Raw genomic sequence first — 124733 nt, forward strand, 5'->3', positions numbered from 1 at the left:
GAAAAGAGGTGAAACCGTTTCATAAGAGTAATAGAGAGGAGATGGACATATGGGCAAATTAGCTATCCCAACTGGAACCTAGCTAATGCATTCCGAAGAGGCAGACTTCCAGTCTGAGGTAGATGAAAAGAGCAGCCATAGAAACAGATCTGTAGAAGCATCAATTGGAAAGGATGGGAGGGTTGGAGGAGGAGCACATTTGGATGACTACATTAGGTAAGTGTTTGATCAAAGCCTGTTCTCTGTAGACAACTGTATTAGTGTTGACAGAAGTGCATTTATGCAATGTCTTTCAACTCAAAAACTACAATTCCTGATCTCATGTGATTATTCACCTCATGTAAGTGGGCTTTCGGATGTTTATTTTTTCCTGAAACAGATTGTGGCATATGAGGTCACTTTATCTGATGAAGCATCAATAGGAGAGGATGAAAGGGAGGGGAGGGGAGAGGAAAAGACAGAAGAACAGATGAGGTAAGTGCTTGGGCTTGTGATAAGAGGATGGGGGCCAGAACTCGGGCTTCATGGTTTAAAATTATAAGACAAATGTATTACTGTGAATCCCATTCGTTCAATGACTGTTTGTTGTTTTACAGGAGCACTATGTTCTGCTTCCGTGTGGATTAGCATTGCTTTAATGAGCTGCTGGAGGGAACAATGGAGGAAGAGGGAGAGCGTCCATTATAGGCAGTTTGCCATGGTCCTAAATGGGCTTTTGGATGTTCATTTTTCCTGCTTTATATCATACAACTTTACAATAAAAATGAATTGCAAGCATCAGCCTTTTCTGTTTGAGTGTGATCAGTGCAGTAGTTGTAGGATTGGTGTAAACCCAAATAATATTCTGACACTAGTGTTCAGTTGGTATAAAATAGTGTGATAAGAAATGATCAACATGTTATGAAAACAATATAGAGATATAAATATCAAAAGCAGTGTTGCATTTATTTAGTAATTGCTATTTCTCACTCATAGAGAATGGTGTCCTTGTTGTGATCAGTCCATCGACAAATGCATGTATGCGCATACACACACAGAAGATTCCAAGATGGCGTAGTAGTGCAGTTCTGTTTTTGTCGTGTGTCTGTAAATAGCCTGTAAATACCCTGTTTTTTTGTATTTTTCCCTATCAGACTTTTCATCCTTCTACAAAATATACTTTCCTGCAACCCGCCTCACTCAATGTGGAACGGATTCTATTATTGACTTACCTTTATCTAGAATCTCCAGTTGAAACTAGCTAGCCAGCTAACTAGCTACTTGCTATTAGCCACAGCTAGCGGTATTTCACCCAGAACATTAGATTTTTTTTTCTGCGGGATTAACTTAATCACTGGACATTAATCACCGGATATTCGGCCAGTCTGCACAAGCGCGTTATCGACCCAGAACATATCAGTTTTTCCGCCGGAATCACTGAATCACTGGACCTTTAACTCCGGATTCATCGCTACCAGCTAGCTGCAACAAAATGGACGCTGTGGTCTGGCTAATCATCCTGAGCTAGGCCCATCTCCCGGCTATCTACCTCTCTGTCAACCGGACGGGACCACCTAGTGTTGACACGGAGCCCCGCCGATCCTACACGACTGGTCTGCCGACGAAATCGTCTGATGTGGTTACGACGTCGACCACGAAGATTCCATCTGCTAGCCCCGGCCCGCTAGCACACGCTAGCCGTGGCCTCTTACTCGCTAGTGCTTTAGCAGCCTCCGAACTATCCTATTGCTGTTCACCGGACCTTATGATAACTCAGCTATACAGCTGATGTCTGCTGGACTGTTCCTTTTTACGGTACAAATCCTGTTTATGTTTAGCCTCAGCCCAGACATGGTTAGCTTATTGTTGTTTCAGTTATTTCTAATTGTACTATTTCACTGTAGACCCCCCAAGCCCAGCTAAACCTGCCTTAGATAGCTCCTTTGTCCCACCCCCAATACACGCGGAGACCGACTCAATTGATGCCTCCAGCGATGCTATCTCTTTCATTGTTACCCAACGCTTAGGTTTACCTCCACTTTACTCATATAATACATAATGCCCTGAATCTTCTCTATAACACCCGGAAATCTGCCCCCTTTATTCTATGTACCCAACGCACTAGAAGACCAGTTCTTAAAGCCTTTAGCCGTATCCTTATTCTAGTCCTCCTCTGTTCCTCTGGTGATGTAGAGGCTAACCCAGGCCCTGCAGCCCTCAGTATCACTCCTACTCCCCAGGCGCTATCATTTGCTGACTTCTGTAATCGCAAAAGTCTTGGTTTCTTGCACATAAATATCAGAAGTCTACTTCCTAAGTTTGAGTTATTCACTGCGTTAGCACACTCCGCCAACCCTGATGTTCTAGCAGTGTCTGAATCCTGGCTCAGGAAGGCCACCAAAAATTCTGAAATTTCCATCCCCAACTATAACATTTTCCGTCTAGATAGAACTGCCAAAGGGGGGTGGAGTTGCAATCTACTGTAGAGATAGCCTGCAGAGCTCTATCATACTATCCAGGTCTGTGCCCAAACAGTTTGAGCTTCTACTTCCTAAAAATCCACCTTTCCAGAAATAAGTCTCTCACTATTGCCGCTTGCTACAGACCCCCTCAGCCCCCAGCTGTGCCCTGGACACCATATGTGAATTGATTGCCCCCCCATTTATCCTCAGAGTTCGTACTGCTTGGTGACCTAAATTGGGATATGCTTAATACCCCAGCCATCCTACAATCCAAACTAGATGCCCTCAACCTCACGCAAATTATCAACGAACCTACCAGGTACAACCCTAAATCCGTAAACATGGGTACCCTCATAGATATCATCCTGACTAACATACCATCTAAATACACCTCAGCGATCTTCAACCAGGATCTCAGCGATCACTGCCTTATTGCCTGCGTCCGTAACGGGTCCGCGGTCAAACGACCACCCCTCATCACTGTCAAACGCTCCCTAAAACACTTTAGCGAGCAGGCCTTCCTAATTGACCTGGCCCAGGTATCCTGGATGGATATAGATCTCATTCCGTCAGTAGAGGATGCCTGGTTGTTCCTTAAAAGTAATTTCCTCTCAATCTTAAATAAACATGCCCCATTCAAAAAATACAGAACTAAGAACCGATATAGCCCCTGGTTCTCCTCAGACTTGACTGCCCTTGACCAGCACAAAAACATCCTGTGGCGTACAGCATTAGCATCAAATAGCCCCGCGATATGCAACTTTTCAGGGAAGTTAGGAACCAATATACACAAGCAGTCAGGAAAGCAAAGGCTAACTTTTTCAAACAGAAATTTGCATCCTGTAGCACTAACTCCAAAAAGTTTTGGGACACTGTAAAGTCCATGGAGAATAAGAGCACTTCCTCCCAGCTGCCCACTGCACTGAGGCTAGGAAACACTATCACCACCGATAAATCTACAATAATCGAGAATTTCAACAAGCATTTTGCTACAGCTGGCCATGCTTTCCATCTGGCTACCACTAACCCGGCCACCAACTCTGCACCCTCCGCTGCAACTTGCCCATGCTCCCCCCGCTTCTCCTTCACACAAATTCAGACAGCTGATGTTTTGAAAGCGCTGCAAAATCTGGACCCCTACAAATCAGCTGGGCTAGACAATCTGGACCCTTTCTTTCTAAAACTAGCCGCCGAAATTGTCGCAACCCCTATTACTAGTCTGTTCAACCTCTCTTTCATAACGTCTGAGATCCCCAGAGATTGGAAAGCTGCCGCGGTCATCCCCCTCTTCAAAGGGGGTGACACTCTAGATCCAAACTGCTACAGACCTATATCCATCCTGCCCTGCCTTTCGAAAGTATTTGAAAGCCAAGTTAACAAACAGATCACCGACCATTTCGAATACCACCGTACCTTATCTGCTATGCAATCCGGTTTCGAGCTGGTCATGGGTGCACTTCAGCCACGCTCAAGGTCCTAAACGATATTATAACCGCGATTGATAATAGACAGTACTGTGCAGCCGTCTTCATCGACCTGGCCAAGGCTTTCGACTCTGTCAACCACCGCATTCTTATTGGCAGACTAAATAGCCTTGGTTTCTCAAATGACTGCCTCGCCTGGTTCACCAACTACTTCTCAGATAGAGTTCAGTGTGTCAAATCGGAGGGCCTGTTGTCTGGACCTATGGCAGTCTCTATGGGGGGTGCCACAGGGTTCAATTCTTGGGCCGACACTTTTCTCTGTGTATATCAATGATGTCGCTCTTGCTGCTGGTGACTCTCAGATCCACCTCTACGCAGACGACACCATTTTGTATACATCTGGCCCTTCATTGGACACTGTGTTAACAAACCTCCAAACGAGCTTCAATGCCATACAACACTCCTTCAGTAGCCTCCAACTGCTCTTTAACACTAGTAAAACTAAATGCATGCTTTTCAATCGAACGCTGCTGGCACCCGCCCACCCGACTAGAATCACCACTCTCGACGGGTCTGACCTAGAGTATGTGGACAACTACAAATACCTAGGTGTCTGGTTAGACTGTAAACTCAACTTCTAGACTCACATAAAGAATCTCCAATCCAAAGTTAAATCTAGAATCGGCTTCCTATTTCGCAACAAAGCCTCCTTCACTCATGCTGCCAAACATGCCCTCGTAAAACTGACTATCCTACCGATCCCTTGACTTCGGCGATGCCATTTACAAAATAGCCTCCAACACTCTACTCAGCAAATTGGATGTAGTCTATCACAGTGCCATCCGTTTTGTCTCCAAAGCCCCATACACTACCCACCACTGTGACCTGTACGCTCTTGTTGGCTGGTCCTCACTACCTGTTCGTCGTCAAACCCACTGGCTCCAGGCCATCTATAAATCACTGCTAGGCAAATCCGCCTTATCTTAGCTCATTGGTCACCATAGCAGCACCCACCCGTAGTCTGCGCTCCAGCAGGTATATCTCACTGGTCATTCCCAAAGCAAACACCTCCTTTGGCCGCCATTCCTTCCAGTTCTCTGCTGCCAATGACTGGAACGAATTGCAAAAATCTCTGAAGCTGGAGACTCTTATCTCCCCTCAATAACTTTAAGCATCAGTTGTCAGAGCACCTTACCGATCACTGCAACTGTACACAGCCCATCTGAAATTAGCCCACCCAACTACCTCATCCCTATATTGTTATTTATTTTGCTCTTTTGCACCCCAGTATCTCTATTTGCACATAATCTCTTGCACATCTAGCATTCCAGTGTTAATACTATTGTAATTATTTTGCACTAAAGCCTATTTATTGCCTTACCTCCATAACTTGCTACATTTGAACACACTGTATATATATTTTCTGCTGTATTTTTGACTTTGTTTTTTACCCCATATGTAACTCTGTGTTGTTTTTATTGCACTGCTTTGCTTTATCTTGGCCAGGTCGCAGTTGTAAATGAGAACCTGTTCTCAACTGGCTTACCTGGTTAAATAAAGGTGAAATAAAAAAAATAAAAAATAAAAAAATAAAAAGAGAGTTAGTCATGATTTCCCTGAGTCATCAGACTCAGGTGAAGGTTTCTTTGCATCTGCATCTTGAGCAGTCTGTGTTGAATCCTTGCCGGACTTGTCTACAACAATCTCGAAGACCGCCTCTCCTTCTACCCTCTTCACTTTCTCCCCTTTCGCTGCAAGGATTTCCTCAATGTTCCTGTAGGGGAAAAAAACAAACCATGAATAAAAAATAAAAAATATTCAGGAATAATACTCAAGTCTTAAGGAGGCTGCATGCAAACAGAGCGAAGGAGCGTCGTATATGGTCCGTTCCAAAATCTGAGTCACACAAAAGTACCTAGAACTACCTGTGAATATTATGCTGGGTTTGCGTGAAGTGTGTAGGGCCCCTTTAGTCCACACAAACGTTACAGCCTATTAATACGGTATTCACTTATGATTCACTATGACTGCAGTTCCATTTCTCTGCTGTGCAGGTCACTATCAATAGGGGAAATACATTTACATTTAAGTCATTTAGCAGAGTGATTTACAGTTAGTGAGTGCATAAAAAAATGTTTTCTTCTTCATACTGGCCCCCGTAGGAATCGAACCCACAACCCTGGCGTTGCAAGCGCCATGCTCTACCAACTGAGCTACAGGAGACAATACGTAGACTATTAGCCAAAGACCTGTCCATAAAGTTCCCAGCTGCGCCTGAATCGACCAGCGCCTTACACTGGGGAACTACCGTGTAATCAGGGAAGTTGACGTGGATGGTGAAATGCGCAGCAGAGGGCTCTGAACGAGTGTGTGTTTGCGCTCCCTGAGGTGACGCGAGAGTGCCCTGCCTGCATAACATTGTAATACTGTTGCATGCATGTAAAATGTTCACAACTACATTAACTTGGCCACCAACCTCTTTCCCTTCAGGTCAGAGAACCAACCCAAGTTGTCAGCAATAATGTGGTGTTTTTCACATCCAGGGCAGGTCACTAGGACAACACCTTTATGATAGGCTACCTTGGATATCCTCTTTGTTGACCTGGTTGAGCACACCTGCATACAGATCATTGACAGTAAAATAATGATACCGTTTATTAGAAGAGTCAGGGTGAAGAGTCAGTCTGAACTTTATAAACTATCCATATAATCTTATTCATTATCTAAAAGGCAAAACTGATCCATCAGCACTGATCCATCAGCACTCCTACTCTGAGATGGTTTGTGGATACGGGCCCTGAGTACTAGTGTTCTGATCACCTCACCAACCAAATCTTGATAGACAAATCATGCTATGCCTGTCACTGTAGAAACATGATGTGAACAAGAACTGATCTTCCATTTAAAAGTGGGGGCGACTGCTGGGCTCCAGTAGGACCCTCTTCCCTAGGGGGAGGTTGGAGGTGGCGTTATCCAGGTCCCCCTGCTCCGAGATGGCCCGCTTGAAGCCCCGGCTGTGCCCATTCACCACTCCTCCACGGTGCCACTTACAGAGGTCCCCATTCAGGATGTCCTGGATGTGCTGCACGATGAGGTTGATGGCCACTGAGCATGAGAGGCAGATTAATAAGAGAGATGGAGGGAGGGAGGAGTATGGAGAGAGAGGGATATGGAGAGGGTATGAGTCTGAAGGCTTCATCAGAGTGCTATAACTTACCCATGTTGTCAACTCCTCGAGGAATAATTACATCTGCATATTTCTTGGTCTGGGGGGGAAAATAACTAATCAATCTAAATTTGGTAGCTAATGCTCTCAAAAGACTGCATTTAGAACATAATATAAATTAGTCACTGGGTGTTATATGTGTCATTATCTTTTAAATGTCCATAATTAGCCCTATTAATAATGAATGAAAGTGTCCAATTTCTGTTAGTTATCATCGGTGTATGGTGAGGGTGTGTGGCTCTGCTGGACATTTACAGGCAAACAGAACTCCTCGAAGGCTGGCTTGACAAACGTGGTGTACTGGTTAAGGATCTGCTCCAGGTCTCTGCCTCTCTTCATGTCCCGCAGAACTGCAGGTCAAAACCAAAACAACAACAACCAGGTCAGGACCAAGACAACAACAACAACCAGGTCAGGACCAAGACAAATGTGACAATACAGTATATACATCAAATATGCTAGAGAAAAGTGTGTGTATGAGTATGGAAGTGGACGTGCATGTGACAATCCCCTTGTTAGGTGTGTGTGTGTTTCAGTAGTACCTCTGCGGGACAGCCTGACATCAGAGTCAGTGTCCACAAAGAGCTCCATGTGAAACATGTCCCTCACTTCCTGAGAGTAGAATACCAGAATGCCCTCAAACAGAACCACATCAGCGGGGTACACCGTGATCCTGTCCTGCAGCCTGGAAAAAACACACACATTAAGCACCAAATGTATAGTACACACAGAGGTATTCTATTGACAGACTAACTTTCACGTGAATGCATGGTGTGTGTGTGTGTGTTAATTAATCTGCAAATGCATTGACATTCATGTCTGAGGGACACACCGGGACGATGAACGGCCGAAAGCAGTAGGTGCCGTGCTCTATGATTCAACACAGAATCAGAATGGCTGTCTGCACTTAGTTTTCACAGTGGCAAATATATTTTTTTAAATATATGGCACACGACACCGGTCTGATTGACGCCCGTCTCAGTGGACTAATCCATTGGAGACCGCGGGGATGGCACACCAGTACCACCACTAGTACATTTACCGTTAATTACCATCATTTCTAATTACAATGTTTGTTTATGGTAATTTCTGTTAATGCTTTTTTTCTGTTAATGCATTCAATGTATTATTATTATTACAGTCTTACCGTTGTCATTGTCGGAGTGGACGCGTTGTTTGCAGAGCGCACAACCTACGTTTATTTCTGAGTTGTTAATTTATTCATTGTCTTTTGTTTGGAGCGCGCCTGTCAATCTTGAGTAAGGACACGCACCTTGTAACACATAGAAGTAGGCCTAGGCTACCTGGCCTGCGCGCAAATGTAGGCCTATAAATGTGCCCATTTGGGGATCTGATACTATTTCAGATTTTCTTAATTCACCATCACTGTGGAGCTTCTCAAAGTAATTTTTTCTTTGCCTCATACAGCAAGTAAATGAAGTCTGTTTTTACATCCATTGAAAATGACAATAGTTCCTCAACGTAGCCTATTTCAAAATTATTTCCAGCTCTCTCCCTTTCGATAACCACACAGCATGAAAGGCAAAATAAATGTCATCCTCTGATCCAGTGGAAACGTCACAATATAGGCCTACCTGATTACTTCTTATCCCTTGCGCAAAATAGCCTACAGCTGTTGTCTGTCTGTCCGGAACTCACTGGCACAGGAAACTGAGGGCCCAAAACATTTTATACAATGTTGCAAGTTTGCTAGCACGAGCATCAGGCTGGACCAAGTTAATAGTTGATACAATGTTTTAAGTTCCTTGCAGACAGGCCATGCGTAGCCAATGGGATTTATAGTATATTTATTTTTATCAGGATATTTTCTACCTGCAGGCTGCAATGTTTTTATTTGTTGGCTATATGTAGGCTATTTTTACATAGTTGGCAATGGCAATAGAAGTTACTTTTAGATTTGTATCATTTTCAATGTTGATTAACCACAACATTGATTTTGAGTTTTGAAGACTATTATAAATTAAATGAAACTGTTCTACGAAAAATGAAAATCATAACTGGCACGCACGCAGTTCAGTAGAAATGGTACGATAACTTGGCACTCCAAATGGAAAAGGTTACCGACCGCTGGCGTAGCCTATTACCGGCAACTTCAGGAGCGTAACGGCAGAATCTGCGAAGACCAGCAGTAGAGGGAGGAGGGGGGTCAGGAACAGTTTTTTTAAAAATTCTGGTTAGGCTATATTGATCTCTGGCTCCCTCTTTAGTCATTTGTGTGTCTTCATTTTTAATCGCAGTGCTTAAACCATCAGACAAGCTCCGTAGCCTACATATAGTTGATTTTATTCAAACATAGGGTGTTTGGAAAAATACACGTTTTAAAAGCGATTGGTCAAAAGAACAGACGACTCTCGGGTCAACCAGGATTTTATTTAGTTGGGAACTGCCCTAGTGTGCAAAACGTTTGGTCTTTTGCCAAACGTTTTGCAACGGAAACCGTTTACTCTAGGGTCCAAACGGAAGCATACAGACTAAACGAAACGGGAGAGACCCATCTGAATTTGTCCAAAATAAACTTGTTTTCATTGCACAAAGTTTTCAGTTTGGAGTAAATGTTTTGCAACAGACTAATGCAATGAAATCAGACTAATGAATACACCCAGTTCTTTTGGTTTTTCTTTTCTTTAGGTCAAGGGTCATCTATCTGAGCTCTGGAATGTGGAGGGTGGGCATTTTTGATCCCGTCTGTCTGAATTCAAGAAGGGGCATTTCTGTACACTGGGTCTGGATGGAATGTTTCCTTCTCACCTGGAATGCGTGACAAAGTCATATGTCGGCACCTCCACCACACTCCCCTCCACAATATCCTTCAGGGTTTGGTACATCAACTCTTTGTCGAAAGCATCTGTAATAAACATTAAGGTTATTAACTCAATTACACTGTTCAGCCAGAACATTAGCCATTTATAATTCTAGCAAAGATTCATTAAACGCCATGATTAACTAAATCCACGTTATCTAAGTGATAAGTGACTGACTGAGAGCTTGTGTTATTACAACGATTATACTTATGTTATTACAATTCATACAGGCCTGTAGTACATTTTACATTTACGTTTTAGTCATTTAGCAGACGCTCTTATCAAGAGCGACTTACAGGAGCAATTCAGGGATTCTAACCAGCGACCTTTCGGTCCAATCTTTAGGCCCAACGCTCTTAACCGCTAAGCTACCTGCCACCCCCACCTGGGTGGTCAAAGTTGTAATGGCCCTTGAGTGCCTTGGCCTTCTGGTCAGGTGTCAAGACTCTGTAGAAACTGTCTTGGCTGACGATAGCAACTTTCCTCTGACGATGGTCCACCTTGTTCTGGCCCAGCAACTCCATGATTTTGGCACATACTGTTGACTAAAAAACAGACAGGTTTATTATTTCCTAGATTAGCACAGTTTAGCTAAATCTATCACATAGAAAGGGGTTATGTGTATTTCAACATTTTGTGAGTTGAGTAAAGTTTCCATGAATTGTGTGTAATATACCATGTTAAAGACCTGTCACACGCAGGAAATGCATTGACATTTGGCATATTTTCAGTTTGATGATGAGGTTGGAGCAGAGAGCAGTAGCTGACACATTTCAAAATAATCTCACAGACAGAAAACAAGACACTAACGTTAGTTTAATTGATGGCTTGGTGGCAAGAGACGTCCCCATTTCATTAGCAATGTCACATCACATCACGAGTTCTCCTATTCCTGCATGACAACTGTTAGAAATTGCGTAATTCAAATCTGGTATTGGAAAAATAGAAAACATAATCAAGAGATATTCATTCCAAGCTAAACAAAACCCAACTATAACACAAGGTTATGACTGAAATGCCCTCTCAAAGTGGTAGAGAAAAATAGTTCTAGAAAATGATTGACTGTTAACTGAGAGCTTTGGATAAGTATATATAGGCCTACTTTATTGATATTGGCCACTACACTTCAGACTGTCAGACCAAAATGTTTGGCTTCTTATTTGATAAATCATTTTTTCTTAAATGTTTCCCTCTGAAAATACACTCAGGTGTTATTGTATGGGAAAATCAAAAGCGAATAGCTACTTGAGACATTTTGTTGTAAAGTTCTCAAATGGCTTAACAGAAATGTCACAATAATATGGATGGAGGTCTAGTGATTGTATTGTTTGTTTCTTATGAAAACACACAGAACGTACCCTGTTCCTCTGGCACAGTGATGTAATCGTGTGGTGGTCTAAAACAAGTGTATCATGCCTCACTATGTTGGTTTGAATGTGAGGTTTAGCAAAAAAATTCACTGTTCGGAAGTCATTTTCCCAAACATTTGGTTGTTTTACGTTACCCTACAGTTTAATACAAACCCAAATCAAATAGCTACAGGTAGCCTACTACTGAATAAAGACCTGGATAAGTAACAGGCACTACCATAATGTTTGCTGAAGGAAGAGAAAGAGAAACCTAAGTAAGCTCTATGTTGCTCCCTTATTTCAAAGCCTGAAGCAGCCAGCCATAGTTGTAAAGGTCACTTGGGTTTAGGAGATTACAGTAGAAATCAATCTATTTCTCAGAGATTACTCCATTATGACCATCATCTGACAACAATAAGGGTCCAGCGGGCCCCTACAGATCAGGTTAGATTAGAGTGACCAGTGTGGCCCTACAGATCAGGTAAGACTAGAGACGACCGGCTGGTCTGTCTCAGTGGGCTTGGTAGTGGAACCAGCCAAGGGACAACAAGGGGGATTTAGCCTGTGTCCCAAATGGCACACTATTCCCTATATAGTGCACTACTTTTGACGAGAGCCCTATGCCCTGGTCAAACGTAATGCACTGTGTAGGGAATAGGGTGCCATTTGAGACAAAGGCTATTTAGAATTGAGCTCTTACTCCTGAGGGGGACAAAACATCCAACCTCCTATGCCTCATGGACTACTGTAGCCACAGGGGTGAATCGAATTAAAGCAATCGGTCATTTGATGCATGGCTTGAGTTCCCACTGTGTTTTGTGATGCTTGAAGGAATTGGATCTGTTTGTCGTTTCTGAATAAAGGAAAGAGTTAATTACTTGCTTGTGTAATTCACTTGAGTCACTTGCTTTGGCAGTATATGTTTCCCATGCCAATAAAACCCCTTTGAATTTAGAGAGAGAGAGAGAGAGAGAGAAAACGGGACCAAGCTCAGTGTGGGTGGGCTACGGGCCTCCATAGCTCCATAGGCTAGGTGACTGAAGAAAGCTAATCTGATTTAGCTCAACACTAAGCCACTAACAGGATCAGTTCACCTGTTAAAGCACTGCTACACAACACAAGGTAACACAGGCTGCTGTCACACTCCACACATACACTCAATGACAAACACACTATGGGACCATTACTTGGGCCAAAAACTTTACATGTGTTTTTATATAAGTAACTCAGTTTGGTGTAAATCATGCACTGATATCAATGTTACATTTAAGTAAGTGAGAAAAGTGAGTGTGCATAAATTAGAAATCGTCCCTACAGTATGTGTTCTTATGTATCAATTTAATGTTGCCCTCATCAATGGTCCCGTTCAGCTCAGTTGGTAGAGCATGGCGTTTGCAATGCCAGGGTTGTGAGTTCGATTCCCACAGGGGACCAGTATGAAAAAAATTAAATATGTATGCACTCACTAACTGTAAGTCGCTCTGGATAAGAGTGTCTGCTAAATGACTAAAATGGAAATGGTCGTTCCTAGTTAGGGTTCTTTCTCAGTTTTAGAATTGTGATCTGTTTCCCTCATCTTAGTTCACATGAGGGCGGAGTAGTCTACAGGTTAGCTACCAGCCCTTAGATACATGCTCCATAATCTGCAGACGGCACCACACATGGCCCCACAAGCCATGAATGTTGTCCCTTGTGACTCAGTTGGTAGAGCAATGTCAAGGTTGTGGGTTCGATTCCCATGGGGGACCAGTATAAAAGAAAAGAAGAGAACGGAAATGTATGCACTCACTACTGGAAGTCGCTCTGGATAAAAGTGTCTTCTAAAATGTTAACTTTTAAATAATTAAAACAGCCAGCCATGCCATATCTCTATTTCTGCAGTTATGGCGAGGTATGGCATTTTCTTTGGAGATTGTTTTGGGTATTTACCAGACTCAGGGAGGGACAGGCAGCTAGCTCATGGCAGTCACACCACACAACCTCTGACTGGTCCCCTGTTCACATTCCCCTGGAGTCATCAGACAGGCTAGCCACACCACACAACCTCTTACTGGTCCCCTGTTCACGTTCTGCTGGAGTCATCAGACAGGCTAGCCACACACTGTGACACAAACTCTTTTTCTCTCCCTAATTTATACATGCAATGGTCGCCTAGCAACTGCTACAACACCCGACCCCCACCTCACCTCCCTCTCCCATCTTACCGCCTCCTTCTCTCTCTCTCTCGCTTTCGGTCTCTCTTCCCTTACCTCAGTAATAAATGTGCCATTTCCAGTCTTTCCTGGCTCCAAAAGCCACACTTTCGCTCTCTCCAGCCCCTCCCCTCGCAACTCTCTCTCCAGTGTTCAGTGGGAGTAGGCTCTTTTGAAGAGCTGTTTTTCGTTTTAGTGTTCCCAATATTCTGCCGTTATTTAAAGTACTTTAGTCTATTTATTTAAATCAAATCATTCCCACCTAATTAGTTAAAGTTGGTGCATATTTATATTTCAACAATAAACCAAATTATTTCAGTCTAATTGTTTAACCAGTATTTTGCAGGGTCAAACATCAAACGCCACAGTTCAATCATATCAGCTCAAACGTTTCAGTTCAGTCACACTAGTCATTCATCACAACCAAGCTAAGAGTGTGCAATAATTCTAACTAGATAGCTAGCTAGCTGTATACCATTAGCTAGCTAACTTTAAGTGCCTTAAATTTATGAAAACAGACGTTCGTAAATTATTAGGCCAAAGAAAATACAAATTGTTATCACGTTTTGGTACAGGGGCGTGTCTGCTCTCAGTGCATGGGGCAACGAAAGCTAGCTAATTTTCCCCAAACATCAGACACCCCTGACCTCGGACACTCTAGCGGTTGGAGGACTGAATCACCTCGAGCTCAACATTTAAATGGACTGAAAAATAACGGTACGTTTTGTGACTAACGACACCCTTTTAGCTAGCTGACCACCGATTTTCAGTGCAATTTCTGTAAGTTAAGTTAGGTTTTGAGAGTTTTCAAAAAAGTTATATGTACACATTTTGTGGAACACGCTGCATATTGTAAAATTCGACTGCGCGACAGACCACACCTAATTTAATATCCAACTTTTTACCTCTGAAATATAGCTAACGGATGTTCTAATGTTGCTATCTTAGTTGCTAAATGTTGATAGAACTGCTAAGTAAGCAAAAAGGAAAGAAATTGTAAGTCTTAGATAATACATATCATGAAAACAGCTGCATGTTGTCAAGCTTTACCGTATCAAAATTGGAGTCCTCTGACGGAGGCGTTTTGCACAATCTGCAAAAATGTATTTGGAACTTTGAACCATGAACTTTTTGACACCTATCACTGTTGGCTATGTTTCATCTTACAACAGCTACATAGAGGCAGTATTTAGTTAAATGGTACAATGTATGCATCAATATTACACTAATTGGGACACTAATTTTCATTACAGATAACATCAAACATAAAACGTGGGTACACTTTCAGTTATTGTGAAAACTTTCATCACCTTTCAATGCCTTAGCTTTGAAATGTAAATGTTTATACATATTCAGATTGAGTTATCTTTCTAAAATGTGTATAGTATGCCAAGTTATTTAGCTACATGTATTTACCACTGCAGCATGGAGAAAGTCAAGAGGAAGCAGTGGAGTGAGGTGGACATGTTCCATGCCATGGAGGACTGCGGGGCAGGGATGGCTATCCGCCAGGCTGCCAAGGTTAGGCATCTTTTGTTTTTAGGAGATTACCATGTGTATGTGAATTTTATCTGCTAGTAACAGTTTTCTTTTCTTATCTACCAAGGTGCATGGTGTACCTCGGCAGACCCTGGCGGACAGGCTGAGCGGCCGGGTGACCCATGGTTGTCGCAGTGGACCACCCACATTGCTTGCACCAGAGGATGAAAAGTCTCTGGTGCAGTACTGTATCTACTGCGCCAGCCATGGGTTCCCCCTTCACCAGACAGAGGCTGATGAAATACGCCGACAAAATACGCAGGTATTTGGTGTTCTATGTGTTTATGTATGTAGAATGCTGGACTGACTGTTATCAATGTGTGTGATGTAAATGTGTATGTGTATGGTGATGCCAAAACAAACATTTTCATCCTGGATGGACAATTATATATTCTATTCTATTGTAGGTTTCGGCACCCAGGGGAAACAATCCCACCACTGGGGAAGAGGTGGTGGGAAATGTTCAGGAGGCACAAGAACCTAAGCATGAGGAGGCCGGACACCCTGGATAGGGGGAGAGCTGAGTGTGCCACACGTCCGACGATGGACACCTTCTTCGCTTCTTATGAGAAGCTTCAACGCAACTGGGGAGGACATCCCCCCGTTTATCATCTACCCCAAGTGTTTCCCCGGTGGCCACTACACACTGGGAGGCCCCCCCCAAGCCTTGTATGGACAGTCAAGCAGTGGCTACATTGACGGGGACCTGTTCAGGAAGTGGTTTCAGCACTTCATTAAGTATGCAGTGAAAGAGCGCCCTCTCCTTCTCCTCTTTGATGGGCACAAGAGCCACATGGACCCGGAAGTGCTCGCGGTGGCACTAAGGGAAGGGGTTATACTTCTTTGTCTTCCACCACACTGCACCCATGTCCTGCAGCCGCTGGACGTGGCATACTTTGGCCCTTTAAAGGCTGAGTTCTCCAAGGTAGCTGGAGACCTTAGCCATTTTGACCACTCCTACATGGTAAACAAATCAGAATTTGCCAGAGTATTCCGCTACCCGTACCAGCGATGCAAGGACATGCGCTATGTGGTGGAAGGGTTTAAGAAGTGTGGCCTCTTCCCTTTTGTCCCTTCAGCCATTGAAGGGTCCCGTTTAATGCCGTCTCGGACCCTACCGGGTCCCAACACCGCCTCTACTGGAACCAGCAGCAATGTGCCATCCATCAGCACCTCCTCCCCAGCGACCACAGGAGGACCCTCAGCCCCTGCCCCAGTCCCAGCCGCTGCTCCAGTCCTATCCCTAGCTCTAGAAGAGCACCCCCTAATAGAGGGGGGGGCTGATAGCGAAGGACCTGGGGCACATCCTTACTGTCCTGAAGTATCGGCTGGACCGATACAGAAGACTCCCTGTGGTCGCCACATGCCTCACCGGGGAGGAATACACGCGCCAGCAGGAGAGGGGTGAGAAGGAGAGGGCCGGGGCAGAGGAGAAAGAGCGTCGGGCAGCCCTCAGAACACAGAGGGCACAGGAGAGGGCTGCCATGGATGAGACCATTGACGCCATCGCCTCTGCTGGAACCACTACTGACAGCTGCATCACCACTGCCAGTGCCTCCCAGTGTGCAACACCTGTAGGAGCCGCCGGAGTCCCCAGCTGCAGAAGAAGGCCACATGCCTACTCTCCCGGCCACACCATCGTCGGCCCCTCAACCCCACCATTACAAACACCAGCTCCTCCAAGCCATCGTCGGCGGTTTTGTCCACCACCACCCCAATGCACACCACCCCCCATGTCTGTCACCACCAACACGGCCTCCTCTGGACCAACTGCCTCCTCCGTCTCCCCTGGTCACACCACCATAGCAGCCTCGTCTGGTGTCCCTGCCCCCTGCAATTTGAATACCACCACCTCCACAGGTAAACACATGTTAAATTACGAAAAAATGACTGTTTGTTATCTGTTTTATAAAACAGCAATGTAAAAAAAAAATATATATATATCTTTATATATCTACAGTAAATAGCACCAGCCCTCAAGTCATCTCCGCCTCCTCCAAAACCTCTGCAGCTTCCTCCAGAGGTATTGATGTAAAAAAGTTGAAAAGGGTTTTCATGCAACATGCTCTGTCTAACACTACTTTTTCTCAAACTGCAGCACAGAAAAGGAAGAGAAAAGCTACACCGGTCACATCTGTCACACCACCCATGGCACCACTCTCAGGTACTTCATAATCTGTTTTTCTCGCTCTCTCAGTTGTATCAATTACTATTGTTGTTGAAGAACTTCTACATTTTGCAAAACCATATTAATCAATTTGTATTATTATTAAATTTTTTATAAAAGAAGACACCACCTGCTGTGCTCGCTGCGGGGAGCGTGATCCGCCTGCAAGCTCCTCTCAGGAGTGTAGATCCGAGGTGCCATGGGTGTGCTGTGACTTTTGCCAGCACTGGTTCCACTGCAGGTGTGTGCAGTGGGATCAAGAGGTAGCGGTGGAGCTGGATTTTTATTGTGATTTTTGTGACAATATAGGGATGGAGGTCGAGATTTAATTGTTTGTTTTGTTTGTGTTCATATGAAATTATTTATTTGTTCAAAAAAATGAATGTCTAAAATATAATATATATATTTATTGAACCCATCTTGTGTATTTCTTCCTTTACTTTCCAAGTGCACCTCTGCAACACAAACTCCAACAGTGTTTTCATTGTTTTATGTTAATGCACATAACTGAAATTAAAGTGTATTTGATGTAAATTATTAATACTCATATTTCATTTGGTTACAACACTGAATATGTGGTGAAGAACCATTTTTTAAGAGTCCACAAGAGGGCGCACCGGGCTACGCAATGAAAAGTTGACAGGCAAATCATTATTTTTTACCTGAAGACTAGCCAACTAGTCAACTATCGTGGTTGGTGTCTCTTTTTTCAACAAAATTAAACGGATATATCTTGTAATTGAACAAAATAGTAAGGTGCCCAATAACTGGGGGCCGTATACAGATAATACGGGACGTATTTTTTTGCTAAACCGCTTATCAAAAGCAGATAACAGTAATATTTTCAAATGAAATGTCAAACTTGCTAATTGCTAAACCGTTAGCTAACATTTTTACGACACCAATAATCACAAAACATTGAAGGCTTGATCACAAGATAACACTGTTGAAGGTAATATATTTCTTAAACGCTGTTGAATATGCCGATAATACGGGATTCTACGCTAACGTTTCCGACTAACGTTACTGTTTGTTGATGTGACCTAAAATTAAAGGCGCTTCATGGTCAATCTCTGATCTGCCGTGCAGTATTTACGGTGATATGGCCTCTGCAGAAGTCAAGGCATTCATGCTTCGCGGCGCAGAGCTGATGTGAAGGAAGTTGTCAAGTTAGTCAGTTTGTGTTTACACAGGACCTTCTGCCCTCAATCATGTCAATGCGGAGCTATACGGAGCCTTCCGCATTGTTACAACACGGCGATGCCGTACAGAGCTCAATCTGGCCACCACCATTACGGCGCCTCCGAGCACATTTTCGGATCAAGCATAAATTGGCTCTTACTAACCCATACAGCTAGATAAGGCACGCTAGCTATTATTAGTTACCTACCTTGCCACTGGCCGTTCCTCCGCTAACACCGATCAGAAACGGACGGTGTCTTGGCCGCTCCATCTCGAACGGTCTGATAGCAGTCATATCGGGGCAATTTGTCGAGTAACAACATGCTTGTTTAGCTAGCTTGCTGCCTTCTTCTTCTTCTTCTTCTATAAAGATTTATGGAAGACTACACCTATTTGTGTATTGCCGCCACCTCTGTACGGGGTCCTCTTCTTTGATATTATGGCGGTCCGCAAACAAATGCTATTGGTGCATGCCGCCACCTACTGTTTTGGCTGTATATCAGCCCAAATAATTAACAAAATAATACAAAACAAAAATCAATGCGCTCCTTTATTCAGATTCAACTGCCAACGCCCATCCCTGCAGGTTCTGGGGCCTGAGAAAAAAATAGCATCTTCGGACAGTATTCTTTGCACCGTTTGGGCAGTGAAGTCATGGAAACCCAAAAACCTTTCAGCCGCTGATCCTATTATGTCCAGTTTCTTGGACTTTTTGTTCGTTTGTGCAGTACAATTAATCACATGCGCGATAAACACCATAACATTCACCTCAGCACAATCAGCATATCAGTTTCCCTCAACTGTTGAACAACACTCTGAATCTCCCCAGTCTAGCTGCTTTATAAAACAATAATCTATTCACGTTCATACGTGTAACAACGCGAGAACACGGACAAGCACTTCCTTCAGAAAAATAATGTTTGTAAAAACGTCAAAATAAGGGTCCTCATTTTGAAACTCATGAAATAAGTGTGAAAAAAATGCTGTAATGTTGCAATAATACATTAAATTGGCCACCATGCAGTTTTTGTAATGTTCTATTGCCTAGGCCTACTGGTTCTCTGAAGCATCCTGAAGAGTTACCTTGTTGTATAATGTATACCATTTACAACTGGAATCTATATTGATATTACAATAAGGTGTGTATATTTTTTTCTTATGAATACATTCCTTTGTTGTTATCCAATAATTTTCACTTAGCAAAAATTACTTAATATCAAGCCAAAACTGATTGTGTGGATGAACAAAGGTAATGTTTACATAGTCCTATGTACATCCCAAATGGCACCCTATAAAGTACACTATCGGCCCTGGTCAAAAGTAGTACACTATGTAGGGAATAGGGTGCAATTTTAGGACACAATCAGAGGACACCCGCTCATTTATCATGGACAGTAGCTGTGAAGTGATACACATTGTTGCAGTGTGGTTTTTACTATGTTTATGAGCTTACTACTACAAAATATACTGTATTTCAACCATAGAAGTGGGTTAATTGGTTAAGGTAATTGAAAATAGGCCTATTTGGCTCTGGTGATTTGTCTGTCAGGATGGGTGTGGTCTCCCATGGCATCACATTACATCACAATCATGATGTCATAAATGACTGTGTTCAGATATGTTGACAGCCTAAATGGTTTGCCATAGCGTTACTGTCACATTACGGCAACACTTAAGTTCAATTCAGGGTCAAAACCATTGCTATATTTTGGATGGTTAATTTTGAAGTGCTTGGTGGTAAGTAGTTGTGACCACTTGTGATTTAGTGTGAGTAGTCCTACTTTGTGGCACAATTTAATTGAGTTTATTTAAATAATATAATAATATTTTTAAGCCATATTGTATCTTTTTCAGGATTACAGTAATTGAGGGAACTATGGGAAAGTTCTCCTTCCCAAGGCTCATCATAAGAATGGTTAGAATCCCTTTTCTCTCACCACCCTCAGTCAAAACTCCAGTGCTTTAAAATCATCATTTTGACATTTAGGCCTATGAGCTTTTCTAAGATTGAAAATAACAAGCTTGTATAATGATAACCTCATTACTGACTGCATGTTTGTCCTCATTTTAATTTCTAGCCATGGGCAAATTGGACTGCACGGGACGATTTCTGCACAGGAACTAACGAACTCCACAGGCTCAGAACAAACCACCCTCACAACTCCTCACAACTCCCCAGCCATACTGTAAGTCCCATCTGCAGGCTAACTCTATGATCTCTAAAGTGGTCCAGACTAATAATTTATGGCCAATCAGTGTAAACTTCGTACTAACTACGGCTTGATCTAGTGTCAACATTATACCTTCTTGATATTCTATATCAACGGAAAACGATGGAAGGCACATAATAATCCAATGAGTAAAACAAAATATACCATGTTCTATTCTCAATATCCCTACTGCCCCAAAGGTGTGTAGGCAGGGCAAGGAGAACACCGATTCAACCCCGAAGAAGAGGAAAAAGAAGAGGCACAATGAGAAGGGGACCCAGGTTGAACTAGGCATGCGGGAGGATATCCATGACCTTGAGCTCGCCCATTGGAGATTGGCTAAAGAGACATGGAGAACTGAGCGAGGAAACATAAGGGAGATGAAGGCGCTATATGGAGAAATATTTAGGCTGCAAAAGTTGTTGGAGGAGGTAACGAGCTGTTTTCTTAAATCAGACTTCTCAGTAGATATACTGTAGTTGCTTTGAGATGTTCCCAATCCTGATACACGGAAATTAGATCTAAATAGTTTGAATAGTGAAATAAGACAGCAATAAAAAAAACTGCACACTGGTAGTATTCTCAGGAAGGTCTGCATTCTGCACTGGTAGTATTCTCAGGAAGGTCTGCATTCTGCACTGGTAGTATTCTCAGGAAGGTCTGCATTCCTAGAAGAGTTGAAAAAGAATACATCCAAAAGTGTGGACGATCCCATTTTCCTAATAAGCTAATATACAGTAATAAAATGTTCTCTCTATAATATGTACTACCCATACACATATAATTGTTTTAAGATAGTAATAACATGGACCATCAAGCTATTAAGTAATAAAAATGTGTCTGTCATCATACAGATTGGGGTAGATAAAGGGGTGATCAAGCAGCGCTCCACCTCCTCCATTCTTTGTCCCGTCTCCCCGACACTGCCAGCTCTCCCCAGGTACAATCTCCACAGGTACCTCACCAAAAGCCAATCGGAGTGTGACCAGCATGCCGCCGCCACCCAGAAGAACCCGGCTAAGAAACACTCAATCTTTCCCCCTCTGGTCACACAGAGCTGCACCTCCCCTGACAAACGGCCTCATTCTCCGTCCAAGACGTCGCACCCACACGCTTCACACAGATTTTCTGTCCCATCCCACCTCCTGGCTCCCGGCCCTCCTGCCCAGCTGAGGCAGACCCATCCGCATGTCCACCCCAGGTCCCCATTGACTGACCAGGCAAAGGTCAAGGATAAGGTCAAGAGGTCAGAGGTTGCATCGTCTGAGGAATTGTCTGAGGAAGTTCAACGGAGAGGCGCAGAAATTGAGAATATGTATAAAGCGCAGCTGAAAGAGAGGATGGCCCAAAAGAGAAAGGAAGAGATTCTGAAGAAAAGGATAAACAACTATGACAAGAACGATGACACTGAGGCCTCCTGCTCCTCTGCAGTAGGACAATCCAAGACCCCTGCCACAGCCCCCGAGCGTCCGGCCAGCCCAGAGGCCACCACAGATGCCACGCCAGTGGCCGTCCAAGAGGACACTCAGGGGGCCACCCAGCAGGACCTAGCAGAGGTTGTGAATGTGCTCAAGAGGCAGTCATCTGACCTATACCTGCCTGACGACGTTTGTGAGGATTCACTCACGTGGAGCTCCATTTACGAGGAGCTGTGCCCACTTGCTCACAGGGTGAACTCAGAAGCTGACTACATCAAGGCGCTCTGCGACACCACTGAGAAGGCTGTGACGCCCTTGCGCTTGTCTCAGGAGGATGTGTCTCAGAGTATGAGTGAGGACACAAGTGAGGAGGGAGTAGTGAAAGTGAGGAGAGCATGAGTGGACAACAACAGAGATGTCTACACAGGGATCCTTATGGTGAGAGGGAGAGGAAGAAGATTGATAGTCGTACAATGGAAGGGAGATATGCAACCGCAAATGCAATGTCTATGATGGCGAGCCTAGGGAAAGAAGAACTTAATGCCATGAGCTACGCAGAGAGGATTAAATATTTCAAGGACGAGGCTAAGAAAAATGAAGAGATGTTGAAGATGAAAAGTGGGAAGGAAAAAGAAAGGAAGGCGGAGAAAGACAGGGAAGAAGAGCTAAAAAAGTGGGAAAAGAGACAGAAGAAATCGGTTGAGGAGGAAAGGAAAATGACAGAAAAGATGGAAAAAAAGAAGTTAGAGGAGCAGATGAAAGGGGAGAAGGCAGAGATGAAACTAAAGATCGAACAAGAGAAAAAGAGACAAGAGCAAGAGAAAAAGAGAAAAAAAAGAAATGAAGAAGCAGCAGATGCAACAGAAGGCCCGCGAAAAGAAGAGAAAAAGAGGGTGGAGAAAGAAAAAAGAGGGAGAAAAAGAGGGCAGAGGAGTTGAAAAAGATTGAGAAACAGAGGATGGAGGAGGAGAAGAACAGGGAAAAGGAGAGAATGAAGGTGCTGGAGATGCAGCAAAAGGCACAAGAGAAAGAAGAGAAAAGGAGGAAGGAGGAGAAGAAAAGGAGATTGAAGATACAGCAGGAACAAGAGAAGGAGGAGAAGAAAAGGCAGAAAAGGATATGGGACGAGGATAAGAAGAGAGCAGAGCTTCAAAGAATAAAAGATGACGAGGCCAGGTTCAAGATGGAGATGGAGAAACTATATGAGAGAGAAGAGCGGATTGCACAGATTGAAAGAGAAAAGAGGCGTGCGAAGTATGAGAAAAAAGGGCAGACACAGAGAGCAAAACAGGTGGTGCCATACCAGGTCACAGCGTTTACATCTTTGTGGACGGAAGAGAGGGAGCAGTGTCCAGAGACCGCTCACGCACAGTCTGCCAAGAGGAGAACAAGGAAGAAGCAGAAGAATGAGGCGGACGAGGCGTTGACAACTTTTGAGTAGATGACGAAAGAAAAGCGAGCAGACAAAGGAAGAAAGAAATGTTGTCAATGCTCTTAGGTATGTTAATAGATGTAAATAAACAAACATTTTTATATTTAAGGCAAAAAACTAACAACAAAACTGGAAAAGGAGCAAAAGGGGGGGGAATAATACAGAGCCAGGCATGAGGGTGAAGAGGAGAAAACATGAGAGGAGGAAAGGAGACCAGAGTGGTTTATCAGGAGGGAAATAGGAGATATAGAATTCAAGTTCTGATGGACAGAATCAGGACGGACCATGGGATAAAAGGTCAATGAGATTAGCAGTAAAGAAGAGCTAAGTGGATCAAAATAAAGTTATGGAAAACGCAAGGGGGGAGGACAATACTCAGAGGCAGAAGAAGACAAGATAAACAGAGACCAAGAGAAAAGAGGTGAAACCGTTTCATAAGAGTAATAGAGAGGAGATGGACATATGGGCAAATTAGCTATCCCAACTGGAACCTAGCTAATGCATTCCGAAGAGGCAGACTTCCAGTCTGAGGTAGATGAAAAGAGCAGCCATAGAAACAGATCTGTAGAAGCATCAATTGGAAAGGATGGGAGGGTTGGAGGAGGAGCACATTTGGATGACTACATTAGGTAAGTGTTTAGGATCAAAGCCTGTTCTCTGTAGACAACTGTATTAGTGTTGACAGAAGTGCATTTATGCAATGTCTTTCAACTCAAAAACTACAATTCCTGATCTCATGTGATTATTCACCTCATGTAAGTGGGCTTTCGGATGTTTATTTTTTCCTGAAACAGATTGTGGCATATGAGGTCACTTTATCTGATGAAGCATCAATAGGAGAGGATGAAAGGGAGGGAGGGAGAGGAAAAGACAGAAGAACAGATGAGGTAAGTGCTTGGGCTTGTGATAAGAGGATGGGGGCTCCAGAACTCGGCTTCATGGTTTAAAATTATAAGACAAATGTATTACTGTGAATCCCATTCGTTCAATGACTGTTTGTTGTTTTACAGGAGCACTATGTTCTGCTTCCGTGTGGATTGACAGCATTGCTTTAATGAGCTGCTGGAGGGAACAATGGAGGAAGAGGGAGAGCGTCCATTATAGGCAGTTTGCCATGGCCCTAAATTGGCTTTTGGATGTTCATTTTTCCTGCTTTAAATCATACAACTTTACAATAAAAATGAATTGCAAGCATCAGCCTTTTCTGTTTGAGTGTGATCAGTGCAGTAGTTGTAGGATTGGTGTAAACCCAAATAATATTCTGACACTAGTGTTCAGTTGGTATAAAATAGTGTGATAAGAAATGATCAACATGTTATGAAAACAATATAGAGATAGAAATATCAAAAGCAGTGTTGCATTTATTTAGTAATTGCTATTTCTCACTCATAGAGAATGGTGTCCTTGTTGTGATCAGTCCATCGACAAATGCATGTATGCGCATACACACACAGAAGATTCCAAGATGGCGTAGTAGTGCAGTTCTGTTTTTGTCGTGTGTCTGTAAATAGCCTGTAAATACCCTGTTTTTTTGTATTTTTCGTACATATTTCCCTATCAGACTTTTCATCCTTCTACAAAATATACTTTCCTGCAACCCGCCTCACTCAATGTGGAACGGATTCTATTATTGACTTACCTTTATCTAGAATCTCCAGTTGAAACTAGCTAGCCAGCTAACTAGCTACTTGCTATTAGCCACAGCTAGCGGTATTTCACCCAGAACATTTGATTTTTTTTTCTGCGGGATTAACTTAATCACTGGACATTAATCACCGGATATTCGGCCAGTCTGCACAGCGCGTTATCGACCCAGAACATATCAGTTTTTCCGCCGGAATCACTGAATCACTGGACCTTTAACTCCGGATTCATCGCTACCAGCTAGCTGCAACAAAATGGACGCTGTGGTCTGGCTAATCATCCTGAGCTAGGCCCATCTCCCGGCTATCTACCTCTCTGTCAACCGGACGGGACCACCTAGTGTTGACACGGAGCCCCGCCGATCCTACACGACTGGTCTGCCGACGAAATCGTCTGATGTGGTTACGACGTCGACCACGAAGATTCCATCTGCTAGCCCCGGCCCGCTAGCACACGCTAGCCGTGGCCTCTTACTCGCTAGTGCTTTAGCAGCCTCCGAACTATCCTATTGCTGTTCACCGGACCTTATGATAACTCAGCTATACAGCTGATGTCTGCTGGACTGTTCCTTTTTACGGTACTACATCCTGTTTATGTTTAGCCTCAGCCCAGACATGGTTAGCTTATTGTTGTTTCAGTTATTTCTAATTGTACTATTTCACTGTAGACCCCCCCAGCCCAGCTAAACCTGCCTTAGATAGCTCCTTTGTCCCACCCCCAATACACGCGGAGACTGACTCAATTGATGCCTCCAGCGATGCTATCTCTTTCATTGTTACCCAACGCTTAGGTTTACCTCCACTTTACTCATATAATACATAATGCCCTGAATCTTCTCTATAACACCCGGAAATCTGCCCCCTTTATTCTATGTACCCAACGCACTAGAAGACCAGTTCTTAAAGCCTTTAGCCGTATCCTTATTCTAGTCCTCCTCTGTTCCTCTGGTGATGTAGAGGCTAACCCAGGCCCTGCAGCCCTCAGTATCACTCCTACTCCCCAGGCGCTATCATTTGCTGACTTCTGTAATCGCAAAAGTCTTGGTTTCTTGCACATAAATATCAGAAGTCTACTTCCTAAGTTTGAGTTATTCACTGCGTTAGCACACTCCGCCAACCCTGATGTTCTAGCAGTGTCTGAATCCTGGCTCAGGAAGGCCACCAAAAATTCTGAAATTTCCATCCCCAACTATAACATTTTCCGTCTAGATAGAACTGCCAAAGGGGGGTGGAGTTGCAATCTACTGTAGAGATAGCCTGCAGAGCTCTATCATACTATCCAGGTCTGTGCCCAAACAGTTTGAGCTTCTACTTCTAAAAATCCACCTTTCCAGAAATAAGTCTCTCACTGTTGCCGCTTGCTACAGACCCCCCTCAGCCCCCAGCTGTGCCCTGGACACCATATGTGAATTGATTGCCCCCCCATTTATCCTCAGAGTTCGTACTGCTTGGTGACCTAAATTGGGATATGCTTAATACCCCAGCCATCCTACAATCCAAACTAGATGCCCTCAACCTCACGCAAATTATCAACGAACCTACCAGGTACAACCCTAAATCCGTAAACATGGGTACCCTCATAGATATCATCCTGACTAACATACCATCTAAATACACCTCAGCGATCTTCAACCAGGATCTCAGCGATCACTGCCTTATTGCCTGCGTCCGTAACGGGTCCGCGGTCAAACGACCACCCTCATCACTGTCAAACGCTCCCTAAAACACTTTAGCGAGCAGGCCTTCCTAATTGACCTGGCCCAGGTATCCTGGATGGATATAGATCTCATTCCGTCAGTAGAGGATGCCTGGTTGTTCCTTAAAAGTAATTTCCTCTCAATCTTAAATAAACATGCCCCATTCAAAAATACAGAACTAAGAACCGATATAGCCCCTGGTTCTCCTCAGACTTGACTGCCCTTGACCAGCACAAAAACATCCTGTGGCGTACAGCATTAGCATCAAATAGCCCCCGCGATATGCAACTTTTCAGGGAAGTTAGGAACCAATATACACAAGCAGTCAGGAAAGCAAAGGCTAACTTTTTCAAACAGAAATTTGCATCCTGTAGCACTAACTCCAAAAAGTTTTGGGACACTGTAAAGTCCATGGAGAATAAGAGCACTTCCTCCCAGCTGCCCACTGCACTGAGGCTAGGAAACACTATCACCACCGATAAATCTACAATAATCGAGAATTTCAACAAGCATTTTGCTACAGCTGGCCATGCTTTCCATCTGGCTACCACTACCCCGGCCACCAACTCTGCACCCTCCGCTGCAACTTGCCCATGCCCCCCCCGCTTCTCCTTCACACAAATTCAGACAGCTGATGTTTTGAAAGCGCTGCAAAATCTGGACCCCTACAAATCAGCTGGGCTAGACAATCTGGACCCTTTCTTTCTAAAACTAGCCACGAAATTGTCGCAACCCCTATTACTAGTCTGTTCAACCTCTCTTTCATAACGTCTGAGATCCCCAGAGATTGGAAAGCTGCCGCGGTCATCCCCCTCTTCAAAGGGGGTGACACTCTAGATCCAAACTGCTACAGACCTATATCCATCCTGCCCTGCCTTTCGAAAGTATTTGAAAGCCAAGTTAACAAACAGATCACCGACCATTTCGAATACCACCGTACATTCTCTGCTATGCAATCCGGTTTTTCGAGCTGGTCATGGGTGCACTTCAGCCACGCTCAAGGTCCTAAACGATATTATAACCGCGATTGATAATAGACAGTACTGTGCAGCCGTCTTCATCGACCTGGCCAAGGCTTTCGACTCTGTCAACCACCGCATTCTTATTGGCAGACTAAATAGCCTTGGTTTCTCAAATGACTGCCTCGCCTGGTTCACCAACTACTTCTCAGATAGAGTTCAGTGTGTCAAATCGGAGGGCCTGTTGTCTGGACCTATGGCAGTCTCTATGGGGGTGCCACAGGGTTCAATTCTTGGGCCGACACTTTTCTCCGTGTATATCAATGATGTCGCTCTTGCTGCTGGTGACTCTCAGATCCACCTCTACGCAGACGACACCATTTTGTATACATCTGGCCCTTCATTGGACACTGTGTTAACAAACCTCCAAACGAGCTTCAATGCCATACAACACTCCTTCAGTAGCCTCCAACTGCTCTTAAACACTAGTAAAACTAAATGCATGCTTTTCAATCGAACGCTGCTGGCACCCGCCCACCCGACTAGAATCACCACTCTCGACGGGTCTGACCTAGAGTATGTGGACAACTACAAATACCTAGGTGTCTGGTTAGACTGTAAACTCAACTTCTAGACTCACATAAAGAATCTCCAATCCAAAGTTAAATCTAGAATCGGCTTCCTATTTCGCAACAAAGCCTCCTTCACTCATGCTGCCAAACATGCCCTCGTAAAACTGACTATCCTACCGATCCTTGACTTCGGCGATGCCATTTACAAAATAGCCTCCAACACTCTACTCAGCAAATTGGATGTAGTCTATCACAGTGCCATCCGTTTTGTCTCCAAAGCCCCATACACTACCCACCACTGTGACCTGTACGCTCTTGTTGGCTGGTCCTCACTACCTGTTCGTCGTCAAACCCACTGGCTCCAGGCCATCTATAAATCACTGCTAGGCAAATCCCCGCCTTATCTTAGCTCATTGGTCACCATAGCAGCACCCACCCGTAGTCTGCGCTCCAGCAGGTATATCTCACTGGTCATTCCCAAAGCAAACACCTCCTTTGGCCGCCATTCCTTCCAGTTCTCTGCTGCCAATGACTGGAACGAATTGCAAAAATCTCTGAAGCTGGAGACTCTTATCTCCCTCAATAACTTTAAGCATCAGTTGTCAGAGCACCTTACCGATCACTGCAACTGTACACAGCCCATCTGAAATTAGCCCACCCAACTACCTCATCCCTATATTGTTATTTATTTTGCTCTTTTGCACCCCAGTATCTCTATTTGCACATAATCTCTTGCACATCTAGCATTCCAGTGTTAATACTATTGTAATTATTTTGCACTAAAGCCTATTTATTGCCTTACCTCCATAACTTGCTACATTTGAACACACTGTATATATATTTTCTGCTGTATTTTTGACTTTGTTTTTTAACCCATATGTAACTCTGTGTTGTTTTTATTGCACTGCTTTGCTTTATCTTGGCCAGGTCGCAGTTGTAAATGAGAACCTGTTCTCAACTGGCTTACCTGGTTAAATAAAGGTGAAATAAAAAAAAATAAAAAAAATAATAATAAAAAGAGAGTTAGTCATGATTTCCCTGAGTCATCAGACTCTGGTGAAGGTTTCTTTGCATCTGCATCTTGAGCAGTCTGTGTTGAATCCTTGCCGGACTTGTCTACAACAATCTCGAAGACCGCCTCTCCTTCTACCCTCTTCACTTTCTCCCCTTTCGCTGCAAGGATTTCCTCAATGTTCCTGTAGGGAAAAAAACAAACCATGAATAAAAAATAAAAAATATTCAGGAATAATACTCAAGTCTTAAGGAGGCTGCATGCAAACAGAGCGAAGGAGCGTCGTATATGGTCCGTTCCAAAATCTGAGTCACACAAAAGTACCTAGAACTACCTGTGAATATTATGCTGGGTTTGCGTGAAGTGTGTAGGGCCCTTTAGTCCACACAAACGTTACAGCCTATTAATACGGTATTCACTTATGATTCACTATGACTGCAGTTCCATTTCTCTTCTGTGCATGTCACTATCAATAGGGGAAATACATTTACATTTAAGTCATTTAGCAGAGTGATTTACAGTTAGTGAGTGCATAAAAAAATGTTTTCTTCTTCATACTGGCCCCCCGTAGGAATCGAACGCACAACCCTGGCGTTGCAAGCGCCATGCTCTACCAACTGAGCTACAGGAGACAATACGTAGACTATTAGCCAAAGACCTGTCCATAAAGTTCCCAGCTGCGCCTGAATCGACCAGCGCCTTACACTGGGGAACTACCGTGTAATCAGGGAAGTTGACGTGGATGGTGAAATGCGCAGCAGAGGGCTCTGAACGAGTGTGGGTTTGCGCTACCTGAGGTGACGCGAGAGTGCCCTGCCTGCATAACATTGTAATACTGTGCATGCATGTAAAATGTTCACAACTACATTAACTTGGCCACCAACCTCTTTCCCTTCAGGTCAGAGAACCAACCCAAGTTGTCAGCAATAATGTGGTGTTTTTCACATCCTGGGCAGGTCACTAGGACAACACCTTTATGATAGGCTACCTTGGATATCCTCTTTGTTGACCTGGTTGAGCACACCTGCATACAGATCATTGACAGTAAAATAATGATACCGTTTATTAGAAGAGTCAGGGTGAAGAGTCAGTCTGAACTTTATAAACTATCCATATAATCTTATTCATTATCTAAAAGGCAAAACTGATCCATCAGCACTGATCCATCAGCACTCCTACTCTGAGATGGTTTGTGGATACGGGCCCTGAGTACCAGTGTTCTGATCACCTCACCAACCAAATCTTGATTGACAAATCATGCTATGCCTGTCACTGTAGAAACATGATGTGAACAAGAACTGATCTTCCATTTAAAAGTGGGGGCGACTGCTGGGCTCCAGTAGGACCCTCTTCCCTAGGGGGAGGTTGGAGGTGGCGTTATCCAGGTCCCCCTGCTCCGAGATGGCCCGCTTGAAGCCCCGGCTGTGCCCATTCACCACTCCTCCACGGTGCCACTTACAGAGGTCCCCATTCAGGATGTCCTGGATGTGCTGCACGTTGAGGTTGATGGCCACTGAGCATGAGAGGCAGATTAATAAGAGAGATGGAGGGAGGGAGGAGTATGGAGAGAGAGGGATATGGAGAGGGTATGAGTCTGAAGGCTTCATCAGAGTGCTATAACTTACCCATGTTGTCAACTCCTCGAGGAATAATTACATCTGCATATTTCTTGGTCTGGGGGGGAAAATAACTAATCAATCTAAATTTGGTAGCTAATGCTCTCAAAAGACTGCATTTAGAACATAATATAAATTAGTCACTGGGTGTTATATGTGTCATTATCTTTTAAATGTCCATAATTAGCCCTATTAATAATGAATGAAAGTGTCCATTTTCTGTTAGTTATCATCGGTGTATGGTGAGGGTGTGTGGCTCTGCTGGACATTTACAGGCAAACAGAACTCCTCGAAGGCTGGCTTGACAAACGTGGTGTACTGGTTAAGGATCTGCTCCAGGTCTCTGCCTCTCTTCATGTCCCGCAGAACTGCAGGTCAAAACCAAAACAACAACAACCAGGTCAGGACCAAGACAACAACAACAACCAGGTCAGGACCAAGACAAATGTGACAATACAGTATATACATCAAATATGCTAGAGAAAAGTGTGTGTATGAGTATGGAAGTGGACGTGCATGTGACAATCCCCTTGTTAGGTGTGTGTGTTTCAGTAGTACCTCTGCGGGACAGCCTGACATCAGAGTCAGTGTCCACAAAGAGCTCCATGTGAAACATGTCCCTCACTTCCTGAGAGTAGAATACCAGAATGCCCTCAAACAGAACCACATCAGCGGGGTACACCGTGATCCTGTCCTGCAGCCTGGAAAACACACACACATTAAGCACCAAATGTATAGTACACACAGAGGTATTCTATTGACAGACTAACTTTCACGTGAATGCATGGTGTGTGTGTGTGTGTGTTAATTAATCTGCAAATGCATTGACATTCATGTCTGAGGCTGCACACACCGGGACGATGAACGGCCGAAAGCAGTAGGTGCCGTGCTCTATGATTCAACACAGAATCAGAATGGCTGTCTGCACTTAGTTTTCACAGTGGCAAATATATTTTTTTAAATATATGGCACACGACACCGGTCTGATTGACGCCTGTCTCAGTGGACTAATCCATTGGAGACCGCGGGGATGGCACACCAGTACCACCACTAGTACATTTACCGTTAATTACCATCATTTCTAATTACAATGTTTGTTTATGGTAATTTCTGTTAATGCTTTTTTCTGTTAATGCATTCAATGTATTATTATTATTACAGTCTTACCGTTGTCATTGTCGGAGTGGACGCGTTGTTTGCAGAGCGCACAACCTACGTTTATTTCTGAGTTGTTAATTTATTCATTGTCTTTTGTTTGGAGCGCGCCTGTCAATCTTGAGTAAGGACACGCACCTTGTAACACATAGAAGTAGGCCTAGGCTACCTGGCCTGCGCGCAAATGTAGGCCTATAAATGTGCCCATTTGGGGATCTGATACTATTTCTGATTTTCTTAATTCACCATCACTGTGGAGCTTCTCAAAGTAATTTTTTCTTTGCCTCATACAGCAAGTAAATGAAGTCTGTTTTTACATCCATTGAAAATGACAATAGTTCCTCAACGTAGCCTATTTCAAAATTATTTCCAGTCTCTCTCCCTTTCGATAACCACACAGCATGAAAGGCAAAATAAATGTCATCCTCTGATCCAGTGGAAACGTCACAATATAGGCCTACCTGATTACTTCTTATCCTTATGCAAAATAGCCTACAGCTGTTGTCTGTCTGTCCGGAACTCACTGGCACAGGAAACTGAGGGCCCAAAACATTTTATACAATGTTGCAAGTTTGCTAGCACGAGCATCAGGCTGGACCAAGTTAATAGTTGATACAATGTTTTAAGTTCCTTGCAGACAGGCCATGCGTAGCCAATGGGATTTATAGTATATTTATTTTTATCAGGATATTTTCTACCTGCAGGCTGCAATGTTTTTATTTGTTGGCTATATGTAGGCTATTTTTACATAGTTGGCAATGGCAATAGAAGTTACTTTTAGATTTGTATCATTTTCAATGTTGATTAACCACAACATTGATTTTGAGTTTTGAAGACTATTATAAATTAAATGAAACTGTTCTACGAAAATGAAAATCATAACTGGCACGCACGCAGTTCAGTAGAAATGGTACGATAACTTGGCACTCCAAATGGAAAAGGTTACCGACCGCTGGCGTAGCCTATTACCGGCAACTTCAGGAGCGTAACGGCAGAATCTGCGAAGACCAGCAGTAGAGGGAGGAGGGGGGTCAGGAACAGTTTTTTTAAAAATTCTGGTTAGGCTATATTGATCTCTGGCTCCCTCTTTAGTCATTTGTGTGTCTTCATTTTTAATCGCAGTGCTTAAACCATCAGACAAGCTCCGTAGCCTACATATAGTTGATTTTATTCAAACATAGGGTGTTTGGAAAAATACACGTTTTAAAAGCGATTGGTCAAAAGAACAGACGACTCTCGGGTCAACCAGGATTTTATTTAGTTGGGAACTGCCCTAGTGTGCAAAACGTTTGGTCTTTTGCCAAACGTTTTGCAACGGAAACCGTTTACTCTAGGGTCCAAACGGAAGCATACAGACTAAACGAAACGGGGAGAGACCCATCTGAATTTGTCCAAAATAAACTTGTTTTCATTGCACAAAGTTTTCAGTTTGGAGTAAATGTTTTGCAACAGACTAATGCAATGAAATCAGACTAATGAATACACCCAGTTCTTTTGGTTTTTCTTTAGGTCAAGGGTCATCTATCTGAGCTCTGGAATGTGGAGGGTGGGCATTTTTGATCCCGTCTGTCTGAATTCAAGAAGGGGCATTTCTGTACACTGGGTCTGGATGGAATGTTTCCTTCTCACCTGGAATGCGTGACAAAGTCATATGTCGACACCTCCACCACACTCCCCTCCACAATATCCTTCAGGGTTTGGTACATCAACTCTTTGTCGAAAGCATCTGTAATAAACATTAAGGTTATTAACTCAATTACACTGTTCAGCCAGAACATTAGCCATTTATAATTCTAGCAAAGATTCATTAAACGCCATGATTAACTAAATCCACGTTATCTAAGTGATAAGTGACTGACTGAGAGCTTATGTTATTACAACGATTATACTTATGTTATTACAATTCATACAGGCCTGTAGTACATTTTACATTTACGTTTTAGTCATTTAGCAGACGCTCTTATCAAGAGCGACTTACAGGAGCAATTCAGGGATTCTAACCAGCGACCTTTCGGTCCAATCTTTAGGCCCAACGCTCTTAACCGCTAAGCTACCTGCCACCCCCACCTGGGTGGTCAAAGTTGTAATGGCCCTTGAGTGCCTTGGCCTTCTGGTCAGGTGTCAAGACTCTGTAGAAACTGTCTTGGCTGACGATAGCAACTTTCCTCTGACGATGGTCCACCTTGTTCTGGCCCAGCAACTCCATGATTTTGGCACATACTGTTGACTAAAAAACAGACAGGTTTATTATTTCCTAGATTAGCAGAGTTTAGCTAAATCTATCACATAGAAAGGGGTTATGTGTATTTCAACATTTTGTGAGTTGAGTAAAGTTTCCATGAATTGTGTGTAATATACCATGTTAAAGACCTGTCACACGCAGGAAATGTATTGACATTTGGCATATTTTCAGTTTGATGATGAGGTTGGAGCAGAGAGCAGTAGCTGACACATTTCAAAATAATCTCACAGACAGAAAACAAGACACTAACGTTAGTTTAATTGATGGCTTGGTGGCAAGAGACGTCCCCATTTCATTAGCAATGTCACATCACATCACGAGTTCTCCTATTCCTGCATGACAACTGTTAGAAATTGCGTAATTCAAATCTGGTATTGGAAAAATAGAAAACATAATCAAGAGATATTCATTCCAAGCTAAACAAAACCCAACTATAACACAAGGTTATGACTGAAATGCCCTCTCAAAGTGGTAGAGAAAAATAGTTCTAGAAAATGATTGACTGTTAACTGAGAGCTTTGGATAAGTATATATAGGCCTACTTTATTGATATTGGCCACTACACTTCAGACCAAAATGTTTGGCTTCTTATTTGATAAATCGTTTTTTCTTAAATGTTTCCCTCTGAAAATACACTCAGGTGTTATTGTATGGGAAAATCAAAAGTGAATAGCTACTTGAGACATTTTGTTGTAAAGTTCTCAAATGGCTTAACAGAAATGTCACAATAATATGGATGGAGGTCTAGTGATTGTATTGTTTGTTTCCTTATGAAAACACACAGAACGTACCCTGTTCCTCTGGCACAGTGATGTAATCGTGTGGTGGTCTAAAACAAGTGTATCATGCCTCATTATGTTGGTTTGAATGTGAGGTTTAGCAAAAAATTCACTGTTCGGAAGTCATTTTCCCAAACATTTGGTTGTTTTACGTTACCCTACAGTTTAACACAAACCCAAATCAAATAGCTACAGGTAGCCTACTACTGAATAAAGACCTGGATAAGTAACAGGCACTACCATAATGTTTGCTGAAGGAAGAGAAAGAGAAACCTAAGTAAGCTCTATGTTGCTCCCTTATTTCAAAGCCTGAAGCAGCCAGCCATAGTTGTAAAGGTCACTTGGGTTTAGGAGATTACAGTAGAAATCAATCTATTTCTCAGAGATTACTCCATTATGACCATCATCTGAAAACAATAAGGGTCCAGCGGGCCCCTACAGATCAGGTTTGATTAGAGTGACCAGTGTGGCCCTACAGATCAGGTAAGACTAGAGACGACCGGCTGGTCTGTCTCAGTGGGCTTGGTAGTGGAACCAGCCAAGGGACAACAAGGGGATTTAGCCTGTGTCCCAAATGGCACACTATTCCCTATATAGTGCACTACTTTTGACGAGAGCCCTATGCCCTGGTCAAACGTAATGCACTGTGTAGGGAATAGGGTGCCATTTGAGACAAAGGCTATTTAGAATTGAGCTCTTACTCCTGAGGGGACAAAACATCCAACCTCCTATGCCTCATGGACTACTGTAGCCACAGGGGTGAATCGAATTAAAGCAATCGGTCATTTGATGCATGGCTTGAGTTCCCACTGTGTTTTGTGATGCTTGAAGGAATTGGACCTGTTTCGTCGTTTCTGAATAAAGGAAAGAGTTAATTACTTGCTTGTGTAATTCACTTGAGTCACTTGCTTTGGCAGTATATGTTTCCCATGCCAATAAAACCCCTTTGAATTTAGAGAGAGAGAGAGAAAACGGGACCAAGCTCAGTGTGGGTGGGCTACGGGCCTCCATAGCTCCATAGGCTAGGTGACTGAACAAAGCTAATCTGATTTAGCTCAACACTAAGCCACTAACAGGATCAGTTCACCTGTTAAAGCACTGCTACACAACACAAGGTAACACAGGCTGCTGTCACACTCCACACATAAACTCAATGACAAACACACTATGGGACCATTACTTGGGCCAAAAACTTTACATGTGTTTTTATATAAGTAACTCAGTTTGGTGTAAATCATGCACTGATATCAATGGTACATTTAAGTAAGTAAGTGAGAAAAGTGAGTGTGCATAAATTAGAAATCGTCCCTACATTATGTGTTCTTTATGTATCAATTTAATGTTGCCCTCATCAATGGTCCCGTTCAGCTCAGTTGGTAGAGCATGGCGTTTGCAATGCCAGGGTTGTGGGTTCGATTCCCACAGGGGACCAGTATGAAAAAAATTAAATATGTATGCACTCACTAACTGTAAGTCGCTCTGGATAAGAGTGTCTGCTAAATGACTAAAATGGAAATGGTCGTTCCTAGTTAGGGTTCTTTCTCAGTTTTAGAATTGTGATCCGTTTCCCTCATCTTAGTTCACATGAGGGCGGAGTAGTCTACAGGTTAGCTACCAGCCCTTAGATACATGCTCCATAATCTGCAGACGGCACCACACATGGCCCCACAAGCCATGAATGTTGTCCCTTGTGACTCAGTTGGTAGAGCAATGTCAAGGTTGTGGGTTCGATTCCCATGGGGGACCAGTATGAAAGAAAAGAAGAGAACGGAAATGTATGCACTCACTACTGGAAGTCGCTCTGGATAAAAGTGTCTTCTAAAATGTTAACTTTTAAATAATTAAAACAGCCAGCCATGCCATATCTCTGTTTCTGCAGTTATGGCGAGGTATGGCATTTTCTTTGGAGATTGTTTTGGGTATTTACCAGACTCAGGGAGGGACAGGCAGCTAGCTCATGGCAGTCACACCACACAACCTCTGACTGGTCCCCTGTTCACATTCCCCTGGAGTCATCAGACAGGCTAGCCACACCACACAATCTCTGACTGGTCCCCTGTTCACGTTCTGCTGGAGTCATCAGACAGGCTAGCCACACCACACAACCTCTGACTGGTCCCCTGTTCACGTTCTGCTGGAGTCATCAGACAGGCTAGCCACACACTGTGACACAAACTCTTTTTCTCTCCCTAATTTATACATGCAAAGGTCGCCTAGCAACTGCTACAACACCCGACCCCCACCTCACCTCCCTCTCCTATCTTACCGCCCAATATTCTGCCGTTATTTAAAGTACTTTAGTCTATTTATTTAAATCAAATCATTCCCACCTAATTAGTTAAAGTTGGTGCATATTTATATTTCAACAATAAACCGAATAATTTCAGTCTAATTGTTTAACCAGTATTTTGCAGGGTCAAACGCCACAGTTCAATCATATCAGCTCAAACGTTTCAGTTCAGTCACACTAGTCATTCATCACAACCAAGCTAAGAGTGTGCAATAATTCTAACTAGATAGCTAGCTAGCTGTATACCATTAGCTAGCTAACTTTAAGTGCCTTAAATTTATGAAAACAGACGTTCGTAAATTATTAGGCCAAAGAAAATACAAATTGTTATCACGTTTTGGTACAGGGGCGTGTCTGCTCTCAGTGCATGGGGCAACGAAAGCTAACGTTTCCGACTAACGTTACTGTTTGTTGACGTGACCTAAAATTAAAGGCGCTTCATGGTCAATCTCTGATCTGCCGTGCAGTATTTACGGTGATATGGCCTCTGCAGAAGTCAAGGCATTCATGCTTCGCGGCGCAGAGCTGATGTGAAGGAAGTTGTCAAGTTAGTGAGTTTGTGTTTACACAGGACCTTCCGCCCTCAATCATGTCAATGCGGAGCTATACGGAGCCTTCCGCATTGTTACAACACGGCGATGCCGTACAGAGCTCAATCTGGCCACCACCATTACGACGCCTCCGACCACATTTTCGGATCAAGCATAAATTGGCTCTTACTAACCCATACAGCTAGATAAGGCACGCTAGCTATTATTAGTTACCTACCTTGCCACTGGCCGTTCCTCCGCTAACACCGATCAGAAACGGCCGGTGTCTTGGCCGCTCCATCTCGAACGGTCTGATAGCAGTCATATCGGGGCAATTTGTCGAGTAACAGCACGCTTGTTTAGCTAGCTTGCTGCCTTCTTCTTCTTCTTCTATAAAGATTTATGGAAGACTACACCTATTTGTGTATAGGCCCTTTTCACGATGACGTCATCTAACTTCCGCCTTTCCGCGTAGCAGGTTAACTTCACTTCCGTTCGCCCGTAACCTGAGACTTCTCTTCTGAGGTACGTTTAAGTTAAATTAGTAAAGTTAAGAGTAATAATGTTTACGTATATGCAATGGTTTGTAACTTGCTAACGTTATTGTTAATTCATAATTGTTCACTGCCTTAGTTACTTAAAAGTGGGCTAACGTTAGCTAACAACAACTTAGTACCAGATACCGATAACGTTAAAAGGTAGCGTTACATTGCTGCCTGGCTGTAATGTAACAAGTTTACTTAGCTAGCTATCTAACCCTTTGTTAGGCAGTTAGTTTATTCATGAATGTATAGTAACTCACCTATTTGTCACGAACCGGCTCAAGTTCGTAACAAAAGGGAGACACGTGGAGACAAGGAGTACTCAAAGTATATATTTATTAATTAAAGTAAACTAAATCAAATAACAATGGTGTGTGTAATCAGTAATCAGTAGTGTACGTGAGTGTTTGCATGCATAAATGTAATATGGAAAAGTGTTGAAAAGTGCCAAAGCAAACAACCCAAAAAGGCCTCAAAAATATCACAACCAAGATCAAAGTAACTGCCTGGAGAGAGTCTCCCTAATGAATGTGGAAGAGGTCCATTTATCCTGGGACACACCCGGCCCAGGTGTTTCCCATGTAGCTGACGACCCTCCCAACTCCGCCACCGGCATCCTAACAAGGAAACAAGAACAAAGAGAGAATACGGCAGACAGAGTGGGAGGGTCGTCACACCCCCCCATAAGACCGGGGACCAACAAGGACCCCGGACCAACGTACCAGCCCCTGCGTCCCAAACCGCCAAATTGTACATGTTCACACCTCCACTTGCCCCACCCATCATCCTCCTCTCCAGACCTCAGCAACCTTTACACAGGAAGCAACCTTTAAGAGGAAAGAAGAACACAAGACTAGGAGGGGACAAACAGGAAGGATAGAACATGACAAAATCAAACAATGGTCGGTCACATCAATATTCATGAACAGGGCGCACGTCACCCTGCCCAACCACCTTTCCAAGGTATACAACAGTCGCCTGAGCAAACTCACATTCAGCCAAATTCATCGTGAGGCGACCCGCAGCCAGACGTCCGAACAAGGCCTGAATACGGGACAGATGCTCCTCCCAAGCATCTGCATATATCACTACATCGTCCAGATAAACAGCGCAACCAGCCAGACCAGAGACAACCCTGTTCATAAATCGCTGAAAAGTGGCAGGCGCATTACGCAGTCCGAAACTCATAACCGAATACGAGTACAGACCAAAAGGTGTAATAAAGGCAGAGATTTCACGTGCCCTACTCATCAGTGGCACCTGCCAATACCCCTTTAACAGGTCAAATTTGCTCACAAACGTAGCTGCGCCCGACTTGACCAACGCAGTCCTCCATCCGAGGAAGAGGAAATGAATCCGGCCCAGTGACATCGTTTACCTTACGGTAGTCCGTACAAAATCTATTTGTTCCATCCGATTTACTGCCCAAGATACAGGGAGAAGCCCAACTGGAGAAAGAAGGATCTGCTATTTTACTCTCCAGCATGTACCTGACCTCAGCATCCAGACAACGCAGTTTCTCTGAAGAAACTCTATAGAACCGTTGACGAATGGGGTCAGCATCTCCAATGTCAATATCATGTTCTATTAAGTTTGTACGTGTAGGTGTATCCGAAAACAACCCTGGAAATCTCCGAATCAAACCAACCCTCTCTTTCCGCTCATCAACAGGTAGATGAGTAAGAAGGCTATCCATTCAGTGTCTCTGAATTTTTCAATCTACCCTGCAGTATGCAATCGTCAGGACCAGAAACATCTTCCTGCTCCTGCACAGACCTAGCATGACCAGAACTCAGGGAATAAACAATATCAGCCAAAAGAACAGCCTTACCGTCCTCTGTAGACTCCCCCTGTTCAGTCTCAGAGGAACGTGCATAATAGGGTTTTAACAAATTTACATGGCACAGTTGGTGTGCTTTCCTCCGTTCTGGAGTGGCAACTAGATAATTTTGCTCAGTGTACTGGCGCACCACTGTATATGAACCTTGAAACTTGGCTTGAAAAGGAGAACCAACAATTGGCAGCAGAGCCAGAACCTGATCACCTGGACTAAAGTGATGAGGCTCAGCTCGGCGATCATATATGCTCTTCATCCTGTCCTGTGAAGATGATAGCTCCTCTTTAGCCATTTCACCAGCGGCATACAAGCGTCGCCGAAAATCACCCACATATGATAACAGGGACTGAGGAGGCTCGGAAGACTTCCAGTCATCCTGGAGAACAGATAAAAGCCCACGCACCCGATGTCCAAACACTAGGTCATTTGGGCTAAAACCCGTGCTCTCCTGTGAAACCTCCCTAGCAGCTAACAGTAACCAAGGCAACCCCTCCTCCCAATCCTTATCCATCTCAGTACAATAAGCTCTCAACAAAGACTTAAGTGTTTGATGGAAACGTTCCAGTGCTCCTTGACTTTGGGCATGATAAGCGCTAGACAAGTTGTGTTTAATATGGAGTTGTTGGAGAACCTGTCCAAAGAGATTAGAGGTGAAATTAGATCCTTGATCACTTTGAATGACCTTAGGGATTCCAAACAGTGAGAGAAACTGAGTCAAAGCTTTTAACACAGCCTTAGTCGTGATAGACCGGAGAGGGTAGGCAACAGGAAACCTAGTGGTCTGACACATCACAGTCAACAAATAATTACTACCCTTTCTAGAACGAGGCAGAGGACCAACACAGTCAATAATCAAATACTCAAAAGGTTTACTGAGTACAGGAATAGGGAACAGTGGTACCGGCTTAATAGCTTGATTAGGTTTACCAGTTAATTGACAGGTGTGACAAGTTTTGATGAAATCAGAAACATCCCTCTTTAATCTTGGCCAAAAAAAATGTCGTAATATGCGATTGTAGGTTTTTCTCACACCCATATGCCCAGCAACGTCGTTGTGAGAAGTTGTCAGCACCAACTCACGAAGCCTAACTGGTACCACAACCTGACTAATCGCCTCCCCCAGAAAACAACTACCATGAGACATCCACTTCCTCATCAGGACCTCCTCTTGGAGAAAATAGCCCTGTGCGACATCTCCCAACTGTTCTACAGGCACAATTTGGTCCCGCAACTCTTCTAATGTAGGGTCAGCCCGTTGCGCCTCGATTAAATCGGAGCGGGATACGGATAACGGGATAACAGGGAAAACAGTAACAGACTTCTTTATGGTATTCTCGTTAGCCAGTTCCGTAACCAAGTCATCAGGGATCATAGAACGCGTCACTGCACACGCAGAAAACACCTCTGGGAAATTCTGCGCACTCTCATCAGGAATCCCTACAATTGAAGGCTTAGTAGAAACCGCTAAAGATGGAAACACGATAGGCCACACACGCTCCCCAGCCAAGTTATTTCCAAGGATCACGTCAACACCCTCAATAGGCAATGAAGGACGCACCCCCACAACAACCTCACCTTTCACCAGTCCACAATCCAACATCAGTTTATGCAATGGAACTGACAGAGTGTTCAAACCTATTCCCCTAATTAGAACACTATTCCCCGAATCAGTCTCCGCAGAGAAGGGTAACACAGATTCCAACACAAATGATTCAGAGGCACCTGTATCTCTTAGGATCTTTACTGGCACTAGGTTCTTACTTCCTACCATAGACACAAAACCCTCCGTAACAAAAGGTAAATACTCGGGATCAATATAGCCCTTCACATGGCTCTGGGCATGAGACAATGCGTCAGGAGTGAACTGATGTGGAACAGGCGCTGCTAACGCTATAGGCCTCGATTTACCATAAGCACCTGTACTGAATTTACCCCTAGACCTAAGAATCGGACATTCATTTTTCCAATGACCTAATTCTCGACAGTAGTGACACTCTTGACCAAAGTCAGTTTTACCACGGGTATCAGGCTCAACCCCAGTTGAATGAAACTCTGCCCGGGAACCGAAGTATCTCGGCGAGCGAGGCCCAAATCTCTGCAAACACCCCCACTCACTCCGAATACGGGGTTCTGCAAAAAAAATGTGTGTGAGTCAACACATATTCATCTGCCAAAACCGCAGCTTCAGCGACAGTCTTTATTTTTCGTTCGTTAATGTACGTCGCTATACGATCAGGGATTGTGTCCTTAAATTGTTCTAACATAATCAGATCACACAGCCCTTGGAAAGTCATAACTGTAGAGGCGGAACACCAGCGATTGAACTGTGAAGATAATATTCGCGCAAACTCAACATGAGTCTGCTGATCATCCCTTTTTAAAGTTCTAAATCGTTGGCGGTAAGCCTCAGGGACCAATTCATAACTCTGTAACACAGCCGTTTTAACCTTCTCATAACTAACACTGTCTGCTACACTAAGAGCTGAATATGCTTCTTGCGCTTTACCAGTCAGCACACACTGCAACATCAAAGTGCGATCAGAATCAGGCCAACTCCTAGCGTCAGCAACACGCTCAAACAATGAAAAGAATGTCTCCGGGTCCTTTTCATTAAACTGGGGCAACAACCGTAAATTCCCTACAACATCAAATGTCTCTGGATTACGACCAAAAGAGGAACGACCCCTACGCAACTCTGGGTCACCTTCCCAGAGCAAACTCTCCCCTGAGAGCTTTCCTTCCCTAACCAACTCTAGTCGCTCTTGTTGCAGCTTGATTTTAGCACGCTCCATATCCTGTTTAAATTCCAATTCCCTTTCATATTTTACACGATCATGCTCCATTTTAGCGCTTTGTCCATTTCGTTCATGCTCCATTTTAGCTTGTTCATGCTCCATTTTAGCTTGTTCATGCTCCATTTTAGCTCTTTGTCCATTTTGTTCATGCTCTAGCTGTAACAGAAGCAGTTCTTTCTGCTGTTCAAAAAGAAGACCACTATGACTAACCGATGGAGCGGTCATTGTAACATATCGGGGAGACAACGTGTCCTCAGCAGACGCTGCCCCAGTGGTAACATCCAGAATACCACTCTCCATCAAATTGGCCTTCAATATTAACCTAATAGAATTTTAGACGTTTATCACTAATTTCAACCTTGTAGTGTTCAGCAACCTTCAACAGCTGTTCTTTAGTACATAATTCTAACAGTTCTTCCGATGGAAAGCGAATGAACTCGTCTACCTTAGACGCCATAATCAGGGAAAAAAAAAAATATATATATATATATATCATAATAATCTTTCTCAACCCCTCTGCTGAGCACACCAGACACAAGAGAAATACAATCACACCGAGCACCACAGAAAAGAGCTGGGATATGGAGCTTCCCCAAAACCTATAATAACTCAACCCTAGTCTTCGTGCAGATTTGCGGTGGGTAATTACGCACTGTAGCCCGCTGGCAAGGAATTAAACCCCCCAGCACGCTGGTAGATTTCCCCAAGCCACGGATGTGCCCCCGAGACAACTGCTCAGTCCACTGACACCACACAAAAATAACAAACATTTAACCATGCCCAACGTATCCCAAAACAAAACACGTCACTAAGCCTATCAGGGGAAAAAAGCTATAGCTCCGGGTAGCAAATGTCACTACCCCACCCAATCTCCCACTGAGGTACACAGCCGATTGTACTCACCTCAGCCCGATGTCCCAACAGCGAGTAGAGCAAGAGTTTCCAGGCTGGGCAGGGACTGGAAACTAACCAATGTACTCTCTCCAACGCAGTACAAAACCCAAAGGCAACCAATACTGCCCTATCAAACTCAAACAAACTAACAAAATTTACAAAGAAAAACCCTACAGAATTGGACATTAACTCCACGTTCTCCCAAACCAACCAGTTCAAAATCCCAGACGAGCCCCCACTTGTCACGAACCGGCTCAAGTTCGTAACAAAAGGGAGACACGTGGAGACAAGGAGTACTCAAAGTATATATTTATTAATTAAAGTAAACTAAATCAAATAACAATGGTGTGTGTAATCAGTAATCAGTAGTGTACGTGAGTGTTTGCATGCATAAATGTAATATGGAAAAGTGTTGAAAAGTGCCAAAGCAAACAACCCAAAAAGGCCTCAAAAATATCACAACCAAGATCAAAGTAACTGCCTGGAGAGAGTCTCCCTAATGAATGTGGAAGAGGTCCATTTATCCTGGGACACACCCGGCCCAGGTGTTTCCCATGTAGCTGACGACCCTCCCAACTCCGCCCACCGGCATCCTAACAAGGAAACAAGAACAAAGAGAGAATACGGCAGACAGAGTGGGAGGGTCGTCACATATTCAAATACTGTTGTGCATGATAGCTAGATAAATATTGATTCCTGGTCAAAGCTGAATGTTAATTTAGCTGTTTCTTTTCTCCCGGTGTCTGTATCGCAACAGTATCCCATCCAACACCGAAGCATGGCACAATCTTCGAGAAGATGCTATTGCAGTGTACCATTTTGTTCAAACAACAAACAGAAATTCCCGTATCTTCCCGTAAAAATCTCCTCAGCTCAGCAGGGAGGACACTCTTAAGACCCAGGCCATCGCCCGGCTGAGGATTTTAGTCGAGAGGGCCATACGGAGGGTGAAGGAGTACCATATCTGGGATGGGCTTGTTCCTCTTTCCACAGTGGGTTCAGTGAATCAGCTGTGGGCCATCTGCTGCCTCATGTCGAACTATCAGGGACCTCTTGACATTAAAGGAGACAAACCAGTCTGATGTTTTTGTCAACTGGAAGTTGTATATTTCCTGAGTAAGCTAGATGGGCTGTAAATAGAAGTACTTTTATATTACTGTATTGTATGTACAAAAAAATGTAAATATGAATTAACTTTGTTGGTAATTTAATTGATCTAATGTTATACTGTATGTTTTTGTTAAGGGTAATAACTTTTTCATAGCTATTAATGAACCTAATGTGATATATTGTAAAAATATCCAACTATTAACCATGTTATGTGCTTATGTGTCATGGCACTGATGGAACTATTAAATATATGTTTGCAAGCAACTGCTTCCAATCCTTTTTGATTTTGGTAAGAGCATTTACAACATCGCAATCCTTTTCAAAATTTGTATTTCAATACATAGATATACAGTATATAACACAATTAAGTTCATTTGCAGTTAAAGAAAAACATGTCGACATTTACATCACAATCCTTTTCAAAATGTGTGTTTCAGTACATAGGAGATATACAGTATATGACAAGTTAATTTGCAGTTAAAGAAAAAAATGTCAAAGGTTCACCTTCCACATTTACCTTAACACTATTTACACATAAAATTCTGCCTTATGTTTTATAACTTAAGAAGACATCCATGTAGATGTTATAATAGAAATGATCAAGCTTCTGTCGCATTGAGTGGATAATCTCCTCATCCCTAAAGATTCTCTCAACTGTGAAGTCAGTGCGGGTATCTGTAATGAAGTCACACCACTGAAGTCCGCTTAAGGCGAGTTGGCCTTGAACCTGATAGTAGTATTTGTGGCTCTTCTTAAGGCAGGCCTGGCCTTTAACTGTGATCAGGTGTTTAACTTGGGTAACATTTTCAACATCGCAACTCTTAACCTCAGCAAGACCAAATGGTGGTGCTTCTGTTGGGCAGAAGACTTTAGCATCCGGGCTGGCTGCAAGGTGAGGTGAATCAGGGTGGATGATGACCCCGCATTGTTTCAGAGAGACATCACAAAAATCAGAATATTGCCTCAGTATCTCAGGTTCCAGATCCAACCCTCTTCTCATAGCAGCTGTCTGAGGAGTTCCTCTCAGAATGCGGGTTGCCAAAGCCTTGGCAGACAACTCCCCACGAACATGGCATATTTCACGGAATCTGCTGGCTGTCAGTCGGGGTTTGCGTACCTGGCTCCACAACTGGCATTCTGACTGCATTCTTGTTTCTGCTTCAATAGCAGCAGACATCTCCTCTGACACAATCAGGCTGTCCAAATGACATTGTTGTATGTAGTTGGGCTCAAAATCAATGGGAAATTTAAAGTTGTAACCTTCAATAGGCAACTGAGGAAACTCACTGGCACCAGGGTGTTTAATAATATCTCTACTTAATTCTAGAGGGCACTGGTAATAAAGCACAGACCCAAATGGCACAGGGCCAAATTTAGAGTCCACCAAATTAAGGCCCTCAAGCCCGTGCAGCAATTTGCAAATCCCTGGTTGTGGACGGATGTCTTTCAGTTTCTCAGCACTGGCCATGACGTGAGGATCCGGAATAGGCCCTGGCATGAAAGTGAGATATGTCAAGTTTAGATTTCATTAAATGCCACCTTATCTTTTTCACTAAAAAAGACAACCACACTCATCCAGTCTCGTACATGCTTCTAATACAAATAAAAAAATATCCACTGAAAGTCTATATAAAAAGTAACAAATAATAATCACTTTTATGTTTGTATTATTTTAGAAATGCACTAAAGTCTTTGTGCTCTAGTACAGGCGGGGGCTCATTCAGACTCACCATCATAGGCTCGGTACAGTGTGCACTTCACACCAGCTCTGACACTTGTTTTTTTCTTAGCCGCTGGTTTACACACCGCCATATCATTGGTGGCCTCTGGTACAATTCCCTGTGATATAATAATGATGAACAATACATTGTCAAAAGTCAATACAAACTGCAAAGTTCTGCATCAGTGTAACAAATAATGTCTGACCTGTGTCCTAGGCCGGTGCCAGGTCTGCAGTGCGCTGGTGCATGACAGAGGCAATGGCACTGTCTTAAAGCCCATGGTAACATAGTGAGCACTTTGAAAAAGAAGTGCTACTATGTGATTACATAGTGCTTTCCCAGCAGAGCAGGAACATGACATGTGATTGAGTACCACAGGAACCTCTGCAGAGTCTAGTGTAACCTGTTCATAGAGACATAACAATTAGTGCTGTACTTACAAAACATTTTTTTCTGCGTTTCATTATAAACTACTGTACACAATTTTCAAAACCCAATTTCTTTTTTTAATTAAGAAAAATTGGCTGTTCTGAAACCTTTGACAAGTAGTGCCAACACTTATCGAAAATTTGAACATTTTGAGTTATCACAGAATCTTTCCCAGTCTTTATTGCCGTCAACAACCCACATCGGTTTGTTAGAATTTCGTTGTGTATTAAGTTTAATGATACAAAATCAGAGCTCAGACTGAGAAACAAACTGATCCACAGTGGAACATTGTGGAATCATTCTTATTAAATCTGCAACCGCAGCAAAACACAACAAAAAGAAAACTTATCTATCTTAACCTATCTTATCATAATGTTAGAGAACTGTTTATCTGAGAAACCTGAAGCCGATGAGCCTCCTCATTTTTCTTCATGGACCTGTAACATCGCCCTCTCACTGTCACCTCACCGTTAACTACACTTGAGACTGTTTCAATACAGTGATTGGGAGAAAGGGCGCAGCATTAGCCATTAATACATTACTGACTCTTATCTTACGGTCGATACAAACAGCAGTAATATTAAAAAGAGGCTGCAAAACAGAAACTCGTCAGCTCATAACCTTCGCTAGCATAGGGCTAATTTAAGCTAAATAAAGATAAACACGTACCTTCATAATCAAACAGGTAACCTTCAACGAAGAACTTGTAGCCTTTATCAAGCTTCGATCTTGAAGTAAGGGACCACTTGTCAGCAAGTCGTTCTACGTCGTTAAGTCGTATTGGTGGCAGATGTGAAAGGGACTGGGTGAACTCCATAATGATGTGCTACTAGCTAAGCGTTCCTAAGCGACACCGGATGTAAACATAACCTGCATCGCGGCAGAACGGAAGTTGTCTGACGTCACGTGAAAAGGGCCTATTGCCGCCACCTCTGTACGGGGTCCTCTTCTTTGATATTATGGCGGTCCGCAAACAAATGCTATTGGTGCATGCCGCCACCTACTGTTTTGGCTGTATATCAGCCCAAATAATTAACAAAATAATACAAAACAAAAATCAATGCGCTCCTTTATTCAGATTCAACTGCCAACGCCCATCCCTGCAGGTTCTGGGGCCTGAGAAAAAAATAGCATCTTCGGACAGTATTCTTTGCACCGTTTGGGCAGTGAAGTCATGGAAACCCAAAAACCTTTCAGCCGATGATACTATTATGTCCAGTTTCTTGGACTTTTTGTTCGTTTGTGCAGTACAATTAATCACATGCGCGATAAACACCATAACATTCACCTTCTTCACAATCAGCATATCAGTTTCCCTCAACTGTTGAACAACACTCTGAATCTCCCCAGTCTAGCTGCTTTATAAAACAATAATCTGTTCACGTTCATACGTGTAACAACGCGAGAACACGGACAAGCACTTCCTTCAGAAAAATAATGTTTGTAAAAACGTCAAAATAAGTGTCCTCATTTTGAAACTCATGAAATAAGTGTGAAAAAAATGCTGTAATGTTGCAATAATACATTAAATTGGCCACCATGCAGTTTTTGTAATGTTCTATTGCCTAGGCCTACTGGTTCTCTGAAGCATCCTGAAGAGTTACCTTGTTGTATAATGTATACCATTTACAACTGGAATCTATATTGATATTACAATAAGGTGTGTATATTTTTTTCTTATGAATACATTTCTTTCTTGTTGTCCAATAATTTTCACTTAGCAAAAATTACTTAATATCAAGGCAAAACTGATTGTGTGGATGAACAAAGGTAATGTTTACATAGTCCTATGTACATCCCAAATGGCACCCTATAAAGTACACTATCGGCCCTGGTCAAAAGTAGTACACTATGTAGGGAATAGGGTGCAATTTTAGGACACAATCAGAGGACACCCGCTCATGTATCATGGACAGTAGCTGTGAAGTGATACACATTGTTGCAGTGTGGTTTTTACTATGTTTATGAGCTTACTACTACAAAATATACTGTATTTCAACCATAGAAGTGGGTTAATTGGTTAAGGTAATTGAAAATAGGCCTATTTGGCTCTGGTGATTTGTCTGTCAGAGTGGGTGTGGTCTCCCATGGCATCACATTACATCACAATCATGATGTCATAAATGACTGTGTTCAGATATGTTGACAGCCTAAATGGTTTGCCATAGCGTTACTGTCACATTACGGCAACACTTAAGTTCAATTCAGGGTCAAAACCATTGCTATAGTAGTCCTACTTTGTGGCACAATTTAATTGAGTTTATTTAAATAATATAATAATATTTTTAAGCCATATTGTATCTTTTCAGGATTACAGTAATTGAGGGAACTATGGGAAAGTTCTCCTTCCCAAGGCTCATCATAAGAATGGTTAGAATCCCTTTTCTCTCACCACCCTCAGTCAAAACTCCAGCGCTTTAAAATCATCATTTTGACATTTAGGCCTATGAGCTTTTCTAAGATTGAAAATAACAAGCTTGTATAATGATAACCTCATTACTGACTGCATGTTTGTCCTCATTTTAATTTCTAGCCATGGGCAAATCGGACTGCAGGGACGATTTCTGCACAGGAACTAACGAACTCCACAGGCTCAGACCAAACCACCCTCACAACTCCTCACAACTCCCCAGCCATACTGTAAGTCCCATCTGCAGGCTAACTCTATGATCTCTAAAGTGGTCCAGACTAATAATTTATGGCCAATCAGTGTAAACTTCAGTACGAACTACGGCTTGATCTAGTGTCAACATTATACCTTCTTGATATTCTATATCAACGGAAAACGATGGAAGGCACATAATAATCCAATGAGTAAAACAAAATATACCATGTTCTATTCTCAATATCCCTACTGCCCCAAAGGTGTGTAGGCAGGGCAAGGAGAACACCGATTCAACCCCGAAGAAGAGGAAAAAGAAGAGGCACAATGAGAAGGGGACACAGGTTGAACTAGGCATGCGGGAGGATATCCATGACCTTGAGCTCGCCCATTGGAGATTGGCTAAAGAGACATGGAGAGCTGAGCGAGGAAACATAAGGGAGATGAAGGCGCTGTATGGAGAAATATTTAGGCTGCACAAGTTGTTGGAGGAGGTAACGAGCAGTTTTCTTAAATCAGACTTCTCAGTAGATATACTGTAGTTGCTTTGAGATGTTCCCAATCCTGATACACGGAAATTAGATCTAAATAGTTTGAATAGTGAAATAAGACAGCAATAAAAAAAAACTGCACACTGGTAGTATTCTCAGGAATGTCTGCATTCTGCACTGGTAGTATTCTCAGGAAGGTCTGCATTCTGCACTGGTAGTATTCTCAGGAAGGTCTGCATTCTGCACTGGTAGTATTCTCAGGAAGGTCTGCATTCCTAGAAGAGTTGAAAAAGAATAAATCCAAAAGTGTGGACGATCCCATTTTCCTAATAAGCTAATATACAGTAATAAAATGTTTTCTCTATAATATGTACTACCCATACACATATAATTGTTTTAAGATAGTAATAACATGGACCATCAAGCTATTAAGTAATAAAAATGTGTCTGTCATCATACAGATTGGGGTAGATAAAGGGGTGATCAAGCAGCGCTCCACCTCCTCCATTCTTTGTCCCGTCTCCCCGACACTGCCAGCTCTCCCCAGGTACAATCTCCACAGGTACCTCACCAAAAGCCAATCGGAGTGTGACCAGCATGCCGCCGCCACCCAGAAGAACCCGGCTAAGAAACACTCAATCTTTCCCCCTCTGGTCACACAGAGCTGCACCTCCCCTGACAAACGGCCTCATTCTCCGTCCAAGACGTCGCACCCACACGCTTCACACAGATTTTCTGTCCCATTCCACCTCCTGGCTCCTGGCCCTCCTGCCCAGCTGAGGCAGACCCATCCGCATGTCCACCCCAGGTCCCCATTGACTGACCAGGCAAAGGTCAAGGATAAGGTCAAGAGGTCAGAGGTTGCATCGTCTGAGGAATTGTCTGAGGAAGTTCAACGGAGAGGTGCAGAAATTGAGAATATGTATAAAGCGCAGCTGAAAGAGAGGATGGCCCAAAAGAGAAAGGAAGAGATTCTGAAGAAAAGGATAAACAACTATGACAAGAACGATGACACTGAGGCCTCCTGCTCCTCTGCAGTAGGACAATCCAAGACCCCTGCCACAGCCCCCGAGCGTCCGGCCAGCCCAGAGGCCACCACAGATGCCACGCCAGTGGCCGTCCAAGAGGACACTCAGGGGGCCACCCAGCAGGACCTAGCAGAGGTTGTGAATGTGCTCAAGAGGCAGTCATCTGACCTATACCTGCCTGACGACGTTTGTGAGGATTCACTCACGTGGAGCTCCATTTACGAGGAGCTGTGCCCACTTGCTCACAGGGTGAACTCAGAAGCTGACTACATCAAGGCGCTCTGCGACACCACTGAGAAGGCTGTGACGCCCTTACGCTTGTCTCAGGAGGATGTGTCTCAGAGTATGAGTGAGGACACAAGTGAGGAGGGGAGTAGTGAAAGTGAGGAGAGCATGAGTGGACAACAACAGAGATGTCTACACAGGGATCCTTATGGTGAGAGGGAGAGGAAGAAGATTGATAGTCGTACAATGGAAGGGAGATATGCAACCGCAAATGCAATGTCTATGATGGCGAGCCTAGGGAAAGAAGAACTTAATGCCATGAGCTACGCAGAGAGGATTAAATATTTCAAGGACGAGGCTAAGAAAAATGAAGAGATGTTGAAGATGAAAAGTGGGAAGGAAAAAGAAAGGAAGGCGGAGAAAGACAGGGAAGAAGAGCTAAAAAAGTGGGAAAAGAGACAGAAGAAATCGGTTGAGGAGGAAAGGAAAATGACAGAAAAGATGGAAAAAAAGAAGTTAGAGGAGCAGATGAAAAGGGAGAAGGCAGAGATGAAACTAAAGATCGAACAAGAGAAAAAGAGACAAGAGCAAGAGAAAAAGAGAGAAAAAAAAGAAATGAAGAAGCAGCAGATGCAACAGAAGGCCCGTGAAAAAGAAGAGAAAAAGAGGGTGGAGAAAGAAAAAAAGAGGGAGAAAAAGAGGGCAGAGGAGTTGAAAAAGATTGAGAAACAGAGGATGGAGGAGGAGAAGAACAGGGAAAAGGAGAGAATGAAGGTGCTGGAGATGCAGCAAAAGGCACAAGAGAAAGAAGAGAAAAGGAGGAAGGAGGAGAAGAAAAGGAGATTGAAGATACAGCAGGAACAAGAGAAGGAGGAGAAGAAAAGGCAGAAAAGGATATGGGACGAGGATAAGAAGAGAGCAGAGCTTCAAAGAATAAAAGATGACGAGGCCAGGTTCAAGATGGAGATGGAGAAACTGTATGAGAGAGAAGAGCGGATTGCACAGATTGAAAGAGAAAAGAGGCGTGCGAAGTATGAGAAAAAAGGGCAGACACAGAGAGCAAAACAGGTGGTGCCATACCAGGTCACAGCGTTTACATCTTTGTGGACGGAAGAGAGGGAGCAGTGTCCAGAGACCGCTCACGCACAGTCTGCCAAGAGGAGAACAAGGAAGAAGCAGAAGAATGAGGCGGACGAGGCGTTGACAACTTTTGAGTAGATGACGAAAGAAAAGCGAGCAGACAAAGGAAGAAAGAAATGTTGTCAATGCTCTTAGGTATGTTAATAGATGTAAATAAACAAACATTTTTATATTTAAGGCAAAAAACTAACAACAAAACTGGAAAAGGTGCAAAAGGGGGGGGAATAATACAGAGCCAGGCATGAGGGTGAAGAGGAGAAAACATGAGAGGAGGAAGGGAGACCAGAGTGGTTTATCAGGAGGGAAATAGGAGATATAGATTTCAAGTTCTGATGGACAGAATCAGGACGGACCATGGGATAAAAGGTCAATGAGATTAGCAGTAAAGAAGAGCTAAGTGGATCAAAATAAAGTTATGGAAAACGCAAGGGGGAGGGCAATACTCAGAGGCAGAAGAAGACAAGATAAACAGAGACCAAGAGAAAAGAGGTGAAACCGTTTCATAAGAGTAATAGAGAGGAGATGGACATATGGGCAAATTAGCTATCCCAACTGGAACCTAGCTAATGCATTCCGAAGAGGCAGACTTCCAGTCTGAGGTAGATGAAAAGAGCAGCCATAGAAACAGATCTGTAGAAGCATCAATTGGAAAGGATGGGAGGGTTGGAGGAGGAGCACATTTGGATGACTACATTAGGTAAGTGTTTAGGATCAAAGCCTGTTCTCTGTAGACAACTGTATTAGTGTTGACAGAAGTGCATTTATGCAATGTCTTTCAACTCAAAAACTACAATTCCTGATCTCATGTGATTATTCACCTCATGTAAGTGGGCTTTCGGATGTTTATTTTTTCCTGAAACAGATTGTGGCATTTGAGGTCACTTTATCTGATGAAGCATCAATAGGAGAGGATGAAAGGGAGGGAGGGAGAGGAAAAGACAGAAGAACAGATGAGGTAAGTGCTTGGGCTTGTGATAAGAGGATGGGGGCTCCAGAACTCGGCTTCATTATTTAAAATTATAAGACAAATGTATTACTGTGAATCCCATTCGTTCAATGACTGTTTGTTGTTTTACAGGAGCACTATGTTCTGCTTCCGTGTGGATTGACAGCATTGCTTTAATGAGCTGCTGGAGGGAACAATGGAGGAAGAGGGAGAGCGTCCATTATAGGCAGTTTGCCATGGCCCTAAATGGGCTTTTGGATGTTCATTTTTCCTGCTTTATATCATACAACTTTACAATAAAAATGAATTGCAAGCATCAGCCTTTTCTGTTTGAGTGTGATCAGTGCAGTAGTTGTAGGATTGGTGTAAACCCAAATAATATTCTGACACTAGTGTTCAGTTGGTATAAAATAGTGTGATAAGAAATGACCAACATGTTATGAAAACAATATAGAGATATAAATATCAAAAGCAGTGTTGCATTTATTTAGTAATTGCTATTTCTCACTCATAGAGAATGGTGTCCTTGTTGTGATCAGTCCATCGACAAATGCATGTATGCGCATACACACACAGAGAGTTAATCATGATTTCCCTGAGTCATCAGACTCTGGTGAAGGTTTCTTTGCATCTGCATCTTGAGCAGTCTGTGTTGAATCCTTGCCGGACTTGTCTACAACAATCTCGAAGGCCGCCTCTCCTTCTACCCTCTTCACTTTCTCCCCTTTCGCTGCAAGGATTTCCTCAATGTTCCTGTAGGGAAAAAAACAAACCATGAATAAAAAAAATATATATTCAGGAATAATACTCAAGTCTTAAGGAGGCTGCATGCAAACAGAGCGAAGGAGCGTCGTATATGGTCCGTTCCAAAATCTGAGTCACACAAAAGTACCTAGAACTACCTGTGAATATTATGCTGGGTTTGCGTGAAGTGTGTAGGGCCCTTTAGTCCACACAAACGTTACAGCCTATTAATACGGTATTCACTTATGATTCACTATGACTGCAGTTCCATTTCTCTTCTGTGCATGTCACTATCAATAGGGGAAATACATTTACATTTAAGTCATTTAGCAGAGTGATTTACAGTTAGTGAGTGCATACTTTTTTTTTTTCTTCTTCATACTGGCCCCCCGTGGGAATCGAACCCACAACCCTGGCATTGCAAGCGCCATGCTCTACCAACTGAGCTACAGGAGACAATACGTAGACTATTAGCTAAAGACCTGTCCATAAAGTTCCCAGCTGCGCCTGAATCGACCAGCGCCTTACACTGGGGAACTACCGTGTAATCAGGGAAGTTGACGTGGATGGTGAAATGCGCAGCAGAGGGCTCTGAACGAGTGTGGGTTTGCGCTACCTGAGGTGACGCGAGAGTGCCCTGCCTGCATAACATTGTAATACTGTGCATGCATGTAAAATGTTCACAACTACATTAACTTGGCCACCAACCTCTTTCCCTTCAGGTCAGAGAACCAACCCAAGTTGTCAGCAATAATGTGGTGTTTTTCACATCCTGGGCAGGTCACTAGGACAACACCTTTATGATAGGCTACCTTGGATATCCTCTTTGTTGACCTGGTTGAGCACACCTGCATACAGATCATTGACAGTAAAATAATGATACCGTTTATTAGAAGAGTCAGGGTGAAGAGTCAGTCTGAACTTTATAAACTATCCATATAATCTTATTCATTATCTAAAAGGCAAAACTGATCCATCAGCACTGATCCATCAGCACTCCTACTCTGAGATGGTTTGTGGATACGGGCCCTGAGTACCAGTGTTCTGATCACCTCACCAACCAAATCTTGATTGACAAATCATGCTATGCCTGTCACTGTAGAAACATGATGTGAACAAGAACTGATCTTCCATTTAAAAGTGGGGGCGACTGCTGGGCTCCCTAGGGGGAGGTTGGAGGTGGCGTTATCCAGGTCCCCCTGCTCCGAGATGGCCCGCTTGAAGCCCCGGCTGTGCCCATTCACCACTCCTCCACGGTGCCACTTACAGTGTAACGATCCCGGCAGTCTGAGTCGGGTCCTGTCTGTGGACTAGTTTTTCGGCTCGTGATCTCCAGTTTCCCGAGGGTTCTGGAACGCTCCGGGGAGCTCTCTTGATTTCCGCACCTGCATCCCATCAGCAATCTGCACACCTGGTCCTGATCATCACCCTTCTTAGGCTCTGGCCTAACATCCATTCCCTGCCGGATCGTTAGCCATGAACAGTAGGTTTACCAGAGTATCAGTCTTAGAGCTTCTAGCGTTAGTTTTGTTGTTTTGCACCTTGTTGGTTTGTTGTTTACTTACCTCCGTTTTGTTCCATCTGCAGTCACTCGTCCGGAACCTTCATCCAACCTCTGCCTGGTGGTCGGCGGCTGCCGAGCCATGATTGGATCAACCACTGCACCCCCAACAACTAACCAACGCCGCCCGCTCTGTTCCCTGGATTATTCAGCATCACTCTTGAATTTGTAAATAAACACTCACCTTCGTTTCAACTTACCTTGTCCTGGTCTGCTTCTGGGTTCTGGCTTTGTAACTCGTGACAGAACGATCCGGCCAGTAATGAACCCAGCGGACCTGGACTCTGTTCGCCATGCCATTTCCCATCAGGAGAAGATGTTGGGACAACATAGCACGGCACTACAGGAGATAGCGTTGTCAGTTCGGAACCTTTCTACCGGTCTGACGGAGGTCCAGAACCAGCGCAAGTTTCCGGTGGAGGATTCACTACCGGTTTCACCCATCTCGCCTGCCGCGTCTGGAGCTGTGTCCTTCCGTGAGCCCAAGGTTCCGGCGCCGGATAAATATGAGGGGGAGCTGGGAAGATGCCGTTCTTTCCTTATGCAGTGTGGGTTAGTGTTCGATCTACAGCCCTACTCTTATGCCACAGACAAGGCTAGGATAGCCTTTGTGATTGAGTTGCTGCGTGGTCGAGCGCTGGAGTGGGCTTCAGCCGTTTGGGAACGACAAGACCCCTGCATGGCTTCATACCAGGGGTTCACGGCCGAGATGAGGAAGCTCTTCGACCATTCCGTCCGAGGGAGGGACGCAGCTAGGCGCCTGTTTTCGCTTCACCAAGGAACTCGCAGCGTGGCCGACTTCGTGATCGAGTTCAAGACGTTGGCTGTGGAGAGTGGGTGGAATGAGGAGTCTCTGCAAGCGGCCTTTTACCAGGGTCTGTCGGAGCAGCTCAAGGATGAGTTGATCTCCTATCCGGAGCCTAGTGACCTGGACAGCTTGGTAGCCTTGTCTATTCGGGTGGATAATCGAGTCCGAGAGCGAAGGAGGGAGAAGCAATGGGGTCCGTCCAATCGATCAGCTTCTCAGTTCCCAGTCGGGTCGGGTGGTGGACCAGAACACGTCGATCATTCTCCACCACAAAGGATTAGTGGAGAGGTCCTCTCTCCCGATTCTGAACCCATGCAAGTGGGGCGGCACGGGTTAACCAAGGAGGAGCGTCAACATAGACGTAAGACCAACTGCTGCCTCTACTGTGGTAGCTCGGGACATTACATCTCCACTTGTTCCCGGCGGTCGTCAAACTGCCCGGCTCGCTAAAGTTGGGAGGACTTTTAGCGAGCCAGTTTCAACCTCTCAGTACCTCTGTCAGACCCCGTTTCCCGGCTACCCTTGTGAACAGGAATCAGAGCTTAGCGATTAACGCTTTTATCGATTCAGGTGCCGATGGAAGCTTTCTTGATGCCGAGTTGGTGGAACAGCTGGGGCTTTCCAAGGAGCAATTGCCGGAAGCCATTGAAGCGACCACTCTGAACGGCAGTAGTCTGGCACGTATCACGATGAGGACTGAACCGGTTAAGATGCTGTTGTCGGGGAATCATTCGGAGATGATTTCATTCTTCATTCTGCCGTCTTCCCATGTTCCTCTGGTCCTTGGATACCCCTGGCTGAAGGAACACAATCCCACGTTCGATTGGGTGACGGGCAAGGTAACGAGTTGGAGCCTTGATTGTCATGCTAACTGTCTCAAGACTGCCTGTCCCCATTCGGTTCCCAGTCAGGTGATTGAGGCTAAACCCCCAGATTTGTCCCTGGTTCCCGAGACATATCACGATTTGGGGGAAGTGTTCAGTAAGCAGAAGGCTCTGTCACTCCCTCCCCACCGACCATATGATTGTGCCATCAACCTGTTCCCTGGAGCTGTCTACCCCAAGGGAAGGTTATACAGTATCTCCCGCCCTGAACGTGAAGCTTTGGAGACCTACATCAAGGAGTCCCTAGCTGCTGGTCTCGTTCGTCCCTCGTCATCACCCCTGGGGGCAGGATTCTTCTTTGTGGGTAAGAAGGATGGATCTCTTCGACCGTGTATTGATTATCGGGGGTTGAATGACATCACGGTCAAGAACAAGTATCCCCTGCCCTTGATGAGTTCTGCCTTCGACTCCTTACAGGGTGCTACGGTGTTCACCAAGCTAGACCTACGCAATGCGTATCACATGGTCCGGATCAGAGAGGGAGACGAGTGGTTGACGGGTTTCAATACACCGATGGGTCACTTCGAGTATCAGGTGATGCCGTTTGGACTGACCAATGCTCCAGCGGTATTCCAGAGTATGGTGAACGACGTCCTGAGAGATATGATCGGTCTCTTTGTGTTTGTTTACCTGGATGACATTCTGATCTTCTCGAAGGAACCTTCCGACCACGTCCAGCATGTCCGGCAGGTTCTGCAGCGATTGTTGGAGAATCGCCTGTTCGTGAAGGCCGAGAAGTGCGAGTTTCACGCCCACACGACATCCTTTCTCGGGTACATCATCTCCAGGGGAGAGATTAGGATGGACCAGGAGAAGGTTAGAGCGGTTCTGGAATGGGCCCAGCCCGGTACGAGATTGCAGCTCCAGAGATTTTTGGGGTTTGCGAATTTCTACCGCAGATTCATCCGGGATTACAGCCGTGTGGCCGCTCCGTTAACGGCCTTGACTTCCAGTATCCGGAGCTTCAAGTGGAATCCGGAGGCGGATCGAGCGTTTCTGGATTTGAAGAGGCGATTCACCAACGCACCGATTCTCTCTCAACCGGACACGGCCCGTCAGTTCGTCGTTGAAGTGGACGCGTCTGATGTGGGAGTTGGCGCCATCCTGTCGCAGCGATGCTCCACGGACAGTAAACTCCATCCCTGCGCCTACTACTCTCGTCGCCTTTCGCCTGCGGAGAGGAATTACGATGTGGGTAACCGGGAGCTTCTCGCGGTGAAACTTGCCTTGGAGGAGTGGCGCCACTGGTTGGAGGGGGCGGAGCAGCCGTTTATTGTCTGGACTGACCACAAGAATCTTGCTTACGTGCAATCGGCTAGACGTCTCAACTCCCGTCAGGCCAGGTGGTCGTTGTTTTTCGGACGATTCAATTTTTTCCCTGACGTTCCGACCTGGATCTAAGAACGGCAAGGCGGACGCCTTGTCTCGGATGTTCTCCAAGACGGAGGAGAGTGGGTCCAAGACCGAGACAATTCTCCCCCGGAACTGCGTCGTGGGAGCTGTTAGGTGGAAGATTGAGGAGGAGGTGATGGCGGCTCTTCGGACGCAGCCCGGTCCCGGTAACGGTCCACCCGGTCGGTTGTTTGTGCCTGAGTCGGTTCGTCCTGCGGTCCTCAAATGGTCCCACGCCAGCAAGATGGCTTGTCACCCTGGCGTGGCTCGGACGATGGCGTTTCTTCGCAGACGTTTTGGTGGCCTGCCATGGCCGAGGATACTCGGGGTTATGTTGCTGCCTGTCCAGTGTGTGCGCAGAATAAGAGTACCAATCGGCCCAGCTCTGGACTACTTCACCCCCCTTCCTATTCCCCGGCGACCATGGTCGCATCTGGCCCTGGACTTTGTCTCTGGGTTGCCCGCTTCTGAGGGGAACACGGTCGTTCTGACTATCGTGGACAGATTCAGCAAGTTCGCCCACTTTGTGCCAATTGCCAAGCTTCCCTCTGCCTCGGAGACGTCCGAGATCCTGGTTAGGGAGGTTTTCAGGGTCCACGGGTTGCCCAGTGATATCGTTTCCGACCGTGGCCCTCAGTTTACCTCTGCTGTCTGGAAGTCCTTCTGTTTGGCCATTGGAGCTACAGTCAGTCTCACATCTGGTTTTCACCCCCCAATCTAATGGTCAGGCGGAGAGAGCCAACCAGAAGATGGAATCCACGCTACGCTGCCTGGCCTCTTCCAACCCCACCTCCTGGGTCTCTCAGTTGCCTTGGGTTGAGTATGCCCACAATACTCTCCCTACATCTGCCACTGGGATGTCTCCCTTCCAGTGCCTGTATGGCTACCAACCTCCCTTGTTCCCTTCTCAGGAGAAGGAGCTCTCAGTGCCTTCTGTTCAGGCCCATATTCGTCGTTGCCACCGGACCTGGCATCGGGCCAGAAAGGCACTCCTTAGAGTTTCGGACCGGTATCAGCTCCAGGCGAATCGTCGCCGGATCCCCGCTCCCACCTACACCATCGGAGATAGGGTCTGGTTGGCCACACGGGATCTTCCTTTACGGACTGAGTCTAGGAAGTTGTTACCGAAGTTCATTGGTCCGTTTGTGGTGGAGAAGGTGATCAATCCGGTGGCAGTTCGACTCAAACTCCCGAGGACGCTCAGAGTCCATCCCACCTTTCATGTCTCCTGCCTCAAGCCTGTTTTCCTCAGTCCTCTGTTGCCTCCTCCGCCTCCTCCTCCTCCTCCTCGGATGATCGGAAGTGGTCCTGCCTACACGGTGCGACGCATCATGGATTCCAGACGGCGGGGCCGGGGTTTCCAGTATCTCGTGGACTGGGAGGGGTATGGTCCTGAAGAGAGGAGTTGGATTCCGCGGCGACAGATCCTAGATGCTGACCTCATCCGTGACTTCTACCGCCTCCATCCTGGCGCTCCGGGGAGTCCGCCCGGTGGCGTTCGTCGGAGGGGGGTACTGTAACGATCCCGGCAGTCTGAGTCGGGTCCTGTCTGTGGACTAGTTTTTCGGCTCGTGATCTCCAGTTTCCCGAGGGTTCTGGAACGCTCCGGGGAGCTCTCTTGATTTCCGCACCTGCATCCCATCAGCAATCTGCACACCTGGTCCTGATCATCACCCTTCTTAGGCTCTGGCCTAACATCCATTCCCTGCCGGATCGTTAGCCATGAACAGTAGGTTTACCAGAGTATCAGTCTTAGAGCTTCTAGCGTTAGTTTTGTTGTTTTGCACCTTGTTGGTTTGTTGTTTACTTACCTCCGTTTTGTTCCATCTGCAGTCACTCGTCCGGAACCTTCATCCAACCTCTGCCTGGTGGTCGGCGGCTGCCGAGCCATGATTGGATCAACCACTGCACCCCCAACAACTAACCAACGCCGCCCGCTCTGTTCCCTGGATTATTCAGCATCACTCTTGAATTTGTAAATAAACACTCACCTTCGTTTCAACTTACCTTGTCCTGGTCTGCTTCTGGGTTCTGGCTTTGTAACTCGTGACATACAGAGGTCCCCATTCAGGATGTCCTGGATGTGCTGCACGATGAGGTTGATGGCCACTGAGCATGAGAGGCAGATTAATAAGAGAGATGTAGGGAGGGAGGAGTGTGGAGAGAGAGGGATATGGAGAGGGTATGAGTCTGAAGGCTTCATCAGAGTGCTATAACTTACCCATGTTGTCAACTCCTCGAGGAATAATTACAGCTGCATATTTCTTGGTCTGGGGGGGAAAATAACTAATCAATCTAAATTTGGTAGCTAATGCTCTCAAAAGACTGCATTTAGAACATAATATAAATTAGTCACTGGGTGTTATATGTGTCATTATCTTTTAAATGTCCATAATTAGCCCTATTAATAATGAATGAAAGTGTCCATTATCTGTTAGTTATCATCGGTGTATGGTGAGGGTGTGTGGCTCTGCTGGACATTTACAGGCAAACAGAACTCCTCGAAGGCTGGCTTGACAAACGTGGTGTACTGGTTAAGGATCTGCTCCAGGTCTCTGCCTCTCTTCATGTCCCGCAGAACTGCAGGTCAAAACCAAAACAACAACAACCAGGTCAGGACCAAGACAACAACAACAACCAGGTCAGGACCAAGACAAATGTGACAATACAGTATATACATCAAATATGCTAGAGAAAAGTGTGTGTATGAGTATGGAAGTGGACGTGCATGTGACAATCCCCTTGTTAGGTGTGTGTGTGTTTCAGTAGTACCTCTGCGGGACAGCCTGACATCAGAGTCAGTGTCCACAAAGAGCTTCATGTGAAACATGTCCCTCACTTCCTGAGAGTAGAATACCAGAATGCCCTCAAACAGAACCACATCAGCGGGGTACACCGTGATCCTGTCCTGCAGCCTGGAAAACACACACACATTAAGCACCAAATGTATAGTACACACAGAGGTATTCTATTGACAGACTAACTTTCACGTGAATGCATGGTGTGTGTGTGTGTGTGTGTGTGTGTTAATTAATCTACAAATGCATTGACATTCATGTCTGAGGCTGCACACACCGGGACGATGAACGGCCAAAAGCAGTAGGTGCCGTGCTCTATGATTCAACACAGAATCAGAATGGCTGTCTGCGCTTAGTTTTCACAGTGGCAAATATATTTTTAAAAATATATGGCACACGACACCGGTCTGATTGACGCCTGTCTCAGTGGACTAATCCATTGGAGACCGCGGGGATGGCACACCAGTACCACCACTAGTACATTTACCGTTAATTACCATCATTTCTAATTACAATGTTTGTTTATGGTAATTTCTGTTAATGCTTTTTTTCTGTTAATGCATTCAATGTATTATTATTATTACAGTCTTACCGTTGTCATTGTCGGAGTGGACGCGTTGTTTGCAGAGCGCACAACCTACGTTTATTTCTGAGTTGTTAATTTATTCATTGTCTTTTGTTTGGAGAGCGCCTGTCAATCTTGAGTAAGGACACGCACCTTGTAACACATAGAAGTAGGCCTAGGCTACCTGGCCTGCGCGCAAATGTAGGCCTATAAATGTGCCCATTTGGGGATCTGATAGTATTTCTGATTTTCTTAATTCACCATCACTGTGGAGCTTCTCAAAGTAATTTTTTCTTTGCCTCATACAGCAAGTAAATGAAGTCTGTTTTTACATCCATTGAAAATGACAATAGTTCCTCAACGTAGCCTATTTCAAAATTATTTCCAGCTCTCTCCCTTTCGATAACCACACAGCATGAAAGGCAAAATAAATGTCATCCTCTGATCCAGTGGAAACGTCACAATATAGGCCTACCTGATTACTTCTTATCCCTTGCGCAAAATAGCCTACAGCTGTTGTCTGTCTGTCCGGAACTCACTGGCACAGGAAACTGAGGGCCCAAAACATTTTATACAATGTTGCAAGTTTGCTAGCACGAGCATCAGGCTGGACCAAGTTAATAGTTGATACAATGTTTTAAGTTCCTTGCAGACAGGCCATGCGTAGCCAATGGGATTTATAGTATATTTATTTTTATCAGGATATTTTCTACCTGCAGGCTGCAATTGTCACACCCTGGCTCTGGGACTCATTATGTTGAGCCAGGGTGTGTTCATTTCTATGTGTGTATTTCTATGTTGGTGTTCATTCTAGTTTGTTGTATTTCTATGTTTGCCTGAGTGACTCCCAATCAGAGGCAATGAGTGTCAGCTGTTGGCTGGTTGTCTCTGATTGGGAGCCATATTTAAACTGTATGTTTTCCCTTTGTGGTTGTGGGTTTTTGTTCCGTGTTCGGTCATTGATACCGTGGACGTCACGAGTCGTGTTTTGTTTTGTATTTTGACGCTTTAACTAATTAAAGTCATGTTTGTTCATCACGCTGCGCCTTGGTCTACTCCTTACCTCGACCTTGACAGAAAAACCCACCATGCAACGACCAAGCAGCGTGTCCAGGGGCAGCCCTTGGGGTGGACATGGGAGGAAGCGCCGGGAAAGGCCCTGGCGAAAGAGGAGCAGCGTGTCCAGGAGCAGGCAGCCTGGACATGGGAGGAGATATTGGACGGTAAAGGGTCCTGGACTTGGGGGGAAAACCTGGCCGGGATGGATCGCCGGCCATGGAGTGAGACAGTGGAGAGGCGACGGAGAGAGGAGCAACGGCGTGATCAGGGTCGTCGTCGGACGGTCGTGAGGCAACCCCAGAAAATTTTTAGGGGTGGGCACACGGCATGGACGACGGGGCTGACGGAGGAGAAAAGGGGGCGGATCCAGAAGGCCACCAGGCCAGGGGTTCACCGCCCTGTACGTCCTGTGCGGATGCCTCACACAGAGTGTGTGAGGGTAGGCATTCAGCCAGGACGGGTGGTGGCCGCTCTTCACTCCAGGCCTCCTATCCGTCTCCACAGCCCGGTTCGGCCTGTCCCTGCTCCACGCACCAAGCCTACGGTGTGCGTCGCCAGCCCAGCCCGGCCTGTCCCTGCTCCACGCACCAAGCCTACGGTGTGCGTCGACAGCCCGGTCCGGCCTGTTCCTGCCACCCGCACCAAGCCTACGGTGTGCGTCGCCAGCCCAGTCCGGCCTGTCCCTGCTCCACGCACCAAGCCTACGGTGTGCGTCGACAGCCCGGTCCGGCCTGTTCCTGCCACCCGCACCAAGTCTACGGTGCGCGTCGCCAGCCCGACCCGGCCTGTTCCTGCCACCCGCACCAAGTCTACGGTGCGCGTCGCCAGCCCGACCCGGCCTGGTCCTGCCACTCGCACCAAACCTACGGTGCGCGTCGCCAGCCCGGTCCGGCCTGTTCCTGCCACTCGCACTAAGCCAGGGGTGCGAGAAGTCAGCCTGGTAAGGCCCGTTCCTTCTCCACGCACCAAGCCAGGGGTGCGAGTCGTCAGCCTGGTAAGGCCCGTTCCTCCTCCACGCATCAAGCCAGGGGTGCGCGTCGTCAGCCTGGTAAGGCCCGTTCCTCCTCCACGCACCAAGCCAGGGGTGCGAGTCGACAGCCTGGTAAGGATCGCTCCTGTTAAGTCCAGTCCTGCTCCAGCCTGCGGGGCCAGACTGGACCAGGGGTACTATGGGGGGTGTATTGGAGGGTGGTGGTCAAGGCCGGAGCCAGAACCGCCGCCGAGGAGGTATGCCCGCCCAGCCCTCCCCTGGTTTGTTTAGTTGAGGCGCGGTCGCAGTCCGCGCCTTTAGGGGGGGGTACTGTCACACCCTGGCTCTGGGACTCATTATGTTGAGCCAGGGTGTGTTCATTTCTATGTGTGTATTTCTATGTTGGTGTTCATTCTAGTTTGTTGTATTTCTATGTTTGCCTGAGTGACTCCCAATCAGAGGCAATGAGTGTCAGCTGTTGGCTGGTTGTCTCTGATTGGGAGCCATATTTAAACTGTATGTTTTCCCTTTGTGGTTGTGGGTTTTTGTTCCGTGTTCGGTCATTGATACCGTGGACGTCACGAGTCGTGTTTTGTTTTGTATTTTGACGCTTTAACTAATTAAAGTCATGTTTGTTCATCACGCTGCGCCTTGGTCTACTCCTTACCTCGACCTTGACAGCAATGTTTTTATTTGTTGGCTTTATGTAGGCTATTTTTACATAGTTGGCAATGGCAATAGAAGTTACTTTTAGATTTGTATCATTTTCAATGTTGATTAACCACAACATTGATTTTGAGTTTTGAAGACTATTATAAATTAAATGAAACTGTTCTATGAAAATGAAAATCATAACTGGCACGCACGCAGTTCAGTAGAAATGGTACGATAACTTGGCACTCCAAATGGAAAAGGTTACCGACCGCTGGCGTAGCCTATTACCGGCAACTTCAGGAGCGTAACGGCAGAATCTGCGAAGACCAGCAGTAGAGGGAGGAGGGGGGTCAGGAACAGTTTTTTTTTATTCTGGTTAGGCTATATTGATCTCTGGCTCCCTCTTTAGTCATTTGTGTGTCTTCATTTTTCATCGCAGTGCTTAAAGCATCAGACAAGCTCCGTAGCCTACATATAGTTGATTTTATTCAAACATAGGGTGTTTGGAAAAATACACGTTTTAAAAGCGATTGGTCAAAAGAACAGACGACTCTCGGGTCAACCAGGATTTTATTTAGTTGGGAACTGCCCTAGTGTGCAAAACGTTTGGTCTTTTGCCAAACGTTTTGCAACGGAAACCGTTTACTCTAGGGTCCAAACGGAAGCATACAGACTAAACGAAACGGGGAGAGACCTATCTGAATTTGTCCAAAATAAACTTGTTTTCATTGCACAAAGTTTTCAGTTTGGAGTAAATGTTTTGCAACAGACTAATGCAATGAAATCAGACTAATGAATACACCCAGTTCTTTTGGTTTTTATTTTTCTTTAGGTCAAGGGTCATCTATCTGAGCTCTGGAATGTGGAGGGTGGGCATTTTTGATCCCGTCTGTCTGAATTCAAGAAGGGGCATTTCTGTACACTGGGTCTGGATGGAATGTTTCCTTCTCACCTGGAATGCGTGACAAAGTCATATGTCGGCACCTCCACCACACTCCCCTCCACAATATCCTTCAGGGTTTGGTACATCAACTCTTTGTCGAAAGCATCTGTAATAAACATTAAGGTTATTAACTCAATTACACTGTTCAGCCAGAACATTAGCCATTTATAATTCTAGCAAAGATTCATTAAACGCCATGATTAACTAAATCCACGTTATCTAAGTGATAAGTGACTGACTGAGAGCTTATGTTATTACAACGATTATACTTATGTTATTACAATTCATACAGGCCTGTAGTACATTTTACATTTACGTTTTAGTCATTTAGCAGACGCTCTTATCAAGAGCGACATACAGGAGCAATTCAGGGATTCTAACCAGCGACCTTTCGGTCCAATCTTTAGGCCCAACGCTCTTAACCGCTAAGCTACCTGCCACCCCCACCTGGGTGGTCAAAGTTGTAATGGCCCTTGAGTGCCTTGGCCTTCTGGTCAGGTGTCAAGACTCTGTAGAAACTATCTTGGCTGACGATAGCAACTTTCCTCTGACGATGGTCCACCTTGTTCTGGCCCAGCAACTCCATGATTTTGGCACATACTGTTGACTAAAAAACAGACAGGTTTATTATTTCCTAGATTAGCACAGTTTAGCTAAATCTATCACATAGAAAGGGGTTATGTGCATTTCAACATTTTGTGAGTTGAGTAAAGTTTCCATGAATTGTGTGTAATATACCATGTTAAAGACCTGTCACACGCAGGAAATGCATTGACATTTGGCATATTTTCAGTTTGATGATGAGGTTGGAGCAGAGAGCAGTAGCTGACACATTTCAAAATAATCTCACAGACAGAAAACAAGACACTAACGTTAGTTTAATTGATGGCTTGGTGGCAAGAGACGTCCCCATTTCATTAGCGATGTCACATTGTAATGAATACTCGGACAGAGTGGTAAGATCCAATCGCAGAATAGCGATGCTTTATTAGAGTACAGACAAGGGAATAGCTTAATCGTGGTCGGGCGGGCTGTGGTCAAAACTGGGCCAGGCATAGACAGGCAGAGGTACCAATGGAGCAGGCTTAGTCGTAGTCGAGGGCACAGGCACAGGATCAGAGGACGGTAATCACTGGGGTAGACAAGCAGAGGATTAAGCAATTCGGGGAGTCAAACAACAAGGCACAGGTCGGATACACGGGTAATCAAAAACAACAAACTCTCTCTCTCACTTCGGAACAAAACGCTTAGCAAGTCACAATGGAACAATACCTCGCGCCGACTGAGCTTCTGAGCACACCTTAAATCCTACACTAATTACTGACAGGTGTGCTCAGAACTCAGGTGAACCAGATCGAGTCTGATGACTCCCCCTCTCTGTAGATCGGGGAAGTGTCAGACTCTGTCTAGACCCTGCCAACCCCCGATCCCTTACACACATCACATCACGAGTTCTCCTATTCCTGCATGACAACTGTTAGAAATTGCGTAATTCAAATCTGGTATTGGAATAATAGAAAACATAATCAAGAGATATTCATTCCAAGCTAAATTTATTATATGCAAAATGTATGTATGATAAGTATGTTGGTTCGTATACGGGCTCACTGAAATACCACGCAGGGCAGACAGAGAACTAATCCATTGTTACAGGTTCTTCTTCAAATACTCTGACAGAGATCGTTCCCACTCTCTGCTGGCCAATCAGAGTAGAGACTGAGCGTGGTTTAGACTTACTCAGCCAATCCGTTGGCGCACGGGCTGGTCCCAACCCTTGGCGCTCCACCTGTTGCACACTGTTGCCAGGCATAAGTTTATCATAACAACCTGTGGAGTTAGCACCCAAAAGTCACCACTGTACTGTGAGTACATACGTTCAAGGATGGTTCACAGACAACAAAGAGGCAGTGTTCGTATCTGTAAGAAATACAAGTCTTATCTGTCCTTCCCCCTAACGTTCCTTACATGAATCACAGCCTGTTATGTGAAACAATTTATATCAGTATAGTACAAACCTATGCTTATCATTAATGCATTCCTTCTAAGCTATTCATCACATACAGATCCAATTATGAGAAAGCAAATCCCAACAATCCCCCTTTTCACACCCACTGGGTGTGAACCCAAAATAAGAAAACCCAAAATAATAAATAATAAATTTGGATTCCCCCTTTTCACACCCTCTAGGGTGTCACTCATTAAAATACAATACAAACAAAAATAATCACACTTTTATTAATAGACAATAATGATAATAAAAAGGCCTTCAGTTCTTCCATCTACACCTAACTTGTACTGAGTTGGCTACCAGCCACCCAGGAATCCTTTACCTTCACATAAGGAAAGAGAAACATTCACAATGGTTAACTTGATTAATAAAGCATAAAATACAGGATTAATAGAACACAAAACACAAGATTATTAAAACATAAAACACAAACAGGGAAGTAAATTTTGGCCCCCTTTAGACACCCTCTAGAGTGTCACTCCACCAAGCCTGGTAGGTCATATCCTTCATTCCTTAGGTCGGAGTCCGGGATTGGGCCGTATCTCACCATCTGTTGGGAAACCGCCTTCTCCATCTCCTTTTCTCACCAATCCTCAGACACAGGGAATAAGACAACATCCACAAAGAACAAGTATACCCATAGAAGCTATAACTTTACCCAGAATAGTTACAACAATAGTTTTCCATTTACCAAATATGTTATCAAACCAACCGTTTAGGGAGCTATCAATACCAGTGTTCTCAGCCAGTTCGTTCGCCAGCGTGGTCACTCCCTCAAGCGCTTTGGTGCTGTATTGTTTGAGGATGAAAGCACAGCACATAGATCCAAACAGAACACAAACTCCACCCCGCTCAGCCAAAAGCATATCTAAAGCTATTCTATTCTGCCATGTCATTAAGCTAGTTGCCGCTGTCTGCTCAGCTAATCCCTTTATTGCATCACGAGTGTGGTTTATAAATCTCTGCTGGTTATAGTAAATATAATTGATCCAATCTACGTTTTTATTAATTGTTGACCACCAGAAAAGACTTGATTCAAACCCAGCTGCGATCTGATTCCTAGCTTTGAATTCTTCTGGAACCCCTCGAGGTACTCCTATCCCATCAATATATATCCTTTCATCAAAGGATCCCGGGAGGAGGTCCTACTTTCTACGTGACAACTCACCAGTCTCTGACACGTTTGATTGTTTGCGTATGTAGGTGAGTTCACAATCTGTTATCACCACACAACCATCAGATGTCAGCACGGGCCTGGTTTTGGGTCCTTAAATCCTCTGGCTGCAATAAAGAGGAGAGATTAGTCATGGTCTCTTTAGTTGTGATATTCTCTGTGTGGGAGCAGGAGCTAAGATGCCCTACCCTGTATCCTATCTTACTAGTCCTAGAAAAACAATAATAAGAATCCCCTGAGACTTCGAGACTTCCCCCTGAGATCGGGGGATACAGATAGTGCAAGTTACCATAAGACTCCTTCACCACATTCCCAGGTGGCTTGAACAATTTAATCATGGAGGATAAACCTGACAGAGAGTTAAAGCCTGTCAAGGGGAACGGAGTAGTTGTTAACCTTGGTTTGGCTGTCCTACAGGCATAACAGTCCTCTTTAGACATAGTTCTTGCCGTATACTGAATCCATTCCAACCACAGGTTAAAATCTAATTACTCCGTCTCCATCTGTACTACTTCCTTCAGGTCTATAGTTTGCACTAACTTTACCACAGCCCCGGTCTCACTACCTCCCTCAGAGAGGTTTACTCTATATGGTGCCCCAGTTGAAGAGGATATCTCACTTGTCGTCCCCCCCGCTTGGTATGAGCAACTACATAGTCCCAGGATGTACATGGTGACATACATATGGTGATGTCCTTCCCTAAAGTCCCTAGTACTTCCCCTTTTCCTTACGTCTAGCTGTCTCCTATGCCTTCGTAGACTGTGCTCAGGTATTATTTTATCGACTTGTGTTAGGTTAACTACTACTTCTGGCTGATCAGGAGGGTCTGTGTGTGCTAGGAATATGGCCCCCACAATCAGACAGCTACCTGCCGTCGGGAGACCTGTGAATCCCCACCCTTGCCCTGAGAACATGTCAGACGCCAGAGGCCAACCCATTGCTTCACCTTCTATCGAACTCACACAGGGATGATCAGACAGGGTAAGGGAATCTTCGTTAAGGAGCCAACCCCCGAGCCCTAGTGGTGATCGGTTCTTTCTCCTAACTCTGTGTTTGTTCGTCAGGTGTAACTGGGTTTACCTTTTTGCAGTGTTTGACATGCACCCAGGTGGATCTAATAGGACTTGGTAGGGCCCTTCCCAACAGGCCTGCTTCAGTCTTTCTTCTTTTAGGGACTGGATGCTCACCAGTCTCCTGGTTAGATAGAGTGGGTCACCTTCTCCTTTAGTTCACCTGTGGGGCACAAAACCTCTGACATACGGGTGTGGTTAATAAACTATCTTCACACATGTTCAGTTCTCAATTTCTAATCTTTTTAATTTTTTTTGAAGTATTTTGTCCTCTCCTTCGTATATATTTATTATTTAATCCTACCATCCCCCTTTTTGACACATGATTTGCCCATTTGTCAATACTACCACCTACCTAAACAATCACTTAGGTGATATCGGTAATTCATTATCCAATTACCATCCCTCCACTCTCTCTTCTGTTATTTTATGGTTCAAATCATATATATTATTACCAAATTATAATCTTCTTCACACTTTTCACAGTATTATAAATTACCCTCAACTTAGTAAAATAAACTCTTAAAGTCCTCCTCTCATGCCTTTAGAATTTACTAGTGTGGATGATTAATTAACAACAGAAGGTTAAAACAGAGTTCAGAGGCAATTGAAATTATTCAACGAACTGTTTAATCCCATAGTATACTAAACATTACCATTATTCTAAATATTTCATAAATGTTAGTTATCCCAAGTGTTCATTAAGTCCTCATGACATTCATTCTCATAAGAAATCATATATACTGTCAGGAGTTGCTATGGTAGGTGTGGTGTGGAATCAGGCGCAGGAGGCAGAAGTAAAGTCCAACAAAATACTTTAGTAGATATCACAAATAAATATCCAAAACCAGCCCGGAGGCGAGAAAAGCGCGCACAGGCGTACACAAACGGGCGCAATCAACAAGTGCGTAATCTACTCCAAAACACAAACAAGGAGGAAAGCACAAAATAGCGCACCAAAACCCGGTAGCGCAGCAACACGACATGGAACAATTACACACAACACCTAACTAACAACAAGGAAACTAAATAGGGTGCTTAATGAGACATAACACAAAACAGGTGTGACAAACAGACAAAACCAATCAAACAAGAAACATAGAGCGGTGGCAGCTAGTACTCCGGAGACGACGACCGCCGAAACCTGCCCGAACAAGGAGGAGGGGCCGCCTCGGCCGAAACCGTGACAGTACCCCCCCCCCTTGACGCGCGGCTCCAGCCGTGCGCCGCCCCCGGCCTCGGGGACGACCAGGAGGACGCGGAGCAGGGCGCGTAGGATGACCACGATGGAATTCGGTCAGCAGGGACGGATCCAGAATGTCCCTCCTCGGCACCCAGCACCGCTCCTCCGGACCGTACCCCTCCCACTCCACGAGATATTGGAGACCCCCCATCCGGCGTCTCGAATCCAGGATGGTCCGAACAGTGTACGCCGGAGCCCCCTCGATGTCCAACGGGGGCGGAGGAGTCTCCTCAATCTCAAAGTCCTGGAGTGGACCAGCTACCACCGGCCTGAGGAGAGACACATGGAACGAGGGGTTAATATTCTTGTAATCAATGGGCAGTTGTAACCTGTAACACACCTCGTTCAATCTCCTCAGGACTTTAAAAGGCCCCACAAACCGCCGACCCAGCTTCCGGCAGGGCAGGCGGAGGGGCAGGTTTCTGGTTGAGAGCCAGACTCGATCTCCAGGTGCGTACACTGGCCCCTCACTGCGGTGTAGGTCGGCGCTCGTCTTCTGTCGACGGATGGCTCGCTGCAGATGGACGTGTGCAGCGTTCCACGTCTCCTCCGAGCGCCGCACCCACTCATCCACAGCAGGGGCCTCGATCTGGCTCTCATGCCAAGGTGCCAGAACCGGCTGGTACCCTAACACACACTGGAAAGGGGTTAGTCTCGTGGAGGAGTGGCGGAGAGAGTTCTGTGCCATCTCGGCCCAGGGCACATATCTCGCCCACTCCTCCGGCCGGCCCTGACAATATGACCTCAGAAACCTACCCACATCCTGGTTGACTCGTTCGACCTGCCCATTACTCTCCGGGTGGTAACCCGAGGTAAGGCTCACCGAGACCCCCAACCGTTCCATAAAGGCTCTCCAGACTCTGGAGGTAAACTGGGGGCCTCGATCGGACACTATATCCTCGGGTACCCCGTAATGCCGGAAGACGTGAGTAAATAGAGCCTCAGCGGTCTGTAGGGCAGTAGGAAGACCCGGCATGGGAAGGAGACGACAGGCCTTCGAGAACCGATCCACAACGACCAGGATGGTGGTATTCCCTTGTGAGGAGGGAAGGTCGGTAACAAAATCCACCGAGAGGTGAGACCAGGGTCGTTGTGGAATGGGCAGGGGTTGTAATTTACCCCTGGGCAAGTGTCTGGGCGCCTTACACTGGGCACACACTGAGCAAGAGGAGACATAAACCCTCACATCCCTGGCTAACGTTGGCCACCAGTACTTCGTACTAAGGCAGTGCACTGTCCGGCCAATACCTGGATGTCCAGAGGAGGGGGACGTGTGAGCCCAATAAATCAGCCGATCCCGGACCTCGAGCGGGACGTACGTCCGACCCACCGGACACTGTGGAGGGCTAGGGTCGGTACGTAATGCCCGCTCGATCTCCGCATCGACCTCCCACACCACCGGTGCCACCAGACAAGACTCCGGTAGTATGGGAATGGGCTCCACGCACCTCTCCTCCGTGTCATACCGCCGGGACAGGGCATCTGCCTTCCCGTTCTGGGACCCAGGGATGTAAGTGATCTTGAACACAAACCGGGCGAAAAACATAGTCCATCAAGCCTGGCGAGGATTCAGTCTCCTAGCTGCCCGAATGTATTCCAGGTTACGGTGGTCGGTCAGAATGAGGAAAGGGTGCTGAGCCCCCTCAAGCCAATGCCTCCACACCTTTAGGGCCTGTACTACGGCTAACAGCTCCCTGTCCCCTACGTCATAATTCCGCTCCGCCGGACTGAGCTTCTTAGAATAAAAAGCACAGGGGCGGAGCTTAGGTGGTGTGCCGGACCGTTGTGAAAGAACTGCCCCGATACCGGCCTCAGACGCATCCACCTCTACTTGGAAGGGTAAAGTGGGATCCGGGTGCGCCAGCACCGGAGCCGAGGTAAACAGGTCCTTCAGTCTCCCAAAGGCCCTGTCCGCCTCAGCCGACCACTGCAAGCGCACCGGACCCCCCTTCAGAAGAGACGTTATGGTAGCTGCCACCTGTCCAAAACCCCGGATAAACCTCCGGTAGTAATTCGCAAAACCCAAGAACCGCTGCACCTCTTTAACCGTAGTTGGGGTTTGCCAATTACACACGGCGGACACTCGGTCCACCTCCATTCTCACCCCTGACGCAGACAACTGGTAACCCAAAAAGGAGACTGACTCCTGAAAGAACAGACATTTCTCGGCTTTGACATACAGGTCATGCTCCAACAGTCTCCTCAATACCCTGCGCACCAGGGCTACATGCTCGGCCCGAGTAGAACTGTACACCAGAAAATCATCTATGTACACCACTACTCCCTGCGCCTGCATGTCCCGGAAAATCTCATCTACAAACGATTGGAAGACTGATGGAGCATTCATTAACCCATATGGCATGACGAGATACTCGTAATGGCCGGAGGTAGTACTAAATGCTGTCTTCCACTCATCGCCCTCCCTAATGCGCACCAAGTTATATGCGCTCCTGAGGTCCAATTTTGTGAAGAACCGTGCCCCGTGTAATGACTCCGTCATGGTCGCAATCAGCGGGAGTGGATAACTATATTTCACAGTCACCTGATTGAGACCGCGGTAATCAATACACGGACGCAAACCTCCATCCTTTTTCTTCACAAAAAAGAAGCTCGAGGACGCGGGAGAAGTGGAGGGCCGTATGTATCCCTGTCTCAGAGACTCGGCAATGTAAGTCTCCATTGCCCTTTTCTCCTCCTGTGACAAAGGATACACACGGCTCCGCGGGAGCGCAGCTCCTGTCTGGAGGTCTATCGCACAATCCCCCTGTCTATGAGGTGGCAACCGTGCCGCTCTGGTCTTACTAAACACGAGTGCCAAATCCTCATACTCAGGCGGAATGTGCAGTGCTGGCATCTGGTTCGGGCTCTCCACCGAGGTCGCCCCTACGGAAACACCCAGACATAGCCCCTCACACTGAGTAGACCACCCTTTAAGAGCCTTCTCTCGCCACGAAATCGTAGGGTCATGGGTAATCAACCAGGGAAGCCCCAGTACCACCGGATACGCAGGAGAGTCGATCAGATAGAGTTGAATCGTCTCCTCATGACCCCCCTGCGTCATCATCCTAAGTGGCGCCGTGACCTCCCTAATTAACCCAGATCCTAACGGACGACTATCTAAGGCATGTACAGGGAAGGGCTTATCGACTGGAAGGAGGGGAATCCCTAACTTAACACAGAATTTACGATCTACAAAATTCCCAGCTGCGCCTGAATCGACTAGCGCCTTATGCTGGGAACGAGGTGCAACCTGTGGAAAACAAACAGGTAATGTAATGTGTACGACAGAAAGCTCTGGGTAAGTAGGGCGCCTACTCACCTGGGAGGACTCCCCAATGTATGACCTGCCATCTCCCTCACCAGGGGACCCTCCCCAGCACCTAGCCGCGGTGTGCCCTCCGCGGCCACAGTTGGTGCAGGAGACTGCCCCCCTCGGGTTCCTTCCTCTCTTCCCTCTAGCGCCAGCACCTCCAAGCTCCATCGGGCTCTGCTCGGAGGCGCTGGAGGGTGGAATGGGAGGCCCCCACCTGGGACGTCCGCGGGTCGCGAGCAGGGTGTCCAGCCGAATGGCCATGTCCACCAGCTGGTCAAATGTTAGTGTAGTATCCCTGCACGCTAACTCTCTGCGGACGTCCTCCCGAAGGCTACATCTAAAGTGGTCTATGAGGGCCCTCTCATTCCACCCTGCATCGGCCGCTAGAGTCCGGAACTCCAGCGCAAACTCTTGGGCGCTCCTCATCCCCTGTCGGAGGTGGAATAGACGCTCCCCCGCCGCCTTCCCTTCTGGTGGATGGTCGAAGACAGCACGGAAGCGGCGGGAGAACTCCGCATAGGTGACTGTGGCGGCGTCTATTCCCCTCCATTCGGCGTTGGCCCACTCCAACGCCTTGCCGGAGAGACAGGAGATGAGGGCGGAAACGCTCTCGTATCCCGAGGGCGCCGGGTGTATGGTGGCCAGGTAGAGTTCCACTTGTAATAGGAACCCCTGACACCCGGCAGCGGTGCCGTCGTACGCCCTCGGGAGCGAGAGCCGAATCCCACTGGGTTCCGGTAGTTGGACGGGCGGGCTGTCCGATGGTGATGGTGCGATAGGTGGGGGTGTGGGTACCCCGCTGGTTTCCCATCGATGGAGGGTGTTCATGACGCGGTCCAAGGCGTGCCCGATCTGGTTGATTCGATCCTCTTGACCGCGAAGACGCTCCTCCATGATGTCGGTGGGTGCTCCTGCTGATTCCATATGTGGTGTGTAATTCTGTCAGGAGTTGCTATGGTAGGTGTGGTGTGGAATCAGGCACAGGAGGCAGAAGTAAAGTCCAACAAAATACTTTAGTAGATATCACAAATAAATATCCAAAACCAGCCCGGAGGCGAGAAAAGCGCGCACAGGCGTACACAAACGGGCGCAATCAACAAGTGCGTAATCTACTCCAAAACACAAACAAGGAGGAAAGCACAAAATAGCGCACCAAAACCCGGTAGCGCAGCAACACGACATGGAACAATTACACACAACACCTAACTAACAACAAGGAAACTAAATAGGGTGCTTAATGAGACATAACACAAAACAGGTGTGACAAACAGACAAAACCAATCAAACAAGAAACATAGAGCGGTGGCAGCTAGTACTCCGGAGACGACGACCGCCGAAACCTGCCCGAACAAGGAGGAGGGGCCGCCTCGGCCGAAACCGTGACATATACCCCAAACTCAGCCAAAACCTAAAAAACTCCATAAAATTCACTGTGTGTGCTCCTCTAAGACCTATCACCCTTGACCTGCTGAAAACCCCCCAAAATTGAAACAAAAAGGCTTTATAAACATCATACTAGGTGTGTTGTTTTTTGTTTGAAAAACCCAATTTGAAAAATAACAACCACAAATAGCCAGGCCTCACTTAATTTGGTAGCTCACTTTTATGACCTAAATACTGCCTAACTTCACTACTGCTAGCCCTGGGCTAAAGATGGTAGTACACACAAAACATGATACAGATATCCCCAGTCTTAACCCATCAATAATTGTTTGTATCTATCTAATTCCTCATAATTAATCCATAAAACCACTCAAAATTCCCCGAGTATACAATGATTATTTAATTGATTACCCTAACTCTGCTACATGTGATCTCATCTCAAATGATCCATTATCAATTATTTGTTCAACCCCCTAGGAAAATCTGTCTCCCCTTCTATTGTTCCTGTCCCCCCTGCTTCACCAATCCAGAACCCACCACAGGCTGGCGCTATTCCCCCAGCACAACAGCCAATGCCACTTGCATCCCCGTAACCAAAATAAATGATCGTTGTACCAACTATTTATGTACCAACTATTTATATTTTCCCGCTAACCCATTTCAGTTGGCTATTCAATTTATTTAACTGTTCTCTCTGATTAGGCCCTAATTAATAAAACAAATACTTGCTATCGTTGATAAGCATACATTTAATGATGTTCCTAACATTTGAACTCTCTCTCACCCCTCCCCTTGCTCCTTCGGGGAAATCCATGGGGACCTTATAACATATTTTCATAGACCTTTCTAGAATACTTCTATTTAAGCTATCTAATTCAACCTTTCACATTCTGGTGTTCAACCTTCCCAAGTTCTCTCATGTCACCCTGCTCCTCCGCACACTCCACTGGCTTCCAGTTGGCTTGCATCTACTACAAGACCATGATGCTTGCCTACGGAGCTGTGAGGGGAACGGCACCTCCTTATCTTCAGGCTCTGATCAGACCCTACACCCAAACGAGGGCACTACGTTCATCCACCTCTGGCCTGCTAGCTCCCCTACCTCTACGGAAGCACAGTTCCCGCTCAGCCCAGTCAAAGCTATTCGCTGCTCTGGCACCCCAATGGTGGAACAAGCTCCCCCACGACGCCAGGACAGCGGAGTCACTGACCACCTTCCGGAGACACTTGAAACCCTACCTCTTTAAGGAATACCTGGAATAGTATAAAGTAATCCTTCTTCCCCCACCCCCCATAAAAAAAAAAGGTGGTTGTCCCAATGGCTATCATAAATTGAATGCACCAATTTGCAAGTCGCTCTGGACTAGAGCGTCTGCTAAATGATGTAAATGTAAATGTAAATGTAATGGTAGGCCACACAAGCTCACAGAAAGGGACACATGCTGAAGTGCGTAAAAATCATCTGTCCTCGGTTGCAACACTTATTATAGAGTTCCAAACTGCCTCTGGAAGCAACGTCAGCACAATAACTGTTTGTCGGGAGCTTCATGAAATGGGTTTCCATGGCCGAGCAGCCACACACAAGCCTAAGATCACCATGCGCAATGCCAAGCGTCGGCTGGAGTGGTGTAAAGGGAAATCTTAATGTTACAGCATACAATGACATTCTAGACGATTCTGTGCTTCCAACTTTGTGGCAACAGTTTGGGGAAGGCCCTTTCCTGTTTCAGCATGACAATGCCCCCGTGCACAAAGCGAGATCACTACAGAAATGGTTTGTCGAGATCGGTGTGGAAGAACTTGACTGTCCCCCACAGAGCCCTGACCTCAACCCCATCGAAAACATTTGGGATGAATTGGAACGCCGACTGCGAGTCAGGCCTAATGGCCCAACATCAGTGCCCGACCTCACTAATGCTTTTGTGGCTGAATGGAATCAAGTCCCCACAGCAATGTTCCAACATCTAGTGGAAAGCCTTCCCAGAAGAGTGGAGGCTGTTATAGCAGCAAAGGGGGGACCAACTCATTATTAATGCCCATGACTTTGGAATGAGATGTTTGACGAGCAGGTGCCCACATACCTTTGGTCATGTAGTGCATATGAGTGCATCCGACCACCTCTCTGCAGCTGAACAGAGCGAAAAGAAAACGAGACTACAAGCAGGGAGGAGGGATGGTCGGCCAATTTCAGGTCGGAGTCACTCTGGCCTGGGGCCTATCAATGCAGGTTACCGTACCGGTTGGGGGGCCAAACTGGCTGCTTCCTTCCTTCATCTGTAAGACATGCACTTTGAGCTAGTATTGTTTGTAATGACAATAAAATGTGCCAGCATGAGCCTTTTGCCAGCTAGCTAGCTAGTAAGCTAAACAAAATGTATGTTGAAGTAGTTAAAGTGATAACATCGCTAACTAGGTTCGGTTGTATGAAATATACTAACTAGCTCTCGAAAACCCTTCTCCGTGCGTAGGGTTGTCAGCGGTTACATTTGCCTAACTGTTGGCTCCATGCTGTGTTTTAACGTTTAGAAATGTCAATAATCATCGCTTTCTAAACGGTTTTCGAAAAATATATGCTGATATGCCCCTTATCTTTCATATCAGCGAGAAATAATCTTTCAAATAAAATACACACTTACTTTAGCAGTTTTGCACAGATCCACAAGCTGATGAACTACACTTCCAACCCAGTTACGCCTTACACACAGGTGTTCGGAGCATGATATGTCTTCTGTCTGTCTTCCATAAACAAGTGATGTAACATGAAGATATGGCATTGTGGGAACACTAACCCTATGAAGGTGTGTATCAATTTAACCTTTTGTTTGAAAATTATTCCTCGCTGATATGAAAGATAAGGTCCTTATGCTTCCAAAACCGTACCGCAAGCGATGCGTGTTAGCTAATGTTCAGACAGAGCGTCTGAGCTCTTAACAAAACTCCCCCGTACAGAAGATGGCATCATCCAATGACTCTTATGCGTAATGTAATGGAACTGAGAGTCATGATCAAGAGCTAGATAGTAACTAGCTATATCTAACTTTCCCCCTTTTAAAGGGTAGGTAGTGTAAACGTAACCACATTTAACATATGGATTTGTAATTACATGCTAGCATGGCTAGTAGCTAACATTAGCCAGCCGGAACCACTGAGGCTGTGAACTAGCTAGGTAGCACCGGTTCTCCATATGATGTTGAGAAATAGTGCATTGTGGGTACTTCTGAAGATATTCGGAAATAAGTTAATACATATGTAAAAACATAACTATGTTTGTAGTTATACGTAACCATACTGTAACTACAACTAAGTTACTAAGTATTTGACCACACGGTGTTGTTACTTTGAGTTACCCTTTAGAAAGGCTGGATTTCTGTATAAGTACTTTGTGACATCTGCTGATGTAAAAAGGGCTTTATAAATACATTTGATTAGATTTGTTTTTGTGTAATTGTAGCTAACTAGATAATGTTAGCTATCACTGATGTCTAAAGGGGGTGGCTAGTTAAGTCTGGTAAAGTAAACTGACAACAACAACCAGTAGCTATAATTAACATTAGCTACCTGGTTTAAGCATTTTGACCACTCATCTGTCAATCAGTACAAAATCCGACCGCAGTTGAAGAGAGAGGAATATCGAAAACTTCCAACGCTACTTCATGCTTCTCATCCATGCAGTATTATTTTGTCTTGAGCTGAACATTTCAAACGTGTTCTTTTGACATATTTCCCTTCCCTTCAAATTCTCGCGTTGATGACGTTTCACATTTTAACCAATCAAATCTAATCTGTTTTAACTTTAACCTACTGTACGTCATTGGCGTCAACTGATGGAGGCAAACACAACATTGTTCGTTTTCGAGACAAGGACGAAAGTAAGTAGACAACTGTGAGAGATTTATTATTTTTATAATTGATGGGATGACTAACTTAGAAAGAATGCATTCTGGACTGTGCTAATGTAGGTTGTGACACCTGGCAAGCTGTGATTGATGTGAAGAGCTGTTTTAGGGGGTAAAATGAGATAAGGATTTTGTCTCCAAATGCTAGACTATACTGGTTCTTTGTGATCTGTGAACCTTCCTTGGACGTAGGAATGGTGTCTAAGGGAGCTGGCTCTTCTCACTATGACAGGTTGTTATGATGAACTCCTGAGTGGCGCAGTGGTCTAAGGCGCTGCATCGCAGTGCTAACTGTGCCACTAGAGATCCTGGTTCGAATCCAGGCTCTGTCGCAGCCGGCCGCCACAGGGAGACTCATGGGCGGCGCACAATTGGCCCAGGGTAGGGGAGGGAATGGCCGGCAGGGATGTAGCTCAGTTGATAGAGCATGGCGTTTGCAACGCCAGGGTTGTGGGTTCGATTCCCACGGGGGGCTAGTATAAAAAATAAAAATGTATTCACTAACTGTAAGTCGCTCTGGATAAGAGCGTCTGCTAAATGACGTAAATGTAAAATGAACGTATGCCTGAAAACAGGGATGCGCTAAGAGGCGGGGGACTAGCCTGTGCATCAACGGATTGGCTGAGTAAGTCTAAACCACGCTCAAGTCTTTACTCTAATTGGCCAGCAGAGAAGTGGGAAACTCTCTCTGTCTGAGTATTGAATCTGAAACAATGTTTTAGTTCTCTGGGGTGCCCTGCGAGGTATTTCAGAGAGCCCGTATATACGAAACATCATATTTACCATTGAAGGTTTTTGCATTAATTAAAATAACTAGTATATCTTAGAAGTCGTGTTGACCTCTTTTGTTCCTAATACCAGATTTGAATTGACGCAACTTTGACACAACTAAATACAATCAGAAACCGAATAGGTTGTTGTTTCATAGCATAGACCAAAACGGTCTGGTTTCAGTTCTAAAATGTTTTGTTGACTTCCTGGATTAGGCTTTGGGTCAATAACTCGATGTCATTGGCTCACACCAATAATATGGACATTTTGGGCAATGCATTCTGGTCCTTTTGTAGATATAACGAAAAAACGTATATAAATACTGATTTAGATTTAGAGAAAAAATTGCACGTATTAGGAAATAGTATATTTTATAACTGTTATTGTATATTTGGCCATTTTGGTAGAATAAATTTCAGCAACCGTAGCCGAGAAGTTTATACTCCAGCAGCCATATATATAGTGGTCATTTGACATTGAGTGTTTGTGTTGTATGAAAGGAGAGAAGGTTAGCACTCCCCTTGACAAGGATGGAAGAGGCCCTAGTGGCCTTCAACACACATATTGTTAAGGCATTGTCACCTACTTCGTGACATCTTCAACCAAGTTTTTTAATGGTACATCCTCACACAAATATATACTCTACACAACATTATTTTTCTTAGCATGTTGAGAATTATGAGACATCCTGACCAGGAAAATGAAACAGGACAGTTATTTCATTGTCTGTTTTTGATTGAAGAATTATCACTATTGCATTCATAGTCACTAAATTAAGTTGCTAGTTATGCCCCCTAGCATAACCAACAGACAACAGCATGTAACACAGTGTACTCAAGATGAGAATGCTGCGTTCATCCTGAAATCTTTGTGTAGGTTTTCTCAATTACCAGAAGAGGGCAGTCATGTTCTACCAAAGACACAGAAGAGCTCAGACTTCCTGCTTCAATCCATCGTCCCCCAAAAAAGGTATGCCTGGCCTGAGGGTATCTGGAATAAAGATGACAAAAATATATTTTCAATAAACTTCACCTGAACATTCCTTGAATGTGAAGAGATCTAGATAGGCAATAGCCTTACTATGCTGGTGAATATGAGACATACAGTAGCTTGTTGTTGGCTAAGTCCCCCATACTTGTCTCTGAACCCGGATCAGAGAGCCTGTGAGGCTGATGAGGCAGCAGACCTCTAGAGATCCATCTGCCCTGGCAGCCAACCATTATACGGGGGGCTCTCTCTGTGAAAGCCATCAGGGCCCTCTGCCCAGACCACAGCAGGCCACCTCAGTGTGCATGTGTCTATGTGTCTGGGTCTACTGCATCAGGCAGGCAGACTGGTGAGATAGGGATAGGCACAGGGCCGGACTACCACATTTGGGGCCCCAGGGCAGCTACCTCCAGGGCCCCCCCCCCAAAAAAAAAAAAAAAAACAACTTTTTTTGTGAGGGGGATGACAGCTAACTTCCTACATTTCAACACATTTTGCCATGAGAGAGAGAAAAATGTGCAGTTTTATAATGCTATGCTACACATTTTGTCATAAGGCTGATATATATATTTTTCAGTTTTAAAGCACATTTTCTACAATTCAACAAATGTTGCCATGGGGTAGAGAGAAAAATGTGCTGTTTTATAGCTCATCTCAGGCTATTCTTCACATTTTGCCATGATGCTGAGAGAAAATACTGCAGTTTTAAAGACAATTTCCTGCAATTATACACATTTTGCAATTGCAATTATGATGTGTTCATATGCTATGTTTTTTTTTTGGGGGGGGCCCTGGAGGTCGGGGGCCCTGGGGCACGTGCCCTACGTGCCCGTTCGGTAATCCGGCCCTGGATAGGCAGCTATGAGGTCAGCTCACCTTGTTTTCCCATGACTTGCTGATTGAGCGATAACAGTGATACATTATAGAGGAGGAGGCCTTCAGTAGTTGCCTTCAACTCCTAGATACATGTATTGCAGCAGTGTGTGTCTGGGCTTCTCTACTACAATCGCCCTATCTCATATGTGTACCCAGCTGAAACCAGTATCGAACCTTTCTTATCAATGGCTTTGATCAGATTTTGATGTTGTTGTAGGCGGCAGGCCCGGAGGCCCTTCTGGACCATAGTAGCCTGGACTGAACTGAGAGAGTACAGGCTACTGAGTTATGAGAATCTGCACCAGTATAGAGGTATGACCACACATAAGATATGGCAAAATGTGTAGAATTGCAGGAAATTCATTTAAAAACTGTAACATTTTCTCTCAGCCCCATGGTAAAATGTGCAGAATTGCAGGAAATAAGCTTTAAAACTGCATTACCCCTGCTATAAACTGATCATAACCCGAATGTTATAACGTTTCTGTGTGGAGTGGTTTTCTGATTGAGTAACTGTCACACACTGAGCTGCAGAGCTCAACTATGCTGTGTCATCATTTCCTTTCCCTCCTTAGTAATCCTCCAACATGGAAGCCTTTTGTCATAGCCAATATGTGTTGCATCATTTCCATTGATATGAGTTTGTGTACTGTATGAGAACTGAATGACAGGGAAACACAGATAGCATCAGTCAAGAGTCCCTGGACCACTGAAAACAAACCCCACGCCCTCACGTAGACCAGCCTACACAAAATAACAAATGTGGAGAAACTCACAAGTCTCCAGAACTTATTTTCCTTTTATAAAATAAAAACCACCACAATGCCATGGTAGTGGCGTTTATTCTATTAGTTAAAAAACTGCCATTTCTAACCATGGTCAGAACAGAAAGAAGTAAGGGGAGTCATTTTGAAAAGCAGGAGGAAAAGTGAAAAATGTGAGTGAAAAGTAGGTCAGCAGCAGTTGGTCTGTTGGTTGGTCGTTCCTCTACTCCATCTGGAATAATGTTGTAATGTAAATGTTGTCACCGCCGCTCTACTCTCCTCCACACGGCGAGCTGAGACTAGGCCGAGCACTGAGGTATTCTTTGGACCGGGGCTACAGCCGAGTGGAGCTCCTTGTATTATATTAGCTACAGTGCTGTGCTGGTCCCAACGAAAAGCTCCAAACGCTGTCCAACTCCCCAACATCATGACCATGGTCAACTGCCAGCTGGCTTGAGGACCTCTACATTGTCAACAAGAGTCTATTAAAAAAAGTCATTGGGGATTAGGCCTACAAGATTGCAATGAAGCAGTATAGAAGAATAGACTAGTTACTGAGAGGAATTATATCTGAATCAGTGGAGGCTCCTCAGAGGAGGCAGGGGAGGACTGTCCTCCTCAGTGAATTTCATAAAAATAAAAATAGTGAAACATTAAAAAGTTATAATTTTTAGATACAACTATACTAAATATATTCACATGTCACCAAATAATTGATTAAAACACACTGTTTTGCAATGAAGATCTACAGTAGCCTCAGCAGCACTCTGTAGGGTAGTACCATGGTGTAGCGGGAGGACAGCTAGCTTCTGTCCTCCTCTGGGTACATTGACTTCAATACAGTACCTAGGAGGCTCTTGGTTCTCACTTACAGTGAATTCGGAAAGTATTCACACCCCTTGACTTTTTCCACATTTTGTTACATTACAGCCTTATTCTTTTAATGAATTAAATCTAAAAATGTCCTCATCAACCTACACACAATACCCCATAATGACAAAGCGAAAACAGGTTTTTAGAAGTCTGAATACTTTCAGAGTCTGAATACTTTCCGAATGCCTGTACACAGTAATTATGACAACTTCCGGAGGATGTCCTCCAACCTATCAGAGGTCTTGCAGCATGAAGTGACATTAGTGGTGGTCAGTGCCGTTTAAGATGAGGGAGGATTATCTTTTTTTTGTGAGCATGGCCTTATTTCTATTACAGCATATTGGATGACTGTCATTCAAATTCCATTCACCCAGCTCATTGTAAAATCGGTAGGTTTAGGCTACTACATGATTTTCTCTGTACCCATCATGAGGTTGCTACAACCTAGCCTATGAATGAAAGTTTACAACGTAGGTGCACAGGTCGAGATAATTTTTAGTAATCAAGGTGACAGACAGTGACACATTCAAAATCACCATGCACATCTATCTGATCTAGGGAGTAATCGTTAGTCAAACAGTTGCAAATGAGAGTTTCTATTGGACAAATTCAGCTATGTTTATCCTCGTTTCGTTCCGTTTGCTTCCGTTTTTCAACAGAATCGGCGGAATGAATACACCCCTGATCACACGCAAACACTTTCATAGCAGCCATATAGAAACAGCATGATCACTTTGCTCCTTGTATATAGTATATACTGTAATTCCTTCTCGCAATTATCTACGTGCTTTCCTCCTCTCACCTTTTCCTTTCGCTTGTGCACTTCAGTGCCCAACACATCAGCTGTCTGTGACCAGGCAAAAATTCATTTCCAAGCCAAACCTTCATATCATGACTGCTAACCGCTACACACAGTCTACATCGTTGTCACCTCATAGTCAACATAGCTACTAGAACTAACGCGTTAGTAAACCCACTACAATCATACAATCATGCAGTACAGTGTACAGTCAGAAAGCAGTTTAGCAGTTACTCCGGTGGGACCCGGTGGCAATACATTTATAAAACCAAAAGCTTACCTTGACTTGGAAGAGTTCCAGTGTTGGATAGCCATAGCCACCTAGCTAACATAGCATCCCTCTCAGTTTGAGCCGGGTGTTTGAGTAGGCTAAACTAGCTAGCTGCATTCAGCTCCCTAAGTGAACGTTTTTAAAAACCACAACCAAATATAGCTAGTTCTCTCTCTCTCGCTTCTCCTTAATTTTGGAAGAAATTAATTTGTTCAAAACTGTTCAACTATTGTCTTTCTCTCTCTTTGAGTGAACTACTCACCACATTTTATGCACTGCAGTGCTAGCTAGCTGTAGCTTATGCTTTCAGTACTAGATTCATTCTCTGATCTTTAGATTGGGTGGACAACATGTCTGTCACGCCCTGACTCAGGGGACTCATATATGTTGAGTCAGGGTGTGAATGTTCTATGTTGTTGTATCTAGTATGTGTATTTCTATGTTGGCCAGTGTGGTTCCCAATCAGAGGCAGCTGTCGCTCGTTGTCTCTGATTGGGGACCATACTTAGGCAGCCTATTGGCACTGTCTAGTTGTGGGATCTTGTTCCGTGTAAGGTATGTTGTGTGTTCTACCTTGGACTTCACGTTTCGGTTTGTTGTTTTGTCGTTGTGTTTATAAGTTAATAAACATGTACGTATATCACGCTGCGCCTTGGTCTGACCCGTCATTCAACGAACGTGACAATGTCAGTCAGTGGAGGCTCCTGAGAGGAGGAAGGGGAGGATCATCCTCCTCAGTTAATTTCATAATCTGCATGCCAGTTATGATTTTCATGTGCACATTTTCATGGAACAGTTTAATTTAATGTATAATACTCTTTGTATCTCAAAATCCTTGTCTGTGGTTAATCTACATTCTATCTAAATCTTAATTAAAATTGTACAAATCTAAAAGTAACTTTTATTGCCATTGCCAACTATGTACAGTCGTGGTCAAAAGTTTTGAGAATGACACAAGTATTGGTCTCCACAAAGTTTGCTGCTTCAGTGTTCTTAGATCTTTATGTCAGTAGTTACTATGGTACACTGAAGTATAATTACAAGTATTCCATAAGTGTCAAAGGCTTTCATTGACAATGACATTCAGTTTATGCAAAGAGTCAATATTTGCAGTGTTGACCCTTCTTTTTCAAGACCTCTGCGATCCGCCCTGGCATGCTGTCAATTAACGTCTGGGCCACATCCTGACTGATGGTAGCCCATTCTTGCATAATCAATGCTTGGAGTTTGTCAGAAGTTGTGGGTTTTTGTTTGTCCACCCGCCTCTTGAGGATCGACCACAAGTTTTCAATGGGATTAAGGTCTGGGAAGTTTCCTGGCCATGGACCAAAAATGTTGATGTTTTGTTCCCCGAGCCACTTAGTTATCACTTTTGCCTTATGGCAAGGTGCTCCATCATGCTGGAAAAGGCATTGGTCGTCACCAAACTGTTCTTGGATGGTTGGGAGAAGTTGCTCTCGGAGGATGTGTTGGTACCATTCTTTATTCATGGCTGTGTTCTTAGGCAAAATTGTGAGTGAGCCTACTCTCTTGGCTGAGAAGCAACTCCACACATGAATGGTCTCAGGATGCTTTACTGTTGGCATGACACAGGACTGATGGTAGCGCTCACCTTGTCTTCTCCGGACAAGGTATTTTCCGGATTGGCCCAAACAATCGGAAAGGGGATTCATCAGAGAAAATGACTCTACCCCAGTCCTCAGCAGTCCAATCCCTGTACCTTTTGCAGAATATCAGTCTGTCCCTGATGTTTTTCCTGGAGAGAAGTGGCCTCTTTGCTGCCCTTCTTGACACCAGGCCATCCTCCAAAAGTCTTCGCCTCACTGTGCATGCAGATACACTCACACCTGCCTGCTGCCATTCCTGAGCAAGCTCTGCACTGGTGGTGCCCCGATCCCAGAGCATATGAGCGGAGTGGAGCGGTGAGAATCTCAGCTCCTCGCTCACGGAGTTGTTCACCCCTCCGCTCCCCCCGCTCAAAGCCACATCAGGCCAGTCCGCTCATTATCGCTCAGCGCTCAACGCAGTTTGCATCGCGCTCCACTCAAATCGCCCCCGCTCACTCCAAAAAAGGAACGAAATCTGCATGTATTTCACTTTTAGCTTAAACCACAGCCTTACTTTATCTCCCCGAATTTGTTGCATACAGACTCATCTCGGATTATCCATTCTGTCTTGAAATGGGGATCTAACACTGACTCTAAAATGAGATGTTAATCAGTATAGTATATTCCGTAGCGAATTGACACGTTGTTTGCCAATGTTTCTGCAAAAGCAGCGATGCCCATTGGAAGTGCAGCGTGAGTGTAATCGGTGAGCAGGGATTTGATTTATGTGACAGCAGGGAGGATCATCCCCAGGTTCCCCAGCTCCTTCTGCATTTTGTCTGTGAGGTCTGCTAGTGGTGTCAGCACACGGACAAGGTGCGTCAGCTGCGGTACTTGATTCAGGGTGATGTTAGCAACATTAAACTTGAGTTTGTTTTGCCATAACGGGTCTTTTTGGAACAACCGGATGAACGACTGAATCATCCGCAGCTGGCTGCTCCATCAAATGGCGCAGGCATTTGTGGGGCGGACACCTAATTGGTCGGTTTCCTCTGTGCTCTTGCGTACACTTTTCACCAGGTGCCCGACTTTCACTAACAGCCTATTAATGTTGTCGTGCTCGTTAACGGCGTTTTTGATCGCCAGCTGAAGCATGTGAATGGGGCATCTCAGATGTAAATTTGACAAAGTAAAGTACTGATTTATCATAGTTTCTTGGGGGGGGGGTGTAGCCCGGTTGAGCTGCGCTGGCGAAGTGTTGCATCCCTTCGCGTTCTCCTTTACTCAGCGGTTCATAGTCCATGTAAATCATTTTTTGAAATGCTACATCCAGCTCTCTTTTTCTCTCCCTTGTTATGGTTGGGCCTTTGCCTGCAGTGAATAAACTTTTGAATTCCTCAACGCTTTTCTCTTGTTGCTGCTGCTGCTCCTCGCTCTATAAAATACAAATTCTTGGACGACACAAATTAAATTAAACAGATGGATTCTGGGTCAGGCTTGAGCATGCTTCAGACTCTTGGTGTGAGCGAGCGAAATTGGAGCGGGACATAGGGCGACGCTCCGTCCTTTTAAAAATGCCGCTCTGAGCTCTGTTCAAAATCCGTCCGCTCACGCTCCACGCTCGCTCCCGCTCCACTCCGCTCATATGCTCGATCCTGCAGCTGAATCAACTTTAGGAGACGGTCCTGGCGCTTGCTGGACTTTCTTGGGCGCCCTGACGCCTTCTTCACAACAATTTAACCTCTCTCCTTGAAGTTCTTGATGATCCGGTAATTGGTTGATTTAGGTGCAATCGTACTAGCAGCAATATCCTTGCCTGTGAAGCCCTTTTTGTGCAAAGCAATGATGACGGCACATGTTTACTTGCAGGTAACCATGGTTGACAGAGGAAGAACAATGATTTCAAGCACCACCCTCCTTTTAAAGCTTCCAGTCTGTTATTCTGACTCAATCAGCATGACAGAGTGATCTCCAGCCCTGTCCTTGTCAACACTCTCACCTGTGTTAACGAGACAATCACTGACATGATGTCAGCTGGTCCTTTTGTGGCAGGGCTGAGATGCAGGGGAAATGTTTTTTGGGGATTAAGTTCATTTTCATGCAAAGAGGGACTTTGCAATTAATTACAATTCATCTGATCACTCTTCATGACATTCTGGAGTATATGAAATTGCCATCATCAACACTGAGGCAGCAAACTTTGTGGACACCAATACTTCTCAAAACTTTTGATCACGACTGTAGAAATAGCCTACATAAAGCCAACACATAAAAACATTGCAGCCTGCAGGTACTGTATACGCATGGCATGTCTGCAACGAACTTGAAACATTGTATCAACTATCAACTGGGTCGCCCAGAAACTTGCACTAGCAAACTTGAAACATTGTATAACATATTCTGGGCCCTCAGAGTTTAGAGTCAGTGAGTTCGGGACAGACACAGCTGCAGGCTATTTGTAAAAGGTGTATTTTATAACGTTTCCACTGGATCAGAGCATGACATTTTTCCCTTTCATGCTGAGTGGTTATCGAAAGGAAGAATGCTGGAAATATTGTTCAAATACTTTGAGGAACTTTTGTCATTCTCAATTGATTCTAAAAACAGACTTTGTTAACTTGATGTTTGAGGTGAAGAAAAATTACTTTGAGAAGCTCCACAGCTCATTAGTGGTGGTGAGTTAAGACAATCAGAAATACTGTCAAACATCCCCAAATGGGCACATTAATAGGCCTGCATTTGCGCGCAGGCCAGGTAGACTAGTCCTACTTCTATATGCGTAATCAGGTGCGCGTCCTTAATCAACATTGACAGGAGCGTTTCAAACAAAAGACGATTAATAAATTGACAAAACTCGTAAATGGAATGAAATAAACAAAAACTTGTTTCTCACAAGTGTAGCATAGGTTGTGGGTTCTGCAAAACACATGTCCACTCTGACAATGAGAACGGTAAATGGCTGTAATAATAATAATATATTGAATGCATAAACAGAAATGACCTTTAACCAAACAAACATTGCAGATTAGAAATTATGGGAATTAACGGTAGGCTAAATGTAGGCTACTATTGGTGATATATGAAATGGGGAATTGATAGACACAGCAAACAATCCACACAATTAAGTTATGAATCAATGAATACCCACGAAATGGTGGGAGAGAGCGCATTCTGGAGAGAGACGTGCCTTGTGCATCTGAGCCACAATCCCCATATTCTTGGACCATGGCATCCCCGCGGCCTCCTCAATGGATTAGTCCACTGAGACAGGCACAAATCAGACAGGTGTCTCATGTGCCATGAAAAAAATACAATATATTTGTAACTGCTTGTATGTTTTCAATGCAGACCCTCTTTTGTCATACAGTATTCCAAATAAAGCACCCAGAATTTATGAAAGTTGCACAGTGTACCCGTAATCTTGTAATAAATCAAATCTAGTGCGACATAACTTGACATTTCTGCCATCCATTGTGACATTGTGGGAGGATAACCATCCTTCCAATTCATGGCAATGCATTTCTTAGCAGCTATAAATGCTAGGTTACACAGTTTCTTCTGATAACAGTCTCCAATATCAACATTTCCAAGCAAACAAAAACAGGGAGAAGGGGAGAATCTGAAGACATGCTGAGATAAAAGATTTCAGCCAGCCTTCACAAGATCATAACATATGCAAATATGTCCCCTTTAGTGTTTTACACCTCCAGCATTTCTGAGTGCATGATATTCAGTTTCACTGGCATATAGTATGTTCTGTGGATGGTCTTAAACTGCAGTAATTTATGTTTGAGATTATATGAGCATGACTGGGCATTCAAAATACTTTATCTGTATCCATTCATGATCATCAATAGTGTCTCCCAGGTCTTCCTCACATCTTTGTATGACATGTTTTGTGTCATCAAGAAAAGTCTCTATCAACCCTTGATATAGTTTGGAAATCAACTTTAGAGGTTTGTCACACTGCCTTAAAATAGTTTCAATCTTCAATGCTTCTGGCTTGTCCAGTGTTTGCTGCACAGAGAATAAAGTGTTGTATCTGCAAAAGTTCACCTCAGCGTCATCACAGACTGGTCTTCCCTGGTTGCCTGACCCTGCTGAGACCCCTGTCACCATCTGATCCTGTTCAGATGACAAAGAATTACCTCTGTGTACATTTATACATTATATTATCCAAGAATAGAATCAATGGTACACTTTTCACCAGGTGCCCGACTTTCACTAACAGCCTATTAATGTTGTCGTGCTCGTTAACGGCGTTTTTGATCGCCAGCTGAAGCATGTGAATGGGGCATCTCAGATGTAAATTTGACAAAGTAAAGTACTGATTTATCATAGTTTCTTGGGGGGGGGTGTAGCCCGGTTGAGCTGCGCTGGCGAAGTGTTGCATCCCTTTGCGTTCTCCTTTACTCAGCGGTTCATAGTCCATGTAAATCATTTTTTTAAATGCTACATCCAGCTCTCTTTTTCTCTCCCTTGTTATGGTTGGGCCTTTGCCTGCAGTGAATAAACTTTTGAATTCCTCAACGCTTTTCTCTTGTTGCTGCTGCTGCTCCTCGCTCTATAAAATACAAATTCTTGGACGACACAAATTAAATTAAACAGATGGATTCTGGGTCAGGCTTGAGCATGCTTCAGACTCTTGGTGTGAGCGAGCGAAATTGGAGCGGGACATAGGGCGACGCTCCGTCCTTTTAAAAATGCCGCTCTGAGCTCTGTTCAAAATCCGTCCGCTCACGCTCCACGCTCGCTCCCGCTCCACTCCGCTCATATGCTCTGCCCGATCCTGCAGCTGAATCAACTTTAGGAGACGGTCCTGGTGCTTGCTGGACTTTCTTGGGCGCCCTGACGCCTTCTTCACAACAATTTAACCTCTCTCCTTGAAGTTCTTGATGATCCGGTAATTGGTTGATTTAGGTGCAATCGTACTAGCAGCAATATCCTTGCCTGTGAAGCCCTTTTTGTGCAAAGCAATGATGACGGCACATGTTTACTTGCAGGTAACCATGGTTGACAGAGGAAGAACAATGATTTCAAGCACCACCGTCCTTTTAAAGCTTCCAGTCTGTTATTCTGACTCAATCAGCATGACAGAGTGATCTCCAGCCTTGTCCTTGTCAACACTCTCACCTGTGTTAACGAGACAATCACTGACATGATGTCAGCTGGTCCTTTTGTGGCAGGGCTGAGATGCAGGGGAAATGTTTTTTGGGGATTAAGTTCATTTTCATGCAAAGAGGGACTTTGCAATTAATTACAATTCATCTGATCACTCTTCATGACATTCTGGAGTATATGAAATTGCCATCATCAACACTGAGGCAGCAAACTTTGTGGACACCAATACTTGTGTCATTCTCAAAACTTTTGATCACGACTGTAGAAATAGCCTACATAAAGCCAACACATAAAAACATTGCAGCCTGCAGGTACTGTATACGCATGGCATGTCTGCAACGAACTTGAAACATTGTATCAACTATCAACTGGGTCACCCAGAAACTTGCACTAGCAAACTTGAAACATTGTATAACATATTCTGGGCCCTCAGAGTTTAGAGTCAGTGAGTTCGGGACAGACACAGCTGCAGGCTATTTGTAAAAGGTGTATTTTATAACGTTTCCACTGGATCAGAGCATGACATTTTTCCCTTTCATGCTGAGTGGTTATCGAAAGGAAGAATGCTGGAAATATTGTTCAAATACTTTGAGGAACTTTTGTCATTCTCAATTGATTCTAAAAACAGACTTTGTTAACTTGATGTTTGAGGTGAAGAAAAATTACTTTGAGAAGCTCCACAGCTCATTAGTGGTGGTGAGTTAAGACAATCAGAAATACTGTCAAACATCCCCAAATGGGCACATTAATAGGCCTGCATTTGCGCGCAGGCCAGGTAGACTAGTCCTACTTCTATATGCGTAATCAGGTGCGCGTCCTTAATCAACATTGACAGGAGCGTTTCAAACAAAAGACGATTAATAAATTGACAAAACTCGTAAATGGAATGAAATAAACAAAAACTTGTTTCTCACAAGTGTAGCATAGGTTGTGGGTTCTGCAAAACACATGTCCACTCTGACAATGAGAACGGTAAATGGCTGTAATAATAATAATATATTGAATGCATAAACAGAAATGACCTTTAACCAAACAAACATTGCAGATTAGAAATTATGGGAATTAACGGTAGGCTAAATGTAGGCTACTATTGGTGATATATGAAATGGGGAATTGATAGACACAGCAAACAATCCACACAATTAAGTTATGAATCAATGAATACCCACGAAATGGTGGGAGAGAGCGCATTCTGGAGAGAGACGTGCCTTGTGCATCTGAGCCACAATCCCCATATTCTTGGACCATGGCATCCCCGCGGCCTCCTCAATGGATTAGTCCACTGAGACAGGCACAAATCAGACAGGTGTCTCATGTGCCATGAAAAAAATACAATATATTTGTAACTGCTTGTATGTTTTCAATGCAGACCCCTTTTGTCATACAGTATTCCAAATAAAGCACCCAGAATTTATGAAAGTTGCACAGTGTACCCGTAATCTTGTAATAAATCAAATCTAGTGAGACATAACTTGACATTTCTGCCATCCATTGTGACATTGTGGGAGGATAACCATCCTTCCAATTCATGGCAATGCATTTCTTAGCAGCTATAAATGCTAGGTTACACAGTTTCTTCTGATAACAGTCTCCAATATCAACATTTCCAAGCAAACAAAAACAGGGAGAAGGGAGAATCTGAAGACATGCTGAGATAAAAGATTTCAGCCAGCCTTCACAAGATCATAACATATGCAAATATGTCCCCTTTAGTGTTTTACACCTCCAGCATTTCTGAGTGCATGATATTCAGTTTCACTGGCATATAGTATGTTCTGTGGATGGTCTTAAACTGCAGTAATTTATGTTTGAGATTATATGAGCATGACTGGGCATTCAAAATACTTTATCTGTATCCATTCATGATCATCAATAGTGTCTCCCAGGTCTTCCTCACATCTTTGTATGACATGTTTTGTGTCATCAAGAAAAGTCTCTATCAACCCTTGATACAGTTTGGAAATCAACTTTAGAGGTTTGTCACACTGCCTTAAAATAGTTTCAATCTTCAATGCTTCTGGCTTGTCCAGTGTTTGCTGCACAGAGAATAAAGTGTTGTATCTGCAAAAGTTCACCTCAGCGTCATCACAGACTGGTCTTCCCTGGTTGCCTGACCCTGCTGAGACCCCTGTCACCATCTGATCCTGTTCAGATGACAAAGAATTACCTCTGTGTACATTTATACATTATATTATCCAAGAATAGAATCAATGGTTCAATAATTGAAATTAACATTATTCCCAGATCCGAGACTGTAGCCTACCCATCAACTCAAGATGTAACTTTGTATCCATTGACTGATTGTTATAATATACTGCAAAATTCACCTGAGCTCCGTAGACTGGTCTTCCCTGGCTGTCTGACCCTGCTGGGACACCTGTCACCATCTGATCCTGCTAAGCCATGATGAGCATAGTGTTGTGTACTGACTGTGCACCATGACAGTGTAGCCTGTAGAGCTGTTTATAGCGTGTCAGTGTGAAAAGTAGGGAATTAGCTAGGGAAACTGACAGATCAATAAGGTTACATTGCTATACTGACTAATAAAAACTCACATTGCGCTGTCAAAAAACTTCAGAATATTGATCTTCAATCATTTGGCCGCTAGTTTCATCATCTGATTCAGGTCTAGTGTGATTGAGGCAAAAATAATAGCTAAAGTCAGTGAGCTAACCAGCTAGCTAACATTAGCCAACTTTTGGCTAGCTCTAATGGTACCTCATCCCTATATTGTTTTTATTTTGCTCTTTTGCACCCCAGTATCTCTATTTGCACATAATCTCTTGCACATCTAGCATTCCAGTGTTAATACTAATTGTAATTATTTTGCACTATAGCCTATTTATTGCCTTACCTCCATAACTTGCTACATTTGCACACACTGTATATATATATTTTCTGTTGTATTTTTTGACTTTATGTTTTTTTACCCCATATGTAACTCTGTGTTGTTGTTTTTATCGCACTGCTATGCTTTATCTTGGCCAGGTCGCAGTTGTAAATGAGAACTTCTTTTCAACTGGCTTACCTGGTTAAATAAAGGTGAAATAAAAAAAATAAAAAATAAAAAATCAACTGACTGAAACTAGTCAAGTTAATTTACTTTAAAAATACTTTGTTTAAAATGTCTGTTAAGTCAAACAGCAGTTACCTTGCCAGCTGCATCAGTCAACTAAAGAGTAGCCAGTTTCTGCTCTGCATTTTGTTATTTTACAACTGGGAGAAAAAGTGCAACACACAGGAGACAGCAGCTGCAGACAGCAGCATTATGCTGATCCAACCTTTCAGAAGCTTTGCCTTCACACAGCCTGTTTGCATGCTCTGTGGTGTCCGCCAGCCCTAAATCCAGCCGTCTGAATCCGCTGAACAGCTTACCCGACATCTCTGAGGCATCCGCATGGTCCTAAAGCACACAGAGGCCGCTTTTTGTATCACAGTGCAAAAATAAAACGGACAAAAATGCAATTTTAGAATGTTGGGGTGTTGTCCCCGTCCCCTGTCCCCAGTGAAAGTTGTGCCCCTGGTGTGGACTGTACGTTTTCGTTTGTGAACACACCCTTCTAGGACATTCACAGCCACAGTAGCCTGTGGTCATAACGTTTCAAGTCACCTCATGGGGATGTCATCGATTTAAAATGCAGGCCTGCCTGTGTTTTAGGGCCTGAAGTTGTGTAAGTCACTTACTAATGACTTTTCACTTTCATGCAGGCAGCGGGCAGCCAGGCCACTGAAGCCCAGCCTATAATTTGGCCTCTCTCATTTGCTGGGTGCTAATGATTAGGAGAAGACAGGCTGGAAGCAGAGTTGATCTATGGAGATGGAGACTGAGGTTCGTGGGTCACAAACCATAAACCCCAAGCAACCAGAGATCTCTCTCTCTCTCTCTCTCTCTCTCTCTCTCTCTCTCTCTCTCTCTCTCTCTCTCTCTTTCGTAGTACAGTTTTGGGGTCTGCAGGGGGTGCAACACCAGTGTCCTTTCCCCATTTCACTCTTTCTCCCTCCGTCTCTGCTGCAAGCATGTTGGTGGGATCCCATGAACTTCGTGGGTGAAAAGAGAAGAGTGACTGAAATTTCAGAAGGAAAGTATTCTACCCCTGAGGTAAATTGGAGCTTGAAAAATGTTGTGCCATGTGTCTAGCTAGCTCAGCATTTCTGTCACACTATTTTCATATGAAATTTAAACTAGAAATCCAAATTGTTTGTGTTGCAGAGGTAGCTGGTGGGAGGAGCTATATGGCTGGAATGAAATAGTTGGAACGGAGCCAAAGATGTGGTTTCCATATGTTTGATGTGTTTGATACCGTTCCATTTATTCCATTACAGCCATTACAATGAGCCTGTCCACCTATAGCTCCTCCCACCAGCCTCCTCTGGTATGTTTGTGCTCTACATAAGATGAGTCATTGGATACATGGGTTCATGTTTGGTTGCCTAGCCACGCAAAGCCTTTGTAAGAGAGAGAGAGAGACAGAGAGAGAGTGAAAGAGTGAGACTGAGGGAGAGAAGGATTTCCTGATGAAAATGAGAAAGCTGCTGTGATTTGTCTTGTGGTGAGAGGGGCAGGTTTAGCGACTGAAAGTGACCATAGGCTATGACCCAGATTGATCCAGAGATCTGAAGCCATGAGCCAACAATTCATCCCCTCTACAACTTTTGAAAACATTTTTCTTTCTCGTTCTCAATCTCTTTTTCATTTTCTGGTCTTCTCTTTTTTTGTAATGATACTAATTTAACTGACATGGAATGAAATTATATTTGTCTCAATCTAATCCATATCATATAAATATCCATGAAATTACACCAGACTTCCAACAAAATCTGATTAAAGCCATGAATAGCCAACATGCCCAGCCAGCAGTGAACCAGGAGTGAATTCATTACCTATTCAAGAGTGAATTCAATACTTATTAACTTTTATGAATGTGGATATAAGCATTTCAGAACAGGCCAGGTTTGTGAGACGTGCAGAGATGCTTTAAACATAGAAAGGTCAAGGGTCAACTGATGGATGACCCCCGTGCTTCCATTTACAGCACAGTGGGTGTCTCACTCTCTGTTTGTGTGTGTGTAAACGTATTCCTGTGTGTAAACTTACACCTTGGAGTGTAATTACGTTTCAACAGTGGCATTTTCACCAGAGGAAGGGAGACTTCACTGGGACTCAGAGTTGATTCGTAATACTCCTGGAGTTGTCGTCTTCTATTAGCACCAGCAATAAATCACACACGCACGTGTATGTGTACACACACACACTTATTCCATTTCATAAGCCGTATAGTGGCTTGAGTGCGTGTGCCAGTATGAAACATGACATTTGGGAAATGAATGGCTGCTGCATTTTGCCTTGAATCACAATGAATACCAGAACATTGAGTGAAAGGAATATGTTCGCCAAAGCCCAAAGGAACATTTTTGGAAGGGCCGTTTTTTTTGTTCTTCCCATTAATTGTGAGTTTCTACGGTGTGTGACTGCAGCGAGATGGACCGAGCGGACGGACACTCCAGATCATTTAAAAACCATTGACTCTTCAGCAGCCAGACCAAACCACAGGACTCCAGACCACAGGACTCCAGACCACAGGACTCCAGACCACAGGACTCTAGACCACAGGACTCCAGACCACAGGACTCCAGACCACAGGACTCCAGACCACAGGACTCCAGACCACAGGACTCCAGACCACAGGACTCCAGACCACAGGACTCTAGACCACAGGACTCCAGACCACAGGACTCCAGACCACAGGACTCCAGAACACAGAACTCCAGAGATGGGTAAAGCACACTTACCTGGAGCCAGTATGACCAGTGCTGAACCTAGGATGACAAAGTACCGTATCTCCCCAAATCCCCATCACACACACAGACACGCACGCTCACATATGCACACACACACAGAGAAAAATTTTGAAAAACATAATTCCACTTTGACATTATGCGCTATTGTGTGTAGGCCAGTGACAATAAATCTCAATTTAATCCATTTCAAATTCAGTCTGTAACACAACAAAATGTGGAAAATACTTTCTGAAGGCACTGTATGTACTTTGTACTTTAACAATGTGCAAATAGTTAAAGTACAAATGGGAAAATAAATAAACATAAATATGGGTTGTATTTACAGTGGTGTTTGTTCTCCACTGGTTGCCCTTTTCTTGTGGCAACAGGTCACACATCTTGCTGCTGTGATGGCACACTGTGGTATTTCACCCAGTAGATAAGGGAGTTTATCAAAGTTGGGTTTGTTTTCGAATTCTTTGTGGATCTCTGTAATTTGAGGGAGATGTGTGTCTCTATGGTCATTCTCTCTCTCTCTCTCTCTCTCTCTCTCTCTCTCTCTCTCTCTCTCTCTTTCAAGAGAGTATCGGTAAAGTCACAATTGCTTTACGAAAAAACCAAACTCTTCTCTTCACTTCCTCTCCCTCTCCTTTTCTTTCTTACTGTCTTTCTGTTCCTGCCATGACTCCTAGTTGACCCCTGACATGGCTCTGGTTAGCCTTGTGCCCTCCAACCAGATCCTCCCAGCCCTGACCATGGTGGAGCCAGGAATCTGTGATCCTCATTGGTTAGAACGCAAATGGAAGTTCAGTGGGGGTTAGAACATTGGACTCCAAATGTGTGGTCTTGGGCTTTGTAATTCTATAGCACAGCAAATATAGGCCTGAAAGTTATCAATCATCTTTGCACTCATCGAAGGAAACGGGTATTGCTAACAGCTTGTTTCACTTGGCTATTGCATTATTTTCTTGGTAACAGATGTAGGTTTTAGTATGATGCCATCCTATTAACTGCTTCAGCTGACAGTCAACTCCATCACCATTACATCTCTTTCCTCCCCTCAGTACTATTAAAAGTAATGTTGGACATAGTCCGGTTACTGTCCGTTGTCCAGGAGGACAGAGAGCGGAGGCTGTGTAGTGGTGTGTAGTGGATAGTGGAGATCCTATGGGAAATCATGTTTTAGAGCCTAGCCAAATAGACAGCGTTAGAAACAAACAGGCTGTTTACGACAGGCGGCTGCCAAGGGAGAGGTCTTTATTAATGTTTCTGTTGCATCATGGATGGTCAGGAGAATATCTAGCCTTGCTCGGTGGACACATTTCCTCAGAGCATGATGCTGGCACATTTGAGTTATGGGGTGAAGCGTTATGGCCGAGTAGAAGGGGTAGGAAGGTGTTGGGACTGACTGTTCCATTTTACTGTCCAGGAGAGGATGGTGCATCCCATATCCCATTTTCTTTAGGACCCTGTAGGGCTGGGCCTTGGACAAGCATTCTATGAGAATGACTTGTTAAAACATTCCTTTTTAATGTTAATTCAAGCAAAGGGACAAAGAGATTATGGGATACAGTACTGTATGAATAGTTTTCCATGAATTCCATCATAGAAATAGAACAAAACCCAACTATAACACAAGGTTATGACTGAAATGCCCTCTCAAAGTGGTAGAGAAAAATAGTTCTAGAAAATGATTGACTGTTAACTGAGAGCTTTGGATAAGTATATATAGGCCTACTTTATTGATATTGGCCACTACACTTCAGACTGTCAGACCAAAATGTTTGGCTTCTTATTTGATAAATCGTTTTTTCTTAAATGTTTCCCTCTGAAAATACACTCAGGTGTTATTGTATGGGAAAATCAAAAGCGAATAGCTACTTGAGACATTTTGTTGTAAAGTTCTCAAATGGCTTAACAGAAATGTCACAATAATATGGATGGAGGTCTAGTGATTGTATTGTTTGTTTCCTTATGAAAACACACAGAGCGTACCCTGTTCCTCTGGCACAGTGATGTAATCGTGTGGTGGTCTAAAACAAGTGTATCATGCCTCACTATGTTGGTTTGAATGTGAGGTTTAGCAAAAAAATTCACTGTTCGGAAGTCATTTTCCCAAACATTTGGTTGTTTTACGTTACCCTACAGTTTAATACAAACCCAAATCAAATAGCTACAGGTAGCCTACTACTGAATAAAGACCTGGATAAGTAACAGGCACTACCATAATGTTTGCTGAAGAAAGAGAAAGAGAAACCTAAGTAAGCTCTATGTTGCTCCCTTATTTCAAAGCCTGAAGCAGCCAGCCATAGTTGTAAAGGTCACTTGGGTTTAGGAGATTACAGTAGAAATCAATCTATTTCTCAGAGATTACTCCATTATGACCATCATCTGACAACAATAAGGGTCCAGCGGGCCCCTACAGATCAGGTTAGATTAGAGTGACCAGTGTGGCCCTACAGATCAGGTAAGACTAGAGACGACCGGCTGGTCTGTCTCAGTGGGCTTGGTAGTGGAACCAGCCAAGGGACAACAAGGGGATTTAGCCTGTGTCCCAAATGGCACACTATTCCCTATATAGTGCACTACTTTTGACGAGAGCCCTATGCCCTGGTCAAACGTAATGCACTGTGTAGGGAATAGGGTGCCATTTGAGACAAAGGCTATTTAGAATTGAGCTCTTACTCCTGAGGGGACAAAACATCCAACCTCCTATGCCTCATGGACTACTGTAGCCACAGGGGTGAATCGAATTAAAGCAATCGGTCATTTGATGCATGGCTTGAGTTCCCACTGTGTTTTGTGATGCTTGAAGGAATTGGACCTGTTTCGTCGTTTCTGAATAAAGGAAAGAGGAAAGAGTTAATTACTTGCTTGTGTAATTCACTTGAGTCACTTGCTTTGGCAGTATATGTTTCCCATGCCAATAAAACCCCTTTGAATTTAATGAGAGAGAGAGAGAGAGAGAGAGAGAGAGAGAGAGAGAGAGAGAGAGAGAGAGAGAAAAAGAAAGAAAGAAAACGGGACCAAGCTCAGTGTGGGTGGGCTACGGGCCTCCATAGCTCCATAGGCTAGGTGACTGAAGAAAGCTAATCTGCTTTAGCTCAACACTAAGCCACTAACAGGATCAGTTCACCTGTTAAAGCACTGCTACACAACACAAGGTAACACAGGCTGCTGTCACGCTCCACTCATACACTCAATGACAAACACACTATGGGACCATTACTTGGGCCAAAAACTTTACATGTGTTTTTATATAAGTAACTCAGTTTGGTGTAAATCATGCACTGATATCAATGGTACATTTAAATAAGTAAGTGAGAAAAGTGAGTGTGCATAAATTAGAAATCGTCCCTACAGTATGTGTTCTTTATGTATCAATTTAATGTTGCCCTCATCAATGGTCCCGTTCCGCTCAGTTGGTAGAGCATGGCGTTTGCAATGCCAGGGTTGTGGGTTCGATTCCCACAGGGGACCAGTATGAAAAAAAAGTAAATATGTATGCACTCACTAACTGTAAGTCGCTCTGGATAAGAGTGTCTGCTAAATGACTAAAATGGAAATGGTCGTTCCTAGTTAGGGTTCTTTCTCAGTTTTAGAATTGTGATCTGTTTCCCTCATCTTAGTTCACATGAGGGCGGAGTAGTCTACAGGTTAGCTACCAGCCCTTAGATACATGCTCCATAATCTGCAGACGGCACCACACATGGCCCCACAAGCCATGAATGTTGTCCCTTGTGACTCAGTTGGTAGAGCAATGTCAAGGTTGTGGGTTCGATTCCCATGGGGGACCAGTATGAAAGAAAAGAAGAGAACGGAAATGTATGCACTCACTACTGGAAGTCGCTCTGGATAAAAGTGTCTTCTAAAATGTTAACTTTTAAATAATTAAAACAGCCAGCCATGCCATATCTCTGTTTCTGCAGTTATGGCGAGGTATGGCATTTTCTTTGGAGATTGTTTTGGGTATTTACCAGACTCAGGGAGGGACAGGCAGCTAGCTCATGGCAGTCACACCACACAACCTCTGACTGGTCCCCTGTTCACGTTCTGCTGGAGTCATCAGACAGGCTAGCCACACACTGTGACCCAAACTCTTTTTCTCTCCCTAATTTATACATGCAAAGGTCGCCTAGCAACTGCTACAACACCCGACCCCCACCTCACCTCCCTCTCCCATTTTACCGCCTCCTTCTCTCTCTCTCTCGCTTTCGGTCTCTCTTCCCTTACCTCAGTAATAAATGTGCCATTTCCAGTCTTTCCTGGCTCCAAAAGCCACACTTTCGTTCTCTCCAGCCCCTCCCCTCGCAACTCTCTCTCCAGTGTTCAGTGGGAGTAGGCTCTTTGAAGAGCTGTTTTTCGTTTAGTGTTCCCAATATTCTGCCGTTATTTAAAGTACTTTAGTCTATTTATTTAAATCAAATCATTCCCACCTAATTAGTTAAAGTTGGTGCATATTTATATTTAAACAATAAACCAAATTATTTCAGTCTAATTGTTTAACCAGTATTTTGCAGGGTCAAACATCAAACGCCACAGTTCAATCATATCAGCTCAAACGTTTCAGTTCAGTCACACTAGTCATTCATCACAACCAAGCTAAGAGTGTGCAATAATTCTAACTAGATAGCTAGCTGTATACCATTAGCTAGCTAACTTTAAGTGCCTTAAATTTATGAAAACAGACGTTCGTAAATTATTAGGCCAAAGAAAATACTAATTGTTATCACGTTTTGGTACAGGGGCGTCTGCTCTCAGTGCATGGGGAAACGAAAGCTAACGTTTCCGACTAACGTTACTGTTTGTTGATGTGACCTAAAATTAAAGGCGCTTCATGGTCAATCTCTGATCTGCCGTGCAGTATTTACGGTGATATGGCCTCTGCAGAAGTTAAGGCATTCATGCTTTGCGGCGCAGAGCTGATGTGAAGGAAGTTGTCAAGTTAGTGAGTTTGTGTTTACACAGGACCTTCCGCCTCAATCATGTCAATGCGGAGCTATACGGAGCCTTCCGCATTGTTACAACACGGCGATGCCGCACAGAGCTCAATCTGGCCACCACCATTACGGCGCTCCGACCACATTTTCGGATCAAGCATAAATTGGCTCTTACTAACCCATACAGCTAGATAAGGCACGCTAGCTATTATTAGTTACCTACCTTGCCACTGGCCGTTCCTCCGCTAACACCGATCAGAAACGGACGGTGTCTTGGCCGCTCCATCTCGAACGGTCTGATAGCAGTCATATCGGGGCAATTTGTCGAGTAACAGCACGCTTGTTTAGCTAGCTTGCTGCCTTCTTCTTCTTCTTCTTCTATAAAGATTTATGGAAGACTACACCTATTTGTGTATTGCCGCCACCTCTGTACGGGGTCCTCTTCTTTGATATTATGGCGGTCTGCAAACAAATGCTATTGGTGCATGCCGCCACCTACTGTTTTGGCTGTATATCAGCCCAAATAATTAACAAAATAATACAAAACAAAAATCAATGCGCTCCTTTATTCAGATTCAACTGCCAACGCCCATCCCTGCAGGTTCTGGGGCCTGAGAAAAAAATAGCATCTTCGGACAGTATTCTTTGCACCGTTTGGGCAGTGAAGTCATGGAAACCCAAAAACCTTTCAGCCGCTGATACTATTATGTCCAGTTTCTTGGACTTTTTGTTCGTTTGTGCAGTACAATTAATCACATGCGCGATAAACACCATAACATTCACCTTCTTCACAATCAGCATATCAGTTTCCCTCAACTGTTGAACAACACTCTGAATCTCCCCAGTCTAGCTGCTTTATAAAACAATAATCTGTTCACGTTCATACGTGTAACAACGCGAGAACACGGACAAGCACTTCCTTCAGAAAAATAATGTTTGTAAAAACGTCAAAATAAGGGTCCTCATTTTGAAACTCATGAAATAAGTGTGAAAAAAATGCTGTAATGTTGCAATAATACATTAAATTGGCCACCATGCAGTTTTTGTAATGTTCTATTGCCTAGGCCTACTGGTTCTCTGAAGCATCCTGAAGAGTTATGTAGTGTCGAGTAAAATGTTGCTAGTCATTGCTGTAACAAAGGAGTCCGCTCATACTGAACCTTTGATCATACGTTTATTCATATCACAAGCTTTCAGCATAAGTTTTACAGATGTCATGACACCCGGAGAATGGCGTCCCAGATTGCAATGGCCGCTCTAACCTCTTCGTCGTTTTTACCCAGTATATATAATCTTCCCAAGATATGGGTGGCTCCCTCTACTGTCCAATCCCCTGTCTACAACACACAGACTTCTCTGTCCTATCCGGGGTGTCACATTAAAACCATTCCCTCTGACACTAAAATAAACATCCTCTCCGGTTCCACTTAAAAACATTAACAACGTCATAATCTTAATACACTACATTCCCCCCTTCGAGACGAACTAAAAGTCTCGAAAACAAACAGAATAGGATTATGACAAGTAACAATTTATCTTATTGCGTATCTTTAACATTAAACCAAAAACATTTTTCTCTAGAGTGTAAATACCTTTCTATGAAATATGAACAAATCTTTATGAAGTGTGAATACATTACTATGAAATATGAACAAATCTTTATGGAGTGTGAATACATTACTATGAAATATGAACAAATATTTATGGAGTGTGAGAGCGAAAAACTGTCTGGCAGCCTTCATTCCAAATATCCATCCATCAATCAAGACAGTGAAATTCTCTCACGGTCCCTCTGCCCCAGGCAACCACCTAGGTACTCCCGATGAATTCATAAATCTTTATCAATGCATTTGAAACTATGATGCAATTAAATACACATGTAAGCCCCTGCAACAAAATACTATCCAAAAAATGTCCACTCTCAGGCTGGTCGACCCATCGGACCCTACAGTGGACCTCTATCCCTGCCTAGACTCCATGTCCCTAAGCATTCACGAAATAAACAAAAACATCTAAGATCCCCACATGTATCCAATAATCATCAAATATCATTCTACAAAAATTAATACCTAAGAAAATGACACACATTATGTATTACACATGCAAATATGTCTATATTTCATTGCAGACACTGGAATGTAGTCCACTACACTTCATCTCCTCCGTAGTCTCCTCTTCCATGCATCGTTGATGATGGAATTGGAATCTTTCCACACCTTCCTTGTTCCATCTCCTCCAGTTCCCTTCCATATTGTCCTTGTTTGAGTATTTCAATCTCTACATTTCCCCCCAAATGCTTCTGGAAGAAAAGAAAAGACCAAACAGTATCTTTTGCAAAACAACACTTTCAAATTAAAACATCAATATCAACTAAGAATATAAAAAATTATATATAAATGATGTATGAATCACATCATCCTATTTCCCCCCTTTGATTCATAACATCATACTAAAATCACACTAATATTGATTTTTTTTGTTGTTGAAAAATTATCAAATAATCAAAAAGGATATTTATCCATTAATACTCCATCCAGTCCCACTTGTCCATCTTCATCCAGATCAGGAACAGTCAACAACGGCATCTGAGTGTTGTCTCCAGGCATCACAACTCCAACCTATCTCAATATCATAGCTTTCTCAAAGGTCAGTAACAAATTACAAACATCACACACAGTGCTATCAAAACTGCTATTAAATCGTAAACCATCACTGCTCCCACTGGGCCTAACTGATCTTGCAACCAAGACTTCGCTGACCATCCAGCTCCTTCAGATCTACCAAACGCATCCCTTATATTCTTCAATGCATCTATAACTATCTGGAATCAAAGTATAGGTAATATTATCAATATGATCTGCCAAAAATGTTACACCATACCATGGAAAAAGTATCCCCTTCTCTCTTAGACTTATCCTCCAATGATAGGCTTCCCAGACTATGAAATGTCGCCATGTCCCTTTTCACCCTACTTCCAAACCTAGATTCAGATTTATCTGTGTCCGGTGCTACCCCTCTTTTAATGGTAAAAGCCTCGTATGGAAGCTTCAACGTTGACATGTAACAACATCCTGTCCATCCATAGGGTAAGAATATATATGCTTTATCACCACAAACCCTCCAAATATCTCTAAAATTCCCAATAGTCACATTGTCAGGCAAAAGCTAATCTTTCACCATCAAAGTCCTGCTCTTCTTACTAACTGGAACATAAAAAGTAACATTATATTTCTCATTACTACCCTTAAGGTCATGCTTACCCAAAGTCATCATATAATCATCACAATCTGATATTCCCATAAACATACCCCTTACATCATATGTTTTATTAGAACAAAAACAACTTTTAGCCCTCACTGGTTTCACCTCCAATGCTTCAGGGTTCGCTGTTACCTGATTTTCCTTCCCATCTAACAAATTCACATAGGGTAATTCATTTAACCAAGAACACTTAAACCTAGGCTTAAACAAATGTTTTGACAACGACATTATTTTATCTGTTACTGATTCTCAACAGACATGGACCCTCAAGATTCCTCACTGATCTTACAGAATGAGATAGCTGCTGGAACCAAAGATTCCTACCTGCCCATCCATCTTTAATTTTCACAACAGAAGAATCAAACCCATATGCCTTCCATTTAGTTTCTCTCTTCCCTAACGAGCGGTACTGATCAGATACCTCTCCTTGTCTGTCATTAAAATCAAAGAACTCATCCTGTACCTCCATGATAGTATCCTTCACTATTTCAGATGAATCTATATTCTTCTCTACCACCATCTGCTCTCCTATTTTAACCCTATTCTTACTACCATTGACAGCACTCTCCATCCGTAACATAAACTCCTCAGTCACTTTTGCTACATCCTTTAATTTCAGAAAAGTTGTTGTTTGTGTCTGTGTCATACTTCCTACATTTGTTATTGCCGCGTCACCATTAATCCCTTTCAAAGTTACCATTAAAGTAGTTGATTTAGTTGATGTATTAACACCCTTAACTACTTCTAGTGGGAAAGCTACCAATATCCTCTGTGTATTATTTACTGTTGGAGTGGCTACTGTAATATACTTCTCCTGAACTCCTTCGGTGACTGTGGAAGCTTCAACAGATTTCAAATCTTCCATTATAAGCGTCACTTTACGAATTACATAGCCTTTTAACCAATAATTCTTAATCGGAACAAATGTTAATGCTTGCACTAGATAAGTACACATATATTCTCCCTGATCTTTCTCTGTAACATTACGCAAAATAAGTGAACAATCACTCATAACCCTCTTTCCCTTCATATTGTTGTACAAAATATACTTCCTTTGACTAGGTTCAACAGCTTCTACATCTGGTCCTGATAACAATACTTCTTCTCCATAATTATCTCTCCAGGTGGGAGGAACGTCCCCATCTCCACTCCATCTCTCACATTTACAATGAAGATGAGCTGGATCACTCATCCTAACCCTAATAACAGTATTTTCCTCTAAAATTGGTGCTGGAGCTATTGGTTCCCTTGTAATCAAATGCGATATATTTATGGCTTCAATAACTATCAATGTTGAAAGAGTTGAATTGCTTCTCACTGTTGTTTTAATATACTGAAGTGTTGATGTCCTTATTGTTACTTCATCTAGTTTCCCCAAAGCTTTGAACTCTTTACTTGTACTTCCATCTATCACCACTAGTGTCACTACATCAACTCTCTCTTCCTACTAACTTTGAAACTTAGCTTACTGTCTTAGAGTTCCTTCAACCCTAGTTCTCCTAACTTTTTTAATCTAATCTTTTCTCCTAACTTTTAAAAACCTATATTTCCACTGATTTATTCACAAAATCCCTTTACCACCAATTTTTAGAATATGTGATTGGGAAGTCCCCACCTGCTTCTGACTTCTTCACACACAGACTTGGCAAACGACTAAACATCCTTTAGCCTAGTTTGAAATCTCTTGGTGTAGGAATGTAACCCAGAATAACAGTCACCCCTTTTAACTTTATTTTTCAGACAGATTGTCTAATAGGCAGTCTAATAGATTATCATCCTTCATATGATATTATCTTTTAAGCAAATATGATTCCCAAAACCCTACTCTTTAAAATCTTCTACCAGACAGCCGTCTAGTGTACATCTTATTGTACAGTTCAATTTACACCATACATCTCTTCCCAACAATGCAATAGGTATATGTTCTAATATTAGTATGTCTATTTTCATTTCTCTTTGATTTTTTATAGCAGAGCTCAATTGGTTCCTTAAGAGTAATTAGCTGTTTTACTACCTCAAATCCCTATCCTAATTAGTTAATTTTACATAATGAGATGTTTAACCTCTTTAGGCTCAACACAGATAAAAGCTTTTCCACTATTCACCTCTCCTAGTCCTTTGTTTTTCACTTCAATTGTTAGATATTTTTCTTCCTAATTGGTGCTACCAGCTGACACCCCCCTTTGGATCTTCTAGGCAATCTAGAATCCTTGCTCCTTTAAGGGTTCACCTGGAGAACAGGTGATCTTCACTTGCTCCTTTATCTTCCTCAGAAATTTCCTCTGTTGTTTCCTCCTGGCCCATTGCACTCACAGGTAAAATAACCAACCTGTCCACAATTATAACACTCTTCTGAAAGTTGCTGGAAGTGTGGCTGAAATCTTCCTCCTCCTTCTAAGCCTTCTCGTCCTCTTCCTCTCCAATTCTGTGTCTGTCCAGAAACTGGCTGTGGATATGGATAACAACTGGTACCGCCCTTGGTGGCTGGTACAATTGCATTTGACCTTGTTCAGTTGAAGCTGTAGCAGTGATTGTTGATTTGGTTCACTCTGATTCTTCATAACCAAAGCTTCTCTTCTCCTTCTTCTTCTCCACCAGTTGTATTTGATTGAGTTTTCTGAGAGTTTCTTCATCCTGTTCTTTCTTGTTGTTGACATATCAGGATTCTTCAACAGCTTATATTCTAAGTTCTGTCCTCGAAATATCATCTTCCATCATCTTCTTACTAGTGGCCTTTTTCCTTGGCCTCAATGTATTATTCTCCTCCAATTCTTGGGATTCTTTTCTCAGCAGTTTTTCTTCTCTTCTGTATCTTCATCTTTATCTTCATCTTTCCGAACCTCATTCTTCTCTTAGTTTCCAGACATCTCGGTTTTTCCTTACTTCTGGAGTTTTGGATTCATTTTTATTGTCGTTTCTGCTTGTCCTCTATCTATTATTCGTTCATCTTCATCTCTGATGCAATAATCACCCTCCTGGATGATCACTGGAAGCTGAGGATAAACATCCCTAAGCTCTACTTCCTTCTCATAAGGTGGGGGTCTTTTTGCTGAATCCGTATGTGAGAAAGGTGTACTAACTTCTGCCATTAGTTTTTCTGTCGCCTTTCTTCCTTTAGCATTTTCTCTATACCTTTGTTTATCTTATCGCTGGAATCTTTTATCAGTTTTTGTTTGAGAATGAAGGGCAACTTAAGAACACCCAGCTCTCTGTCTCTTTTCTTTACGTAGTTCCCTTTTTTCCCTTCTTTTGAACCGCTTTATGAATTGACAGAAGCACTTTCATTATGTTGATGACGTCAGGGTTAAGATTCCCTCTACTAGCTATGGTTTGTTCAATGTCAGGCCAACTTTTGTTTCATTTGCCGGATAACCTAGCAATACTTTAGTTAAAGGATTACTATTTTGTACTATACCAACAGGTGTAATTACCTTCATAGTCCTGATATCTTTTTCCCATTGTACCAACTCTTTTATATTCCTTTATTGTGAATTATTTTATTTCAGACTATATAGCCTATGGCTTCCCCCCTTTAATTATTAATATAAACTAAACTAAAAAAAAAAAAAATATTTTTTTAAATCAATCAACAAAAATATGAATATTAAAAAATTCTATTAAAAAAATGTATTCAAAAAAAATCTTTTTAATTAAAATAAATCAATTAAAAAATTATGAATAATCAAAATCTTTATTTCTATATCCTATTTTACCAATTTATCAATTAGTGGTTGTTACCACAACCCATCCGGAAAGTAAATGCAAGTAGTCAACTTCAGAGCAATCCAAAAATAAAGACTTCCAATATTACAACACTACAATACCCATAAACCCCTTGCTCTATAAGAACCCAATTATCTTAATTTTACAGAATAATGTCAGTTCTCGATTCCCAACACAACCCCTAATCAACCCCAAGTGATGTACAGAAACTCCAAAATGCAATTTTTAATGAATGAGTATTTTGCCAAGCCTCTGTGAAATTGTCATAACATCAAATATCCTGTAGGGGAAGATTTTGTAAACAGAACAGACATTCTACATTTTAGTCATTTAACAGACGCTCTTATCCAGAGCGACTTACAGTTAGTGAGTGCATACATTATTATTATTTTTTTTCATACTGGCCCCCCATGGGAATCGAACCCACAACCCTGGCATTGCAAATGCCATCCCTGCCGGCCATTCCCTCCCCTACCCTGGACGACGCTGGGCCAATTGTGCGCCGCCCCATGGGTCTCCCGGTCGCGGCCGGCTACGACAGAGCCTGGATTCGAACCAGGATCTCTAGTGGCACAGTTAGCACTGCGATGCGATGCGATGCAGTGCATTAGACCACTGCGCCACTCGGGAGGTGATCAGCATCAAAACCTTTTGACTCGATCCTCCCCTTGTCACGTGATGTACACGTCAGCACCTCTCTTTCTTTCTCCCTCTCTCTCCTCTCGTCCCATCGTTCCTCATATGACAAAAGAGCATAGAAACAGACAAGAATTTAGAGTTTATACACTCACTGATTTATTTCCAGCATTCAATATTCCTCCACTCACATTCGCTCTAAGAATTAACTCAGGAATAAATAGCTCAATAACATTTTTATTTATTTTAATCCGTCATTTTATTTAATTTAATTATTTTTAATCCGTCAACATCTCTCTCTCATTTATCAATTCAATAGGTCTCAAGAAAACAGTTTCATCTTCAAACAGATAACGTAACAACTAGAATACACCATTAGACTCTAATTCACTTAAAAACATTAACAACGTCATAATCTTAATATACTACATTTACCTTGTTGTATAATGTATACCATTTACAACTGGAATCTATATTGATATTACAATAAGGTGTGTATATTTTTTTCTTATGAATACATTTCTTTCTTGTTGTCCAATAATTTTCACTTAGCAAAAATTACTTAATATCAAGGCAAAACTGATTGTGTGGATGAACAAAGGTAATGTTTACATAGTCCCATGTACATCCCAAATGGCACCCTATAAAGTACACTATCGGCCCTGGTCAAAAGTAGTACACTATGTAGGGAATAGGGTGCAATTTTAGGACACAATCAGAGGACACCCGCTCATGTATCATGGACAGTAGCTGTGAAGTGATACACATTGTTGCAGTGTGGTTTTTACTATGTTTATGAGCTTACTACTACAAAATATACTGTATTTCAACCATAGAAGTGGGTTAATTGGTTAAGGTAATTGAAAATAGGCCTATTTGGCTCTGGTGATTTGTCTGTCAGGGTGGGTGTGGTCTCCCATGGCATCACATTACATCACAATCATGATGTCATAAATGACTGTGTTCAGATATGTTGACAGCCTAAATGGTTTGCCATAGCGTTACTGTCACATTACGGCAACACTTAAGTTCAATTCAGGGTCAAAACCATTGCTATATTTTGGATGGTTAATTTTGAAGTGCTTGGTGGTAAGTAGTTGTGACCACTTGTGATTTAGTGTGAGTAGTCCTACTTTGTGGCACAATTTAATTGAGTTTATTTAAATAATATAATAATATTTTTAAGCCATATTGTATCTTTTTCAGGATTACAGTAATTGAGGGAACTATGGGAAAGTTCTCCTTCCCAAGGCTCATCATAAGAATGGTTAGAATCCCTTTTCTCTCACCACCCTCAGTCAAAACTCCAGTGCTTTAAAATCATCATTTTGACATTTAGGCCTATGAGCTTTTCTAAGATTGAAAATAACAAGCTTGTATAATGATAACCTCATTACTGACTGCATGTTTGTCCTCATTTTAATTTCTAGCCATGGGCAAATTGGACTGCACGGGACGATTTCTGCACAGGAACTAACGAACTCCACAGGCTCAGAACAAACCACCCTCACAACTCCTCACAACTCCCCAGCCATACTGTAAGTCCCATCTGCAGGCTAACTCCATGATCTCTAAAGTGGTCCAGACTAATAATTTATGGCCAATCAGTGTAAACTTCAGTACTAACTACGGCTTGATCTAGTGTCAACATTATACCTTCTTGATATTCTATATCAACGGAAAACGATGGAAGGCACATAATAATCCAATGAGTAAAACAAAATATACATGTTCTATTCTCAATATCCCTACTGCCCCGAAGGTGTGTAGGCAGGGCAAGGAGAACACAGATTCAACCCCGAAGAAGAGGAAAAAGAAGAGGCACAATGAGAAGGGGACCCAGGTTGAACTAGGCATGCGGGAGGATATCCATGACCTTGAGCTCGCCCATTGGAGATTGGCTAAAGAGACATGGAGAACTGAGCGAGGGAAACATAAGGGGAGATGAAGGCGCTGTATGGAGAAATATTTAGGCTGCACAAGTTGTTGGAGGAGGTAACGAGCAGTTTTCTTAAATCAGACTTCTCAGTAGATATACTGTAGTTGCTTTGAGATGTTCCCAATCCTGATACACGGAAATTAGATCTAAATAGTTTGAATAGTGAAATAAGACAGCAATAAAAAAAAACTGCACACTGGTAGTATTCTCAGGAAGATCTGCATTCTGCACTGGTAGTATTCTCAGGAAGGTCTGCATTCTGCACTGGTAGTATTCTCAGGAAGGTCTGCATTCTGCACTGGTAGTATTCTCAGGAAGGTCTGCATTCCTAGAAGAGTTGAAAAAGAATAAATCCAAAAGTGTGGACGATCCCATTTTCCTAATATTTTTTTTTTTTTTTATTTCACCTTTATTTAACCAGGTAAACCAGTTGAGAACAAGTTCTCATTTACAACTGCGACCTGGCCAAGATAAAGCATAGCAGTGCGATAAAAACAACAACACAGAGTTACATATGGGGTAAAACAAAACAAAAATCAAAAAAATACAACAGAAATACAATTAATATACAGTGTGCAAATTTAGCAAGTTATGGAGGTAAGGCAATAAAATAGGCTGTAGTGCAAAATAATTATAATTTAGTATTAACACTGGAATGATGTGCAAGAGATGATGTGCAAATAGAGATACTGGGGTACAGATGAGCAAAATAAATAACAATATAGGGATGAGGTAGTTGGGCGGGCTAATTTCAGATGGGCTGTGTACAGGTGCAGTGATCGGTAAGGTGCTCTGACAACTGATGCCTAAAGTTAGTGAGGGAGATAAGCGTCTCCAGCTTCAGAGATTTTTGCAGTTTGTTCCAGTCATTGGCAGCAGAGAACTGGAAGGAATTGCGGCCAAAGGAGGTGTTGGCTTTGGGGATGACCAGTGAGATATACCCGCTGGAGCGCAGACTACGGGTGGGTGTTGCTATGGTGACCAATGAGCTAAGATAAGGCGGGGATTTGCCTAGCAGTGATTTATAGATGGCCTGGAGCCAGTGGGTTTGGCGACGAATATGTAGTGAGGACCAGCCAACAAGAGCGTACAGGTCACAGTGGTGGGTATTATATGGGGCTTTGGAGACAAAACGGATGGCACTGTGATAGACAACATCCAATTTGCTGAGTAGAGTGTTGGAGGCTATTTTGTAAATGACATCGCCGAAGTCAAGGATCGGTAGGATAGTCAGTTTTACAAGGGCATGTTTGGCAGCATGAGTGAAGGAGGCTTTGTTGCGAAATAGGAAACCGATTCTAGATTTAACTTTGGATTGGAGATTCTTAATGTGAGTCTGGAAGGAGAGTTTACAGTCTAACCAGACACCTAGATATTTGTAGTTGTCCACGTACTCTAGGTCAGACCCGTCTAGAGTAGTGATTCTAGTCGGGTGGGCGGGTGCAAGCAGCGTTCGGTTGAAGAGCATGCATTTTGTTTTACTAGTGTTTAAGAGCAGTTGGAGGCTACTGAAGGAGTGTTGTATGGAATTGAAGCTCGTTTGGAGGTTTGTTAACACAGTGTCCAATGAAGGGCCAGATGTATACAAAATGGTGTCGTCTGCGTAGAGGTGGATCTGAGAGTCACCAGCAGCAAGAGCGACGTCATTGATATACACAGAGAAAAGAGTTGGCCCAAGAATTGAACCCTGTGGCACCCCCATAGAGACTGCCATAGGTCCAGACAACAGGCCCTCCGATTTGACACATTGAACTCTATCTGAGAAGTAGTTGGTGAACCAGGCGAGGCAGTCATTAGAGAAACCAAGGCTATTTAGTCTGCCAATAAGAATGCGGTGGTTGACAGAGTCGAAAGCCTTGGCCAGGTCAATGAAAACGGCTGCACAGTACTGTCTATTATCGATCGCGGTTATAATATCATTTAGGACCTTGAGCGTGGCTGAAGTGCACCCATGACCAGCTCGAAACCGGATTGCATAGCAGAGAAGGTACGGTGGGATTCGAAATGGTTGGTGATCTGTTTGTTGACTTGGCTTTCAAAAACTTTTGAAAGGCAGGGCAGGATGGATATGGGTCTGTAACAGTTTGGATCTAGAGTGTCACCCCCTTTGAAGAGGGGGATGACCGCGGCAGCTTTCCAATCTCTGGGGATCTCAGACGTTACGAAAGAGAGGTTGAACAGGCTAGTAATAGGGGTTGCGACAATTTCGCGGCTAGTTTTAGAAAGAAAGGGTCCAGATTGTCTAGTCCAGATGATTTGTAGGGGTCCAGATTTTGCAGCTCTTTTAGAACATCAGCTGTCTGGATTTGTGTGAAGGAGAAGCGGGGGGGCATGGGCAAGTTGCAGCGGAGGGTGCAGAGCTGGTGGCCGGGGTAGTGGTAGCCAGGTGGAAAGCATGGCCAGCCGTAGCAAAATGCTTGTTGAAATTCTCGATTATTGTAGATTTATCGGTGGTGATAGTGTTTCCTAGCCTCAGTGCAGTGGGCAGCTGGGAGGAAGTGCTCTTATTTTCCATGGACTTTACAGTGTCCCAAAACTTTTGGAGTTAGTGCTACAGGATGCAAATTTCTGTTTGAAAAAGTTAGCCTTTGCTTTCCTAACTGCTTGTGTATATTGGTTCCTAACTTCCCTGAAAAGTTGCATATCACGGGGCTATTTGATGCTAATGCAGTACGCCACAGGATGTTTTTGTGCTGGTCAAGGGCAGTCAAGTCTGAGGAGAACCAGGGGCTATATCTGTTCTTAGTTCTGTATTTTTTGAATGGGGCATGTCTATTTAAGATTGAGAGGAAATTACTTTTAAAGAACAACCAGGCATCCTCTACTGACGGAATGAGATCTATATCCATCCAGGATACCTGGGCCAGGTCAATTAGGAAGGCCTGCTCGCTGAAGTGTTTTTGGGAGCGTTTGACAGTGATGAGGGGTGGTCGTTTGACCGCTGGACCCGTTACGGACGCAGGCAATAAGGCAGTGATCGCTGAGATCCTGGTTGAAGACAGCGGAGGTGTATTTAGAGGGTAAGTTAGTCAGGATGATATCTATGAGGGTACCCATGTTTACGGATTTAGGGTTGTACCTGGTAGGTTCGTTGATAATTTGCGTGAGGTTGAGGGCATCTAGCTTGGATTGTAGGATGGCTGGGGTATTAAGCATATCCCAATTTAGGTCACCAAGCAGTACGAACTCTGAGGATAGATGGGGCAATCAGTTCACATATGGTGTCCAGGGCACAGCTGGGGGGCTGAGGGGGGTCTGTAGCAAGCGGCAACAGTGAGAGATTTATTTCTGGAAAGGTGGATTTTTAGAACTAAAAGCTCAAACTGTTTGGGCACAGACCTGGATAGTATGATGGAGCTCTGCAGGCTATCTCTACAGTAGATTGCAACTCCACCCCCTTTGGCAGTTCTATCTAGACGGAAAATGTTATAGTTGGGGATGGAAATTTCAGAATTTTTGGTGGCCTTCCTAAGCCAGGATTCAGACACTGCTAGAACATCAGGGTTGGCGGAGTGTGCTAACGCAGTGAATAACTCAAACTTAGGAAGGAGGCTTCTGATATTTATGTGCAGAAAACCAAGACTTTTACGGTTACAGAAGTCAATAAATGATAGCTCCTGGGGAGTAGGAGGATACTGGGGGCTGCAGGGCCTGGGTTAGCCTCTACATCACCAGAGGAACAGAGGAGGAGTAGAATAAGGATACGACTAAAGGCTTTAAGAACTGGTCTTCTAGTGCGTTGGGTACATAGAATAAAGGGGGCAGTTCTCCGGGCGTTGTAGAAAAGATTCAGGGCATTATGTACAGAAAAGGATATGGAAGGATATGAGTACAGTTCAGGTAATCCTAAGTGTTGGGTAACAATGAAAGAGATAGCATCATTGGAGGCATCGATTGAGCCGGTCTCGGCGTGTATGGGGGGGGGAACAAAGGAACTATATGAGACAGTTTGAGAGGGACTAGGGGTTCTACATTGAAATTGTATAATAAGAACTAACCCAAACAGCAATAGGCAAGGCATAATTGACATAGGAGAGAGGCATAAAGCAGTCACGTGTTATTAGAGAGAGCTAAGACACAACTGGAAATAGCGATAACGTTTGGGCTAAGACTAAACAGAAAAAAACAGGACAGAGTACCGTGTAAAGGAACAGTCCAGCAGGCATCAGCTGTGCAGCTGAGTGATCATAAGGTCCAGTGAACAGCAATATGTGAGTCCGAGAGCAGTTCAAATTGGTGCTTCAGCACAGCTAGCAGGCTAGCTCAAGGCTAACTGGTGCTTGCTATATGGCAATGGTATCAGCCAGCAACAGGTTGCAGCTAGCTAGCTGGTTGTGATGATCCGGCGCTAGGGTCCAGTGATTCCGGCAGAAAGTCCAATAAGCTATGGGTCGATAGCACGCTGGGTCGATAGCACGCTGTGCAGACTGGCCGACGAATTGTCCAGGCTAGCTAGAGCTGGCTGGTGGATAGTGTAGGCCACGGACAGTGGTGGAGACGCTAACGGTAACTAATAGCAGGTAGCCAATTCAGATTGCGGCTACACACGTTTCAGCTTACGGTTCTTGATGAAAGTTATAAAGAAATAATAGAATCCTTTCCACGTTGGGTGAGGCGGGTTGCAGGAGAGTATATTTAGTTAAAGAGTGAAAGTAAAAAATTTAGAAATATAGACAAAAAAACAAGAAACGGGATATTTACACAGGACGAAAAATAAAAGCGACCGTACTGCTACGCCATCTTGGAAAAGTGAATAAGCTAATATACAGTAATAAAATGTTTTCTCTATAATATGTACTACCCATACACATATAATTGTTTTAAGATAGTAATAACATGGACCATCAAGCTATTAAGTAATAAAAATGTGTCTGTCATCATACAGATTGGGGTAGATAAAGGGGTGATCAAGCAGCGCTCCACCTCCTCCATTCTTGTCCCGTCTCCCGACACTGCCAGCTCTCCCCAGGTACAATCTCCACAGGTACCTCACCAAAAGCCAATCGGAGTGTGACCAGCATGCCGCCGCCACCCAGAAGAACCCGGCTAAGAAACACTAAATCTTTTCCCCCTCTGGTCACACAGAGCTGCACCTCCCTGACAAACGGCCTCATTCTCCGTCCAAGACGTCGCACCCACACGCTTCACACAGATTTTCTGTCCCATCCCACCTCCTGGCTCCCGGCCCTCCTGCCCAGCTGAGGGCAGACCCATCCGCATGTCCACCCCAGGTCCCCATTGACTGACCAGGCAAAGGTCAAGGATAAGGTCAAGAGGTCAGAGGTTGCATCGTCTGAGGAATTGTCTGAGGAAGTTCAACGGAGAGGCGCAGAAATTGAGAATATGTATAAAGCGCAGCTGAAAGAGAGGATGGCCCAAAAGAGAAAGGGAAGAGATTCTGAAGAAAAGGATAAACAACTATGACAAGAATGATGACACTGAGGCCTCCTGCTCCTCTGCAGTAGGACAATCCAAGACCCCTGCCACAGCCCCCCGAGCGTCCGGCCAGCCCAGAGGCCACCACAGATGCCACGCCAGTGGCCGTCCCAAGAGGACACTCAGGGGGCCACCCAGCAGGACCTAGCAGAGGTTGTGAATGTGCTCAAGAGGCAGTCATCTGACCTATACCTGCCTGACGACGTTTGTGAGGATTCACTCACGTGGAGCTCCATTTACGAGGAGCTGTGCCCACTTGCTCACATGGTGAACTCTCCAGAAGCTGACTACATCAAGGCGCTCTGCGACACAACTGAGAAGGCTGTGACGCCCTTGCGCTTGTCTCAGGAGGATGTGTCTCAGAGTATGAGTGAGGACACAAGTGAGGAGGGGGAGTAGTGAAAGTGAGGGAGAGCATGAGTGGACAACAACAGAGATGTCTACACAGGGATCCTTATGGTGAGAGGGAGAGGAAGAATATTGATAGTCGTACAATGGAAGGGAGATATGCAACCGCAAATGCAATGTCTATGATGGCGAGCCTAGGGGAAAGAAGAACTTAAGCCATGAGCTACGCAGAGAGGGATTAAATATTTCAAGGACGAGGCTAAGAAAAATGAAGAGATGTTGAAGATGAAAAGTGGGAAGGAAAAAGAAAGGAAGGCGGAGAAAGACAGGGAAGAAGAGCTAAAAAAAGTGGGAAAAGTGACAGAAGAAATCGGTTGAGGAGGAAAGGAAAATGACAGAAAAGATGGAAAAAAATAAGTTAGAGGAGCAGATGAAAAGGGAGAAGGCAGAGATGAAACTAAAGATCGAACAAGAGAAAAAGAGACAAGAGCAAGAGAAAAGAGAGAAAAAAGAAATGAAGAAGCAGCAGATGCAAACAGAAGGCCCGCGAAAAGAAGAGAAAAAGGAGGGTGAGAAAGAAAAAAGAGGGAGAAAAAGAGGGCAGAGGAGTTGAAAAAGATTGAGAAACAGAGGATGGAGGAGGAGAAGAACAGGGAAAAGGAGAGAATGAAGGTGCTGGAGATGCAGCAAAAGGCACAAGAGAAAGAAGAGAAAAGGAGAAAGGAGGAGAAGAAAAGGAGATTGAAGATACAGCAGGAACAAGAGAAGGAGGAGAAGAAAAGGCAGAAAAAGGATATGGGACGAGGATAAGAAGAGAGCAGAGCTTCAAAGAATAAAAGATGACGAGGCCAGGTTCAAGATGGAGATGGAGAAACTGTATGAGAGAGAAGAGCGGATTGCACAGATTGAAAGAGAAAAGAGGCGTGCGAAGATGAGAAAAAGGGCAGACACAGAGAGCAAAACAGGTGGTGCCATACCAGGTCACAGCGTTTACATCTTTGTGGACGGAAGAGAGGGAGCAGTGTCCAGAGACCGCTCACGCACAGTCTGCGAAGAGGAGAACAAGGAAGAAGCAGAAGAATGAGGCGGACGAGGCGTTGACAACTTTTGAGTAGATGACGAAAGAAAAGCGAGCAGACAAAGGAAGAAAGAAATGTTGTCAATGCTCTTAGGTATGTTAATAGATGTAAATAAACAAACATTTTTATATTTAAGGCAAAAAACTAACAACAAAACTGGAAAAGGAGCAAAAGGGGGGAATAATACAGAGCCAGGCATGAGGGTGAAGAGGAGAAAACATGAGAGGAGGAAGGGAGACCAGAGTGGTTTATCAGGAGGGGAAATAGGAGATATAGATTTCCAAGTTCTGTTGGACAGTATCAGGACGAGACCATGGGATAAAAGGTCAATGAGATTAGCAGTAAAGAAGAGCTAGTGGATCAAAATAAAGTTATGGAAAACGCAAGGGGGAGGGGCAATACTCAGAGGCAGAAGAAGACAAGTGTCACGGATTCTGCCGAGGCTGCTCTCCTCCTAGTTCGGGCAGGCGGCCGCCGCCCCCGGAGTACTAGCTGCCACCGTTGAATGTTTCTATGTGTGATTGCTTTTGTCTGTCTGTCACACCTGTGTCCGTTTGTGTCTGATTACGTGTCCTATAAGTTGCCTGTGTTGTATTGGTTAGGTTGTGTGTTGTTTTTCGCCTGTCCGTAGTGCTGCGTGTTTGTATCTGTTTCATTGTTTATTGTTTTACGCATAGTTTGCGTATAGCTCGCCCTCTGTTTTTTTCTTGAGGCCGTTTACTGTATCTTTGCCTTGTAGTTTCTCCAGTAAACTTTGTTGGACTAAGCCGGTGTCCTGCGCCTGACTCCCAACCCACATACACTCAGCCTTGACAGAACAACACAACCAGTATGGAGTCAGCAGGAGCAGTGGCGGCACCCAAGTCGCTGGAGGATCGGATCAGCGACCAAGACACCATGATCCGGCAACTTGGGGCCGCCATGAACGAGGTGTCCAACACTCTGCGTCGGTTGGTTACGGGAGAGGTGCCCACGCCTTCTCACACCATCCCGTCACCAACGGCCAGTCCTCCTCTCTCAGCACCGGGACCCAGTGGCATTCGGCTCTCGCTCCCGAGGGCATATGATGGTTCTGCAGCCGGGTGTCAGGGGTCCTCCTGCAGGTGGAACTCTACCGGCCACCATACACCCAGCGCCCTCGGGATACGAGAGCGTCTCCGCCTCATCTCCTGTCTATCCGGCAAGGCGTTGGAGTGGGCCAACGCGAATGGAGGGGGAATAGACGCGTACCATCACCTACGCGGAGTTCTCCCGCCGCTTCAGGACTGTCTTCGATCATCCACCCGAGGGGAAGGCGGCGGGGAGCGTCTGTTCCACCTCCGACAGGGGGAAGAGGAGCGCACAGGAGTTCCTGGAGTTCCGGACTCTAGCGGCGGATGCGGGGTGGAATGAGAGGGCCTCATCGACCATTACCGGTGTAGCCTACGAGAGGACGCTCGTCAGTGAGCCGGCTACTGGCAGGGACACCAACCTATCCTTCGACCAGTTGGTGGACATCTCCATCCGTCTCGACACCCTGCTGGCTACCCGCGGACGTCCCGAGTGGGGGGCGTCCATTCCACCCTCCAGCGACCTCCGAGCCGATTCCCATGGAGCTCGGAGGTGCTGGCGCTAGAGAGAGGAGGAGAGAGAGCCCGAGGGGGGCCATCCCCTGCACCAACTGTGGCCGTGGAGGACACACCGCGGCCAGGTGCTGGGGAGGGTCTCCTGGGGAGAGGGGGACAACAGGTCACGTACTGGGGAGTCATTCCAGGTGAGTAGGCGCCCACTTACCCAGAGCTCTCTGTTGGTCACATGTGTATACCTGTGAGATTTACAGGTGGCACCTCATTCCCGGCATAAGGGCTAGTAGATTCAGGCGCAGCTGGGAATTTTGTTGATCGGCATTTTGTTATAGTTAGGAATTCCCTCGGCCGGTAGAAGCCCCCTTTCCTGTTCATGCCCTAGACAGCCGGCCATTGGGGTCGGGTTGATCAGGGAGAAGTCACAGCACCACTTAAAGATGACGACGTAGGGGGTCATGAGGAGATCATTCAGTTTTATCTGATTGACTCTCCTGCGTATCCCGTGGTGCTGGGGGCTTCCCTGGTTAAGCGACCATGATCCTACCATTGCATGGCAACAGAGGGCTCTTATGGAGTGGTCTGCCCAGTGTGTAGGGAGATGTCCTAGGTGTTTCTTAGGGGCGACTCGGTAGAGAGTCCGAACCAAGTGCCCGCAATGTGCATTCCCCTGAATGAGGATTTAGCACGTGTTCAGCAAAAATGAGGGCAACACGGCTACTACCTCATAGACAGGGGGATTGTGCGATAGATCTCCAAACAGGAGCGGCACTTCCGCGAGCACGTGTATCCCCCCGTCTCAAGAGGAGACAGGGCTATGGAGACTTAATAGCAGAGTCCTTGAGCACAGGGATACATACGGGCCTCCACTTCCGGTTCCTCGAGTTCTTTTTGTGAAGAAGAAGGATCGGGGGTTTGCGCCCTGTATTGATTACCGTAGTCTCAATCAGATCACGGTTAAGTACAGTTACCCTCTTCCACTGATTGCGATATGACGGGATCAACGCGGAGCGGTTCTTCACAAAGTTGGATCTCAGGAGCGTGTACAATCTGGTCGCGATTAGGGAGGGGGATGAATGGAAAACAGCATTTAGCACCACTCGGTCATTACGAGTATCTCGTCATGCCATACGGGTTAATGAATGCTCCTTCAGTCTTCTAATCCTTTGTTGAAGATTTTCGGGACATGCATGGGCAGGGTGTGGTAGTGTACATCGACGACATCCTAGTGTACTCTTCTACACGAGCCGAGCATGTTAGCCCTGGTGCGCCGAGTGTTGAGGAGACTGTTGGAGCATGACTTGCATGCCAAGGGCAGAGAAATGCTTGTTCTTCCAGGAGTCCGTCTCCTTTTGGGTTATCGGTTGTCCGCCTGGTGTGAAGATAGAGGTTGACCGAGTGTCGGCCGTGGCGTAATTGGCAAACCCAACCACTGTAAAAGAGGTGCAGCAGTTTTTGGGTTTTGCTAATTACTACCGGAGGTTTATCCGGGCTTTGGACAGGTTGCAGCTCCCATTACGTCCCCTGTTAAAGGGGTCCGGTTCGCTTGCAGTGGTCCAGCTGAGGCGGACAGGGCATTTGTCAAACTGAAAAACCTGTTCACCTCGGCCGGTGCTGGCGCATCCGGATCCCTCTTTACCATTCCAAGTAGAGGTAGACGCGTCCGAGGCCGGTATTGGGGGCAGTCCTGTCGCAACGGGTCCGGCACGCCACCTAGCTCCGCCCCTGTGCAAGTTCTATTCTAAGAAGCTCAGCTTGGGCGGAGCGTAATTATGACGAGGGGACAGGGAGCTGTTAGCTGTAGTCCAGGCCCTAAAGGTGTGGAGGCATTGGCTTGAGGGGGGCTCAACACCCTTTCTCATTCTGACGATCACCGTAACCTGGAGTACATCCGGGCAGCTAGGGAGATTGAACCCCGTCAGGCTAGGTGGAACATGTTCCTGACCCGGTTTGTTTTTAAGATCACATACATCCCAGGGTCCCCAGAACGGTAAGGCAGACGCCCTGTCCCGGCAGGACATGAGGGAGAGGTCCATTGAGCCTACTCCCATACTGCCGGAGTCTTGTCTGGTGGCTCCGGTGGTGTGGGAGGTGATCTCCCGGGAGATCGAGCGGGCACTGCGTACCGACCTACTCCCGAGTGTCCTGTGGGGCGGACGTACGCCGCTCGAGGTTCGTGATCGCCTTATTTATTGGGCTCATACATCACCTCCTCTGGACATCCAGGTATTGGCCGGACAGTGCACTGCCTTAGCGTGAAATACTGGTGGCTAACGTTAGCTAGGGATGTGAGGGTTTATGTCTCCTCCTGCCTCGGTGTGCGCGCCCAGTGTAAGGCAGCCTAGACATTTGCCCAGGGGAAAGTTACATCCCCAGCCCGTTCCACAATCGACCATGGTCCCACCTCTCTGTGAATTTTGTGACCGACCTACCCTCCCAGGGAATACCACCATTTTGGTCGTTGTGGATTGGTTTTCCAAGGCCTGTCGTCTCCTCCCAATGCCGGGTCTCCCTACTGCCCTACAGACCGCTGAGGCCCTATTTACCCACGTGTTCGGCACTATGGGGTCCCCGAGGATATTGTGTCTGACGAGGTCCCCAGTTCACCTCCAGAGTCTGGGGGCGTTCATGGAACGCTTGGGGTCTCGGTGAGCCTTACCTCGGGGTACCACCCAGAAAGCAATGGGCAGGTTGAACGAGTCAACCAGGATGTGGGTAGGTTTCTGAGGTCCTATTGCCAGGACCGGCCGGAGGAGTGGTCTAGGTATATCCCTGGACAGAGATGGCCCATGAACTCTCTCCGCCACTCCTCCACCAATTTAACACCTTTCCAGTGTGTTTTAGGTTATCAGCCGGTCCTGGCACCATGGCACGAGAGCCAGATCGAGGCTGCGGTGGATGAGCCTGGATTCGCCGAGGAGACGTGGGACGCTGCCCATGTCCATCTGCAGCGGGCCATCCGTCAACAAAAGGCGAGCGCCGATCGCCACCGCAGTGAGGGGACCGGTATACGCACCGGGAGATCGAGTCTGGCTCTCGACTCAAACCTGCCCCTCCGACTGCCTGCCGACGGAAGCTGGGTTGGCGGTTTGTGGGAACACCCTTTTAAAGTCCTGAGAAGATTGGAACGAGGTGTGTTACAGGGTTACAACTGCCTATTGAGTACAAGAATATTAACCCCTGCTCCATGTGTCTCTTCTCAGGCCGTGGTAGCTGGCCCACTCCAAGAACATGAGAGTAGGAGAGACCCCTCTGCCCCCTTTGGACATCGAGGGGGCCCCCGGCGTACAGGGTCCGACCATCTTGGACTCGAGGCGCCGGATGGGTGGTCTCCCAGTATCTCGTGGAGTGGGAGGGGTACGGTCCCGGAGGAACGGTGCTGGGTGCCTAGGATGGGATCCTAGATCCATCCCTCCTGGACGGAGTTCACGTGGATCCCACGCGGGTCCGCGCCCTCCTGGCCGGCCCCGAGGCCGGGGTCGGCGCACGGTCAAGGGGGTACTGTCACGGATTCTGCCGAGGCTGCTCCTCCTCCTAGTTCGGGGCAGGCTTGGCGTTGGTCGGTTCCCGGTGTACTAGCTGCCACCGTTGAATGTTTCTATGTGTGATTGCTTTTGTCTGTCTGTCACACCTGTGTCCGTTGTGTCTGATTACGTGTCCTATAGTTGCCTGTGTTGTATTGGTTAGGTTGTGTGTTGTTTTTTCGCCTGTCCGTAGTGCTGCGTGTTTTGTATCTGTTTCATTGTTTATTGTTTTACGCATAGTTTGCGTAAGCTGCCTCTGTTTTTCTTGAGGCCGTTTACTGTATCTTTGCCTTGTAGTTTCTCCAGTAAACTTTGTTGGACTAAGCTTCCGTGTCTGCGCCTGACTCCCACACCACATACACCTCAGCCTTGACAA

General features: G+C 44.6%; 5 protein-coding genes and 1 non-coding gene across 10 annotated transcripts; 3 read left to right on the forward strand and 3 right to left on the reverse strand.

Annotated features, from left to right (window-relative positions):
- Positions 1-6408: 6408 nt before the first annotated feature.
- LOC121561780 (uridine-cytidine kinase 1-like) lies at positions 6409-18737 on the reverse strand. Of its 2 annotated transcripts, XM_045218480.1 has the most exons (8): positions 18551-18633; positions 10724-10841; positions 10299-10458; positions 9861-9957; positions 7634-7776; positions 7347-7441; positions 7083-7131; positions 6409-6970 (listed from the first exon to the last, which is right to left on the reverse strand). In XM_045218480.1, exons 3-8 carry the CDS (start codon positions 10435-10437, stop codon positions 6768-6770), a joined length of 726 nt encoding a protein of 241 aa, XP_045074415.1. In that variant the 5' UTR covers positions 10438-10458; positions 10724-10841; positions 18551-18633; the 3' UTR covers positions 6409-6767. The 2 variants fall into 2 exon arrangements, with proteins under 2 accessions (XP_045074415.1, XP_045074414.1); XM_045218479.1 differs by lacking the exon at positions 10724-10841 and having other exon boundaries at positions 18551-18737.
- A 134-nt stretch (positions 18738-18871) lies between these two features.
- On the forward strand, positions 18872-22369 carry LOC121583523. The gene is made up of 4 exons (XM_041899664.2): positions 18872-20257; positions 20421-20528; positions 20753-20983; positions 21407-22369. The coding sequence occupies exons 1-4, from the start codon at positions 20219-20221 to the stop codon at positions 22367-22369; spliced, it is 1341 nt and encodes a 446-aa protein (XP_041755598.2). The 5' UTR covers positions 18872-20218.
- A 6861-nt stretch (positions 22370-29230) lies between these two features.
- Positions 29231-38316, reverse strand: LOC121561777 (uridine-cytidine kinase 1-like). 2 transcript variants are annotated; one of them, XM_041874244.2, is made up of 8 exons: positions 38136-38316; positions 34124-34283; positions 33686-33782; positions 31460-31602; positions 31175-31269; positions 30911-30959; positions 30170-30798; positions 29231-29469 (listed from the first exon to the last, which is right to left on the reverse strand). In XM_041874244.2, the coding sequence occupies exons 1-7, from the start codon at positions 38220-38222 to the stop codon at positions 30596-30598; spliced, it is 834 nt and encodes a 277-aa protein (XP_041730178.2). In that variant the 5' UTR covers positions 38223-38316; the 3' UTR covers positions 29231-29469; positions 30170-30595. The 2 variants fall into 2 exon arrangements, with proteins under 2 accessions (XP_041730178.2, XP_041730179.2); XM_041874245.2 differs by lacking the exon at positions 38136-38316 and adding an exon at positions 34549-34816.
- An 11867-nt stretch (positions 38317-50183) lies between these two features.
- Positions 50184-53706, forward strand: LOC123487288 (golgin subfamily A member 6-like protein 22). Its single transcript, XM_045218481.1, has 2 exons — positions 50184-50321; positions 50780-53706. Exons 1-2 carry the CDS (start codon positions 50184-50186, stop codon positions 52787-52789), a joined length of 2148 nt encoding a protein of 715 aa, XP_045074416.1. The 3' UTR covers positions 52790-53706.
- A 7394-nt stretch (positions 53707-61100) lies between these two features.
- Positions 61101-103233, reverse strand: LOC121561778 (uridine-cytidine kinase 1). 3 transcript variants are annotated; one of them, XM_045218478.1, is made up of 6 exons: positions 103073-103233; positions 66483-66642; positions 66045-66141; positions 61819-61961; positions 61532-61626; positions 61101-61155 (listed from the first exon to the last, which is right to left on the reverse strand). In XM_045218478.1, exons 1-6 carry the CDS (start codon positions 103157-103159, stop codon positions 61114-61116), a joined length of 624 nt encoding a protein of 207 aa, XP_045074413.1. In that variant the 5' UTR covers positions 103160-103233; the 3' UTR covers positions 61101-61113. The 3 variants fall into 3 exon arrangements, with proteins under 3 accessions (XP_045074413.1, XP_045074412.1, XP_041730180.1); XM_045218477.1 differs by lacking the exon at positions 61101-61155 and adding an exon at positions 61222-61316; XM_041874246.1 differs by lacking the exons at positions 61101-61155; positions 103073-103233 and adding exons at positions 61222-61316; positions 66908-66956.
- LOC121561783 lies at positions 81380-81507 on the forward strand. The gene has a single exon (XR_005999317.2). It is a non-coding gene; the product is annotated as a U6atac minor spliceosomal RNA (small nuclear RNA).
- Positions 103234-124733: the final 21500 nt, after the last annotated feature.

Source organism: Coregonus clupeaformis, unplaced genomic scaffold (assembly GCF_020615455.1).
Source record: "Coregonus clupeaformis isolate EN_2021a unplaced genomic scaffold, ASM2061545v1 scaf1602, whole genome shotgun sequence".
NCBI lineage: Eukaryota > Metazoa > Chordata > Actinopteri > Salmoniformes > Salmonidae > Coregonus > Coregonus clupeaformis.

Bases quoted from the DNA above. Each gene is read 5' to 3' on its own strand.
- LOC121561780 (XM_045218479.1), bottom strand. From the start codon at position 18,637: ATGACTGCTATCAGACCGTTCGAGATGGAGCGGCCAAGACACCGTCCG. The intron at 7,442-7,633 runs GTACTACTGAAA...TTTGACCTGCAG, and splicing joins TGTCAGGCTGTCCCGCAGAG to TTCTGCGGGACATGAAGAGA. The intron at 6,971-7,082 runs GTAAGTTATAGC...TCTCATGCTCAG, and splicing joins TCGAGGAGTTGACAACATGG to TGGCCATCAACCTCATCGTG.
- LOC121583523 (XM_041899664.2), top strand. From the start codon at position 20,219: ATGGGAAAGTTCTCCTTCCCAAGGCTCATCATAAGAATG. The intron at 20,258-20,420 runs GTTAGAATCCCT...TTTAATTTCTAG, and splicing joins CAAGGCTCATCATAAGAATG to CCATGGGCAAATTGGACTGC. The intron at 20,529-20,752 runs GTAAGTCCCATC...ACTGCCCCAAAG, and splicing joins CACAACTCCCCAGCCATACT to GTGTGTAGGCAGGGCAAGGA.
- LOC121561777 (XM_041874244.2), bottom strand. From the start codon at position 38,222: ATGACTGCTATCAGACCGTTCGAGATGGAGCGGCCAAGACACCGGCCG. The intron at 31,603-33,685 runs GTGAGAAGGAAA...TGTGTTTTCCAG, and splicing joins GACTTTGTCACGCATTCCAG to GCTGCAGGACAGGATCACGG. The intron at 30,960-31,174 runs GTAAATGTCCAG...TTTCCCCCCCAG, and splicing joins TCGAGGAGTTCTGTTTGCCT to ACCAAGAAATATGCAGATGT.
- LOC123487288 (XM_045218481.1), top strand. From the start codon at position 50,184: ATGCGGGAGGATATCCATGACCTTGAGCTCGCCCATTGGAGATTGGCT. The intron at 50,322-50,779 runs GTAACGAGCAGT...GTCATCATACAG, and splicing joins TGCACAAGTTGTTGGAGGAG to ATTGGGGTAGATAAAGGGGT.
- LOC121561778 (XM_045218477.1), bottom strand. From the start codon at position 103,159: ATGACTGCTATCAGACCGTTCGAGATGGAGCGGCCAAGACACCGTCCG. The intron at 66,142-66,482 runs GTGGGGGTGGCA...TGTTTATTACAG, and splicing joins TTACAACTTTGACCACCCAG to ATGCTTTCGACAAAGAGTTG. The intron at 61,627-61,818 runs GTACTACTGAAA...TTTGACCTGCAG, and splicing joins TGTCAGGCTGTCCCGCAGAG to TTCTGCGGGACATGAAGAGA.